The following is a 144,179-nucleotide window of genomic DNA, read 5'->3' as shown; positions in this document are numbered from 1 at the left end:
CTATTGTGGTGGGCTGTCAGGTAAATGCGAGGCTGGTCCAGGTTTAGTAGGTAAACAGAAGCCGATACCCTTCCACCGAGTCTGTGTAGCAGTATCTATGGAAGGCACCTAGGTGCCCTGCCTAACAAGAAAATGCTCCCTTTTCTGGAGATGAGGATGTATGGTCAGGCCCTGAGCCTTACATTGCTGCTTTCCCTTGATTCTATCCCACTTTGTTCCTGTCCCTAATGAGAATGATTGAGACATCTCAGAGATGGAGGCAGCTACAGACAAGTGGACCGGGAGGGACCACAGTGGAGGCTGCCCATGAGGGTGCAGAAGGTACACACAACACCAGGAGCTTGTCAGGAAAATATTCAAGATGGGAAGGGAAATTATTTAAGCTGTCTAAAAATAAATTCTACCGATTTTACCTCAAAAAGTGGAGGAGCAAGACAAGATCATCTCCTGGGAGAAGACTACCTTACAGAATGGCTGCCTTCTCTTTCCCTCTTATGGGTGAAAGATGGAAACCAAAGCAAAGGGAACCAGCAGAGCAAACAGACAGAAAAGGAAAACAAACCCAACACGGCCACTGAGTAACTCCAAGTCCAAGAAAATACAGCTCAAAGAACTTGAATCCTTTACTATCGAGCCAATGTCTGGCCTCACAAACAATGCTAGTTCTAGATTACACACTGATTTAAAACAAACCCCTGGATTCTGGGGAGGGATGTAATTAAATAAATTATATACACTTTGTCCTAGTTAGATTTAATTATTACCTCGACACAGTCTCCTGAGTCATCTGAGAGGAAATCCTCAATTGACGAATAACCTAGATCCCATTGGCTGGTGAGCGTGTCTGTGGGGGACTGTCTCAATTTTTAATTGATATAGGAGGCTCCAGCCGGCTGTGGGTGGTACCATGCCTAAGAAGGTGTTAGGTTGTATAAAATGGCTAGCTAAGCATGACCCCGAGAGGAAGCCAGCAAGCAGTGTCTCTCCATAGTTTCTGCTTCAAGATTTTGCTTGAGTTCCTGCCCTGACTTCCTTCAATGATGGATTGTAATTTGTCAGATGGAATAAACTCTTTCTTCTTCTAAGCCGAAGTTGCTTTTGCTTAGAGTATTTTGTCCCAGCAATAGAAAGGGAACTAGGGCATATTTACTTGGCTATTGTTTCAATATAGTGTGCAGTAAGTAGATAATTTGAGTATGCATATATAACATACAACTAGATAAAAATGGATTTCCATAACTTGATCCAAAATTGGAAATACAAAATTTATATAGTACAGAATTTAAGTGCAGTTCCAGCTACTCAGGTGGCTGCCACAGGAAGGTCTCTTAAGCAATGCAGTTCAAGACCGGCATTGGCTGCAGAGCAAGCCCTCATCTATCTCAAGGATAGAGAGGTGGAGAAAGAAAGAGAGGGGAGAACACTGAAGGGAGTGGAGAGAAGGGGAAGAGTGGAGACACTGATTGTATCTTAACTTTAACAATGACTGATGTGTACCAACTGACAAGTCTTCTTGGGCTTAGTCAATGTTTGGATTGTTATGCTTGGAGCTCCCACTAAGTTTGAACATGCTGATAAGATAATTTTGAGAAGGCCACCAAATATAAAAAATGGACATGCTTTACTCCAAAACCTTGCCTGATTTCTCCATAGTCACGGTACTAATTGCTGTAATATGATTCATGTAGGGCACAGATACTCTGGTAATAAAGTAAGTACTTGCAAATTGTCTTAATACAAATATTGTCAAAGGATGTGATATTCTTGAAAGAAAATGTCATTATGAATCCTATTGCTTTGTACAATGTATACACACTAACAAATTTTTAATATAAAAATCGACTTAATGAATGGGACTCCAATAACCCCTCTACTTTAGAGAGTTATGTGGTCCAATATAAGTTAAATCAGGGCTTTTAAGGATGAAAACATGTATGTATCTACATGTTTATGTATGTGTAAACACATTATTCCGACTTCTTATACACGTAAGGCTCAATTTTGCTTTTTCTTAAATCCGGAAGGAATAAAGGGTCTCTTATGACAGTACTGCAACCTTAGTGATGTGATTCCATCTGCTGAGGCCTCCCTCTATAGCCAATACCTAACAGTACTAAAATTACCATGTTCACTGAAGCAACAGCTGCTAAATGTTTTGCTCCTCTGCTAGAATGTGGAGTTCAGTTCCTATTTCAACAGCCCCTCAGTGCAGCCTCCTTCCCACTCTAAAGGAATTTCTAGGCATCCTCCAGGGTCATCACACACAGTCTTTGCCAACTAGATCCCAAAGACAACCACTTCTCCAGAAACACAGGTACAATGTTACCTTGATATCATCCCCCTCCAAGGAGACCAACCAATCCAACATATGCTCAAGGACACATGAGTCCGATAGTTTGAGTACTTCTGGTTCCTCATGGCAACTGGTGCCTTGCTTACAAGTTTTATATACAGATTAAAATCAACAGGCTCCCAGGTTATTGTCCTCAGAAAGCCCTCACTACAGAGATCTTGGCAGCTCTTCTCATGCCTCCAGAATCTCTGAGCCATTCCATGCTCCTGTTTGGTTGTCTCAGAACTTCTGATGCAAGAAGCTGCTCCTCTTAGACACTTCCCACCCACCACTAAATATCAGGCTACCTGCTGGCTGTCTTAGATCCTGAGCCTGTGACCTCCACACCCAGTTGTCCATTTTGGACAGAAATGGATGAAAAGAAACTCGAGATATTTTGTATCACACCTGAAGGAGACCTTCTCCCCAGCTGTCAGACACTTGTGCTGGACATCATCCCACCCTCATACTGCTTGGCTACCTGAAAGCTGGTTGGGATTGATTGACTGAAGAGCAATGGGTGTTTATAGACCGTGTGGCTAACCATCATATGGGATGGGGTTTAGGAGGAGGATGCTGTTTTCATTTCCTTAGTCAGTATATTCCTTAAAAAGGACAGGGTCCGCCGGGCGGTGGTGGCGCACGCCTTTAATCCCAGCACTCGGGAGGCAGAGCCAGGCGGATCTCTGTGAGTTTGAGGCCAGCCTGGGCTACCAAGTGAGTCCCAGGAAAGGCGCAAAGCTACACAGAGAAACCCTGTCTCGAAAAACCAAAAAAAAAAAAAAAAAAAAAAAAAAAAGGACAGGGTCCAATAAACAGCTCCTTGGCCAACCTTTGGGCATCCACATTAACGTTGGGTGCCCTTACCAACAAATGATCTCATCTCACATTTGTGATAGACCATTACCTGAAACTTGTCTCCTTTGAATTAAAAAGAGAAGAAAGAAAACAAAAGATGAAGCAAACAACATTCCAAATTTTACACAAAGCTCTTGGTTCCCAGGCACTCAAAGCAAAACCACATTTCTCCACAGCGTGAATCCCTACCAAAACATTTCCTCCCCAACTTGCTGGGGGTCAAACCAGGGCCTCATACATGCTAGGGAAGTTCTCCATCTCTGAGCTGCACCTCAGCTATTCCTTTCCTGGTCACAGGTACCACCTGTAGTAACCCATATCTGCACTTCACTTTTTAAAAGACATTGTAAATGTGTTGGGGGTGAGGGTGTCTTGAAAGAAACATCCAATAGCTGCTATAACACAGAAACACAGTCCTCCAACAGCTCATTTTGAAATCTCCATCTAAGTCATAAACTCCCAAAACTCTCTTTCTCCAGGCCATAATCAATCGTCCTCCCTCCCTCCCTCTCTCCTTCCCTCCCTCCCTTTCTCCCTCCTCCCTCCCTCTCTCCCTCCCTCTCTTTCTGTGTCTGGGTGTTTTGCCTATATGTATGTATACACACCATGTGTATACAGTGCTTATAGAGTCCAGAAGAGGGCATTGGATTCCCTAGAACTGAAGTTACAGACAGTGGTGAACCATGATGTGAATGCTGGGAATCGAACCCAGGTCCTCTGGAAGAGTTACCAGTGCTCATAACTGCTGAACCATCTCTCCAGCTTCTTATCGATTCTTAAAGCTAGTGTGCAACCTTGATCCTTCCCCATGAAGGCTGGGCCCAGATGAAGAAGCATACTCTTGGGCCAGGAGGTTTCTTGTTTGCTAGGTGCCCCATTTGAATCTACGCTTCCACTAGACCCTAAGCCCTTCCAGGTGCAGCCCTCACGCTGTCCTGCTGCCTGTCAGGCCTCTTAGTCTGGCTGCCCACTTGGAAAGGATCTTCCAGTCCCACATCTCAGATGGCATCTGCCTTTGATACCCCGTGGGCAAGGAGTTAGATACGAGGGAACCAAGGAAAACTGCAACTGTGTCTTGGTTGCCATGCCTCCTAAGAATCGAATGCCCCTTTGTGATTAAACATTCTTGATACTACAGTTAGGTTGCCCACGGTGTATTGAAGCTAATATCTCAGGTATGTCCCCAATTGCTCTGTATATTTATGCATTTACAAAGAGTATGCCTCTTCACAGAGCCCTGACTTCATTATAATATTTACATTATGGCTTTTAAATTTCCCTCCTGCGGCCTTTCTAGAGGATCATGGGAAGAAGTACCCTAAAAGGAGATTCAGTCCATCAAGTTTTGGGTTGCAGGGAGAGCCATATGTACTTCATAAGTAATTGTAAAAATTTATTTAAAATCCATAATGCAGAAGCCACTGACTGGGCTTCTATTTCTAGATCTACTCCAGTCCCTATGCTTTGTTAACTAAACATTTGGTTAAATGGTCTATCAACTGTCTTGTTTCCTTGAAGAGACAAGAACCGGGAGGTCCTGGTAATACCCGCCTTCCAGTCTCAATACTAGAGTGCTCTTATCTGTCTGTACTGGAGACGCTGTCATCCTAGACATGGCTGTAGGCTTCCCCGCAATGTTACCATGAATACCTCTTTCTAGGATGCAAAATGGACAGGTTACATGCTTTCCTCTCTTCTTGAACTCACTCTCCACTTGGCTCATAATCCTGGTCTAGCCTTTACTCTGCATTCAAATGTGCAACCCTACACTTTTATACTAAATGGTTACTCAGTGGTTAAAATTACCCAAATCAAAGGAGATTGTTGCTTCCAGGTAGGTATCTGTCCCATATCAGTTAACCCCTTGGTGTCCTGAGAATGTTACTGGACTTGGCTTTAGAAACTCACTACACAGACTAAGCAATGTCTAAGAGGTAAATTTTTGGGAGAAAGAAAGCTGGTTTTACTGAGGATGCTGACAACCCAGAGGAGGTAGACATTTTATCTCAACTCTCGTCTCCTCCATTTTTTTTTTTTTTTTTGGTCTTTTTGTTTTTTGTTTTTTGAGACAGGGTTTCTCTGTGTAGTTTTGGTGCCTGTCCTGGATCTCGCTCTGTAGACCAGGCTGGCCTCAAACTCACAGAGATCCACCTGGTGGATCCCAGCCTCCCGAGTGCTGGGATTAAAGGCGTGCACCACCGCTGTTTGGCACCTCTCCTCCATTTTTGAGGAAGCAGAGAATATTAATGTGAGGACCAGCTTAGACAATACACATGGATTTCAGTCTGGCACTGACTGCAATTGGCCAACTTCTTGTGTGGCTTTCTCTTACCCTGTCCATGTTTTGCATCAGTTCCTGAGGTCAGCGGCTATTATCTGGATCGTCTCAGAAACACAGGGGAGATGAGAAGGATGTGAGGGGGAAGCCATTGTCGGTGCATAAGAATGGGAACAGAAATAGGTCCAGAACTTTTGCCAGAGAACAGTTTTCACCTGTGTGGTGGCTTGAATCGGAGGTGCCATCTATGCCGAAGCTAGTGAGAGACAATAATGAATTGTTCCGCTGCATGACCTCTGACATGAGTGCCTTTTAGAGTCAACTAAAGGCAAGTGATACAACAGGGGTTACTGGGTTAAACCCAGGGCTTCATGCATGCGAGGCCAGCACTTCCAACTGACCTAAATCCTCAGCCTTAATATTCTTACAGCCCAAAATTAGACAGTCAGAACTGATAACGCAAAGACAGGGCCTCTACTTGCTTCTGTAAAACAGAAGGAAATGGCCCTGTATTCATTCCCTAGCCCCATCTCAGCAAAATACCAGGCACTGGGTGTCTCCAAGCATCAGCAATTCATTCTCTCCTGCATTTGGGGGCTTTCCTTCCTCTGGGGCTGTAGAGAGAGATCCATGTTGCCTTTTCCAGCTTCTGGAGGCTGTTGACATTCTATGAGTGGGAATCTCTGCCTCCATCCTTGTATTGTTTTTTACTTCTGGGTCAGGGTCTCTTCCCCATAGGGATACTTGGTGTTGGATTTAGGGCCCGTCTGGATGGTTTAGGATGGTTGTCTTGGTTTAAGATAATAAGTGTAATTGCATCTGCTAACACACACCCCCACCTACCAAAATAAGGCAACATTTACAGGTTCTAGGAAGTAAAGCATAAACACAGCTTTTTAGGGGCCCGTGACAGTGTTCTGTAGCCCGCTACAGACAATAAAGCTAAAATTTGAGTTCTCTGATTTACAGTTAACTTTATGAAGCCTGAGATTTTCATTTATCTCTAAAAACACTTCTTAACTTGCTTTTGGAAGGAAATGTAAAGTGGCTTTATTTAAAGCACACGCCACAAATATAGTTTGATACTTGTCCAATTGAGGATAAATTGAAGCTGACTTTTCACTACATATAGTACAAACCATCCCAACCTTCCATGTGCAGAGAACTGAAGCAAGCAAGCGTGTGCCATTGCCCCACCCTGTATTCTCTTTCTCGTTTAAACTCACCCCCTCCTCTAGTCTACACTAGTCTAGCTGCCTCAGTTTGATAATGGCCTTCCTTATGGAACAGCCAAGCTTGGTCGAGATCATCGTCTGCTACCTAGGGCTGCAAACTCTACCCCAAGGGTTGTTACCACATCTTTGCTCACATTAGACACATAAAAACGAACCCCCAACAAGCTCTTTCTCTGCACATACTGGCATTCATGACAAGGGGGCGGGGAGGGAATCCTAAACTGTTCCTTCTTTAATAGCCAGTGATGTACAGTTCTTATAAATATACAGAATCTGATTCGATGAAATATTAGAAAACTAGTCTTAATATTATTCTCCATAATTTACTTAGTTTCAACTCACTGAATTATTTTTAGAACTGGACCTTAGATCTTCAGCCTTCTGGTAACATAGCAGCGCACGCGCACACACACACACACACACACACACACACACACACACACACACACACACGCACGCACGAATGCACGCACATATATAAAGATTTTGTTTTTCAAGTAAGGGTGAACACTGTCCCGTTCCTGACCCATCTTGCTGTGAGCAAATTTAGTCTCCTTCATTATCTCCTCTTCCCTTCAGTTCACTGTGGTTGTCCAAATACACCAGGAGATTTATGTAAGGGGCTTCTGGGCATTTGGTCATTGTGGTTATTGTCAACTGTAGTGACTGCACAGGAGGGGCAGGTGTTTCTAGCTGGCCTTATCAACAAGAGGCATGGAGGACTTGCCATCTCAAAATGTCCTTCCTAGTATCTAGCCTGAAGAGGTGCGGTACACAGAGATTCCTTTCTGGAGATCCTGCCACCCCCTCACAACAATGAGGCAAGCATGTGCCCTTTAACCCCCCCACCTCCACCCCCGCCTAATACCACCTGCCAGTAAAGACGGCCACTGCTCTGCCCGCAGACCACCATCTGATTCCCTGGTCAGGCCTTACTCTGTCGGGTCAGGCCACCCTGATATCACTCTCATTCCCAAGATTGAATTGGGGCGGGGGGAGGACAAATTATCATTACCTCCGTTTTTTCATACCAACCAAGCAAATTGGAGGAAAAAGAACCAGCGATAAACAACAGATAGCTTAAAAAAAAACTTAATCAATTTTCTTTCATTGTCTGTTTATTTCTGATTTATTTTCTAAATCTTGTTAGATGGTTTATGCTAAAGCATCACATTTCACAACTGATGGAGCTTTTATTGAATTTTTGAATAATAAAAAAAAAAACAGGATTGCATTTTGTGTAACTCTTAAGGTATACAGTACTCTGATTTTTAAAATTGGGATTATTCCAGAAAAATTTTTGAGTGTGTGTGTGTGTGTGTGTGTGTGTGTGTGTGTGTGTGTGTGTGAAAGTGCACGTGTCCCTTCATAGCACTGGGATCAAGCATAGGTTCTTGTGCGTGCTAGGTGACATGTTTTTTGTGGGTGCTAGGTGACAGGCTCCTGTGTGTGCTGGGTGACAGGCTCCTGTGTGTGCTATGTGAACACACTATCACTACACCACCGGGCCCAAGATTTTCACTTCTAATTGTGAAATGAACACTTCATGCCACAACATTTTGGATCAGGGGGAAAAGTTTAGGGACGGTGGCAGTGGTTCTCACGGTTGTGTTTTCTATAGAAAGGGAGCAGGTATCTGACATTTCTTCATTGCTCCACACTGGGCCATTGCCTCTTCCCAGTGCCCCAAGCGTGACCAGAAGATTTAAAGCCGACCCAGGACTGAACCTGTTACCTTTCTTCCTACAAGGAAAACTATTTTGGGAGAAAGGTGTAAGAATTAGAAACCACATTTAAGAATTGAATGGGATTTTTGAGTTCCCTTTCCCCTTTAAAAATGACTTCGGTTTTCTCAGAAAGATGTAGAATCCCTCCAGAACGGCTGATGAAATCAGCCAACCCACATTTGCCTGTGTTGGATTTGGCAATGCAGTTTCCTCTTTTTCAGTTATTTTAGGGAGCCGAGGCTCTAGAGGGGGTTTGAGAGCTCACTTCAATCTCACCCTCTATAAAGATCTGCCCCCAAATAGTGCTGCTCCGGGTTGGTTGAATAATTCACAAAGGGACAGATGGAAGCACGCTTAGAGAAACCAGAATCGGCCCCTCCCGTCCCCACCCTTTTGTTGAGAATTCCTTAATCATTTCCACTGTGGCTAAAGCAGGACAGAGGAAGATTTAACGAAGCGCTTCACCAATAGATCTGTTACATGTGGATTTATTAAAACTCTTTTTAGTAAAGTGTTAAGACTCTGGAATTGTATGGAATAAGCAAAGGTTAAATTAGAACCCAGGCATTGTGTTACAAAATAAGCATCCTGTCAAAGGTTTATGGTCCTCCTTCTGTTTCTTTCTCACTTCTTAAAAATTATAAAAATGCAGCGATTATTTTGCTCATTCAAAACCACAAGCCGAAGGGTAGAACTAAAGCCACCAGCTCGTGTTCCCGAGCCTGTCAGCCAAGCCTCCTGTGGAACAGTGGGAGCTGTGTGACTCAGGAAATTAAGCGTCACGTTAGCTCCCTGGGCCTCCATCTCATTTTCAGTGACCTTGTGAAAATTTCTTCAAGTGTTTGAGGTTGTGCCTGATTTTTAAGGTGTGGAAAATAATATCAGCCTCCTACCAAGAAGGGACGGGAGTGAATAGCAAATGAGTGTAATTGAAAATGCATTGCTCACAATGTGTGAAGGGCTGACTCAGTTGCAGGATGACCGGGAGGTGAGAAATGAAACACACGCACCCACATGCACACATGCACACAGACACACACAGACACACACAGACACACGCAGACACACACACATACACAGGGGTGAGGTGGGGAGGACTGTTCTCTTATCAGATTTATCACATCTTCAGGACACATTGGCTACAGTCTGAGAGACAGACGCTGGCAGCTCTGCTGTGGTCTACAAGCGTCAGTAACTCCCATTAGCCTACATTTGCCCCACCAGACATTTGAACAAGAATTTGGAAGGAATATGGCTACGTTTAGTTTAGCTTAAGCTCCTCAAGGCCTCAAGCCATTCTGTCCATCCCTTCCTCCACCCTCAGCTGCCTTAATGGTGTTGGAACCACACTGGAGAGTTGGGCCATTTCCCAGTGGGGGCCACTCCCCCTCCAGGTGAGTGTATGGGGCAGTCAGTCCTTCCCGACTCTGAGTTGGAGTCTCGTGCCTTTTGAAGTCCGCACCGTGGCTGTACCTTCCTTCTGCTTCTGCAGAATCAATCTGTTCCTTTTTCTGTGAGACAGGCTTTTCGGAAACTGAAACCAGAACTCCCATTTTGCTAGACTACAGTCTTCAAGACACATTTCCACTTCTGTTCATTACACGGCCTGGTTTGGACTTAGAGCATCTCACACCCAATGTCATCTTCCAGCAATTCAATCTCTCTTGTTATTGTTTCTCTTAAAACACTGTTTTCAAAATGAGTCATGGCCTGAAGAGGTGGGTCTGATAATTCAAAGAACAATGAAGTCTCTTTTTTTTTTTAAATTTTAATAAAGCGAAGTTTTTGAGTATCTCCTAGACACTTACACTATGGATATAAGGATGAACAAAATCAATGCAATCGTTAGTCTTATGAAGTTGAATGCTTGGGAATGGTGGAACAGTAGTGGGATAAAACGCTTCCAAAAAAGCCATTCAAGTCATTTCAGGTATAGAGATGGATTGTGGTGAATTTGGCTAAGCCACACTCTGCTTATTCCTACCTCTCTATTTGTCTTCTTTTCTTTCTGAATGGCTGGAAGAGCTAAAACTACATTTCCCAGACTGCTTTGCTCTGGATAAGGTTCTGGGTAGGAATTACATTCTGCCACATAAATACAACTCAGACAAGCCCTAGCTACAGAATTTTTATCTGAGTGCAGTAAAAAGCCTTTGGAGAATTTTCGGCAGTGTTCCAGCTTTATAACATGGGGTTTAAAACAGCTGATAAGGCTAACCTCTTTCTATCTCTTTTTATTTTTCCCTTTAAAGCTATTTTTATTCAGTTTTTCAATGAGGTGAAGCTTAGCATCATTTTATCACTAAAAAAGCCTTTCTATGACAAGTGAGCCGGGTCAACTAGAAAAATAAGAAATACTACTTTGAACTTCTCATCTTGGATGTATTTTTCTTCATCCGTATGTGTTTTATATTTTTTGATAGATTGAATGATATACAAAATGCGGTGGTTGATCTTGATTGTTAACTCGATTGGGCTGAGCAATGTCCAAGAAATCAGTAAAGCACTTGTCAAGTCTATGAGGGCATTTCCAGAGAAGACTGGCATGTGGGACAGTAACTTGAGGAGAAAGAGCCACCCTGAATGTGGGCAATGCCTTCCAAAAGGGTGGGGGCCTAGATGGAGTGAAAGAGGAGGAAACAGGGAACCTCCTGGTGTGCCTGAGTTTTTCTCTCCTCTCTTAGTGTCTAAGATGCTGAACTCCGCTCTCCCGCCTAGAACCTTCCTTCCTCTCTGTCATACCTGCTCTCAGCCCCAACTTCCGTATATTTTGTTGGCTTTACAAATTCACTATACAGCCCAGGCTAGCCTAGAACTCTCAGCCGCTCTACTGACTCAACTCTCCAAATGCTGGGATTATAGGCATGAGCTACAACCCCTAGCTTGCCCAGCCTTCAAATCTAGCCCACTTATGTGGATTTCTGACTTCCATGCTCTGTTGTTTTGGGCTCAAGGTACAAAGCTCTCTGTGTCTACAGGATCCATATCTGCACATCCAAACAAGTACAGATGGGAAGTATGCCAAAACAAGATGTGTGTGTGCGTGTGTGTGTGTGTGTGTGTGTGTGTGTGTGTGTGTGTGTGTGTATGTGTGTGTAATATCACAATCAGGTTAACATAAATTTACCACCTTCCACAGTTACCTTTGGTGTGTATATGTGTTAAAATAGTCAACTTCTATTCTTTACGCAGATTTGAAGTACACCAATAAATTATTATAACCATGGTACGCATTAGTTTTTCAGAACTTATTTTTTTTAATGGAAAGTCCTCTGTGACCCACAGCTGCCATCTCAGAAGAGAGGAGACAGAAAGTCAACGTGCAATGTAAAAAGGAAGTGACCCCACTTATGAACACCCTGATGGGGTCAGCAAAGCACAAATTAGAAACACGACAATGAGTGAACCGGCGTCTGGGCTCTGTGATTTCAGGCCACTCGAGTGTGCTTCCCGTTGGCAAATGGGCACACTGTCAGGATGCATCCAAATATACCCCGAAGGGAGGTCTGCACTGCGATTTTGTGTGAAGATGCTGTGTAACTAAGCTTCCACTTTCTTGGACACTAAATCCACTAAATCTACCGTGTTCTGCACATCCTCCTCTCTCTGGGAACTGGGCTGATGCCAGAGGGTAAGCTCTCACCCAGATCATCAAAGGACATTTGCTCCACACTTTGTTCCTTATAGTTAAGTGACATTTTCCTTCCTCAGATCTCAAACTAGCAAGATCCTATTTTGGGACTCTCTTTCCTCTTTAAAACACATATTTTTTGTAGTGTTGCGGATCCAACTTGGGGCTTGCTGCGAGCTAGGAAAGTGCTGGGCCACGGAGCTGCACTCCCAGCTGCTCTTGGAGGATTTTCTCAGCCTAGGTTATCTTGTCTATATAATCCTGTAATTTCTTTGTAAAACAGCTAAAATGTCTGGTCTTATTTTTTGCTGGAGGCAAAAAGGCAGGATCAGCTTGGAAATGCTAGACTTTGCTTTCCCAATCCTAAGCCCCAAATTGAGGAGAAAATGGTGGTCCCAGATGAGGTGACCTTTATAACCAGGGTAGGCAGAGGATGCCACAGGCTACGAAATAGTGGTCCAGGGCTCTAGAGATTCATGCTCTCATGTCTCCCTTCCTGGTGGAGCCACTAGAGACAACAGAAAGACCGAAAGAGTAGGAGGGACTAAGGCCTGGCCTCCTACAGTCAGTCACACTATGGAGAATAGCACCTTGCGGACTCTCTAGCCTGGGGCGGGGCGGGGGGGAGGTGTCATTTTATGTTCCAGGGTTCTTGGCACATAAAATAATGTGAGAATCAGGTTTGGAGTGGCATAAAGGGAAATTAGAAGGGCGGTCATGCAACTTTAAAGTATGTGCTCTGCCTAAAGACAATCTAATTAAGCATTGAAAACTGAAGAGCTGATTGTGATCGTGTTGGCCTCTGTTCACTCTCTTCTTGCTCTCCATATCTAGCTTTCATTGACAGAGGAGGTCAGGAACAACTCAGAGGAGCCCTAGAGGATTCAGGTTGCCTGTGCCCTCCCCCAACTGAACCACTCATCCTTTTGTGGTGGAAGCTGACACCTATTTCAGTCAAGTCTCCGGTTAAGAACCTTGACTTCTAATCTATTTTTAGAGCAAGTCACTCCTCTCATGAAGCTAGCTAGAGACGACACCAGTGGGTGTAAGAGTGTGAGTGGTTGTGTGTAAAAATGTGACTTTGAGTATGTAAGTGTGTAGGTGGAGTTTTCCTGTCCCAGGAGCTGCTTCCAAATTACCACACAGAGACTTGTATTAATTGTAAATGCTTGGCCAATAGCTCAGGCTTATCGCTAACTAGCTCTTACATTTTAAGTTAACCCATATTCCTTATTTATACTCTGGCATGGGGGTGGTACCTTTATTAGCACGGCACATTCATCTCCTGCTCCCCCTGTGTCTGGCTGGTGACTCCTGACTCTGCCCTTATCCTTCCCAGCATTCTCAATTTGGCTTTCCCACCTAACTTTATCTTGTTCAGCTGTTGGCCAGTCAGCTTCTCTATTAAACCAATCACAGTAACAAATCTTGACAGCATACAGAAGGATTATGACACAGCATAGGTGTATGGGAGTGAGAGGGTGGAGTGTACCATTGTGTGTCATTGTGAGTATACAGGTGTAAGTGTGTGCATCTCGGGCTTGCCTTTGATCCCTTGTTGTTCCAGGGATGGGATAGTGCATTTTCCCATGGAAGAATGATAGAGCAGATGTAGTAAGTAAAGCCAAGGCATAATTTATAGATCATATATTCTCTTTGTGACCACAGGCCTTATTTCCACCTAGGTATAGTATTAGACTATGGGTGTAGGCTTAAAAATCAGGTAAGGCCTCTTATTCATATATTTGTTCATTGTAAAGTGCTCCTTTATGTAGCTTTGGTTGTCTCATGACTTGAAGAATATGATTCATTCAGGCTGTTATAATATACCTTAATGAATTTTTCTGATAAGCAGCAAACACACCAGGGATTAATCATCTGTGTTCCTAAAGGAACAGTGCCTCTCACATCAACTATACAGAAGGACCCTCTAGAGCAGATGCAAAGGCTCAGAACATGGCTATTTTTTCCTTTGCTGCCTGGAGCTAGATTTTAAAAAAATGCTTTTAATGAGAGACACTTAGAGAATGCATTAAAAACACTTTATCCAAAATTCACCTTTTGGATTACAAAATTAAATCCAATTACTGTGAGTGGCATTTCTTACAAAGCATCCTTTGTATACACGTAAACTGTCCACTGCAGCATTTCCACAGAGGAGGCTGTTCTGCAGGGGATCCTATAAATGACTGCCATTTCAGCTTAGAAATCCATCTCAGTCTCTTAATTACTCTTTTTTCCCTGTTTAAAAATTTTTATATTGTTTTTATGCAAATTAGTTAACTGCACTGGTTCTTTTAAACTCTCTATTATGACAACTATAATAAAAATGTCAAATACTATGTTAAATATTAAAGTATAAAGCACGTCCAATCTAATCATAGTTTTCTGGGCATTTTGGGTACAAGTTTTATGGTTTCTCTCCTAGTTTGCTTCAGCTTGTATTTGAGGGACCAGAGTTTTCTGAGAGCATGCCCTCTGGGGTATTGGTCTGTGGGCAGGTCTGTGCCAGGTTTTCTTGATCGCTAATTGAGGTAATGGGGTACAGTCCACTCTTGGTGTTACCATCACCATGCGAGAGGTCTTGAACGGTCTGAGAAAGCTAACTGAGCAGAAGCTAAGGAGCGAGGCAGTGGACCGCGCGTTCCACTGTGGTTTCTGCTTCAAGCTCTTGCCTTGATTTCCTGCCTCAACAAGGATGGATTGTAAGATGGAAATATAAGATGAAATAAAACCATTTTCTCCTCACACTTTTTTTGATCATGGCGTTTATCATAGCAACAGAAAAGGAAACTAGGTCAGTCCCTTTAAGTCTCTGAATAAAGACAGAGTCTTCCTTATTAAGGAGGTAAGATGAATCTATACCCATTTACCAGCAAAGCCCCAAATTATGTGTGACAAAATGTGATGGAGCTGAAGGAATAAATATATCCCAATTTATTAGCTTGCATATATTCAGACCTCATTTTCCACAATTGACCAAAAACTATACAGAAGAATAAGGAAATTGAAGATTAGAGTGCTATGAACAAATAAAACCTAAAAAGCTATTTTAAAAATCTACCCTAAACCAAAAAAAAAAAAAAAAACTCACATATTTTCCTCCAATGCACATAGGACATACTCATGGGCTATGAGACAGATGGGATCAACCATATGTTAAAGCATAAAACAAGTCCCAATAAATTTGACAAGTTTGCAATCACCAGCAGAAATCAATAATAGAGAAAAACTGGAAAATCTACAAATTGGAAGAAACTAAAGAACACATTCTAAAAACAGTTCAGCCCATGACAGGAAGAAGTGTGGTGTTTCCCAGTTCCAGCTGGTAAATGGAGAGTGACTGCTGTGGCCCAGCTGAGATCAGATGTCCCCAAGGCCAGTCAACTGCTGTAAGTCAGAGTCTCTATAAGATGGCAAATCCTGTTCTTATCACACACAGGGTCTGGGCAATCTCCCAAAGTAGGAGGTAAATCTGATCAAGAAACACAGATACACCACACTGACAGTGCTTTGAACTAAGCCATAAAATTCTGATGAAATGGAGGCTGAGCTAGAAAAAAAAAATGGGTGAGGGAGATGACCCAGTTGGCAAAATGCCTGTCATACAAGCATGTAGACCTGAGTTAGATCACAAGAAAAGCTAGGCAGGGCAATCCATGCCTGTAATTCCAGTGCTAGGGAGACACAGAGATGGGGGTACCTGGGGTTTGTTGACCAGTTTAAGTGAGAGACCTTGTCAAATATTAGGTGGATAGTGCTTGATAAAAATAGCCAGTGTCAACCTCTGGTCTCTATGTACACGTGTACAAGAACCTACACACATGAAGTCAGAGGAAATGAGTAACAGTCACATGGACAACAGCGATAGGTAAGGAGTGGCTGACACAGCAAGAGCTTTTGTCACCAGAAGCGATTGCTCTGTTGTCATCTTCTGGGAGTGAAGAAATGTGTCAAAATGCATCAAGAGAGTCACATGACCTGACCTAAATAGTGAACACCGAAGTACACATAAAAATGAGCTGGTTTGTGGGAAAAGGAAAGAGTCATTTTAAAATATAAACAGCAGACATTGGGATGGCACCCACAACAGAACACGTGCATGTTTACAGAAGCATGGGGGAAGAATGGGCTGGATCCAATAAAAGACCTGACATAGTGAGTGAACGCCAGAGGAGATGAGAAAGAGTGTCACCCTGAAAGTTGAGGGCACCAAGAATCTCCAGAGAACATGGTACCCAATGATAGGAGAAAGATCAAAATCTGTGGCAATGGAGGCCACTGTTAGCACTTTTAGATAAGAGGGAGTTAGAGTCGGGGAAAAACAGAGTGAAGAAGTAGATTGAAGCAAATTGGAGAAAAAAATGGAAAGAGCTAGCCAGCATAGAAGACTCTGCTGAGATGTTTGACAGGGACTTAAAGAGACAGAAGCAGGGCTGGAGAGATGATTCAGAGGTTAAGAGCACTGGCTGTTCTTCCGGAGGTCCTGAGTTCAATTCCCAGCAACCACATGGTGGCTCACAGCCATCTAGAATGAGATCTGGTGCCCTCTTCTGGCCTGCAGGCATACATGCAGGCAGAACACTGTATACATACTAAATAAATAAATCTTTTTTTAAAAAAGAGAGAGAGACAGAAGCAAACCTCCTGCTGTGTTTCCCCTTTTATAAAAAGAGGACATGCCAGGCTTCCTTCCTGTGGCTGTGAAAATGAAAGGAAATTATGTTTGTGAAATGCTTATCATAGGGCCTGGAACAAAATTAGAACCCATTAGAAAGAAATCTCATTACTATTGCCGTACTTCCATTTCCTAGTATCAGACCTGAGGACTCCAAAGGTTAACTGTGAAGGTGACCGAAGCGCTCATTCAGCAAAGTCCCCAGCAGGCTGAAAGTGTACTGAAGACCAAGGAGACAAGATGGTGGTCTCTGAAGAAGCCCTAGTACTTACCAAGCAAAAGGAATTCTGTAAGTGTAGCAGCTGTTGGTATTCATCAGGGTGTCTATAGTGGGAACTGGGATATGGCTTTATTTGGACATATTTACATAAAATTCCACCATCTTAAGTTCTGTCTCTCGGTCATCTCTCTGCATTCTATATTTTATCTATTCCACATATCTCATTTTCATGTAGTTCTACATTAGTTCTCATTGTATAAAATAACTTAAAATCTGATTTAGTTATGAAACATGTGCTGTGGAACAATTTTTGTACAGTGTAACTATGTATTGGTCTCAGTTAATAAAATGCTGATTGGCTGATAGCTGGGCAGGAAAAGATTGGGTGAGACAGCCTGACAGAGAGAATGCTGAGAGGAAGAAGGGCAGAGTCAGAGGAGTCACCAGCCAGCTGCAGAGGGAGCAGGAGATGATCATGCCATATTGAAAGAAGGTATCGCCATGTGTCAGAATGTAGATTAATAGAAATAGGTTAATTGAAGATGTAAGAGTTAGCTAGTAACAAGCCTGAGCTACTGGCCAATCCTTTGTAATTAATATTGTGCCTCTGAGTGATTACTTGAGAACAAATGCAGGACAGAAAAACTCCACTGCTGTGGGTTGTTCTGTATGGCAAGTGTGTTGCTCTGATTGGTCAATAAGTAAAACACTGATTGGCCATTGGCTAGGCAGGAAGTATAGGCGGGACAAGGAGGAGAATAAAGCTGGGAAGTGGAAGGCTGAGTCAGAGAGACACTGCCAGCCGCCACGATGAGAAACAGCATGTGAAGATGCCGGTAAGCCATGAGCCATGTGGCAAGGTATAGATTAATAGAAATGGATTAATTTAAGCTATAAGAACAGTTAGCAAGAATTCTGCCACGGCCATACAGTTTGTAAGCAATATAAGTCTCTGTGTTTACTTGGTCGGGTCTGAGCATCTGTGGGACTGGCAGGTGAGGGACTGGCAGGTGAGAGAGATTTGTCCTGACTGTGGGCCAGGCAGGAAAACTCTAGCTACACTCCACCTACAAATGGTGCCCACTGTCCGGTGTTGAGCCACATAAGACCTAAAAAGGTTTTTAAAAAAAGGTTCTAAACACACAAAAACAGAGCCAGATGCAGCTTTCTAGTTTCACAGTCTCATGCCAGCCACAGTACAAGGATGCCTTTCCTGACAGCTGCCTGCAAGGTGGAGCTGACCACCAACCTCCATGAGCTAAGCAGTGTGGTGGTTCCCAGCAGTACAGAGAGGCTTCTCCTAGCAGCTGCCTGAGGGTTTGAGAGCTCCACCAGCATGCTACATGGAGGGTTTAGGGTTTTAACTCATGCAGACAGAAAAGGTTACAGATATGCAGTAAAGACAGATTCAGACAAAATAAACCCCTCTAAACAGGGTACAATGTGTTTTAAAATGTACAAAGGCTTGGGAGAGAGAAGAGGAAGAGTATGCACAGTCTTAGATTTAAAAAATGTAGTTATAAAATAATAAAGTTCTTAAAAAGAGAGCAAAATAATATTTTTTAAAAAGCCACATATAGATGGAAAATATACAAGGAGTCTGAATATTATATGTTATTGTGATGTCTTTGAACTTTTTGACTGCTGAAGAAGGAGTAATGGCTGCTAAGAGACACTGGATTAAGAAAACTGCTAGATTCAATCAACCTATATATTTAAAAAATGTCTTGATTTCAAAATTTAAGTCAAAAGGTATGTTGCTTTGGGGGAGAGAGATTTTGCTTTTGTTTCTATAGGAAAGGAGAAACTGTGGATTCATTCCAGGTTAAAGAAAACCAGGTTTGATTGAGTAAGACCCCCTGAAATCCTAACTACAGACATAAAGAAATAAACCAAAAAGAACTACAAGACATGTGATGTATATTTTACCTGTTCAAGCACATAACAAAAAATCATCTTTGGCGACTTGTGTACAATGCACAGTTCATATTAATATTGCTGCAAATATGTATGTTACCTCTAAAAGTTTATGTATTTTCAGAACAAATAGATCAGACATCATTGAAAATGAATGGCTCAGAGATGATCCAGCATCCTAAAATGCCTCTGTTACAGTCTCCTCAGAATTCTGTATCCAGAACAGTTTTAAGACTGCTGGCTAAGATGATTCAGCCTCACAGAATACTACAGCCAAAACTTATCCATTATCCTAAATTTTCTCAGGGTCCCCCAAAGATTACCAGTGCCCCCAGTCAACAGGAAGTAGTCTAGAGAACTACACCCACATTCCCCAAAATGGGTTATGGATGTTTATTATCAATTAAGGGGTGGTGGTGGTTACAAGTTGTTATTGGTAATGGTCAAGAAAACAAGCTAAACAAAGGAGATTAGATCTCAGGGATCTCATTTTAAAAGGAAAAGGGGGAATAGAATATAGAAATGACTGGATAAAAGGGTAGATTATTAAATCTACTTTAATCCAAAAAACAACTATTAATCTTAAATATTTTACATTGGTATGGTTTTTGGTATATCAATACAAATTTAAAGTTAATTTTGTTATACTGTATGTATATTTCTACTCTTATTTAGGGTATTGTGTTTAATTAGCTCATTTTAAAATGTAATGTATAATCAAAAAATACAAATTAATAGCCATCTATAATAGTCAAACTTATAGTCATATTAGGTATGTTTTCAAGGTTATACACATATATTTAGATAGATAGATGGTCTTCAAACACTTCAAAGACCTACAGACTATGGCATTTATTATGTTTAATAATCTAAGGCTTTTCATGACAGTAAGACACATCTGCTCCTGGCAGAACCAATCTACCTCAGAAAAGATGATGGGCATTGAAGAGACTCTGTATGGAGTTTTCTTTATGGCAAAAGCTAGCCATGTGGGCAAAGAAACTCTCCTTGCCTCAATTGCTAACAGTTACTGTCCAAACTGGACCAGCAGGACACAAGAAAGGCAACTGCCAACTTTGCCAAGACAAGGTAGGACAGGCTTTCAGAATTCCCTGCTTTGCAGGGAATTTGTATGTCAGATATGCTAGGCCTGTACACCAGAGCTGGATGCCCCAACATTGCAGAAGAACTTTGGGTGATTGTCCAGGCAGTCTGATGTCCCTATCATTAGATAATATTTCATCCTTTTGGGGTCTTTGATGGAGTTAAAGACTAAATAAACTTATAGTTTTCCTTAGTTATGATAGAAAGCAAATCAGGTATAAAACTTTAGACTCACCAAGATAAGATAGATAATAGAGTATTTTCTCTAATTTTGCCAAATACAAATAGACTATTATAATTCTCACTTGATAAGTGTTTACATTATATATAATTTTACTATGTTAAAGTTAAAACCTTCCTTTTTAATTGGACAAAAAAGGGGAAATGCTGTGGAATAATCCTTCTGTACACTGTGTGAATATATGTCACTATGATTGGTTTAATAAGCTGACTGGCCAATAGCTGAACATGATAAAGTTAGGTGAGAAAGTAAAACAAAGAATGAGGAAGGGCGGAGTCAGGAGAGTTGAAAGGAGATGCAGAAAAACAAGATGGGCATGCCATACTGAGAAAAGTTATCAAGCCACGTGGCAAAGCAAAGATAAGAAATATGGGTTAATTTATATGTAAGAGTTAGCTAGTAACAAACCTGAGCTATCAGCTGAGCATTTACATTTAATATAAGCCTCAGTGTGGTAATTTGGAAGCGGTTGCCAAGGCGGGAAAACTCCACCTACAAATGTGTATAATAATAATTCCTCACTTCTCACACCTAGAACTTATTTCTTCATTCACATTTCAGCTCACCTTTTCAAACCCTATAACTTGCAGGTACAAATCAGGTCTGTCTAGCCACTGACCCTTTTGTGTGTCAGCCCCACTGTTATTAGCCATATCTAAATGCCTCTTTTAAGGTGTACAACATATTTTTCCAAACTGAAAGTTTCTTAGGGGGAGTGTCCTCCCCCATTTCCTTGGCAACCACTCAGAATCAATTAAATGGTTTACAAACTATAAGCCCATCACACATTATTGAATGGTTGTAAGTGGAAAGTAGCAAGAGTGAGCCAAATATGCTCTAACACGAGCCAGACAAATACAACACCAGCAGACATGCTAATGTGGAAGTGAGAAATCTCTTGGGGCCACAACCCTATTCAAAGAACTATGGGTAACTGAGGAATGCTGAGATCAGGGGAATTTGTCTTCCCCAGGGATGGGCCCCTTAATTGGTTATCAATCCCAAGTTGTCAGCCCTGAAATCATATGCATACAAGCAACATCATACTAACTCAGAAGGTTGTCTGTCTGTCTGTCTGTCTATCTGTTTCTCTGTGTGTGTGTGTGTGTGTGTGTGTGTGTGTGTGTGTGTGTGTGTGTGTGTTTAGCAATAACAAAGAAAAAGAGGCCATGAATTTGAGAGGGACCAAGGGTTATGGATGTAGGAGGAACTGCAGAGAGGAAACAGAAGGGGGAAATGATGCAATTATATTTGAATTTAAAAAAAGAAACAATTTAAAAAGAAAAAAAAAAAGTGAAAACAGCCTAGCAGGTGATAATTAGTGAATCTAGGTCCTGGCGCCAGGCTTTGCTTTCCCACTCGCTGATCATAACAACAGCGTCTCTGTTTCCTAGTCCTCCTCTTGTTTTCTGTTCCCTTCTTCGCTTCTCTTCTTTTGGGAAGCGTCCTCTCCAGGGTCGCTTGTTCACAGACCCGGGGAAGTGAAACATTCAGTGTGTGGATGCGTGGACATGTGGGCAGTGGCCTTGCTGCCCAGCACTGACAGGTGCTCTGTGGCCTCTCAGGCAGAATGCTCTCCTACCTGGAAACTGCTGAGCTTGCCTCTGCTGCTGCTGCCAATTAGTAGAGTCTTGCTCACCTTTCTTGGGGAGAATCATTCCCCACTCTGTTTTTTCATGCCCTTGGCTGTGACCAGTCATAGCTCTTAAAGATAGCTCAGTTAAATTCCCCAGGAGAGAAAGTATAAGAATAGTTCATAGGAAATTAGGGCAAGAGGAACTCTTTTGTAAGGAATTTAAATTAGGAAATATAATAGGTTTAAACGGTGTTTGGGCCCATTTTGGAAACACAGTGGAATGTCATTAAATATTTTTAATTCATTTGTAAGTTATTTATATGTGTGTAAGCAATTTCTTTTAAATATGTAAGTTTTTTTTATTTAACTAAGAAAACTTGGCGTGTTGAAAATATATGAACTTATAACATCGGAGATACAAATTTTGTTAACTATACCAGAAGTGTTAACTTAGATTTGAGTTTGAAATCACATGTTGTTTAAATTAATTTAAAATCTAAAATTAGAATTACAAGGCTTTTCTAGTCCAGCCAATTTCTTAGAAATTCAACAAGTATGTAATTTTTTAAAAAAATCCATAGTAGTAATACAAACATCAGTACTGCCATTAATATTTAGCTCCGTATGGCCATGGCTCTGTTCAGTTCTGAATCTTTAGAACGGGAGATGCTGAAGTGTCAAGGAAATAGAAACACCTTCACACTGTCGTAGAGAGATCAAGTAATAAATGTTGACGAGGATGGGGAGAAGAGGTACTTCCTCTGCAATGCTGGTAGCAATGCAAAGTAGTCCAACCACTATGAAAATCAGTATGGAGGGTCTTCAAAAAACTACATGTATATATGTAAATTTATATGTGAGTGTCTGTGTGTGTGTCTACCATACAACTCAGCTATTATACCTCTGGGACTTCCGAAGGACTCCAAATCAACGTATTACAGAGACAACTGCACAGAGGTGTTCACTGCAACGTCGTTCACAGCAGTTAAATTATGGAACCATCCCGAGTTCCTAGCAACAGAAGCTAAGGAAAATGTGGCCCCCTCCTCCCCTTCAGTCGTAAAGAGTAGGTCACGTTGTTGGAATCCAAATGGAAGCATCTGGAAATGACCAAATGGATCAGACCAGGAAGACAAATCCTGTGTTTCTTCTCACTTCTGGATCTTTGTAGATTTTCTGTAGCTACGTAAAATTATATATGTGTATGTAACTTGAAAGTTGAATGGAGCTGCCTCGGGAAACAAAGGGGGCCAGTGGGGGAGGGAGGGGTGAGAAAGGAGACTGCTGTGAGATGGTCTGTATGGCAAATGTGTTGCTGATTGGTCAATAAATAAAACACTGATTGGCCATTGGCTAGGCAGAAAGTATAGGCGGGACAAGGAGGAGAATAAAGCTGGGAAGTGGAAGGCTGAGTGAGAGAGACACTGCCAGCAGCCACGATGACAAACAGCATGTGAAGATGCCGGTAAGCCATGAGCCATGTGGCAAGGTATAGATTAATGGAAATAGATTCATTTAAGCTATAAGAACAGTTAGCAAGAATTCTGCCACGGCCATACAGTTTGTAAGCAATATAAGTCTCTGTGTTTACCTGGTTGGGTCTGAGCGGCTGTGGGACTGGCAGGTGAGAGAGATTTGTCCTGACTGTAGGCCAGGCAGGAAAACTCTAGCTACAGGAGACTGTGAGAGTGATGGAGGGGAACATACTCAACAGATTACATATACTTGGATGGAAATAGCTTTTATTGTTAAGTCCAAAGCAGGGCCCAAAATGGCAGTGCTACTGACAATGTCCTAAATGTCACCTTGGTCTTAGCTCAGGCTGGACCCTGACAGAGTAAACAGAAGGACTGCCATCAGGTAAACAAAAGCCTAAACTCAGATTCCTTATAAATCTCATGAAGCGGGTTTCTGTTTGTCAGGAAAAGTCATTTCTTCCCTTATTTGCCCCCAGTGGTCAATCGCCTCAGGTAAAGGGCTCTAGTTCCTGATTAACATAAATGGTCAGCAACAGATCAAAACCCCTATGCTAACTCCCAGGCTGTTCTGGCCTGCACTTCCCTCCCCACTGCTACCTGTCCCTGTGAAACCGACAAGGTTTTTCCCTCCACCCTTTGTTCTTTGCCTCCCCTCCCACCCTGAGACAGCCCAGCAGTTTGATTCCCAAATAAACTTTCTATCTACCCAGGGAGTGGTCTAGTTTGGTGATTTCACAGTACCTTTTCTGACTCTCTTTTAGAAGGACTAGGAGGTGTGACCTTGTTGGAGGAAGTGTGTCACTGGGGGTGGGCTTTGCGGTTTCAAATGCTCAAGCCAGGCCCAGTGCCTCTCCCTTCCTGCTCCCTCAGATCTAGACATCGAACTCTCAGTTCCTACAACACCATGTCTGCCTATGTGCTGCCACGCTTCCTGCCATGTTGATAATGGGTTAGACCTCTGAAACTGTAAGCCAGCCCCAATTAAATGCTTTCTTTATAAGAGTTGCTCTGGTCATGTTGTCTTTTCCCAGCAATAGAGCAGTGACTCAGACACTTGCCAAGGATGATCTTGAATTTCTGATCCTCCTGCTTTCATTTCCAGACCATCCAAAAATGCTAGTTTTACAGGCATATGTCACTATGCCTGCTTTTATGTGGTACTGGGGATTGAACTCTCCGCTTTGTACATACTAGACAAGCAGTCTACTGAGCTACACCTTCAGATCCCAGATTGGATTTCAAATGATAGCTCACTGAAATATACATTGTCCTCTTTGCTTATGATTTTTAAAATAAGATACTCTTGTAGGGAAAAGGGGCTGGCTAAAGAAACCCACCCTGACCCTGGAGCCCAGAACTAGAACTAGGGAAAGATGGCTCAGATCAGGGCAGAAAGAAACACAGTTTGGCTCAGTCAGATCAGAGCCATCTCTGCCCCTGGCCAACTGACTTGTGAAACCAACCAATCACAGAGCAGGATAGTAGAACCCTGGGCCCCGGGGTTGACTCCGCCCCCTAGACTTCCTATGTAAACCGCCTTACCTAGTCAGTTAGAAAGGAAGCTGTTCTCTCCACCCTGGTAGAGGCAGCTACTCTCCTGGACTCCTCCTTCCCAAATAAATGTCTTTCTCAAAAGAGTTTTGGGTGAAGACCTTCATTCACTGGTGCACAGAAGAACCTTGCTGGGATGTCCAATAGTGGACTGAGCAAGGGGGAGCTGAACAGAAGAACCTTGCTAAGACATCCCATAGTGGATTGAACAAGGGGGTGGCTGAATAGAAGAACCTTGCTAAGACATTCCCATAGTGGATTGAACAAGGGGGAACTGAACAGAAGAACCTTACTAAGACCTCCCAGAGTGGACTGAGCAAGGGGGAGCTGGTAACACTGAGCCAGAGATTGCAGCTCTCCAGGAGATGAGCAGGATTGCTGTGTCCTGCAGGAAGACCATCCCCCATCACACCAGATATATCCTGACTTTCCTGAAGAGTCAGGATACCCTGACTTTCCCAAAGAGTCAGGATACCCTTCCCTGCTGAAGCAGTTCCAGGCCTGCCTCTCCCGAGAAGTCAGAAAAATTTCCCTTCCAGAGTTGGGCTGTTTCTTTGCAGCCCCAGCTGTCAAGAGCTGTGCTACACAGCTCCAGGTGTCCGGGACACCTTCAGGGCAGAGCTGTTGTTCCGAGCAGCTCGAGGTGTCCAGGATACCTCGCCCTCCAGGGTTGAACTGTCTCCTTGCAGTTTCAGCCATCACAGCTGTGCTACACAGCTCAAGGTGTTGCCTGACTCCCCAGGTAGTCAGGACATCAAACCCACAGAGTTGCAAAACTCACCTTTTGCAACCAGTTTACTAACATGTTTTGGTGCCATTTCCTAACATCTCTGGTATTTTTTTGCTTGGTTGTTTTGTCTCTATTACTGTGTTCATGTTATATGCTACCAATTCTTCTATCTACTCAAAAGCACCTAGTTAGAAGGTTTAACTCCTTTGGCATTGTTGACCCACAAAACTGTAAAATGTAATACAATGGATGGAAAGACCTAAGGCATGTTACTGCCACTTCCTGTACCTTTTGAGCTTGTGGAGAAGGCTGGGCTTGACTGTTCGAGGGACCACACATGGCTTCTCTTACAATGGAGCCTCAGGGTCATCACACTTCTTCCTCAGCTGCTCAGGCCATTAAGAGAACACGTTCCTGCAAACACGTGTCCTGTGAGGCCGTCATTACCTAACCTCACAAGGCCTCCTAGACTTTAACATTGGCCAAAGTGTCACAGGACTCAACCAAATTCAAGGGATGAGACATAAACTCAGCCTTTCTGCACCAGCAACACAGATGACTATGCGATTATGTTTGAAGATTGTCTTAGTCAGTGTTCTTTTACTGTGAACAGGCACCATGACCAAGGCAACTCTTAAAAAGAAAAGTATCTTTTTCAGAGGTTTAGTCCTTTATCATCACGGCAGGAAGCATGATGCTGGAGGAGCTGAGAGGTCTACATCTCGATCTGCAGGCAGCAGGAACAGAAAAACACTGGATCTGGCTTGAGCATTTGAAACCCCAAAGTCTACTCTCAGTGACACACTTTCTCCAACAAGGTCACTGTCAAGTAGTACCTAATTCCTGTCAAGTAGTACCACTCCCTAATAACCAAGCATTCAAACATATGAGCCTGTGGCGGCCATTCCTATTCAAACCACCATGAAGATTATTACATACCTCTTGAGACATTGAATTTAATTAAAAAATTTTGAGTTTGATGTGCCTTCTTTTTTGTTGTAGTGAAATGGAGATGAAATATGCTGAAGAGTAAAGTCTTGTTTGGTTTCAGTGAAATGCACTGAGGACACTGCAGTGTTTGCTGTGGAAAAAAGGTGAGATAATACCACAAAATTGTAGCATCTAAAATTTGGCTGCTTTTCTGCTTACTCAGCCAGGTCCTGTAGCACGGGTCTCCGGAGAGAGTTTTCATGATTGGCCAATGATCCCACGAAGTCGCCAGCTTGTCCTATCTTTCACATTTCCTTCCAAGAACTGTGTTCTCCCGCTATGTTAGAATTCCTTGTGCAGGTCTCAAAAATAGCCTACCGTCGTTAAGGAGACCCCAGAGGCAAACTATACTCACGATTTACAGTGATGATGACTATTCTCAAATGCCCTCCAAATATAGCACCTGCTTGCTTGAAAAGAACAAGACGGGTTTCTAGCTTTCAAGAGCGTGAAGGGTTTGCTGAACAGAGAAAAGGTCAGTCAATCTGGCTGTGCCTTGTGATCACAATGCAGGGGTTTGGTGGAGCCACAGAGGAGGATGCTTGCCACGAGCATTCCTTTATTGTTTACAAGCAAGTGTTGCTGGTATGACAGCCTCTAGCTTTCCCCCCTCCTCCAGTTTCCAGACACTAAAAATTAACAGAAACGTGAAGTGGGAAGGGACAGAGGCATGGCAACCACGATTCATTCAAATGAGTAAGTGGCATCCCTTTAGCACAAAGGAAATCTAGGTGTTCCTGTCTGAGAAACATCAAATTCATCGGTATCTTCTAACTTCTGGAATTTCATTACAGTCCAGTTCAATTGTCCAGTCACCTAAGATATCTTCAAAGGACAGTGCGGGGGTGGGTGTGGGGGGGTACTGGGTAGATAGCTCAATTGGTAAAGTGTTTTGCTATACAAGTTTGAGGATTTGAGCTCAATCACTAACTAGCACTTTCCTAAAAAGTTGGGCATGGTGGTCAAGTCTGGCACTTGCTGGCTAGAGAATCTAGCCTGATTTGTTGGCCCTAGATCCCAATGAGAGAGCCTGTCTCAAAAATAAATAAGTAAATAAATAAACAAAATTTAAATTATTTAAATTAAAAAGTGTATTTGTTAGGTCCCAAACTCCAAAAGGCAGTGCATATGTCCAGAAATGAGTCTAGGCTCAGCTCAAGGTGGACAACAGGAGGATTTCTGGTGGTTAGACAAAAGAGAACAGTCAGCATTCCTCAGGACATGTGACTCTCCATTGACATCTGCCTGTGGGTACGGATGAAAGCCCACCGGCAGGTCTCTGTCATTCTTAATTGGTACAGGGACCATTTGGTTTATACTTCTTGCTCAAATTTATCCTGCTTAGGTCTCTCTGATGGCATTGGTGGCGTGTATGGTGGGGCCCACCTTGTCCCAGGCCCTAGCTTTAACAGTGTAGAGGCTGCATCTGCTTGGTCCATCCATTCAGAGCTGGAAAGTCTTCCACCTTAAAAACATTCTGGCTTTACAGTAACTTTGGACACCAAAGACGGACCTGCCCCTTGCTGAAGACACGAATTTTAAAACTTTGAAGTTTAAATTCCCTTGGTCTCTTAAATGAAGAAGGCTTCTAAAGTGAGACACTAAATTGGTTTCATATGTAAAAGCCAGGCTGTGCTTTTCCTGGAGCTACGAGGGCTCCCACCAAGGAAGGCAAACTCAGACAGGTTTCCTTGCTGGCAGGCTCCCGGATGATGAAGCAAGCTCACGAAACTGCTTACAGTAAAAAAGCAAACTCAAATTACTATGATGTTGTTATTAAAAAAAATATTTGCTCTTACAATTCCTTTATTTAAAAAATCAAGCACACTTTTTGATGACTGCTCTCAGTAACCAAGCACCAGTGTCTGATGGGAAATGATTGGATGTTTCCAGAAGAAAGGAAAAGAAAGTGTTTCAAGTGTATGTAAGTTGCAAAGGTCTAAGGAAGTGACTTAAGGTATGTGAAAAAAAACGAGACAGATAATACACGAGGTTAAGACTTCAAAGGTTCAAAGTTTTAACATATTAATCAACGGAGTTCTGATAAGTTCTTAGTCTAGCCTTGGTAAAGCACTGGCTACTAGGCCTGTTTTTAGATTATCATAGTCACAGGCTAAAAAATTTAAATTCCTTTGGTTGTTTTCTAAATAGTGACTTAAAAGTACTTCTCATTGTGCTGAAAACATCACTATCCAATCTATAGCTGTTCAGTCCTCTAGACAGAGGAAAGGTTGTTTGCAGCTTCCTCCCAGAACCATCTTTTGGGTCCTCAAGATCCTCCCCTTTCTTCTCTTTCCTGGCAGGGAATTTGTCTTACTACCGATGAACGCTCATGCTTGGACCATGTTATCAACTTTCCAGGCTTTACTTTTGCTGTGGCTCAAAGGTGTGATTCTACTCCAGTTGCTTACAGACACTGATTCACTGATTTTTCTACCCTGAGAATCTCAGTGCAGATTATAGACAGTGGTCACATCAATGTATCTAAATTTTATCTCTTTTGTCAGCTTTAAAGAGTCACATGAACTTTAGGAAGTTGTGACTTGGATCCTTCAAATGGTCTCCTCCATCAAATGGTCAAATGGACTCCTTCCTCCCTGACTGTTGGATGTGTGTTCTTTATGTCTTCCGGACCGTCCAGTCAAGAAGACATACCTGGAGTAGCGAGGAAAGATTTCCCCTAAACTCCTTAACTTTACCTTCTTTTCCTAGTCTATATCTGTCCCAGCAGATTTCCACTTAGCTGACAAACACCATCCAGTAATCAAGCTACAGCCTACAACTGCTCTATAATGAGCTCATCTCTCTAACCTCGTGTGACCCTGCCAAACCAGGGAGCCCTGGACTTGCCAAAAACTGATTGGAACCAGTCCCCGATGTGAATTAGTCTGACCAGTGTGATCGCTCCTCGGTCTCTTCAGTGTCTTTCAGGCAAAATTACTTAAATTCTCATCTCAAAAAAGAAAGAAAGAAAGAAAGAAAGAAAGAAAGAAAGAAAGAAAGAAAGAAAGGAAGGAAGGAAGGAAGGAAGGAAGGAAGGAAGGAAGGAAGGAAGGAAGAAAGGAAGAAAGAGAGAAAGAAAGAGAGAGAGAGGGAGAGAGAGAGAAAGAAAGAAAGAAAGAAAAGAAAAGAAAGAAAGAAAGAAAGAAAGAAAGAAAGAAAGAAAGAAAGAAAGAAAGAAAGAAAGAGAAATGGGAAACAAAACCCAAAGTGGGTAGCTCCAGAATAACAATGTCCAAGGTTGACCCCGACCTTCCTTTCCTACAAGTCATTTTCCACGTTTGAGTCTGAATGGAGCCAAGTCATCCCCTCACACACCTCAGGAACAGGACACGGAGATGAGGGGACCTTTTGCCTTGTAATTTACTATCACAACAGCTGTTTAGAGGCCCCAGAATCCACAGGGATGCCTTTCTGCCCGCAGCTTTACAAACTGGCCATGGGAATTTAGGCAAACAACCTTAGCTGAAAAGATTAAATTTGGAAAATGAGGATGGTTTGATGCCTAAAATTCTTTAAAAAAAAAATAGTAACTAGGATTCCAGTTTCAAAGATTCCCATGTGGATGTGGCCTGCTTCGCCCGCCCCTGAGTATGACTGAGTCTGATTTGGCTCAGTTTGTCACGTGGGTTCTACTCAGGGAACATGGCAAACTTATTTTACCATGCCTCGTTGGCTAATGTCTCTATTCGTCAGAATGATGCTGGGTTCTCTGTTACTGCTGGCCATGGTTCCCCATGGTCACATTTCTGATTTTGTTGGAAGTGGATTTAGCATCCTCCCATTTTAACGGTTTCTTTTATTTAGGGAGAGTGGATTAGATAACTGTCTGGGTTTCCTCTCCTGCACAGCATTCTTGTGATGGAGTGACACCTGCTTCTGTTGGCATAGTGGGTGGAATATACTGCTCTGGTTGGTTGACAGTTTGGGTTGATCTTGAAACATTGTGTGGTCATTGGACTGTCAACATACATGTTTTTTAAAAGTCTTTAGCTTTAAAGAGCACAAAAAGAGCACACGGCAGGTGTCTGGAACCCCTTCATAAAGGACTGGGGAAGAAAATATGTGTAAAGAAAATGAATCATAGCAGAAATAGATTTACTTAGCAAAGCAAAGCCAATTCTAAATCAGCCAAACCTCCGAAACATACAGACCTATGAAGATAGAAAAAAAAATGTTTACTGCAAGCTGTTCAAATCTTGAATTTGTAACATAACAACAGTAGACTCCTTCAGACAGTGAAGCTAGACGTTGGATACCACTTATGTGTGTGTCCAGATGCACACATGTACACAACCCACACATACTAATAAGAAAATAAAATTGAAATTTAAAAAACGACCAAGCGGTACATTCTAGAAGACAGAAAGTGCGTCAGAGGAGCTTGTGGAATCATAAAGATGTCACGGCAGAATACTGGTAACAATGAGTGTGTTGCAAGAAAGAAACAGTTTCAGAAACGGACAGGACAGTTTGCAACACAAAGGAAATGAAGAGAGCTCAGACCAGACAGTCTCGATCAGGGGAACTGTTTCTTGCTCAATCACAGCTGTGACCATGTAGAAGTAGGAAAACAGCCACCTCAAAGCTTAGATTTATAGCATCAAGACCCATAGCACCATGTTAAAAAAAAAAAAAAAAAAAAAAAAAAAAACATGAAAAACTATGGCTGTCAGGATTGCTCAGTGGGGAAACGAACCCACCATTAAGCCTGATGACGTGAGTTTGATTTCAGAGATCCACATGATGGAAAGAGATCAGCGGCTCCCATTAGTTGTCCCCTGACCTCTACATATACTCCATGGCAAGCATATGTATACAGGCACATGTGAGTGCAGACACTGTATTTTCTCATTTTTGCCTTTGTTCTTAAGACTATCACAATTGTTTGGGGTCTTTTTTTACTGTACACATGCTAAAACCTGTTTATCAATGTCTAGAAGAAGCAACAGCACTTTAGGATTATAATCAACAGTTGATCAATATTCAGCACTGATTCATCTCTCTATTTAAGGCTTCAATTTTTTCATCAGAAATTCTCTCCTTTTTCAGTACAAAAGACTATTTTCTTTTTGTAAAATTACTTCTAGGTATTTCCTGGTTTTAAGCTGCTGTAATCGAGTATTTTAAGTTCATTGTATGTATACGGAAATGTCATTTACATTTTATATTAATTTATATTTGGTGACTTTGCTAAATTCATTTACTGGTACCAGAAGTGTGGAGATTAATTTGAATGTCTTCTGTATACAACCAAATCATCCACAAATGGTGGTAGTCATATTTGTATCTTCCCAATATTTTTTAAATATATGGCCTTACTACATTTTCTGAGTTATGAATGGAGATCCTTGCCTTCCACTTGATCTTATTTTACAGTATATTAGCTGCAGATATCTTTTGGTAGATGTGTTTTATCAGCTCAGGAAAGCTTTATTCTTGACCTAACCTTTAGAGGGTTTTTGTTTTCACTGCTGAAATGTTGGGTTTTTTTTACTCCCATTTTCATGATTATCCTTGTCTCCCCTTTATTATTGTGGTAAATTACAGGCCGCGATGTTCCCCTGGAGATGTCACCAAATTGATCAATTTTCTAAAGTTAAGCCAATTTTGATTTTTTTTCTGGGGCAAATGCCATTAGGTTATGGTAGACTATTTCTTTTATGAATCACTGCATTCTAAAAATATCTGTTTATGAGAGGTAAGAGCCTAATATTGTTTTCAAATAACATCTTCCCCAGGCTTGGGGAATGGTTTTGTGCTGATCTTATAACCCAAAAGCTTCATGGCATATTCTCCTTCCCTTTGATCTCTGTAAGAGTTTATTTGGAATTGAGGATATTTTTTCCTTAAACATTGGGCAACTTCTCCAGGGGACCCTCTCAGCTTGGATTATTTTTACTATTGGGGGGAGGGGTCGGCAGCTGAACCTTCACTGTTTTAGACAATGTACAACTCCTTAGATGCTTTTATTGATTCTTTCGATTTTGGAGAGCTGCTTTTTTCAAGAATGTCTTCCTTTTATCTAGATTTTCAATAACATTGGCATGAACTTGTGCACAAAACATTACAGATCATCGCATTAACATCCGTGTACTATATCCTAGTGTTTACTGTGGGTAATTCATGTGTTCGCATTCTCACGTGGGTTAATTCATGTGTTCACATTCTCACGTGGGTAATTTATGGTTTTGCTCAATATTTTTTGATCAAACTTTTCAAAACACCAAAGCCCTTGTTGACTTTTTCTACTGTTCTTGATTTTATAGATTTCCCCTATTGATTTTATTTTTCTTCATTATTTTATTTTTTTAAATTTCTTTGAGTTTGTCTTTTTCTAGATTCTGAATATTAACATTTGCATAAACAGCTTTTCTTTTTCCAGTATATATATATAAAATATTTATAACTACAAACTTTCTTTTAAGTCTTATTTTAGTTGAAGCTCATAATTTTAAGTGGTGTGCTTCAATTTCTATTCAATCAAAGATGTTTTCTAAATTTTGTTTTTATTTTGTTTTTCACATGTGTTATTTGTTTTTTTTATTAATGTACATTAGAATGTCTTTATTGGTGCATATATAAAACAGTGGGTTTCATTCTGACATTTTCGTCTGTGCATATAAATTACTCTAATTACACTTACCTTCCCCTTTGCTCTCTCTTGTTCCCTACATCTATTCTTCTTCCCCAGCAGTCTCCCTCCGCTTTGGTGCCCTTTTTAGATTCCACATATGAGAGATAATGTGATTGTTTTCTTTCTGAGACCAGCTTATTTATCCTGATGTGATGACCTGCACGTCTGTCCATTTTCTTGCCTTGAGGCAATGTGTGACTAACCAGATTGGGGACCAGTTGATGTCTTTTAAAATATAATGTTTGAATAAGATAAAATGTACATTCTTTAACTCAACTCAGCCATTCTCCACCGCTCAAATCTATCCTAGAAAGTTCTATTGTTATAGCTGAAGGTTTATCACTTAAAAACACCTTTCCTTTCTTCTATTTAGTGTAATAGAAGAGATTAGCCCTTGAGTTACAAGGCTAGAAAACCGTGAACTCCAACTGTCTTATGTATCCTTTCCTCTACTTCCTGGTAAATCTGCTAACGTGGATCTGTTTTGAGCACACAGGACAAATTTCTAAAAAGCTGTAGTTGGCTGTTATTTCTTTGGCTGCCCATGTTGATTTCCGGCATTAAACGGTAGGGGTACTGGGAGGTCGGGAATGGCTCAAATCGCCTTATACACATGGATAGCTACTGATGATAGCCGTCATCTGGGAGCTTAGCTGGGTTTGCTGACTGGCCACCTTGGTTTCCTTCTCGGTGGACTTCTCCACATACTCTCTGAGTTTCCTTCCTGTATGATAGCTGGGCTTCAAGTAGGAGCATTACAATTTAGTCCTAGAATTTCACTCCAGCAGAATTCTAGTGACCAAAGTTAGCTCAGTTCTTACTCTGGTTTTGGAATCTGTTAAATATTATGGGAAGCAGAGCGAAAAGCACATGGTAATTTATTACATCACATTCACAACTCCTCTGTCATTTCAATTTATCAGAGAGTAAGAAGTTAAAAAGAAGCAGGCCACAGAGTCCAGTCAGCTTTAAGAAAAGAGCAAACACACTCCATCCTTAAACAGGGTGAGCTCTAAGAGAGAGTGTGGGCTGGCCTGGGGGGAGCACACCTGTAATCCCAGCGCTTCGGAGCGGGAAGAAGGAAGATCAGGAGTTCAGTGTTATTGTTGGACGCATAGAGAGTTCAAGGCCTTCTGGAGCTACATTGAGACTTCAAAACAACAACAAAAAATCATATGTGATGACAGTTTGTCACCCGCTCAGTGGACTTCAAACTCTGTTTTGCACATTGTAACTATAACATGATTTGGTGTGTGTGTGTGTGTGTGTGTGTGTGTGTGTGTGTGTGTGTGTGTGTGTGTTCAGCATGTCTGTCAGTCTGCCTGTCTACTGCTTGATCAGTCTATAGACACTTCTGATCTTGGGGAATTTTCCTCATGAACTTGAAAAATCATCCTGTTTCACATTTGAAGCAATTTTGATCAGTTTCATCAGAGCTTATGTAAATCACATTTTCGGAAAATGGTTACAAACAGGTTGCATCAGGACCAGAGAGCAGTCACTGACTTGACCACTGTGTCATGCTGGCCCAGAGACAGAACTGTCCACAGGGTGAAAACCGTAAATGACCTCCAGTGAACAGTGTTTTGTTCCAAATAGCCAGGTCTCCAGATAACACACTGTACATGAACTGCTTAATCATCTGGGTTGACTCTGTGAGGGAGCTAACATGTTACTGAGCACCGTTGTATTTAAGGCATGGCTGTGGTTATCTGTGCCTTGTTTTGTTAATGTGCCAGAACTCCTTTACAGCTGCATTTTCCCTTTGCCTTACCTTCCCATCCAGTAGTAATTTGAAATGAAGTTCCAAATTCATTTTCTGGTCTTTTGACTTTGCTTCATTCATACTCCAGCATGGTAATACGGAATTTATGAGGACAGCCCAAAGAGCCTGGGATTATCTGGCATAGTAATTCTGTTTCACAGCTTAAGGAATCACCAAACTCATTGATGAAATCTATGTTTTATTTCTTTTATGCTAGCTGTATCTGTTTTGGCGTAAGAAATTTTCAAAAATGAATTGGAGGTGTGAGAAAAAAAATGAATGGAAAATATTTCCCTCTTTTTAGGTTCAGCAATCATCTCAACAGCCCAGGAATCATCCGGCCTTTGAAGGTCAAACAGAAGCCACCTGTGTGTAAAATCACCTGGGCATGGCAAAATTGTTAGGAGTGGAACTTGAGTAGTTTTCTTAAATGTTTCTTCAGTGATGACTGTCCCATTCAACTTTTCTACTGGAGTTGATTTTTCTTAAAATTCCTATTTCCCAGAAAATCAGCAATTTTCCCTTGGTTGGTAAAGTGCTAGCCACTCTGAGTGATTCCCCTACAGTGTAATGAATAATTTAATGATGCTTAAAGTAGGTCAGATGTGAAGGACAGGGAGGCTAAAATGAACACACTTTAATGTCACTTCGGCACACACAACCTGCCCTGATTACTGGACAAATTGTTTTAAAGCGACTTGGAGCTTTCTGACTTCTAGGGAAAAAAAAATTACACAGAAGGTCGGATCTTAAAAGTCAAGTTTGTGAAGTATCTTATTACACAGTGATCCCAGCACTCTGCACTTCTGCTTTGTGAAATGCAATCTCCTTTGGCCTGAAACAGAGGCAGATTCCTGATGGTCAGAAAGACAGTTATTGTCCCTGGGGAAGCCACTAGTCTGCAATTGTGTTTACAATTTAGGGAGAATAAGTGGGGTTGAATTTAGATACCTAGAGTTCCGTCTCAGGCCTCCAATGTTTTCTTGGTTTCAGATTCCTCTGGGATCACAACATCTGTCTGAATAAAGACTCAGACAAAATAAAACTTTTCTGGTATTTCATGTAAGACAGATAATGATTCATTTGCAGGTATGGCTCTCTGTTGCCGATCCACGCTGCTTACATCATTACCAGAAGCTATAATCCCCTGGTCCCATCAACCGCGGCGGTCTTGAGTTTATTCATATTATTCTTTGCCACTCCGTCAATGAGTTTCTCAGGGGACAACCCACTTCCTGGGCAGCCCCAGTTTTGCCCTCTCTAGGCCTCGCCATCTCTGACTAAAACAGGCAAACAAACAAACAAACAAAACTAGGGTTCATAAAGAATAACCTGTCAGACACCAGCAGACTTTGCATTCTCCACATGGCTGTTCATGTTAAGATTGTTCACGCTTAGATTGCCTTAATAAAGAACCAGAGATGGGGTGGGGGTGGGGGGAGTCAGGGGATGCTTACGTAGCACATATATTTTTCTCACAGTTCCCCTCAGTACTCTGCTGAGGCTGTTTGCTTCTTCCTGCCGCGACAGACTTTGAACTCCTGACTCTTCTGGGAGCAGCGTAGCTTAGCTCCATACCCTTCCCCACTTCCCAGCAATGACCTCCATCACACACCTTTCTGTGATGCATGGCTACATCATTCTTGCTCAGGTCTTACTCAGGCGCTGTTGCATTCCTTACACTGGACTTGAGGTCAGCCTTCTGGGGTTTTCTACGATGAGGCTTGTAGACACAGGCACAGAAACCACACATCCTGCTTGATGTGTCCGGCCCTGCAGTATGTTTCTTCAGTTGGACCAGTACAACCTCTTCCTTGTCATCAGAAGTGGCTCCAAGTGGTCTCTTTCTTCCTTTCACGGGAGCACACCTCAGCATCTGCAAGGAATTCTGTGTGTTCTGTTCTAAGAGACACAAAGAGGCATGGCGCCATGAGCTTGTAGTGAGGAAAGGTTGACAAGTTTCTGTGGAGCATCGAGCTCCCCTTAGGCAGTAAGGGTCAGAGCTCTTTCTGGTCAGAGTTTCTTGTCTGCAAAGATCTCCTCCGGGCTTTTCATTGATCCTGAAGCAGACATAAAAGGGGAGCGTACCCCAGTGCAATTCTTTAAGATGGACCAAATGTTAGGCCACCAAAAGTCTCAACAGAAGTCCTCAAAATTTGAAATCATATAATAGATCTTTCCAAATGACAATAGAGAAACATTCAAGATCAATATGAAAAGGAACTTCGGACATTGTAGAATTAGGGCCAGCAAGATGGTTCCTTAGGTAAACCTGAACTCAATCCCTAAATCACAGACCGTGGAAGGGGAGAACTGACTACTATAAGTTGACCTCTGACCTCCATACATTCACAACCACAGTAAATAAATAACAAATAAATGTAACTTAAAAATTTTACAAACAAAATTGCACAATTACATGCAAATTAAACAACACACACCTAAAAAGCCAAGTGGGTCAATGAAAAAAAAAAGAAAAGAAAAAAAATTTAAAGCATCCTGAGACAAATAAAAAACTGAACCATACAAAACTTATGGCATATAGCAAATCAGTGTTTGAAGGTAGTTTATAGCAATAATAGATACACTTTAAAATTAGGAAGATTTCAAATTTCAAATAACCTAATAGTGTAATGCAAAGAGATACAACATCATCTACATATCACACTTTCAGTTGGGAGAAGAAAGTATAAATATTAAAGCAGAAATAAGTGAAATTAAAACTTAAAAGATTTACAAAAGATCAATGAAATAATAACTTGCCCTTTGGAAAATAAACAGATTTTTTCCTAGACCAAGAAAAGTAGAAGACCCAAGCGAAGAATATCAGTGGTGAAACCTGAGTCATTACAGTGGATCCCACAGAAACATTAAGGATCATTTGGGATCATTAGGAGCAACTATTTTCCAATTAATTGGAAACCCTGGAATGAATGGATAGATTTCTGAGCACATATAACCTATCAAACTTGAACTATTAAGAAAATATAAAACCTTTACTGGCCAATAATAGGTTATATCAGAATTAAGTTTCTTCCCAAAAGAAAAATCTAGGGCAAGGTGGTGTCACTGCTGGATTTTAACCAACTTTTAAAGAATACCAATCCCCCTATTCCCAAACTACCACTAAAAAATTAAAGAAAAGACTTCTTCCACACTTATCCTATGAGGCCCGCATTATCCAAATAATCAAAGCTGGTAATGACAGAACAATAAAAGGAGGAGGTGGGGGAGATTGCTTCCTCATGTTCCCTATTAAGATAGATTAAAACAAACAAATAAACTTCTCAATAAGAAACAATCCAATCCAATCCCGTATCAAATCAAAAATGCAATACACCACAATCGACTGAGATTTATCCTATGGGTGCAAGGATGGTTCAAACTATGCAAATCAATAAATGTGACGTATTACATGAACAGAGTGAAGGACAAAAGTTATGATCATCTCAACAGATGCAGAAGGTATTCAATAGAAGCCAACACATTTCCATGATGAAAACTCTCGATAAAGTAGCTACAGAAGTAATATACGTCACCATGATAAAGGAGGCACATTCCAAAGCACAACCACTATTGTAATGAATAAGGAACCCTGAAAGCATTTTCTTCAAAATTTGGAGCTGATGTCTTCTTTCACAGTTATTGAAGAGAATCCTGGACTCCTAGCCATAGTAATTCAGAAAGAGCAATAAATAAATAAATAAATAAATAAATAAATAAATAAATAAATAAATAAACCAAACAAACAAACAAATATCAGTTGACTGTAAGGTACAAGCTTCTAATTCAGGATTCGAGAGGCAAGACCATCCAAGGTTTAAGATCAAGTCTGTTTACAGTCATCCATCTCTACTTAGTGAGGACCTGTCCAAAATAAAAACAAATGAACAAACAATAAATACCACCCAGATCTGAAGGAAGGCAGTCAAATTGTTCCTGTTTACAAATGAATGATTTATACTTAGAGAAGCTTAGACTCCAATGGACAACTGTTAGATTTGATAATGAATTCACTAAACTGTTAGAACATAAGCCCATACATAAGAAAGTATTGTTGGTCCTTTCTCCTTGCTGGTAGCACAGAGACCCCAGGATGCCTACAGTTACTGTGCAAGGGATAAAGCAGCAGGCATTCATTCAAGCTCTGGCAACCTTCCTCAAAAAGTCCAGAGAGATGAAAGTTCCTGAATGGGTGAACACAGTTAGGCTGGTCAAGTATAAAGACCTTGCTCTTTAGGATGAGAACTGGGTCCCCACAGGAGCTGTTCCCACAGCTCAGCACCTGTACTTCCTGGATTGTGCTAAGGTTGGCTCTATGACCAAGACCTATGGAGGATGTCAGAGAAATGGCCTCAGACTCAGTAGCTTTAGTAGAGGTTCCAAGAATGTTGCCCACCCTGTCCCCCAAGCTTTCCAGGGGCAAAAATTGGAGAAAATGGTCTAGATTGGGGCTGCAAGCTGAGACCTCAGGGATAGAAAAATCTAGACAGAACCATTAGTTGGTAACTACCAACAAGCAGCATTAGAACAAAGAATGCTGGGTCAATAAATTGTCTCATATACAAAACAAATAAGCATTTCATTTCTTTACCAGCTATACTTGTTGAAAAAGAAATTAAAAAAAACACAGCTACAAACTTCATTCATGACAGTTAAGAACTGTTGTGTGATATTTGGATTGTGTTCTGACAAATAAAGCTTGCTTGGAGTCAGTGGGTGGAGCTACCCACTAGCTGACCAAAATTAACCATAGAGGTTTGGAGGACTGTAAACAGATAGGAGACAGGAAGTAGTAAGGCGAAGCTGAGAGAGGATCTCGGCTCATTTTGGAGGAAGGAATGGAAAAGGCAGGAAGTCACTAGTGGCTGCTCTCCTGCTTCTGTGATCTTTCAGGTTCTTACCCCAATATCTGACCCCTGATTTCTTTTATTGATAAAAAATAATTAGTTAGGGCTTCACCTGAAGAAGGGAAGAGTCAGTGGAGTCACCAGGAGACATAGAGGGAGCAAGACATGCTGGAGGACAGGTAAGACATGAGCCACATGGCAGTACATAGGTTAATAGAAATGGGCTAATTTAAGTTGTAAGAGCTAGTTAGTAACAAGCCTGAGCTATCAGCTGAGCATTTATAATTAATAAGACTCTCTTGTGGTTATTTTGGAAGTGGCTGCCAGGACAGGAATACTCACCTACAAAATACACCTACGACTAAATTGAACCAAGTAAGTTCAAGACCTCTACAAAGAAAATCATAAAGCTGTGATGAAAATAATTTTAGTGGACAAGCACATAATGGGAAGACAGCCAATGTCCATAGACTGGCGGAAGTGATATACCCAATAATACCCAAGCAATCTATAGATTGAATGCAGAAAAAGTTATAAAATTCAAATGAAAGTCTCTCGTATACCACATTCAACATACCCACTGTGCCAGATCTAGCATCTCTTTTTCCAGGGTCTAGTCTGGTGAATAGATGAAACCAGAAAAGATCATATTGAGTGAGATTATCCAGACCCATAAAGACAAACATCATATACGCTTTCTCATCAGAGGTTCCTAGCTCCAGATCTTCATATATACATATAATTCTCACCCCTCATCAAGGAAACTTCTCTTTACCACAGATAGAGATCATTACAGAAAACCACAACCGATCAAAATTGCAGAATTGTGGAGCCCAATCCCAAAGGATACATCTACAATACAATTCCTGCACCTAAGGTTCAGGAAACACGATGGAAGAGGGAGCAGAAAGATTGTAAGATCAGGGAGTTTGCAATGAGATTGTGTCTCCTAGTAATGTCAGAAGCTATACCCATAAAGTCTCATCAACATGACTGTCTAAATACAAGCTGAACAAAGACAACATGCAAAAGAGAACTGAGGAGAGGCCACAAGGCTTCAACTCTATACAAAGAACTACAGGCAGCTAAAGAATTCTGAGAGTGGGAGAAATAGTTTCCTCCAGGGAAGAGCACACCAATTGTTCATTCAATTCCAAACAATCAGCACTGAAACATACATGCAAGTAACATTTTACAGACTGAAGAGGCTATATTTAGGAAAATGTATGTATGTACACATACATACCAGCATGTTACAACAATTAATGAAGGAAGAGGAGATGGATTTGAAAGAGATCTAGGAGGGTGTATGGGTGGGCTTGAAGGGAGGAAAAGGAAGGGAGAAGTGATGTAATTACCTTTTAATCTCAAAAGCAAAAGAAGTAGTAAAAATTCAAATGAAATAAAAAAATCTTTAATTTTAAAATAATGAGAAAAGAATAAAGCAGGAGGCATAATAGTTTATTTTAAAACATACTGCAAAGCTATAACAAACATCACAGCATGATACTAAAAGCCAACAAATAGAGAAATAGAACAGAAGAGAGACCCAGAAATAAACCCACAGACTTAGAATCAATTGATTTTTGATAAAGGCATCAAAAACATGTATTGGAGAAAGGACAGTCCTCCAATAGATAGTGTTTAGGAAACTGAATATTAATAAGTAGAAGAATAAGAGTACATACTACGTCTCTGGTCATTTAGGTAGATTTAAAAACAGAATAAAATCCACATGTCAAAGAGATGTCTGCACTCTCAGATTTATTGCAGCACTAGTCACAGTGGCCAGAATCATCTGAGGTGCTCACAGGGGGCTGAATGGGTGAAAAAAGACATAGTATGTATTTTCCATGCAGTATTCAGTGATAAAAATGAAGGAAATTTTGTCACTGTCATCACTCGAAGCAACATGAATGGAATAGAGGAAATCATGTTAAGTAAAATAAGCTAGGCAAAGAAAGACAAACACTATGTATCTTTATTTATAAGTGGAAACTAAAAAAAAAAAAAAAAACAAGACAAAAACCTTGATCCCCTAAGGTAAGGAATGGAATAGTGGCCAGTAGTAGATGGGAAGGGTGAAGGGAAAGGAATAGAGATTGGTTGGATAGTGGGTACCCAAACACAGATTAGGCATAAGCTCTTGGGACCTGAGCATATAGATGCTTGAAAAATTATTCAATATTTCTAATTAATAAGATGATTAAAAGTTTCTCATTACAATGAAATGTGTGAAGAGCTGGAAGTGTTTAGTGTTTAGAATCTTGATTTGATTGTTGTATACTATGTATATGTGTCAATTAATATGCTGTAAACCGTATATACATATAGTTAATATGCTTCAATTTGAAATTTAAAAAGTATGCTGTTAGGAAAGATAGAAGCTAGAACTAAAGATTCAGTGGCCATCATAAAAGTTTCTTTTTATATTTATTTATTTTTACTGTTTTTAATTTTATATGTATGGATGTTTTGCCAGTATGCATATATGTGTACCACATGTAAGCAGTTTCCATGGAGTCTAGAAGTGAGCACTGGGGACCCTGAAATTGGAGATACATATGGTTGTAAGCTGCCACATGGGTGCTTGGAACCAAACTTCAGCCTTCTGTAAGAGCAGCAAGTGCTTTTAACCACTGAGCCATCTCTCCAGTCCCTTTATTTTTATTTACATGCATGTATGTGCATGTGTGTGTGATGTACATATGGATATCCCCAGAAGTCAGAAGAAGATGTCAGATCCCATGGAGCTTGAGTTTTAGGCAGTTGTGAGGTCTCCTATGGGTGCTGAGATCTGAACTTGGGTCCTCTGGAAGAGTAGGAAGTGCTTCTGAGCCATTTCTCAGCTCTAATATTTAAAGTTTTAAGATTGTATAAGATCACTAGAGAGTGTAGATATAATAGAGTCCCCATGGCCATGGTGTCATTCAATCACCATTTGTTTATATGTGTCTGCAGTGAAGAAATGATGCAGATACATGAAGAATGCTTTGTAATTGTTGCTTTTTCACAAATCACAAGAATCACAAGTATGGTTGGTAAAATATTTCCTTCAGTGTTGAAAAAAGTTGAGGATCTGAGCCTGTAGCTGAAGTTTTCTCCAGTCCTGCCTGGCCCATGGTCAGGACAAATCTCTCTCACCTGCCAGTCCCGCAGCTGTTCAGAACCAACCAAGTAAACACACAGAGACTTATATTGCTTACAAACTGTATGGCCATAGACAGGCTTCTTGTTATCTAGTTCTTATATTTTAACCCATTTCTATAAATCTATACCTTGTCACATGGCTCGTGGTTTACCAGTATCTTACATGTTGGTACTCATGGCAGCGGCTGGCAGCATCTCCTGACTCAGCCTTCCTGTTCCCAGAATTCTCTTCCTGCCTGGCTACTGGCTAATCAGCATTTTATTTATACAGAGCGATATCCACAGCATGAGCTTATTCATAAAATGAAACAAACACAAGGGAAGAAACTGAAGGCAAATTTCCAGATCTCACACTGCTGCAGTATCGCTGTCTGTTCACTCGCATGCATCTGATAGGGTCCATCTGACCCAACAGCTACACTCTTCCTCAGCAATAAAGGCTGAACAGAGGTCAGGCTTTGGGTATTCTGGTCAAGGAAAAAGGGCTACCAGTGCTCTTGAAATGTAGAAAGTTCACAGACTGTGGGAGGGAAGTTCATGCTACTGAAGGTCCTCATAGTCTGAAAAGGATGGTAACCAACCCTGGAATAAGACTGACATCATAGGTGGCACAGGAGTAACTTGGGTCCTGTTTGGTATCCCTGATATGTGGTATTAACTAACCATCCTCCTGCTGTGGGAGCTAAGTAAACATCCTTGTGCTATTCTTGATTCTTGCACTGCTGTGGAATATTATTTTAAGATGTGTTACATTGAACATTTGTTTAATGATGCAAAGATGTGCTGCGTTCTTTTAACTCTGTGAAGCTGTGTTACTGTGCCTGTCAAAAACACCTGGTTGGTCTAATAAAGAGCTGAACGGCCAATAGCAAGGCAGGAGAAAGGATAGACAGGGCTGGCAGGCAGAGAGAATAAATAGAAGGAGAAAAAGAAGATCAAGGAGCAAGAAAGAGGATGAGAGGAAGACTCCAGGGTCCAGTCACCCAGCTACACAGAAAGAACGGAGTAAGAAGTAAAGAAAGGTATACAGAAATAGAGAAAGATAAAAGCCCAGAGGCAAAATGTAGACAGGATAATTTAAGTTAAGAAAAGCTGACAAGAAACAAGCCAAGCTAAGGCAGGGCATTCATAAGAAAGAATAAGCATCTGTGTATTTGTGTATTTATTTGGGAGCTGGGTGGCAACCCGCCCCCCCCTCAAAGAGTAAGAGCCAAAAGAGAAAAAAGAGAAAAAAAAAAAAACTACCTTGCACTCAATGGATGCATCATAAGTATAATGTCCAGTGGACTGTCCTTGACCTTTTTTATTTATTTTATGAGTCAGGCCTCCTGGGTGGTGGGATTAAAGGCATTTGCCATCATCACTTGGCAGTCCTTGTGTTTTAAAGGCTATAGGGGGAGTGCTGCATCTAAGTTTAAACCAATTCCAATATTAGTAACAGGCTGTGACTTTAGAACACATTCATAAACCATCAAATTAGGTTAAATTCAAAGTGGAAAAAGCTGCATATAATTTTCCAGTAACTCAGATACTCACATAGAATAAATAACAAAGGACAAAAAGTAAAAGAAAGTGCTTCCAAAATAAAATAGATGATAAATGCTAGGGAGTAGCTAAGTCAAAAAAAATGGCTGTAACATTTGGCCATGACCCTATCAGACTCCTATTGTCCCTAGACTCTGATTGCTCATGCCTGCCTTTCAATTAGCTGGCTTTGTACCTTTGAGTATTCAGAATCATATTCAAGAAGCCATGTGTGCTTATGAATTCTTACCATGTGTTCTTTCTTAGCACGTGTTCTGTTGTAGGTATAATTATGTGACAGATGAGGAGAGTAAGGGTCAAAGAAGCCAGATACCATTCCAATGTCAACTCTCAGCCTACAACGACAAGGACTTCATATTTAGCAGCCTAGCCTAGCTATTTAGTCCCAAATGTATACAGCGTTAGCTTGAATGAGCATTCATCAAGTACTTATTGAGGGGGTAACTAAGTCCTCCTCAGTTCTACTGTGGAGCCGCAACATACAGACCCATATTTAAATCCTAGGCCAGTTCAACACATTGCCATCATCCCAAGATGATGGTTATTAGAACCTGTGTACAAAAGGAGAGGAACAGGATATTTCTCCAAATAATCTCTAATATGCTGTCATTGGCTTTGTGCATAATAACCCTGGATATTGTCACCATGACAACACACTGTCCTTAGTCCTATTCAGACCATTAGGCATATGTTATAAATAGAATATTCAGTCTCTTTCTATCCAATTGTGTCTTTACTTTTATTACAATAAGAGAAATAATAAACGGCATATTAGCTTTTTGCTTCAAAAGTCATAAATTTCATGAAGCTCTTATTTAATAAGTAACATAGCCACAAGAGGCATACATAATTATTCATATTTTTCTTTAACAATTTCAAACATCTATATAATGTGTTTTGATTGTATTTACTATTCATTACCTTCTTTTATCCCCCACCCCTGCCTCCTGCTAAACCCTTTCTCAACAAGTTCCCTCCTACTTTCATTAATTTCTTTTGGTGTCCCACTGAGTTTAATCGCAGTTACTTGCATGATTGTGAGTAGAATTTTATTTAGTGGAACAGAGGTAGCTTGCCAGTGGCTATCCTATAGAAGAAAATGCCTCCCAGCATCCATTAACCGACAATAGCTCTTCTGGGAGAGGTATGGCCTCATAAGCCCCTTCCTGTCCCATGGTGGAATGCTGCTGGCCTCAGTCTTCGACAGGTCTCCTGCAGGTAACCGTGGCTTCTGTGAATCCACATGCACAATTGCTACTTCATGTCCTGATATTTCACAGCACCCCTCCCCATGTTCTGGCTCTTACATTCTTTCTGTCCCCTCTTACACGATGTTCCTGAGTCTTGGAGGGAGATTATTTCACATTTAAAACTTTTCTTGGTCCCTTAATAAATAGAAAATAACCCATTATCAATTTAGAGAGAAATTATGTGTCAACACCATGAAGATATGCATAAATGCCTTTTTTTTTTTTTTTTTTTGGTTTTTCGAGACAGGGTTTCTCTGTGTAGCTTTGCGCCTTTCCTGGAACTCACTTGGTAGTCCAGGCTGGCCTCGAACTCACAGAGATCCACCTGGCTCTGCCTCCCGAGTGCTGGGATTAAAGGCGTGCGCCACCACCGCCCGGCAAAGCTATGGTAGAACAGATTCTTTTTTTTTTTTTTTTTTTTTTTTTGGTTTTTCGAGACAGGGTTTCTCTGTGTAGCTTTGCGCCTTTCCTGGAACTCGCTTTGGAGACCAGGCTGGCCTCGAACTCACAGAGATCCGCCTGGCTCTGCCTCCCAAGTGCTGGGATTATAGGCGTGTGCCACCACCGCCCGGCCCGTGTGCCACCACCGCCCGGCCTGCCTTTTAGTCCCAGGAGACTGACAACACACAAGCCTGTGTTCCTATGGATGGAGTGTGAATCTGTAAACGTAAAATTAGAGATCATGTGGTCACATAGCATCACAGTCATTCCCTGTAATGCTCACACAGGTAATTATCAACATCTCTTTACATTTGTGGTTTGTTTCAGATCTCACTCAGAGAATCTCAGCCTGTCACAACAGTGAAGAGTTTGTAATGTATCAAATAACAAGCTGGCCAAATTAGGTGGGAAGAGCACTGTCTTAGGGTTTCTATTGCTGTGAAGAGACACCATGACCACAGCAGCTCTTATCAAGAAAAAAACATTTAATTGGGGATGACTTATAGTTTCAGAGATTCAGTCCATTATCATCATGGCGGAGAGCATGGTGGCATGCAGGCAGACATGGTATTGGCTACATCTTGATACATAGGCAACAGGAAGTGAACTGTGACATTGGGAGTAGCTTGGGCACAGAAAACCTCAAAGCCCACCTCCATGGTGATGAACTTCCTTCAACAAGGCCACACCTACTCCAACAAAGCCACACCTCCTAATAATAACACTCCCTTTGGGGACCATTTTCTTTCAAAACACCACAAAGCACATTAATTCTAACCAGCAGATTGTCTTTCTGTCACATTTCAAAAATGAATTTGATAAGGAAACATCTTTATTTAATGAGATGTGCTCCAGGAGAGTGTTTGTGAGATTTATTTTTAATTTTCATTATGTGTGTCTGTGTTGGGTTTGTGCACATGAGGATACAGGGTATCAGATACCCTGGAACTGGAGTACTTGTGAATCACCCAATGTGGATGCTGGGAACTAAACTGCAGTCCTCTGCAAAATCAGTGTGTTTTCTTAACTTTGAGCCATCTCTCCAGCCCCTACGAAAGTCTTAAGAGCACAAAGAAAATCTGCATTATTTAATTATATCTTCTATTTAGTATTGATTATCATCTTTCTGATTTTTCTAGGAACATCAATGGTGAGAGCTGGGTCGAAGTGGAGAATAACAGTTATTCTTGATAAGTTGGCATGTGTTGGGCATGATTACCTGCCTGTTGACTCATTAAACTTTGTAATAGTGTACCGAGGAATACATCACCAGCCAACCCATCTTGATAGTGAGGAACCTGGAGCTGAAAAAGAGCCAGTCACTTGTCAGGTTCCTAAGTGAAGAGGCGAAACAGGAAGTTCTGCACTTTACTGATACTTGTCTTTGTTGATTTAAAAGCCCATTTTTTTTTATTCCATTTCAAGATCCAGACCATTTCTAGAAAAAGGTTTATAGGTAAATATTAAACAAAGACATTGTGAATCCTTTACTGGATGTCTTGGATTATTGGCAATGACCAGAGGTCATTGCCATGTCTCGGTTCAGGTTCCCTGGGTCCGTGCTCCGCACATCCCACAGTGCGCGCTAATGGCTCCAGGGGGCAGTGATGCAATGGACTTTGCTTAATGAGCCCGTTCGCAGTCAGTGCCGCTGTGGTGGATGCAGAAACAACTCTCAGTTGGGGATTAAATCAAGATGCTCACTGTACATGAAGGCAGTGGAAAGGATCAAGAATGTAACTCTAAAAGGCACCTTTAATACTCCCTTAGCGACTCCCCACCGTAGAAAGCTCATTAAAACACTCCATTCTCAACTTTCCATGACTATGGAACACTTCTTAATGCTAAAATCCAAATAAAACAACCCCAGATCTAACCTGACAGCTAATGGAAAGAAACAAATCTCACTCAGAGTTCTGTAGATAGGGAAAGAAGAAAAAAAATCAGTTAAAGATTTTAAAAATTAAAAAAAAAAAAGGTCTTTAGGATTTCAAAGTGAATGGTGAGCTGCCAGAGTCCTGCCCACTGGAGAGTGACTAGGATGACCATTGGGAAGTTCAGCGCTTGGCTAGAGGGAAGGCCAACTATTCTGACCTATGATGATGCTGGGAGGGGCAGAGGGCAGGCTGTGCAGCATCAACCTTATGTTCCAGGGGTGATTAAAATGGAGGCTCACTCCAACACATCGCTATACAGCCTAAACCAGGATTTCTCAACCATGGCCCAATGATACTTTGGCCAAATAACTTTTGGGGTGTGTGTGTTCCTGTTTTTGTATATGTATATATGTATGTATATGTACATATGTATATATGTTAGCACATGAATATGGAGGTCAGGGATCAGCCTTGGGTATCATTCCTAACAAACACCATCCACCTTGGGTTTTGAGACAGGATCTCTTACTGAACCTAGAATTTGCCCACTTGGCTAGCCTGGCTGCCCCTGAGCACCAGGGTGAATCTCCTCACCTCCCAAGCACTGGGACTTTTCTGCAGGGGTTCTGAAGATCTAACTTGAGTCCTCATGTTTTCGAGGCAAGCAGTTTACCAACTGAGCTCTCTCTCAGTGTCCCTCGGTTTCCTCCACTAGATGCCAGGGGCATGTTCCTTTCTGTAGCCATGACACTCCAAAATTCCCCTTGGACGCCGTCAAATATCCCCTCCATGTCAGAAATCACCTTAAGTTTTGTATAGGATTATTAGCAAACTCGATGAACTCTTGTCTACTAAGATCTCATGAGTTGCTAGTAGATTTTCTCAGGGTTACTATGTAAACAAACATAAATATCTATAGAATGAAAAAAAATCACATCTCAGTCCTTTTTGTGATAGTGTAACAAAATGCCACAGGCTGTGTAATTTATGAGGAACAGAAACTTATCACCTGTGGTTTAGAAGGCTCAGAAGTTCCAGTTCATCTGGTGTGACTCTTCCAATCACCTCCTCCTATGCTGGGAGGGGGGAAAGCAATGGATATTAATATTGTGTCTTCACAGGGCCAAAGAGTGGAACATAAGTCACTCCCCTAAAGAGGGTGGAGCTAGAATATTCATTTCCCCCGATGCCTTACATACTTTTCTCAATGCAGGGACAGAAATACCTGACAAAAACACAGCAAGGAAACATTTATTGTGGCCCACAGTTTGAGGGGATGTAGTCCATCATGGTGAGGCATCAGGGATGGGAGATGGATGGTCACATTGCATATACACAGTCAGAAGAGAAGGATGAGTGCTTAGCTCTCTTTATCCTCTTCCCTTCTTATTTAGTGTAGGGTACCATCTTATAGTACAGTGCTGCCTACACTCAGGGTGAGCCTTCCTTCCTCAGTAAAATCCCTCACAAGGACCACCTGAGACATGCCCCCAGGTGTGTGTCATAGTCGATTCTAAACACAGCAATTTGACTGTGACTATTAACCATCAAAACCCGTCATTGTCTTGCAGACCACAGCAGATGACCTTCATCCTTCTACCACAGATGTCACCTCCCATCCCACAACCCTCGCCTCACAGCTGCCTGATGAAACTGCTAAGCATTACCACGCTGCTTGTCCTGAGCAGGTGACGGCTCTCTCCTCCCACGCACGGTTACCAGCTTTTGACTGACTTCTGTTCTGTTTTGTATTGATTCTTGACTCGCAGTCCACACCTCTGTGAAATGTTCCTTTAGTTCACTGTCCTCAAACCATTAATTTGTGCTTTGACTTTGTCTGGAAACCTGACCAAGGCAGAAGTATATAAATAACCAATGCCATCCTACTGTAATCTGGGTATGGATGGGCAGAGCTTTAAATCAAGAATTTTGTGCTGAGTGGAACATCTAGTCACTGTTGTAAGTGATTGAAATGATTGGGCTAATAATTACCGTCTCTGATGGTATCAGAACTGTTCGTTCTGTTTTGATTTTGGATTGCTTCCAGGGTCCAAGTGCACGCTAAGTATGCAGCATGCATAAGAACCTCGTACAATGATCGGGGCTGCGATAAGGTTCTGTAATATTTATTTTGTTTAAAAGGAAAAAATGAAAGGGTCAGGAAAGAGTTTATGAAGTAGAGATTTTTTTTTGCTACTGCAATAATACTCAAGCCTGCTGTGCTCCGCAAACCCAATATTACTTCCAATCTGTTATATTGTGATGGAAATTACACCACAGAAGCCAGATCTGCACCGCAAAGATACGGGAAATTATTTAAGGCACCGAAAGGAGCCCCTGTCCACTGTACTGTTCCTCTTGGTTGTGTTAGCAACCTCTCTCATCAGAAACGCCTTCCCCGAGCTTTGCGAAGCTTCATGGGCTGGGCTAGGGATGCAGCTTAGCAGATGCCTGTTTGCCCGACATCCGCAAGGCCTGGGCTGGATCCCAGAGAGTATCAAACAAGAGAGGGTAAGTAGGAACTGGAGACTCGCTCATCAGCCCCATGAGGAAACAAAGGTAATCATTCATTCGATGATGCTCCAGCTTCCGGTACCTCATAGAAGAAGAAGAAGAATTCCCTGCAGATTTTCAAGTCCAAAGTACCAGACACTGGTTTATTAGCTCTGTTTCGGGAGCCAAAGCTCTCTGAGGGAAGGAGCCAGATGGAGATAATGACCACAAAATCGTCCCTTACTGTTTAAAATTCTGCTTTTAATTGACCAAAAAAAAAGTGCAATATAGAATCCAGTTCAGAGAAATAATAGCATATTATTGAATGTGGTCATTTGCAGAAGTATTCAAGGCACATAGTTTCAAAATGGACAGAAAATGGTTTCATAATAGTCAAATCCATAGTTTTAAAAACAGTCATAATAGCCAATTTCAAATAGACCTTAAATACGGGGTCACTCTAATAGACTGCTGCATGGTCCACCTTCCTGACCAGTATTGTGAGCTGTGTATATGGAACCTCTAATGAGCACATCAAAATAAATCAATCAGGAAAAAAAGGTAGAGATTCTCTGGATGGCTTATTAAAAATTACTTCAGGGGCCTGAGGACATGGCTCAGCAGTTAATAAGCACTGGCTGCTCTTCCAGAGGACCCGAGTTCAATTCCCAGCACCTTCATGGAAGCTCACAACTGTCTGTACCTTCCATTCCAAGGGATCCACTGTCCTCTTCTGACCTCTAAAGATGCACACACACACACACACACACACACACACACACACACACACACACACACACCATACACACACACACACATGCACGCATACACACACACCCTATAACACACACATATACAGACACACACCATATATACACACAGCACACACACCACATCACATCATGCACATTCAACAACAATCAACACACATACCATACACACATTCACACCCCACACTCACATCTAATTAAAAAAAGATAATTCTGTGTTGTCTTTGAGAAGTCATTCATTCATTACCCAATGAAAGACTCGACTACAGTAATGGGATTTAATGCTGCAGCCACATTTTCCTCTTAGGCTTTATCTACAGTTTATGAATCTTTTTCTTTACACAAATGCAAATCTTTATATTTTGAGTGCTTAAGCTAGGCAAATTTGAAATGATGCCATGGATGTTTCCATATATTTGTTCTTATACCTAAAATTTTTGCTGATTTCTTTTGCTTCAAAGTACATATATATATATCTCGGTAGGATGAGGTGTTAGGATGAGCCTTCCAAGAGGCAGTGTGTATTACCCACAATTCCTGTCCAGATTTAAACTGAGCCACCATGAAAATGAATAACCTTTTTAAGGACGTGCTGCACCACCGGTAAAGTTTACTTAATTTATTTTGACAACTGCCTCTAATTGCTTAATAGCACACATTACATGGGTAATAAAAAGCTTAATAACTTGAGGCCCTATTCAGATGAAGTGATAGGCATGTATTTGCCAGGCACTTCTGGATTGCCGTGTGTGTGTGTGTGTGTGTGTGTGTGTGTGTGTGTGTGTGTGTGTGTAATGACCTCTGGCATGCACAGGCATCTGTGCAAACATGGAAAATCCCATACGAAATAAATTCAATGGATTTCCATAAACGTCAATAAAAATCACATACATACATTCTACCAGTTGTTTCTCTAGAGCATTGTGACTGATACGGGGGGTCGTCTGTGAAGATAAGGACCGAATTGGGGTGATTGATGCCGCTCTAAACTAAGGTGCCCCAAAGTCACTAGCACACACCCCCAAAAGCTGAACAGAAGCACTGAAGAGTCTCCACAACCTTCGAAGAAAGCATCTCTGCCAATGCATTTCCAAGTCGTATACGTGTTGGGGGTTTATTCAAAGACACTGGGGTTTTCAAATGTGAGGAAGTTATATGAGGAATTTGTGAAAGATTCTCCAGCAAGTAAATATTCCCAGTTCTCAGCTGTGAAGCAAACAATGACTAAAATGTATTTTGGGGCTAATCTTAATTTGTGCGTTGGTCTTTCTGTAGGGCTGTCTTATTATACGTTAATCTAGCGCCCTCTTGTGCGATAGGTTTTAATAACAAAGTTAGAAAAGTTACATTACTATGTTTCCATGTCCAGTTACGAGAGGAACATAATCATTAGATAATGCTGTTTTATCTTTTTTTTTCAACATAGTCATAATGAAAATACAAAAGTGAGATAAGACCAACGCTTACCAAGTCGCCTTCCATGAGTTGAGAGCAAAAGCCACTTTTCAGAATCAAGACATTTCTCTTTTTAAAAGTTATTTATTTTTTGATATTATAATATAATTACATCAGTTTTTCCTTCCCGTTCTTCTCTCTAACTCCTCTCATATGCCCGGCCTCACCCTTCAAGGGAACTTGTTTTACCAACAGGCAGAGACCATTACAGAAAAACCATAACTAATCAAAAGGCAGAGCTGTGGGGCCAAGTCCCGAGGAATGCATCAAGACATTTCCTAAGAAAATCAAACTCTCTCTCAAGAGAAAAAGGGAGGAGTTTTTTTTTATGGTACAATATAATTAGTTCTGGTGGATTCTTGGGATTTCAGAGCAAAATGAAAACGTGTTGCTCTGGCGAGAGGCACAAAAGATTGGCACTTGTCTGTCCTGTGTTCAGTCACTGGGTGGGGCTAGCCCCGGCTACATCGAATTGTTTGTGCTTCCCGCTTCCTAGGGCATAGTGCCTAACCAGTGTGCCAGTTTCAGGAAATGTGATAAGCAATAGAAGAAGTGGCATGGCCATAATCAAAGACAGGGTGGACTCCTGTGTGCAGCACCCTCCTCTGGGTAGTGACTGAGGACTGGGAAGTTCATGAACCCTGAGATTTCTCCATATGGAACACCTTTAATTTTCTCTCCCACACCACCATGGGTTGCATATGTTGACGTCCTGACCCTAATGGAGTGTGATCCTCCATTTCATTTTGTTCTGAGACAAGGTCATACTATCTAACCCAAGTTACCTCAAACTCTTTATCATCATGCCTTAGCTTCCTAGAATTGTAGTCAATGGCCACCACAGCCAGCAGAATGTGGCCTTCTGTGGAGACGGTCTTGATGGGTGTAGTTAAGTTAAAATGAGGTCATTTAGATGGGCTTCAATCCAATAGAGTTTATAAAAAGGGGAACTCTGACCCGAGTATGGCCGAGCATGCCTATAATCCCAGCACTCGTGGGTGGAGGTAGAAAGACCAAGAGTTCAAGATCCTTCAAGGTCAGCCTACATTTCTAAGAGACCCTGTGTTGTGGGGTATTCACCAGAGAAGACTGCTCGGACATGGGTTTAAGGCAACAGAAAGTTTTTATTAGCTGGCCAGCGACTACACTGGGTGTTCAGGATCCCAGTGTAGCCCTGAGCCTTTCACAAGATGAACTTCTAAGCACAAAAAACACATGTTCTAGGTTGACATACTTCAGTTAGCAAGAGCAGTTAGCCAGAACTACAGAAGCCAAAAACAACAAGATCAGTGTGGTTAGAGACTTTCCCATACTATGGACTTTGATGGATGAGGCCTTTGTTTATGTTTTGGCAGGCGGTGCTGTTTACATGCTGAGTTTTACAGCCTGGATGGTACCTCCATCATGGAGTTAGTTGTGCTAAGGTCTGGGGGCCTACCAAAGTCTGGGTTCCTGTTACACCTGCCCCCACAAAAAGGACTGGGAAATGTGATTGCTTTTCTTGGTTGTCAGCTTGACTACCTCTGGAATTAACTAAAGCCTAAGTGACTGGGCAGCCCTGTGAGGGATTGTCCTTGACTGGATCATTGGAGGGCAGAAGATCCACCCTAAATCTGGGCCCCACCTTCTGCTGACAGCCTGTATAAAGGTCGTGGAAGAAGAGCACTTTTGCTCTTTGCCTGCTGGCCTTTGCTCTCTCTCACTGGCAAGTTCATTTCTCCACTGGTGTTAGGCCTACCTCTATGGAATTCTGACGTATACTGAAGAACAAGCTGAGCCATCCAGCCACGTGAACTAAATAACTACTGAATTCTTGAACTTTCCATTGAGACACAGCTATTGTTAGCCTGGCTGAACCATAGCCTGTAAGCCTCTCTCATAAATCACACACATACACTCTTTCTCTCTCCCTCTCTCTCTTTCAGTTATTTCTCTAGAGAACCCTGGCTAATACAGAGGCAGCTATGGAGATGAAGGCAGGATTGGTGTGATTGATGCGTCTATAAACTCAGGTGCCCCAAAGTCCCCAGCACGCGCTCCCAGAAGCTGGAGAGAGGCACTAAATGATCTCTAGCACCTTCCGAAGGAAAACATCTCTGCAGCACTTGACTCTTGAACTCAAGTCTGCAGAACTGTGAGAGAGAGCATCTCTGCTGTTCCAGGTCTTCAGTGTGTGTGGCACTGAGGGGGGAAATGGAAGTAATGGAGTGGTGTGATGAAGGGTTCACCAATAACATCCCTTAGAAAATATTAAGTTACACAAAAGTAAACTTTAGCTAAAGGAGCATTGTCTCTGTCCAGGCAATTTAGAGAAGTCAGCCCTGGCTGAAAGCCACTGATTAAACCTGCAGCCTCTTATCAGGGAGAGCACAGGAGGGTAGGGTGACCCTGGCTAATGGCTGCCCTGGGAAAAGCAGCCATGGTCTGTCTCAGAGATAACTATGGCAGTATTTTTACATCGTAAATCTCCCCATTTGTCCAAACAACCAAGCTGTGGAATTACTGTCTCTGTAAAACATCTTTGATTGCTCCAAGTGTAACTTGGGGCTGTGAAACTACCTATGTTGACAGGGATTTCTGTCCCAGGTAGGTTCCCTTCCATGCATTAGCCTGAGCCTGTGGTACGCTATTGTGAAAGAGTTTTTCCTTTATTAATCTTTGAGTGCTTGGAGTGATTCACTGGGAAGGCGCAGTAACACCCTGACAGCACTTAGTTAAACAAATACATCACTTTGCCATTTGTGGTATAGTGTTTCCTCACTGCTGGGTGGAACAGAACAGTCAACCCGGAGCTAGAGTTAGGGTGAGCAATGAAAAGTCCCCGTAGATACAGACGCGGAAATACTGTGGTATCTTCAAGAATGACAGAGACTTTCTTGGCTCTTGGTGTGCTTTGCTTGGGGGACTAGGGTCCCAGAAAACTTGAACGTGTCAAAAGCCACCCCAAGCTTGTGGGTTCCTAGCTCTTGAATTTGAAAAGTGAAATTCGAGGAGCAAGCAGAGAGTGAACAGAACAGAGAGTGAACTCCCCCCATCCCCCTACCCCCCACAAAGCGGGGTGGGGGGGGGATAGGATACCACTGAGCAGCTAGCCTGGGGGCTTCTTAAAGGACTTACGGTAGAAATTGGGCAGAGGCCTGGAAAGGAGATGAGCTGGTCTATCCAGTTGGCCCAACCATGAGGTGTCCAGGTGCCTTGCTCAGTTTCAGTCACGTCGTCACACGCAGCCTCCGGGCAGAGGTGCTTATTTCGTTTAGGACATGACAGAGAAACTGGAACCCAAACACTGCACTGACATTCCTGGCCTCCAGCAAGAATGTTCTCAGTCGGAACTGTTGCTCTAAGGATCCCTGCCCTGCCTCACCGGTTCCTATCTCAGTTTCTCATCAGCACGAAAGCTTTCCAACATGATGCAAAGACTACAATGTTCTGTTATTTAAAAACAAAACAAAACAAAAAAAATCACCGGGAAAATATTTTTTCTAATTGCCTACTAGATTTCTAAAATTGACACGTGTAATACATTGTTTTGAAGGAACCTCTAGCCACTAATACATTTTACTTTTAATGTTTTGGTTATTTCTTTTTAAAATGAAAGTGTTTTTCCTATGTATATAGGTAAAGCAATATTTTCCTCAAGTTTTAAAGGGGTTAGTATTGTGTAATAATCAGTCCATTTAAGACATTCTCTCGGTGTCTTCTGAATCCCGTATACTTGACTTGTTCAGAAGATGATCTATTTTGAGACTATACATTGCATCTGTTCATTGAGACTCTTTCACTCGGCTGGCACCAACCTGGAGATGTTGAGAGAAGCCACTGGGGTGGGACAACATGTCATTCCCTTCACTGCCACCAGAAACCACTCTCTGGCATTACTGTGGCCCCAAACGGATGCCCAGTTCCCCGGTAATCACTTATCCGCGTGTCACCATGAGGTCATTGGTGGTCTATAATTTAAGCAAGCATGAAGTGTTGGTAAGATGGTGCTGACCGGGGGCCAAGCCTTATCAGCTGGGCCCCTTGGGTTGCCCTGAGGTACAACCTTTCTCAAGATCGGATTGAAGGTTTATCTTTTCTCCTTACTCCAAGGCTGGGCGTTAGTTCAGTAAGTACTTCAAATGACGAGCAGTGAGGTCTTCCCCACTCCTACAACGTCCCTTCTCATGGCTGTCATTGTGGACTCATGAGTTCTTAGCACGCGTTCTGTGAATTTCAGAAGCTAGGGAAATAGGCCAGTTGGTAAAGTCCTTGGCACACAAGCACAGGTCACTGTATTCCACTCCCCATACCCCTGTGGGAAAAAAGAAAAGGGCTAGTTGTAGTTCCAGGGAGACGAAAATTAGAGAGTCTCTGAGGCTTGATGGTCAGCCAGCCAGCCTAGCCTAATTCTGGATACATTAGCCCCAAACCAGTGATACACAAGTCAGATGGCTCCCGAGCAATGACCTCTGACCTCCACTTGCATGCATTCATATATACACATGCATATATACAAACTTGCACAAACCCATACAAAATAAATTCAATGGGTTTCAAGAAACTACAGCCACAGGATATGAGTACTTGTTCAAATTGTCTCCAGTGGGAGACTCGTTGAACTGGCTCCTTAAACCCTTTCTATATACTTCCATTAATGTTTGGAAGTTTCCTTTTGGTGCACAAGCTCTAGATGTTTTTCACAAGGTATGCTACAAAAGACTAAAATCCAAAAGCTAAAGGAAGTAATTGTTAACGTGATAACATTATATCTTAGATGTTTTGATGCACAGAATTAGAATAATACATGTGTGCCATAAAAATAGGAGTTCCAGGTCTATATAACTTCCAATTCACATTTATTGTTACAGTGACAGAGTGTCATTATGCAGCCTTGGATGATTTGGAGCTTACTATACAGACCAGGTTGGCCTTGAATTCACAGAGATCCTCTTGCCTCTGCCTCTTGAGTGCTACGACTAAAGGTGTGCAGCACCACATCTGATGTATTTAATTTCTTAATTTTATACATCTATCATTTACTTCTTGAATATTTGCCTAAAATAGAAAGAAAACTCATTTAAAAAAAAAAAACTATCAAGGCCTAGGGAAATGGCACATTAGTGAAAGAGCTCACTGTGCATCCCTGAAAGCTACATAAAAACAAATGTAACAACACACATGTCTGCCATGCCCATGCTTCTACACAGGCATGAGAGTCAGGGACAGAACATTTTCCAGAGGCCTGTGGGTCAGGTTGCCCCAGCAGTGGACAACAAGAGACCCAGTCTCCCAAACAAAGTGGAAGGCAGGACTGACATTCCAGGTTGTCCTCTTACTATGTGGCCACATTGTTCCAGGATTCACACAGAAGTGCGTGTACACACACACACACACACACACACACACACACACACACACACACACACACGCACACGCACGCACTTCCCACATACACACATGCACACACGCAGGCATGCACACGATAAATTTTTTTCCTTAGAATTCACGTCATTGACAATACATACTAAAGATACTTGATTTTAAAGTGACTTGAAGTTCGTTCCCCTAACAATTTATTATTATAACCAGGTTCCTTTGTTTGGCTTGGCTTTCGTTTTAGTAACCGAGATTTTAATTAAATTGTACTGGTGAGTGGGCAATGACGTAAGCAACAGAACTCAGATGGAAAGACTGTCTTCTACTTCTCACTCCTCTATCTCCACGGCACCCTAACAAAGAGACCCATGTCTAACACTTCCTTTCTTCTCTACCCTGCTAATGTTCCTTTCTGTACGTATTTTCCCTTCTTTCCGCCACAAAGAACGGCATCTCATCTATGTATTTGCTGTCTATCTACTGCTGTTTTCCCTTGCTCACATCCTGGCCACCTCTCCTTGACGGTTTACCATCTCATCTGCTCTTCAGTGACGGCAAGCAGCTCTGCACTAAGCTGCCTCACACAACCGCTTCTCGGTCCTCTCGCCGTGTGTAGGGAGCACAGGATTCAGAAAGACCGAATCCAGAAAACTGGATTCTCATGCTGCCCCTTGCAACGGTGGCACGCAGCAGACCCCCAGTCCCCGTAAGAGGTGGGTTCCTAGACCTCCACATGTATGAAATCTACTGATGCTCAAGTCTTTCATATCAAACGGCATGGTATTTACATATGAGCTGGACACATTATCATGTGTGTTTTGAATCACCTCTTGATTACTTGAAGTACCCAACACAACACGATGTCAGTGGTGGGTACACTGTGTTGTTTGGGCAACAATAGCAACGACAAAGGTCTGTGGATGGATGTTTGGGACAGATGTCAATTTTTCCTAAAGATTTTTCCTCTACAGCAGGCTGCATCTGGAGATGCAGAACCTGAAGATACGCAAGGTGAGAGCAGCATTTATTTCTTTGGTTCATCCAAATGCTATCAGCCGAAAGTGAGTACTTGGGTCAGAAGGCTCTGCTTGATTCTGCTTTTTGTTGTTGGTGGCAGCGGGGTGTTTGTCTTTTGATGTGATCGGGTCTACTTCCTGGCAACAAAGTAAACAGTAGCATCTGGTCCTCTGTGGCAGTGATTGCAGAGAGAGCCTCCTACTCAAACTTCAGGAGTGACATTTGGGTCCCTGAACTTGATTTTCCAGTCCACCTACTATTTCTCTGAGCTTCCTGTGGTCTCTCTAGTAAATTCTTTTTCCTGCTTTACTATGCATAGAACTCTGACCTAAATGCTCTGTATGATAAAGTAATGGCTCAACAATACCAAAACTGGAGAGGGGGGAAGGGAGTGGAGCACCCGTCCTTACTTCCTTTGTAATAAATTAACTTTGACCCACACTTGGTCTTTCCTAGACATTTCTTTTGTCCTCATTCCTCTGCTTTAAGAACAAAACAATAACAACAACAAAACAAAACCCCCAAACACCAAGGGTTTGAATTCCATGACTCACTTCTGTGCATGAGGATGGCAGCTGTAGATATAAGAGGAGCTTTGGGTCTCTGCCCGAGGATGTGTGCATCGATCAGGTCCCATGTGTCTCCCCTGTTGAGCAGCAGAGATGGCCTTGCTCGGCACTGCTCTCAGGAGAGGATCTGTGCAGAGAAGAGTTGTGTTCTTGAGTTAGCGTTCCTAGGAAAGTCATAGATCTTCAGTAACTGATAATTCAGTCTTTAAAACAAGACTTCGGGGGCCCTAAGCTAGATAATTGAGGGTACCAAGAAATTCACTTGGCTAATTTCATACTTAAAAGTCTGAAGCAAAGCTAGAACTCCCAAACTCATCATTTACGCTCAGCTAAGATGCTGTGAAGACTGGAGGGGTGCTATAAGAAGGGGGTGGGTTTTCCTCTCACTTCCAAAGGAGACGTCGCCGGTGTGCTGGTGGACCAGCTGTCTTCAGAGTGTGGAAGGACAGAGGAGAACTTTGTACACCCGAATACCCAAGGCCAGAACAGAAACAATCACCAAGAAACTGAAGAAAAACGGCAGCTGCCCCTGATCCACCATGTCTGTCATGGTTCACTCGGCCCCTTCCTGGGTTAACAGACCTTTGTGACGTTTTCCTTCTTTGTCATTGTTACCATCATTATTGTGAAAAGTCAGGACCAAGCCTTGGCCAGCGCTGAAATTAAGTACTTGCATAATTAGGCTTCTGGAAAGACCGGTGACTAACTCTTCAGATAGCATCAATGCAAAGCAGTGTCTTGGACAAATTCAGATGTCTTGGGAGGGGCGGAGCCTGAAAGGAAGTAGAACTTGGATCCTGGGGACCAAGAACTCCATACCCTACTAGTGACTCCAATAGTCTCTGGTGCTGAGGAGTTCTGGCTAGCCTGGATACATTCAAGAAGAGAGAACAATAAAAAGGCCAATGAGGCTTGTGGTACAGAGAGATCAGACATTTCTGAACTCCAGGTTCAGCTCTGGGTAAAGCCTGTTATAACCTCAACAAGAATAAACACCAGGGTTTTCATTTTCTCTACCCACTTTGTTCCTTTCCTATATTGTATGGGTGATCTAGGACGTTTGCTAATTGTTTCACTCTCTATCCACTGACTCTTCCCCTGGGGCTAGGAATCCCCAAATATGGGGTCCTCTGGTTAGCACCTTGAGCCTCAACTCTGAGTTTTCATTTCTCGATTCTTATCATTAGTTTGTAGACATTGAACCACTTTTTGGAATCAACATACATGTTTGTAAATAAATAACAATGGCTGGGAACTTGTCCTCCTCATGAGGGATTGTAGGTCTCGTGAGATGGGGAATTCACCACCTATGACGCACCTTATATTACATATGACATCAGTGGACACTCTTTAAATGTTAGCTGCCTGACGTCTATGCCTCTCAGTTCTCATACTCTGTTCTCAGCGTCACAGGTGGAAAAGTCAAATAGCACTAGATGTTCCAAATCTGTTTGTTTTGCTTTCCCAAGAGAACCACCTTGCACTTCCCTGGGCCGTTTCACTGGGTGGTTCAGCAAATCATAAGCCAGTCCAACAATGTTTTCTGGCAAGGGACATTCTAGAGCTGAAGTTAATAACCGTTAGGACAAACCAGGGTCTCTGACTTCATCTGTTAGGTCAAAGATTCGAGAATGCCTGTTCACGTCCTCTCGTCTTTCTCCCACACTTCATTTCACGACAGACTTTGCACTGATTGAGTGGTAAGGCGTATACAACATTCATATAAAATAACATGCATTTGACGCCAGGCAGAAACTCTGTGCGAACGTGTCTTATTGTCTGATCTTAGGAGAGGGCATTCTATTAATTGTTCCTTGATGTAATCGTATCTTGCTCTACTGGAGAAAACAGAAATTGTTGAACATGCCATGAATAGGATTTTTGATAGGTTCCCTTCTGTTTTCCCTGCAGTACTTACATTCCAACACAATTGGAAATACAAATGCAATAAGACCCGCATGAGAAGTAGGTGAGCTCTCTATGCATTATGCATTATTCCCAGCCTCCATCACCCAGGAAGAGCTGGCCTAGTTTCTCTCTTCCACAGGGACAGTCTGCACAGCTCGTGTTCTATTTGACTGTTAGCAGCTATGGCAGGTAGTATTTTTCAGCCAAACCCACATAACCGTAATTTAGTGAGAAAGTAGAAGGTTCTTGGGAACTGATTCGTCAGAAATGAACCATCTGTTTGGGAAGCCTGACATCCAGAGAGGACTCTCTAAGGAGCCTGTGATGCGATTCAAATCAGGAAAATGTGCAGGGCACACTTCCTTGTCTTACACTTGCTTATCCTTTAGTCCAGTTGGAAATGGTACCTTTTCACACAAAAGAGCTTTGAATGAGGATGGGCCATGACAGTGCTGGCCCAATCCAGTGATTCTCAATTTCCATCTGTGCCAAAACCACTGGGAAGTTTTGGAAATCACATAATCAAGTCTTTTTGGGTAAAGAAGATTCATTGGGTAGGGGAGATGAAGGCCCTAGGAATCTGCCTTTTAAACCAGCACATCAGGCAATTTGTTACGGGTAGTCCACAAGCCCGATTGTGAGATACACTGGTGGGCTACAGTCACAGTGTTCCATTCAGGGAGCATCACTGAGTGCCCAGGAGAAAATGACACCACGAGCAACCAGCAGTGTAAGCAGGGCAGTAGACACGAATCCAAACACTAACAGTAATCCCGTCTTGCATTTGTTCAGCACTGGGGAGTTTTCAAAGCGCCTTCACTTGTGTTGTCTGTCTGTAGCAACTGTGTGAGAGTGGCAAGGGGGTGACGGACATTCCATTTCATGTAAAGAGAGACAGAAAGAGAAGAGACAGAGACAGCGACAGAGAGAGCACTTAACTTCCCCTATGTCTGCTAGATGAAAAATATGAATGGTACACAAGAATTTTGAAAGCTCCTGCTGAAAGGAGGGAACCTATAATAGTAAGTACACAAATGCCCTGAGAAACTGGGCCCTTGAGTTGTCCTGGGGAACATTAATTGCTGTCTTTATCATATACAAAAACTGGGGACACCGTATATATTCATCCACAGGGTCCTGATTAAAGAAGAAACAAAGTGTCTGTCGTGCAGTTGGAAGTTCTGAAAGGTCACTGAGGGTTTTTTGTTTTGTTTTGCTTTGTTTTGTTTGGTTTTGTTGGCACCAAGAGAGAAAAAAGAAGACTCGAAAGAGATACGGAGAGGGGAGATGAGGAACAAAAACAGGATGGAAGGAGAGAATGGAGGGTACTGCTCTTTGCTGTTTTCTTTGGTGTTGTTGTGAATAAGTACCTTTAAACTAAGATCCTTCAATAGAACCTTCACTGGATCCTAAATAGAACATAAAATCTAGAAGATGATGTCTCTAAACCAAATTATATATGGATTTGAGACATAACTGACATAGAAAAGGAAAGAAAATCCCTCGATGTTTGTAAACATCCCAATTCTATGTTACTATAATTGTACTGCTTATTATATCCCGTTTCATGTATATATCTAACAGTAGTATAGTAAAAGGTATTAGTTTATATGAGTTTTTATTATACAATATAAACATAAAATATAATAAAAACATATGAATTTTATATTATATATAGTTTCATGTTATAAAAATAAAGTATAATTTAAAATAATTGTTCTACATTCTTGAGGTATGATACATTTAGAGAAAAGATTTTTGTCTCCTAGAAGTTGAATCTTTGAATCTTGAAACAGGATTCAGAGTAGAAGGAAGGAAATACATAACAAGACGTGTTTCCTTGGGGAACAATCCAGAAAAAATTTCTAACTGATCACTACCATGCACCGTGATGTTGCATCTTATTAATATTTACTGTATGATTTGTCAAAATTAGGTAACTTTCAACTTTCAACCGAGCATTGTGTACCTGTCCTGGGTAAGCCACAGAGGTACAAGGATAAGAAAGTGAGGTCTCCAGCCAGGGGACACTGGCAGATATCCTCTCCTTTTCAAATGGCTATCAGTTCTGTTCAAACGAAAACAAGCCTAGAAGCCCTCCTCAAACTGTGGGACTTCATTTGAAAAGAGGTTCTGAGATGACAAGGCTGGTGTCTGTTGAGGCTCATTCATCATCAATATCATCATCATCATCATCATCATCATCATCATCATCATCATCTGTTTTGGGGACAGGGTCTCATGTATCCCAGGTTGGTCTCAAACTCACTGTGTAGCTGAGAACGACCTTGAGTCAGAGGTGTGTACCACTACCCTTGAACCATTTATTACTTTTGGCAAAAAGGAAGTCTTGGAGTGCTGGTATACGCCTGTCAATTCAGCACTTTGGAAGTAGATGCAGAAGAATCAGAAGTTCAAAGCCAAAGCTAGCCTCAACCATGTGGTGAGTTTGAGGACAGCCTACGCTACATGAGATCCTATCTCAGAAAACCAAACCAAAACACAAAATGAAATGTTCTCTGTGAGTGATTGTCATTACTGAATTTTTTTGAGAGAGGATTGACAGCAAAAAAGTGCTCTCTCCACTTCATTTATTTAGTGTAGATGAAACCAGGAGGAAAATGGCAATCTAATTCCACATAGATGACCTTTCTTAGTCATAGGTTCTGCTTAGGAAGCTGATGAAGGTGAGGAGAGTCCTTTGGGGGCACCTGCCAGTGAATTGGAGGTTTCAGGAGCTCCTGGCCCACCAACTGCATCAGTGGCCATCAGAAAATTAACCTTGTTCTAGAAGTTTGTTCTTGTCAAATGCAGATGTGGCAATATTTACTCAACAAATATTTTTAGAGCACCTACCCTGTCCAAAAGCTCTGTGTTAGAACACACTTGCGTGTTTCAGTCAACCCTCCGGGCAATTCTGATGCATGCATGGGTTGAACAACATACTGGCTTAAATACAAAAAAAAAAAAAAAAATGTGCCACACTCAGCCTCTGTCCCCAGCAGTTCTAATTTATTTCATCAGATTTGGAAGTTCAAAGATGAGTTGCACTGCAAACTTTTCTTGAAAGTTCTTATAGGTAGGCATAGTAGGGATCCTGTGGTTTGAAGACAGGAGGTATATGGTGTATGGTGTATGATTTTGGATAAACATTTCCAGTCTTACAAAGGGGAAATTCTTTTATTCGCACTTACATGTCTACAGCTCCCAACATGCATGATGCCCTAGAATAGTGGCTTTAAGTGTGTACTGTACAGATTTCAAGTTTACCTCAGTCACTAGGGTACTTTGGAAATAGGTTCCAGGCCATTTCCTCCAATTAATTTACTGAATAATAGAAGGACTTTCAAATTTGTTTTGTTATTGTTGTTAATTTCTCCTTTCTAGTTGTGGGATTTTTAGTGGAAAACATTAAAACATGATCTCTGAATGCTTCTGATGAAACTAGAGGATAGAAAATCCATTTTTGGGGTGGCGTCTTCTAACTTCCAATTGCTGCCCTGAGTGGAGATAGATCAATTTTTGTTACTAATCAGCCACTCTGCTAACAATTTCTTTGAGACACATTTATTTCACAACTAGCAGAGAAATCTTTGCTCTGAGGGGTCTCTGGGCTTTGAATTCACAGGAGAAGCAGTTTTTGCAAGTCACTGCCTTCTGGAATATCTACCTGTATGGGGCCTCTAAGCCTGACCCTGCCTTGCCTTGTACAAACACACACATACGCGTGCCCCCCCCACACACACTCACACACACACACACACACACACACACACACACACACACACACACACTCACACACACATACTTCAAGATAACAGTCATAATTTTATTGAGCATTCATCATAGATGGGTAACTGGATGATACATATTAACCAGTATATCCTTCACGAGAATCAAGTTATTGTTATTCTCCTCATTTTATAGTTAACAATCCCCAGTTGCATATCTCACATTCAAATTATGACCTTTTACTACATGATAAAGCCCTCCACCCTATGACGGTGCTCAGAGTCCTGAGATTAATATTCCACTCCTGTGGATTGCTATGGGTGAAGAGTCATGTGGCAGAATTTGGTACTCTTGCAAGTGAGCAAAATCTTCCTTTCTCTCTTTCTCTGGCTCCTGTGAGAGCCACGTCTCTTTTAAGCTGGCAGTGTACTCTCATGGAACACCAGCTGTAGAGTGGATTGATGCGTGCATGTATGATATATTACTGGATTCAAGCGACATAATGCTGGCTTAAGGGTTCTATGCTTCGCTTGGCAAGTTGAAGAAAAGTTAATCGTTAATCAGACTTATAAAGAAACTACTCGTTATGGTCTGATGAATGTGATATGTCTTCACAGTATAGCTACGAGGCAGTTTTACTTCCTAATGATTTAGGAATTGGAAATTTATCTCATGAATGGTAATTTGTAAACTTTCAACTCTATAGTGTTTAATTAGACAGGAAAAATATAGAATGTAATTAAGTGACCAATTTCTGGGATAAGAAAAGTATCAAGCAAGAATGATAACATAATTTTGATCCAGGACCTTCCTTCTTTCTTCCCATTCCTCCTCCCTTCCCTCTCCTCCCTTTCCTGCTCTCTTGAAACAAGGTCTTACTGCAGGGCCCTGGCTGGCCTAAAACTCACTATATAGATCATGCTGGCCTCAAATTCAGAGAGAACCTCCTGCTTCTGCCTCCCAAGTGCTGAGATGAAATGCGTGCACCACCACACTTGCCTGTGATCCTTTTAACTTACACCTCAAACCTGGCTGGGAAATGCCAAATGCTTGGAAAGAGGTGATGCTATCATTGTTAGGAATGTTGCTTTTCATCCACAAATAAATATCTATTTCTTACCTCAAAGGGTCTTTTCAGAAAATTAGAACTTTAATCCATTCAGTATTGCATAAGCTACTAAACATTTTTTGGTTGAAACTGCAAATACTTAGTCATCTTTTTCTCTAAGTATTCTTTCAGAAGATAGCCCCCATAAGCTTAAGACCACAATATGAATCCACTGTTATTACAAATTAATGATGGTGTTGACTTATTTTTCTCTAGTCAATAGAAATTATTACATCTTGAGTTTGCACACAATTGTTTGAAAACATAAAAAACAGAATCTCTTCTCCAAACACAAGCCTTCCCTACTAATTATTTGTCATAGTTTGCCAGCCAAAGTCATGGACATTACATAATAAACAATACTCAGAATTTTGCCTCCAACTACCTTCTTGGTAAAATGTTTGAAGTTCTTGAGGTTCCATGCTCAGAGGCTAGATCTCAGTGAAATGTTAAACAATGGATCCTCTTAAATCTAGAAAAGGAAAGGTGACTGAGTCCACCCACTTGGAAAACCATCTCTCTCTCTTTCACAGTAGTTACAGCTTTATCCGTTTGGTTCATATGGTGTTAGCTGCTTTCCCCAAATCTCCCCTGAAAAGTTTGTCCTTTTCAGCAGATGCAAGGTGATTAGTTTATGGTATCTCAAGATAAAAAGTATCCTTTAAACACCCAAAACTTATGATTTATTTTTTGAATGCTTTTAGGCTAAGAAGAATTTGAGGCTAATTTTGGGCAAATGTAAATATAATAAATAAAACCAGAACCAGTTTAAAACTCAAAGTAAAATGCACACACATGTGCACACATATAAATATATACATATAACACCCTTTACACGCACAAACACCTACATACACACACACACATACACACACACACACACACACACACACACACACACACACACACACACCAATCCAACAAGTATACAAGCAGTGTTGTCTATTGTCTAATTGGCTACAGGTGAAAATTAACACAAACTTTGAGTTTCCTGAAAAATATGGCCAAAAGAACAGTTGATTCCATAGCATTCACTGTTCAAAAAAGAAAATGTAAAGAGTCTCCAAAACCTGCACTCTTGACTGACATCACTCAGTGGACTCCAGCAGGGAGCAGGGATGATGGGTATGTGTGACCTCAGTGATAGTCTCAGAGGATGGAAATATAGTTCACACACAGCTGCTTCTTGAATCCTTCCGAACAAGTCAATTTCATGATATTGAAAAGTAACCCAGGGATATCAGTCTCCATTGAACCAAGAATCCAAGGGTGTAAGTTTTTAGATTTTGCCACAAACCATGACTGCATTAAACAATAGAAAGATAGAATGTTTCATTGTTGGTTATCCATCTAACAATAGGTGCAGAAATGAATTTTTTTATGAAAGGAGATTCCAGATGAATATACCATAAAATCAGTCAAGCAGTGGGTTTGACATTTTTTTACTTAGCCAATCTTAAACATAATACTAGGTTTTGCTCAAGGAAAGTGTGGAACTACAGTTGACTGACTTGGTTTTGGTGAATTTCTCTAAGGGTCAATATGTCCCTTTCATGGTTATACGAGGTTACCTACAACTGAATGGTACAAGATATTTTAAAAATATCCAGTAGAATAACATTTGAACTAAAAATAACTCTATTCAAACTGCACTTTATCGATTAAAATTAGGTGTGGGAGAGTTAACCAGTGTAATTGAGCTTAGAAAAATGATATGTGATTGGATATCAAATGACACCCATAACTTGAAGAGCATTTTAATACCACAAAACACTAAGCAAGCACCAGAGATCGTGATCACGTTTGTTGTTTTTCAAGATGACCATAGAACTCCGTCTACCTATAGTGATGGGTGATTCGTGTGTCAGCTTGACTGACACAACCAGTGACGTGCTAAGGAAGAGATGGGCCTTGGAGTGGGTGAAGGAAGACCTCGCCAATGTGGGTGGCCATCATTCGGTCCCTTGTGGGCAAGAGCAGAGCTGAAAAGATGGAGAGGTCAAGTTTCTTCCCAAGTCCATCCTCTCTGTCCTTGGACTTTGTGTTTCTGAGTCTCAGGCCTTCAGGCTTGGACTGGGTCTTAGACTATCACTTCCTTCATCCTCAGATTTTGAGTTTGGCTGGGAACTATGCTGATTTTCTTAGCTTGCAGGTGGAGAAGCACTGATATCCTCAGTATCTAATCTCATGATCCAAACTTTGTAATAAATATTTTTCCATATATATGTGAGTATGAGTACACATACATAGACACAGACACAGACAGACAGACAGACAGACAGACAGACACACACACACACACACACACACACACACACACACACACACACACACACACTATTGGTCTGGTTTTACTAGAAAATTCTGAGTAACGCACACATTCATTTTGATATCATTGGGTAAACTACCAAATACTTTCAGTAAGCCAAAAGAAAGGGAAAATTGATTCTTTGCTACGGAATAGGTAGGATACAACCGCTAGAAGAGTGCTTCTCAATCTGTGGGTCATGACCCCTTTGGGGGCGTCTAATGACCCTTTCACAGGGGCTGCTTAAAATGATCAGAAAACACAGATATTTACATTAAGATTCATTACAATAGCAAAATTCCAGTTATGAAGCAGCAATGAAAATAATTTTATGGTTGAGGGTCACCACAACATGAGGAACTGTATTAAAGGGCTGCAGCATGTAAGAAGGTTGAGAACCAGTGGTTTAGAGAGTTTGCCACAGAAATCAGGATAGATAACAAATGTTATCAATGCTAAATTATTCATTTATTTACTTACTTCTTTATTTGGTTTTTCAAGAGAGGGTTTCTTTGTGCAGCTGTGGCTGTCCTGGAACTAGCTCCGTAGAACAGGCTGGCCTCAAACTCACAGAGATCTGACTACCTCTGCCTCCCGAGTGCTAGCATTAAAGGCATGTGCCACCACTGCCCAGCAAATTCCTATATTTATATAGAATATTATATGATGTAAGAAATGCCAAAAGAAAGCAGAGATACTAAAAAGAAAAATAAACATAGTTGCTTGAGTAGACATTTTAAAATTCAATCAGAAAATACTATCTATTGACTTCAAAATAATAGTCATTATTAGAAGGTTTTTTTTAAAGATTTATTTATCTTACTTTATGTGTACAGGTGTTTGGCCTGTATGCATGTTTGTGCACCACATGTGTACCTGGCGTCCACAGAGGCCAGAAAAGGCAGCTGGATTCCCTGGAACTAGAGTTATGGGTGGTTGTGAACAAGCATGTGGGTGCTGGGGATGGAATCAGAGTCCTCTGGAAGAGCATCCAGTGTTCCTAACTGCTGAACCATCTCTTCAGCTCCCTTGGGAGAGTTCTTTAATGTTGCTTGGATTCAAATATAATTCAAGATATTGCTTCTAAAGATAATTTATAAGAGGAAAGATAGCATTTTCAGTAAAACCTAAGTCTATGCCCTAGGTCTAACAGAGACTCTTCATATGTGTGTGTGTGTGTGTATGTGTGTGTGTGTGTGTGTGTGTGTGTGTGTGTGTGTGTGTGTGTGTGTGTGTACATGTGCAAGTACTTGTACAGAGTCTAGAGGAGAATGCTTGGGGTCCCTATAACTTTCCCCAATATGCCCTTGAGACAGGATCTCTCCCTGAACTCCCTTTTGGCTAGGCTGGCTGGCCAGCAGGTTCCCGAGAGCAGGGATACCAGGTGTGGTCTTTGTCTAGCTTTGAGGTGGGTTTTGAATGCAGATCCTCAAGCTTGCATAGCAATAGCTGTTACCCACTGAGCTATCTCCACAGGCCCACCAAAAAAAGTCTTAAAAGCTCCTCCTAGGAGACATTTACGTATTTTTGTTTGTAAAGTTTACTCCTGTCTGGGAGGACGGTTCAGTCAGTAACGGGGCTTGCCTCACAAGCAGAAATTCCTGAGTTCCCGATTCCCGGGAAACATGCACAAAGCTGGGTGTGGTGGTGTGCGCTTGTATCCCCAGGGATGGCAAAACTGGGGGGTGAGAGAGAAGGTGAAGACAGGCGGTTCACGGGAAGCTCGTGGGCGAACTAGCCTGACTGATGTGGCAGAGTTCCCGGCCAGGGAGAGACTCTGCCTCGGAAGATGGAAGGCTCCTGATGAGCAATACCAGAGGTAGTTTTCTGATCTCCACATGCACCATACACATACATCTTCACCCACATGTGCAACCCCTCCCACAACAGCACATCCTCCATTGTATCTCCTTGTGGTCTCTGCAGATAGCATTTCCCTGTCCCCCACCCTTAATCATAGCTGTGATTTTTGAGAGACACAACATCTAAGAGCTTCAGTAGTTGCCTGGTGAATCTTCAAAACTTAGTGGAATTTCCAAAAATAGTAATGGTGACCGTATTCTTTGATAGTCTGATTGCATTTTTGTAAAAATCAAGGCATTTAAGTAAGTGGTTTTATTTTTTAAAACACAAATAAATGCCATGATCAGTATTACAGTTCATCTTTATCAAGTTTATAAAAAAAAATAGGACTTATTTTATTAAAACCCCCTACAATTCTGTGTCACAACGGTTTACCTGCCAGCCAAGAAAGATTCTGAACCATTTACAGTTTTTGTTGGCAGCCCCATTTCCTACCCAAGGCTTGCTCCAGGCCAGTTGTCTTTGAGAGTAGTCACCTCTCTGGCTGTTGGTCCACAATGGTAATCACCAAGCTGTCGGAATCAATGTTAGAATCACTGCGGGCTCAGAAGTTTCCATCTGTTGCCAACCTGTGCTGGGAAGAAATGTTTCTGCCGTCATCTGTGCCAAAACACCTGTCCCCACCTCATCTCTGGGATTTTTCCAGGAGAAGCCAGGAAGAGAAAAGAACTGGTTGTCCAAGACACACGACATCCCCACCTCCATCCCACGTTGCAGAGCCCTATTCTCCTGGTCTCCATGTCCCAGAGGAGTTTCTAGTTTTTTGTTGTCGTTTTCTTGAAAAAAAATTATTTTCATTTTCCATTTCTGGGCCCAAACTCTTTGTCTTTGACTCAAATCCTTATTTCAGCTACAAACTCCCTAAACCTACGCTTCCCTCCAGGGTTTTAGGAAATGAACACCAGAAAGGTTTTAAAACATGTCCATTTCTCTGAGCAGCTACATCCCTCTGATTCTCACTGTGTGAGGAAATAAAAAGAGAAAAATACAGTACCTCAATAGGTGGCTTTCCCTCACCTGTGCTTAATTTTTCAGAGACTTTCTGGTTTGTTCTATCAATCTTTTTGTTCTATCAAAAAAGTTGAAAATAGTGAACCTGAGTCCGGATGCTCCATGCTGTTCGAGGGTGATCTTTTCAGATGTTTGCTAAAGTGATGCTGCACAGCATAGGTTATTTTAAGCATCCCTTGGTCTTTCCCATTCTCCACAGCAGAACATTGATATCTGTCATCCTGCTAATGCACAGGGCTGCTTGAACCAGTAGTTTGTGATACTAATTGTAAAATGACTTAATGCTGATTAAGTGTGAGTTGCTTAATGTTGATTTATGTGTATCACAATCAGCCATTAAATCATGAGCATCACTTGAGATGTTAGAATTATATCAGAGTCTGACTGTAGGCAATGTTTTTACACTCCTATTTTCCAACAAATTTTTCCTAAAACTCTTAACTAACAAAGACTAGATGGTAATTATAGTAAGTTTTTATATAAAAAAGCACACTTAGGATATGAGTACCTAAAATAAAACTGATGGCCAGTAAGCGACTTCGAAAATTTTAAGCAGGACTAAATACACTGATCATCAATAAGTAATATAATCAATAAATACTTATTAAATATATTTCTCATTTAGCACATTTTTTCTGTGTTTGTTAACAACTGAACAATTGGTAGTGAAAAAATGTTGCTATTAGAAATTTAGAAGTTGTGGGAAAAGTGACTTACATTGGGCATGACCTATCATCCTTTTGGGTTAGAAGCTGTCAGGATGACCAACAAGCCATCCTGGCCCATAGCCAAGACAGGAATGTGAATAAAGTTGTACATCAAGCTGATGGATAATAGACACTGAGACTTAACACTTCCTCTGGGAACAGGGGCATGCTCACTATACACAAGGACCTTCCTGGAGAGATGTTAATCTTTAGTTAGTTTGGTTTGCTCTATGCCCCTTTCTTACCTGCTTCTAGTAGGTAGAAAAAAATATACAAGCAAGAAATGACAAGACTCAGGCAGAACATCTGTCCAGTGTCACCCACCACTCTTCTATAAACCCTGAATAAAACTCACCCATGGAGCAAGCTGGAGTTGATGGAGTCATTCTCTGGGCTGCTGGGCCATGCTCATCTACAAGAAGGGCCTTCTTTGACATCTCTCTGGGAAAATCGCACTTCTGAAATAATTGACACCTGAACAGGGACTTGATCTTAGGACCCATGTGCATTGCCTGCTTGCTCCCCCAGGTCAGAGGCCACACCTGAACCACCCCAACCTCAACATCTCAGGACATACTTGGAGCACCCTAGGTCAGAAGCCGTACCTATAGACAAACATGTAGCCCATGTATACCACTGTTTGGAATAGATTAACTTAGATGGTTAAACTTAGACATTTATATGATCGTACCCCACTGTGCCTACACAGGCAGAATGAAGCAAGCATCACTTTACACAGGTATATGTGGTGACTACCCCCCGAAACCTACAATGGAGTGTTACAGATACGGGGTAATGCATAGGCAAACAGAATATTTATTTTTCATACTGGGTTTTCTATCTCCCCGCATGGCAGATTGATCATAGGGAACTCACTGTGCCCATGCCTTTTATATGGCTGTACTAGAAGATGCACACTTGGCTGCCTTGCCAGCCAGCTGAATTTTTCCACACTACCAGCCAAATCCCCATTATCTCTTATCATCTAAGAACCATTTCCAAGGAGTCCATCCTGGGAGGAATGCACATTTATTTTATTCTGTTCCCAAGTGAGAACTCTAGATACACTAATGCAAATAGAAGTTATTGACAACTCTCTAAGCCAGATACATACAAGTATATTTCTATTAAGCCAAAAAGACCATACAAAGGTCTTTTAAAGGTAGTGCTATAAGATCAAATGGCTCTAGATCTGCCCACACTATGCCTGTGGATATTTAACACTCAGTGTTGCTTACTGTGCTTCTATAGCCACAGGACAAACACAATGAATGCTAAACCATTTAGATGTACGTGCTCCACCAGCTCCAGTCACTACCCAACCAGTGCCAAACTTTTCAAGTCTAACATTTGGGCCACTTTAGAAATAAGTGGTTGTTGCTGCAGTCTAGATTGTTGTGACACAGCAGCTCATGCTTGACTCTCAACACACAAAAATAGCTGTAAATTCTTCATATGAGACCCTATAAAGTCCTCATATAATACCTCCTAGAAGGCAAAAAAAAAAAAAATCTGCACATGCAAACTCCAATGATAAGAGCTCTGTGACAGGGTGGCATGGAGGAAACTGGCCTTTCGGGCTTGACACGTCTGTCACCATTTGGATGCCAAAGCCATCATCATAACCAACAAGGGACCGTGGCCCATAGGCAAGGCCAGAAAATAAACCAAACTGTAATGTGTATGTAAGTGATAAGCTCTGGATACAGAGCTTATTAACATCTCTTCCTCCTAAAGGGGCGTGGCTAGAAACGAGCGATTCTCCAGGAGATTAGAAACCACCTCTCCCTGCTGTCTACTGCTGTGTAGCAAACAGACACGCAGAAACAATCAAAGGATGGTGGGTCTTTGGTGGGGTGGTGTCCTGATGTCACACTGCTCTGTAAGGAACCCACTTAAAACTCACTCTGGGCAGCCTGAATCTGCTGGGGTCATTCTGGGAGCTGTTGGCACCCTCCCACTTAGAAGATATTTTTTTTATGTCTCCCCGAGAATCCGCATTTACACAGCAGACATCTAGCTAGCATGATGTTTATGAAGATTATTTAGCCCAGTTAAGGTGATGCAAGATGTATACTACTGCAGCATCATTTTGCTTGTATTTGGTATGACGGAGTCTACTGTTTTCTAAGTCTGTGCCCATCAGCTGCCACTTTATTTGAAGAACATAAAGCAGCATTTTCTTAAATGAGTTCATGGTTCAGATATCTCATTCAGACAATCCTTCCTCTAAGTTAGTGTCAATTAGTGGCCTTTCTCTTAGTAAACTTTCTCCAGTTATGAGAGGGCCCTTCCTCCTAATTAAAGAGAGACACTGGGCTCACAGGAACAGGGGAATGCAGTTGAAGTCAACGACTACCTCTGATTGAGACACAGGTTGAGACACACAATTTGTCAGGGTGCACGGACACCTCTTTCCATGGTTTATACTTATTTTAAGGAATGCAATAAGTTGAAAACTTTGGTGAGTTCAATTTTATAGGCAAAATTAAGAAAAAGTGGAAGTTTGTCAACATGTTATTATATATACAATGCACATATTTAACATATACATTTAGATGAGTTTGAGTGTATGCTTGGATCTGTGTCGTCACCACAATCAGGAGAGTAAAGAAGGTTCGGGATATAGCTCAGTGGTAGAGCACCTGCTTAGCATGCACAGGAACCTGGGCTGGATCCCCATCACCATGTATATGCAAGTTTATAAAGGTAGTAAACATGTCTATCAATCTTACAGAGAGAAGAATTTTTTTTTTTTCTTTTTCGAGACAGGGTTTCTCTGTGTAGCTTTGCGCCTTTCCTGGAATTCGCTTTGGAGACCAGGCTGGCCTCGAACTCACAGAGATCCGCCTGGCTCTGCCTCCCGAGTGCTGGGATTAAAGGCATGCGCCACCACCGCCCGGCAAAAGAAGAATATTTTTAACTGCTGTCAAGCAAACACAAAAACAAAGGAAAAAATGTTTGCAACACCATTCAAGCAACAAAGTGTGTATAGCTTTAATGTGAAAGGTTTTATTTAATTATTACTATTATTTTCCTGTGTGTATGTATGTGTTCATATGTGTGAAAGAGTGGTTATTACTATTATTTTCCTGTGTGTAGGTGTGTGCTCATATGTGTGAAAAAGTGGGCACATACCACTTCATGAGTTAGAAAGTCAAAAGGCATCCTTGGGTAGTAATCCTCACTTTCCACCTTATTTAAGACAGTGCTTCTCCTGGTCAATGCTTGATAAGCCAGACTAGCTGGCTTAAAAGGTCTGGAAGTTCTTTTGTCTTGGTTTACCATTTCCTAGAGGGAGGGGTACTCCGAGATCACAGACATGTGCAGTACTGCCTTTGGCTTTCATATGAGTCCTAGGAATGTAAACACCATGGCGGCATCACAAATGCTTTACCCACTGAGCCCCTCAAGGTGCTTGTAAATAGTTAATTAAAAATGCAGGGAAAAAAAATGCAGGGAAACAAAAGGGGAACAAAATGCTAGATAAAAATATTGAAAAAGGAATGCACATGTCAAATAAATTATTAGTAATAAACGTCAGACTTCTGATGACCAGGAAAGGAGTTAAAGGAAGGAGAAGCAAAATTCTCTGATGTTGGCTGTAAGATCAGTGTGAATTCACAGATTTAATATATTTGCAGATGAACAGATACAGAAATAGGAACAGGATGTGTGTGTGTGTGTGTGTGTGTGTGTGTGTGTGTGTGTATGCATGAGAGTGTACATACATATATTTCTTAGCCTTGTCTGCTGAAAGAGACCAGAAATAGTGATTTCCTGGATATTCTGGCACACAGATTTGGCTTCTGCACATCCTTTTCAAATGAAAGAGAGGAGTCAGTCTTCCTTGGACAAATGGATGCTTGGGCAAACATCTGGAGGAGGGACACAGTAGATAAATCTGGACTACCTCATAGTACTGGAAAGCAAGGAATTACCAAATATACGCAAATCATGTAAAAAAGGGAGTCAGCTTAAAATATTGGCGAGGGGCCTGGGGAGATTGTTCAGCCATTAAGAGCCAACACTGCTCTTGCGACCCAGGTTCAGTTCCCAGCACCCACCTCACAATGAATACCACCCCTGTAACTCCAGCTTCAGCGGGGAAGTGACATCTCCGGCCTTTGAGGGCAATTGTATTCACATGCACTTCCCCCTCTCCCAACACACTGAACACACACACAATTAAAAAATCACGAACGCTTTAAAAATTGATAAAATCAGGGACAATAGGAAAACCCAAAGAGATGGGAGTGATTATTACTCATGCGGTAAAGCAAGCATGCACAAGCCCATCGTGAGATCAATCATTGAAGAGGTAAACAAATGGAAGGAAAACCAGAGCTCTTCTCAGCGGAGAATTCCAAGCAATCTATGTAAAAACACGACTGAAGCAGACAACCAGCATTTGGCAAACGCAGTAATAATCATTAGAGTTGAGAATTGTCAACAGATGCTGAGCCCGGGAGGTCCAAGAGGGATGAGAACCTGGATAATCACACACATTAAATCATCGGTCTGACATGTATTAATCACCAAGATAAATATAGGAAATTCGAAGCAGAGAAACTTGTCACATCCTACTTTAGCCAAGCGATTGAGGCTGAAGTCGACAGCAGCTGGCCTAATCAACACCTCACACTCAACGCGCTATAATGAGGTCGCCATGTTGCTTTTCCCGTGTCCTTTAAAACACGGCAAAAGTGACATTTAATCAAAGGAAACATCAGGGGCACCTTTGCTGGGAGAGTCTTCAAAAGTCTGAAAGACATATAAGACAGAAAACACCAAACAAGGCAAAGCCAAAAAATAGTATGAGCAAACTGGGGCCGGATGAAAAGCGACTAAAGGAATATGACAGTTTTGGACAAAGTAAGTTAAGGACGTTGAAGATATGTCAAAGGTCATAGAGGCAAGCCCTAAGTATACAGTTTACTGTATAGTGCTGTTTTACATGCTGTTACGTTTAAAGAAATAAAAGAAGGCTAGGGGAATGACTTCAATGGGTAGGATGCTTGCTGTGAAAGCAAGAGGGACTGGGTTCAAATCATTGGCACCCACATAAATGCTGGGCATGGCCATGAGTGCCTGTAACACCAGCATTGTGTGTGTGTTTTGGGGGTGGGGGGGGCCGAGGCGCGGGCGTAGAGAAAGGTGGATATCCGGAGCTCACCTGCCACCTAGCCTACCTGGGACACAGAGCACCAGGTGCAGTGAGAGACCCTGTCCCTCCACCCCCTACTCAAACGTGCAAGGCACCGAGTACGCCTGTCATTTCTGAGAACACCATGAGGCAACTTCATGTACACTCATGGTCTAGTGCTTTTGGTCGCCTTTCTTCATCATCCTGTTGCAGATTTCTACTGAGGATGTGCAGCTGAAACCTCCCATGTGAGGAAAGTATTGCATCCTAACACCAAGCTTGTGTTTCAGGGTCCTCCTGGGCCCGACGACCTGTCTTGTTTGCAGATCTCTGTCACCTGGTCCCAAGTGGCTCTCCCTGGGATAGCTTGGCTCACAGAGATACCTGGGGAGTTGATCTTCCATGTCCTGTTTCTTGCAGCCTCCACCCTGCTGTGAACTTTACTCCACATCTGGGTGAGTCCGGAAAGAAGGGGAAGAGGAGTCTGCCATCACGTAGTTATGAAACCACCATGAGTCAGATGTCCAGAGTGAGCCTTCTCAAGCCACTCACTCTGCTCTGGCTGCTGCTGGGCCTCAGAGGATTAGGAGAGTTCCTACCAGAGACACGACGAGCTTTGAACATTTCCACAAGCTCACTGTTTCAGGGGCCACCTATCCTTGCTCTTTTTGAGTTTCAGGAGTCCACACACCAAGTAGAACACTTCCCTGAAATCAACCCATTGGTGTATTTTTTTTTTTTTCCAGCTCACGGGGCTTTATGTTTAAAAGGTCTCATCTGTCAGCTGGTTGATAAAACCACAATGAAGTTACGGGCCACAGTGTGGAGCATCAAAGAGAAGCATGCAGACTGTAAGGGATGTTCCCTTCTGAGTCACTAATCACAAGACTCCCAGAGCTGTTTACTTTATTATTTGAAGATGCATTCTGACCGAGGTCCTTATGAGATGATAAGGCGTAAAGACAGAAACAGGCAGAGGGCGTGCTGGGGAAGGTAGAGGGTTAGAACGGTGCACCTAGAAGTCAAAAAGCACTAAAGATTGCCAGGAAAAAACAAAACAAAACAAAACACCAGACACTGGGGAGAGGCAAGAGACCCCCTACTAGTGGACAGGAAGCATGCCTCTGCCTTCAAATATCAACAACTTTTGAATACCCATTTGTGGTACAGAGCAGGGGGGGTGGACACGAGGTCTGTGTTCGTAGGAAGCGAGCTTTTAAAGCCCAGTGTACATTCTCTACACTAACAAAAGACTTGGGCTGGGGAAAGAGGGCTCTGACGGGGACATAGGCAGATGACCCTGTCTTCTTTTTTACACTGGTTCTCCACCTTCCTGATGCTGCCACCCTTTAATTCGGTTCCTCGTGATGTGGTGACCCCCAACCATGAAATTATTTTTGTTGCTACTTCACAACTGTGATTTTTCTACTGCTATGAATCGTAATGTGAGTACTGGTGTTTTCCAATGGTCATTCTACTCCAAAGGGGTCGTGACCCACATGTTGAGAACCACCGCTTGAGATGTTCTGAGAACACAGCTTTGGGGATTGAAAAGATAGTCCGTTGTGGAGGCTAGAGGATCTTAAGTAAAGGTATGGACACTCTGTATTAGTCAACAAGCTCGTCTAGAGAGGCATGACTGATTCAGGAGCTGTACCGCTTGGCATCCCATTCTGTCCCATATGGTGGGACAGAACCTCCACAGGGGTACCTGGCGTGTGTTTACCAACACACACACACACACACACACACACACACACACACACACACACACACACACACACAAATAGTAAATGAATATAAAAAAGTTTAAAGTTAAACAAAAAAAAATCCAGTTTGTGTTTATGACAGGAAGAAAGCCATTGCATGTCCGCATGGGGTCACCAAGAGCAAGACCTGTCAGGGTCATCTCATCTTGGGAAGGGAAGTCAGAGGACAAAAGGTAGCTGACAAAGCACAGCAAGACGATATGGTTAGGAAACGAGTCATTTCCAGACTTTCGTATGCTGCTGTGTGGACACTCTGTATTAGTCAACAAGCTCGTCTAGAGAGGCATGACTGATTCAGGAGCTGTACCACTTGGTATTGAGGTTTCCTGTGGAGTGATGCAGCTCTTATTTAAGTGACTACTTCCTAGCCCGTTGAATCCTTAATAACCTAGAAAAGGCAAGCAATGCCAAGTTTATATTTGATGGGCTACATGACTCCATCTACAACTGGACCTGTGCACTGAGTTCTGAATGGCCTACTTAAGGAGAACACAGGGAGGCCAGGGAATGTTTGAAAAGGAGTGATCATGATGATAAATTGTGTAATACGTGAAACTGGTGATGTTTAGGGAGATACCCTAAATGATAAAGACCCAAGAAAAACAGGATAGCCAAGAAATCATGAGTTTTACTTTATCAGGGAGTTAGTGTTGATAATGGATCAGGTGATTCAAAAGGTACCCTCAACCTCTCAATCTGTCAAGACTTTCAAGAAAAGCCCTGGTGAGGAGGTCTGACAGCAAATCTCCATGAATTAATGTATAAAGTTAGCAAAAACATACTCACCAACTCCTTCTATAAAAACCAGATATAAATAATCATAAGATCAACCAACTCTGAAATGGATTTGTCCATTTTGTCCAACTATAATATCCACCAGGAAACCATACTGACAAGGCGTTATGGATTGGTGTAGCCACGGATGAGCAACCCAGAGGCACAGAGGAAACTGGATGGAACAGTGTCTACTTTTCAGCCAACCTGTACAGATCTTGTCTCCTGGACCTGGGATCTGAGGACCTAAAAGAATGGGGCGGTCTACAGTCTAATGCTGTAGACAGCCTTACTTCAATTTCAATGTCCTTTTACACACAAATGAATCAAAGAAAGCAATGATCTAAGGAAGGCTGTTTGAGTTTAGAAAAATATGTAAATAAACATCAGTAAGCACATAATACTAAGTATTAACAGAGCAGCCCTTTCCCAGAACATTCTCAGGACAGACCAATTGGAACACAATTGCCTGGGACATACTATAGATTATATTTGACAAAGCGTGAAAGCAAGGAAGGAGGCCACATCCAGACTCAGGGCACACTGACCAGATTGGTTTCTATAGCTATATTCTGACACTCAGCAAGAGTAAACATGTCTTATAAACTGGAAGTAAATGTTTAACGCAGGAGGCAAGAAATCATGTCCAACAACAATCCAGGGAACAAAATGCATGTGAAGTAAAGGACCTCTGCCTTTTTCCCCAGAGCCTTTCTCCCACTTCCCCAAGGCCTTGTGTACCATAAATCAGTTCTTTTAACCGTGTTCTGACAGAGCAGCACATCATTTATGATGGGGAACTTGACATATGATGGACATAGTTCAGTGGTAACATGGGGAGGCTGTCTACTGGATGCTGTTGAGAAAACTGGTAGGGGAAATGTAGTTGGAAGATTTAAACAATCTAAACAAAAATGGAGGTGGATAAAAAAAAGAAGTCAATGCGAACACGGAGGGTCAAACTTCACGTCTTTCTGATAGGCACACAATCCATCCCTGAACAGTTTTTTTTTCTCCTTTTCTTTTAACTTTGGGGAGGGTTCTAAATTGGCCATGCTGGCTTTGATCTAGCTCTATAGTTCAGGCAGGCTCTGAACCTGTGATCCCCCTGCTTCATCCTCCCAAATAGCTGAGATTACAGGCCATCACCAAGAGACCTAAAGAAAGATAAAATTTAAATAAAATAAAAGAAAATGTAGAGGGAGCACTTGTGATTCGGAGAGCAGGTCAAACTTGAACTCCCAAAGCTTGTTGGGTAAAATGACCAGGTGCCTATTTGTAAATTATTTGAATGACTTATACAGAGCTATCCCGATTCTTGACAGATTAAGAAAAGTGGCTTTTAATCTCAGCACTCTGGAGGAGTGAGTGAGTCCTGTGAGTTCCAGGACAGCCAGAACTGTCACACAGAGAAACCTTGTCTTGACAAAAAAAAAAAAAAAAAAAAAAAGTGATTTACAATGTCAGCATCATTATCGGCTATATAAAGAACATCACATCTGGGTGTGGTGCTAACACCAGGACTCAAGAGTCTGAGGCAGAAGAACCAAGAGTTCAAGGTAAGCTTGGAGTATACACAGAGATTCTGTCTCAAACAAATCGATTTTAAAAATCTGTAAGTATATATTTAGATTATAGTAGCAAAACATGGTAAACACAGAAAATATATTTGGGAAGGAGGCAGCAAAATGGCTCTGAGAGACTTTGGCATCTTGATTTATTCATTCAGTAAGTATAATACATTTATTCAATCAATAAAGTCAGTATTTATCTCAAACTGGACTATTCTAAGTATTGAAGGTAAAAGGTGAAGAATCTCTGCCTTGAGGTATTAAAATTCTCTTGGGTGTTTTTGTCTTCATAAAGATAAAAAATACTTCTGCTGTGTGGGTTTTCTTTTTAAAATCATAATCATGTAATTTTATAGCTGGTTGTATTTCTTCTGGATTCATATGTTTTAAAATATTTATTTAGCATTGGGGGTGGGTTATGTATGTACTACATCACTGATGTGGAGGTCAGAGGTCAGATGGCAGGAGTTGATTCTCTCCTTCCACCATATGGGATCTGAGGGTCAAACTCGGGTCACCAGCTGGCTCTCTCATCTGACCTAGATCTGTGTTTTTACACATTGACAAACAACGTCTCAGGGGGACCCGCTGATGCTGCTGGTGCTTACGTTAGAAGCCCAGCACCTCGGTGGATCCAGAATGCCCAACGTTGGATTTCTAGTCTTCTGCAACCTCATGAGAACGGCAACCTCCCACAGTGCAGTTTCTTCCTCAGTAAAGCAGCAATAAGAGTGATATTCAGCCTCAAGTTGGTTTAAAGATTAATTGAAATACCATTATCTAGAACAGCACTTGGCCTATGGCAAAAACTCAAGTTAGCCGCTTTGCTTCCTCTAGCTTGGTTGTATCATGATTGCAAAAATGAGATTTTTCCCTCAACACTGTATTTCAAAACTGGAACTGCTTTGGGTCATCAGTGAAATAACGGGTGTCTTCCTGTAAACAGCCCCAAAGAAAGAAAGCCACATGCTTTCCCAGACAGTGTAACCTGGTGCACGTGAAATGTGTCTCACAGATTAGCTGTTTTCCCCAGCACTTGAAGCCTTGACTCAGGATGCTCAATGGAAGGGTGGTAAGAGACCCCGTTACTGTTCTAGGCTCACCTTGCCATTCCTCAGTGGCCTTAAATCCTGGAAAAGGTGAGTGCCCTGCCCTCAGGTTGCACACACAGGCTAGGAACCTAGTACTTCACATGCAGTTATGAAACCACACATAATTGTCAATTGTCTAAGGAAAGATTAATGTCATCCAGCTGGCTTTTTCAAAAGGGTGTGAACTGGAAGGATGAATAATGCTCACTTAACTAGAGACCTGAGAGGCTCGCAGGAACGGGGTGATTCTACCGATGGGCAGTTTCTGTTGACTCTGTCATTCTTCCACTCAGTGGGCGGAGCCAGTTGCTGGATAAACAGACCCAGCCAATTATAAGGGGGAAAGAAAGATGTGCCCTCTGTTCTTTAGAGTTACAGCTGGTGGCAAGCAGCTGGACAGCACCGGTGCAGCAGAAGGAATCCCGGGAGAGCATGAGCTCCAAGCCGAAGCCCATAGGAATTATCGGAGCGCCTTTCTCCAAGGGGCAGGTGAGTGTGAGTCTGGCTTTGAGTGACTGGAACTTGTCGGGAAATGTTTTATTTTAACACTTGCCAGGCATTGCCATCTGGCTGTCAGTTTCCCAGCACCATCTGGCCTTCTTCTCACCACTGTGTGGCATGGCATACCTGGGGACTTAAACCCACTTCCTCTTTTGGCCCCTGCCGAAGTCTATTTCATTTAAATCTGAGTCATGCCAATGTTTTGAGCAAATTCACCTGGGTGGAGACCACCTGAACCTGCACTGTAGCTTCCTCCACGATTGCTGTGGCTCTTGATGTTTTCTGAATATGGAGTGAGAGATTGTAAGAGAACACAGTGGTCTGGCTGTGCCGTTCACGCCTAGAAAAATGTAATGGGTTGGTGGCAGCCTTCAGACTTGTTTTAATTTGGATAACTTAAATAGCAGAGCTCTTGCAAGTTGGTGAAGAATTCATGTTATTTTTGAGCTTGAATGATCTTATGGCTACTAGTTCATAGGCTAGGGCAACCCTTTACATCTCTCTTTGAGGAGAGAACCAGTACAAAATACTTCAAGTTGGCACCCCCGTCAGGACAAATGGCTCCATGAGTCTCCAGTTGCTTAGAGCACCTAAGTGTGAACCACACATGGCAGCAATGCCTAAATGAGCATTGCTCCCCCGTCCCCCACACCCCCTCCCCTCTCCACTGGGATACACTCATTCTGCTAATTGTAATGAGATAACAGGATGCCTTAGACTCCAACACGGTCTGTGTTTAAAAAAGAGGGGGGGAAAAGGTCCATGTCCAACAAGAGAGTCAGTGGATTGTAACTCCTTTGTTTTTAAATGGGGTCCTCCTGGCTTTTAGAATCTAGACAGCCTGTAGCCTTTTTAATTGTAAAGCCTCAAGGTACACACTGGCCTTTCTTTTCTTTTCTTTTTTTTAACCAATATAAATTGTGAGAGGCCAGAGGTTGGAGGCCCAGATTGTATTTGGTGTCAGTAAACAGCACTTCACTGTCCCTGGAAACCCCGCCGAAGAGCTCTCCCAGAACACCAGAACATGGGAGTATTTGTTGACACATGTTCCCTTTAAAGGGCACAACATGGATCCAGGAAAATGGCTCAGGGGTTAAGAGTACTTGCTACTCTTCGGGAAGACCAGAGTTCAGTTCCCAGCACCATATCAGGCGGCTCACGGTTGCCTGTAACTCAGGCTCCAGGGTATCCAATCAATACCCTCTTCTGGCCTCTGTGAGAACTACTGCTTCCCCCCCCAACTCCCCCCCCCCCCCACACCCATACACAAATAATGAAGAAACCCTTTAAAAGCACCATAGTATGCTCATGTGTTCTTTTGTTCTTAAGGATTTTACTTTTCTTTTTAATTGTGTATGTATTAGCTCATCTCTGTAAGAGCAGCATGCATTCTTAATCACTGGGCCATCTCTCCAGTCCTGCATCTCCTTTTGGAATGGTTTATAAAATAGACTTGAAAATGACAAAGAAATAAAAGGGAAGGAGGGGGACAAACAGAAGAGGAAAGAAGAAAGGGAGGAAAAAAGGAAGGAAGGGAGGGAGGGAGGAAGGAAGGAAGGAAAACACACCTTGGCCTCTGAGCTTATGCAGAGAGCTGCCCATCACAGTCAAGGCCCTTCTAGGAGACAATATGCTAAAACACCATCTGCTGCACAGTCCCATCCTCAGTAACTCTCCTCTGTCAGAGATTCTCCTTCATCATGAATGTGAGTCTGCAGCTCATTGTCTCGAGATTGTAAGGACAGAGACAGATTTTCCTGTAGTAAGCCATGTATCCGCGGGCGAAGCTGCCAGCACGTATGTGCAGCTGGCCTGCCTAGATGCGCCAGAAGTTTGACACACTGGCCAAAAGGAGGTTAGAAGGAAGATGGTTAGAAGTTTGAGCCTGAGAAAGAGCCTCATTATGTGCCTCACCTCATTCCAAGACAGTGAATAAAGAATGAGGTAGGTAGGCATTGTTCTCATCGGATGACTGAGTTAATTAAGGTTTGCAGTGGTTCTCAACCTTCCTAATGATGTGACCTTTTAATGCAGTTCCTCATGTTGTGGTGACCCCCGCAACCACAAAATTATTTCATTGCTACTTCATAATTTTAGTTTTGCCAGTGTTATGAGTTGTAATGTAAATATCTGAAATGTGACCCCAAAGAGGTCCACCGGTTGACAACTGCTGGATTAGAGCGATCTGCTAGTTTACTTGTAGTCATGGAACCTTCAGTGTGTGCTTCCAGACAGGATTGTTTGCTTCCAAAGCGTGTGTCCCAGTCTACACTGATGCTGATTTCGAAGGCTCAGCTCTATAGCAAATCTTTGCCTTGTGGCCAGTTAGGAGCTGGGTGAGACACTTTAGACAGTCAGGGTTGCTGACCAAGCAATTTTCAAAGTGGGCAAAGAAGCCAAGCAATGAGCATACAGTAATCATGACAAGTCGTTTTAATCAAATAAATAAAATGGAATGCTAGGAAATGTCATTGTGAGAGGCTAGGGATGTGGTTGGCAGAGGGTATGCAAGCTCACGAGACCAAAGCCCTGGGTTAGACCCCCAACGCCACATAAACTGAGTATAGTGATACACCCTTGTAATCCCCAAACCCAGGAGGTAGAGGCATGAGGATCTGAAGTTTCAGGTCATCCTTAGCTATGTAGTGAGTTTGAGGCTAGCCTGGGCTACATGAGAACAAGTATTAACAAGACAAAACAAACCCCAGTCATTCCTACTGATTCCTACCATTCCTACAGACAGACCCACTGACAATCATAGCAAATGCAGTGTCCACTGAGAGGTCTCTACAGGGTTTGTTCTGATGCCTGAAAAGGAGAAGGGGAAAGACGGGGAGTCGTATTAAGTTGTAGTTTGGGTACCACCTATATGTCAGATCTCCACTGCAACACACAGAACCCCCCGGATAAAAACATCTAGGTTGAAATCTGACAAGAAGAGCAAAGGACATGAAACTATAAGACAATAGAACCCAAGATGAGTATAGTCAGGAATAATCTGGCAGGGCTGGGAAGATAGCCAACCTTGTTGAATAAGCACGAGAACTTGAGTTTGTCTTCAAAACAAAACAAAACACCTGGATATAGTGGTATATATCTATAATCCCAGGGCTGGGGAGGTAGAGAGAGTTGGAACTTCGGCTCACTAGCTCGCCAGTCCACAGAACACTCATGTGTTCTAGGCTAGTGAGAGACAACAACCCCCCTACACACACACACACACACACACACACACACACACACACACACACACACACACACAGGGGCATTTATTACAAAGCTGGACAGAGTCTGCCCAATGGAAATTTTTTTTTTTCTGAGATGGGGTTTCACTATGTAGCATTAGCTAGCACGTAGTGCTAACTCTCTCTTTCTCTATGTACACACGCATACACACACATGTATGCATATAAATACACACACACACACACACACACACACACACACACACACACACACACACACACAAAACTATGGAGCTAAAACAGGGTGGCCTGTCTCATTCTCCCAAGCTGTGAGATTAAAGACATGCACCATTTATACCTGGTGGAATGGCATCTTGAGTTTGTCTTCCAGTCTGCACACACACAAACATGCATGGTGCATGTGTGCATTCATGCGTGCATATACACACACATGCACGCACATGTACACATAAAGAATACTGCACTATGCAACCCCCAAACGGAGAAGATTTTAAATACTTTTATTTATTTTTTATTTTTTATTTTTTTGGTTTTTCGAGACAGGGTTTCTCTGTGTAGTTTTGCGCCTTTCCTGGGACTCACTTGGTAGCCCAGGCTGGCCTCGAACTCACAGAGATCCGCCTGGCTCTGCCTCCCGAGTGCTGGGATTAAAGGCGTGCGCCACCACTGCCCGGCACAATTTTAAATACTTTTATTACAGAGAAATGATAAATGTTTAAGGTACTGGATGTGTTAACCTGAGTTGATATTACCAGTGTCTACATGGATACAGACCTCATGTTAAACCTTACGAATATATACACATAGTATAACTCAGTTAAGGAATGAGATATAAAGGGGCAGAGCCATGTTAGGAAGAATACTCAGGGTCCCTGGTGGCCAGCCGTAGAAATTTGACACCAGGATTTGCCTAGCACCTGGGGAAGATCATCTGTCATTTGGCCAGAGAGGAAGTATTTGCTTAGTTTAGGGTTACAGTTTCAATCCTTAGGATAAACACCTGTGACTTTTGACACCAATCTCCTGGCCAAGATCACTTTTTGTGTGTCTTTAAATTTAAAAAAAAAAATGTATCTTAAAGCATTTGAAACAAAGATCAGAAAGATACAGAAAGGATTTATTTCTTTAGACTTTTATCAGCCACAAGGCTGGGGAGGAATTTTTCCAAAGAGAAAGATGGTTAGCTTTCTGGATGTTAACTCAGCAAGGTAGGATTTCTCATGTCAGGTTTAAACAGGTCAGAATTTGAAATTCCTATGCTGGCCTTTGTGGTTTCAGGTCTTGGGTGACAATTTTTGGCCTGGTTTCTGCCCCAAGAGTCCTAAATTAACCTCCACTTATCAGTTGGGGTACTTTATTGTTTTTATTATTGTTATTATAAGTACTGCTGTTATTCATGCGGGTACAGGTCTTGTATATTGACTTGCATGTAGGTCTTTTGGGGCCATACTCTTCCCCTGCTGATGCCTTTGCCCTAGATTTTTCCCCAGGTAGCAAAGTTTCTCCATCACCCGGTCACCTTTCCTGACCATCTACCAGTGTTGCAAGACCGAGCCCAGAGATCACCTGCTGTAGGTAGCCAGCACTCATGGCACACCCTGTTCCAGACTCAATTAGAAGCATCCTGTTTTTCTATCAGTACTGAAAGAACCACCCGTGTGCTAAAGCTGCGACTGAATGTCCAGACTTAGTGGTTTTACGTGCTGGCAAGAGGAAAGCATGCTTTGGAATTCCAGGACCAACTTACGAAGCTAGTTCGGCCACTCGTCTGTCTGCTATTTGCCAGGGTGACAACGACTCTGTGGTTCTAGTCTCTTCTTTTTGGTGTAGGTGCAATTCACCCCACATTATTGTGAAGATTAGATGAGAAAATATAAGATCCACAGGAGCTCAAAACCTGCTGGTTAATGATTCAATTGATGAAATAAGGGGGAAGTTTTTCTTGTGGGCACTGGAGAGTCACAGTCTTGACGAAAGCACTGTACTTTTTTTGCATTGTTCAGCCTCGAGGAGGGGTTGAAAAAGGCCCCGCGGCATTGAGGAACGCTGGTCTGGTGGAGAAGCTTAAAGAGACAGGTAATTTTAAAGTTGAAAGATGATCAGGTAATGTCCGCATCACCCTGAAGGAAGGACAGGCTTCTAAGAAGAGAGGGTGTGTCTGCAGTGGTACTTACATTACTGAATCGAGGTATTTTTTTAAATCATTAGAACCATGTCCTACGAAAGAAGCAGGGCCTGGGAAGGATGCCCAGTAGACATTGTTGGTGGAATATTCTCATTTCCTTACTTGGTTTGATCTTTCTGGCCAAACTATTGTACAAAAGAATGTATGATACAAGAAAGATCGTTTGGGTGGATGATAGGGGACTGGGGGGAAACTGAAAATGAAAAAATAAAAGCTAGCCGGGCGGTGGTGGCGCACACCTTTAATCCCAGCACTCGGGAGGCAGAGCCAGGCGGATCTCTGTGAGTTTGAGGCCAGACTGGTCTACAGAGTGAGATCCAGGAAAGGCGAGGGAGGGAGGGAGGTCACTCATTGGAGAACAGAAAGCCCAAATAGGTTGCCTTGTCCTTAGTTAACCAGAATAAACTGACCACATATTTTATTTATCAGGTGAAATTCCTCGAATCTGTTGCTAAATTTTAGATTTAGATATATGCAGAGATGTAATAATACTTCAGCAATGGCTAGTTCAGAACACTGACCAGACTCCACACCACAGTGCACAGGATGCTCTCCGGCTCAAAAACTTACGTCAGGCCTTTTATGACTGAAAGCACAGCCAGGTCCTTAGGAATGTTGGATTCCCTGCCTTTTTTTTTTTTTTTCATTTTTCTTTTTTTTAATGTGAAAAAGTACAACAACAAAGTCTGCACTTCCTGAACCCTCTGATCTGGGACGTTTGGAGCTAAACACACACACCATTTACATTTTCAGCACACAAGGCAGGTGAGGTAAGGGAAGAAGCTGGCTGGGGGTTTCAGTGGGTGACAGCGTGGGTAAGACACCAGGATCCTGGAAGCAGGGTCAGAAACTTAGAAAATGCTACTTATAAAATATTATATCTGGGACATATTTAAAAACTAAATGTGTTCAGCACAGAAAGCTAAACATCATTTAGCACACATGTATAATACACACACATGCATGTGGGGAGTAGGGGGTGGGGGGTGGGGCACGGAACAAGATGATGTTCCCTGCTGGATCAAGACCACAAAGGGATCGTTGTCATTTTCCCAGCATCCGGTCCCCACGGATTGATTCAGGAAACAGGGAGGCCCTGGCACATGACAGCCATCGCAGTGAGACGGTGGCTGGAGGGCTGGCTTGTCATCTGTTTCTGTTCAGTAACATCAGACTTTTAATTGCAGAGTATGATGTGAAAGACTATGGGGACCTGGCCTTTGGTGATGTCCCTAACGACAGCCCCTTTCAAATTGTGAAGAACCCAAGATCTGTGGGAAAAGCCAACGAGCAGCTGGCTGGTGTGGTGGCAGAGGCCCAGAAGAATGGAAGAGTCAGTGTGGTGTTGGGTGGAGACCACAGGTCTTGTGAACTGGCTATATTCCTGGGGGTTGGGCACAGGTCTCATAAGGGGACCCAAGACAAGGGAAAATACAGACAAGAAAGCACTGGAGGAGAGTTCGTATTTTTTGCCTTTAGGGACATTGTGTAGGTTCATTTATTACGGAAATATAGACCGGGCTCTACTTGAAGTCTTAAAATCGCTTTATCCGTTACAACAGGAAATATGCCAAATGTGGATTTCAGCATAGCCTTAAATTTTATAGTGATTAGCCACTGAGGAAAGTCAGGGTTTATTCGACTTGATTATTGATGACATACACAATTCATTTAGGTGAACAATGGAGACATACATGCTTTCCACTATAAAAGTACTATAAAAGTTTTGAAAGGACACATACGAATTCGTGATCAGTTTAACCATTATTTTTGTGTCACTTCTCATGTTCTGTTCTAAATCAACAGTCTAAATTTCGTGATGTTTCTACTTAGTATGCACAAAAGTATGGTTTTTTGCTTCCTGAGTAATTTTTCATCTTGGAATGACACCACTCTGACTGTGCGTGTGTGTGTGCATGCGTGTGTGTGTGCATGTGTGTGTGTGTGCATGTGTGTGTGTGTGTGTATACCATATAGTCAGATATGTAGTTTTACATTTTCACTAAAACAAAGGTCAGTTTTGTGCCTAGAGCCAGTTTGCTGTTTTCACTCAGGGATCACGTCCTGGGGAGGCCTGATGCGTTGAAGAGTGAGAACATTCCCGCTGCTCTTGAAGCAAGAGCTGCCTCCTTGGGTGCCCCTAGTTCCTCGCTGGCCCCTGCAAGCAGGGCTCTTACGGCAAAGCTGCACTTTAGACGGGACTTGCTTCCCTTTCTTTTCTAAGTGGGAACATTGGAAGTGGAAATGTTAAGAGTGCAGATGGCCCAAAGGCATGAGACTTAAAAGTAACAGGAGGCATCAAGCCAAATGGACTTGAAGGCATGAAATTTTCCACTTTGAGACTATGGATGCTCATGAGTCTGAGTGGTATTCACATGTTTACAGGTGTGATGACACAGGCATCCTATGTCTGGCCTAGTGTTAATACCTCTGCGCAAGGTATCACTTAGCTCTCCCATTCCGGCCTCATGTGGAGCCAGGAGGATTCTGGGATGGGCTTTTATGTCTCGGGACCCGATGAGAACGGGGCCTTGCATGGAGAGTAGTCAGCTAAAGTAAAGGAGCTGAGGACTGACTGGACAGACAGACACTGGCTGTAGGGGATGGAGGAACTCCCTAGTGATTCTGCCTGATTATGAAAGTGCTGACTTATGAGAAAAAAAATTGAAAGACTGCTATAATTGGACACAGAGAATCAAGTACTTAACAAGAGAGTCCAGAAAAGGAGCCAGTTCAATCCTGAGAACTAAAGAGTGTCCATATCTTTCTTAGTGATGTTACCAAGGTAACTAGCCGGTGACAGCTACCCCTCCTCTGTTACAGTGGTTTAACCAGTACCCTTCTGGTCTATGCAGAAGCTAAATAGATTTAAAGAATATTCCAGTAGGCACAGTATAAGAGCTAACAATATGATGTATGTGATGACATTGTAAACTTGATGTTCACACAAACTTTCCCCCTCACCCAAGTATGGCAGTTGGAAGCATCTCTGGCCATGCCAGGGTCCACCCTGACCTATGTGTCATTTGGGTGGATGCTCACACCGATATCAACACTCCGCTGACAACCAACTCTGGGAATTTGCATGGACAACCTGTGTCCTTCCTCCTGAAGGAACTAAAGGGAAAGGTAAGAGGCTCCTTAGCTGATATGAAAGAACTCTGTAGTAGTTGGGGAGGCAGAAGCAAACAGGAGAGTCTTCCTGCCTTTTATTCTTGGTCTTCTCTGTAGTAAATAAGCAAAAGGTGAGTCGATAAAGGTAGGAAGGCTCTTACTGGACACTTTGCAGACTGATTGCATCTGGAGCTGTCCTCGGTATCCATGAGGGATTGGCCCCATGACCTCATAAGATAACGAAACTATGGGTGATCAAGTCTCACAAACAATATGACACAGTATTTAAATATAAAACCTATGTGTGTCCTACCACACACTTTAGATCAGTTCCAGATCACTTATAATGCCAAACACAATATAAATGCTATGAAAAGAGTTCCAATTGTACTGTCTAGGGGGAAAGCTTGTATATATTCAGACCAGTACAGGCTTAACTATATCTTCAATCCGTGGCTGGTGGAAACATGGGTGGAGAGGGTTGACTGCTTTCTCTTTGGATTCTTTCTTTTTTGGGGAGGGGGGCTGAGGCTGAGTTTCTCTGTGTAGCAATCTTGGCTGTCCCAGAACTTGCTTATAGACCAGGCTGGCCTTGAACTCAGAGATCTACCTGCCTCTGCCTCCCCAGTGCTGGGATTAAAGGTGTTCGCCACCATACCTGGCCCCTTTGGATTCTTTTTTTTGTTTGTTTTTTTTGTTTTTCGAGACAGGGTTTCTCTGTGTAGCTTTGCGCCTTTTCCTGGAACTCACTTGGTAGCCCAGGCTGGCCTCGAACTCACAGAGATCCGCCTGGCTCTGCCTCCCGAGTGCTGGGATTAAAGGCGTGCGCCACCACCGCCCGGCCCCCTTTGGATTCTTTTTTTTTTTTTTTTTTTATGGTTTTTTGAGACAGGGTTTCTCTGTGTAGCTTTGCGCCTTTCCTGGAACTCGCTTTGGAGACCAGGCTGGCCTCGAACTCACAGAGATCCGCCTGGCTCTGCCTCCCGAGTGCTGGGATTAAAGGCGTGCGCCACCACCGCCCGGCCCCCTTTGGATTCTTTTTTTTTTTTTATGGTTTTTTGAGACAGGGTTTCTCTGTGTAGCTTTGCGCCTTTCCTGGAACTCGCTTTGGAGACCAGGCTGGCCTCGAACTCACAGAGATCCGCCTGGCTCTGCCTCCCGAGTGCTGGGATTAAAGGCGTGCGCCACCACCGCCCGGCCCCCCTTTGGATTCTTAAATTACCCTTTTGAGTAGATCAACAGACCAACCCTTTCTACACAGATCTGTAGAGATTCAGAGGGTAAACAACTTGCCCAGAGTCATGCCAAGTTATTGTGAGGCAAGGACAAGCAGGTCTCCTGGCTCCTACCTCTTCTAACTACATCACAGGTTCTTCCTTTTACCAAGTAACCCCTCCATATCAGAGCCTAGACAAAAGAGCACCGTTGCCATGCAGATTACAATAATTTTTTTTTCAATAGAGTCTTGCTAGGTGGTTGAGGCTGGCCTGGAACTTTCTGCCTGCTTTCTGAGTGCTAAGACAGGAGTGTGCCACCATGGCTTCCAATGGCTTCAGCTCTTGAGAAGCACTTATCTGAACAAGAGGAAGAATCCCTCCCATTCCTGAGAAACTTCTTTAAAATTCTGGATTAAGTCCTTTTGAGAAAGGGAAGTAAAGAGGGAAGCTATTAAAGTCACGGAGGCACACATTTCTCAGTATTAAAAGTTCTGGGGAAGAATCTGAGCATTGCAGTAACAGGGCACAGAGCATGAAACTACCAACAAGAGCCCAGGATAGGGTTAGGCCACAGGGCAAAGCTGTTGAGGTCAAAGCCATCAAGAGTATACAAAGCAGATATCCTTCCTAATCTCACACTGTTTTAAAAATCACTCCTAAATTTATACTGTTAGATCTACATAATCAAGTGTGCTCAACATTAAATGCAGATCAGTTCTAAATGGAAACACTGTTGTTTTTAGTTCCCTGACGTACCAGGATTCTCCTGGGTGACTCCCTGTATATCTGCCAAGGATATCGTGTACATCGGCTTGCGAGATGTAGACCCCGGGGAACAGTAAGTTTATTCCATGTTCTTTTATATGCTAGGTATGCTTTACTGGTCAATCTGTAAGAGAAGGTTATTTTAAATTGTCACTATGTATACATGTATGTGTATACACAACTATATAAGCACATGCATTTATATTCTCTTATACACATAGATATTATTCAGGCAATTTATAATGATTTACTCTTAAAACACAACTATGTGCATTTCTAACACCATTCACAGGGCTTATTTTATGTAACTTATTATAGTAATCTTTCCACCAAAGGCAACACAAGAAAAATCAGCCTTATTAACTGTAAATTAACTTAAATCTGTTCTTTTATAGCTATATTATAAAAACTCTGGGAATTAAGTATTTCTCAATGACTGAAGTGGATAAACTGGGAATTGGCAAGGTGATGGAAGAGACATTCAGCTATCTTCTAGGAAGGTATGATGCTTTCGTGTGCATGTGTGTAACCAAGGTTTCCTACCGACATTCTTATCAACAAAGGTTGTTTAGGTAAAACCATGGGATTTCCATAGGTTATTTTTATAAAGGAGGATAAGCCCTACATTTGATTACTGATTGCTAAACCACCACTTTAATGGAAGGCCTTTCTTATCTCTTAAAAGAAAGAAAAGGCCCATTCACCTGAGTTTTGATGTTGATGGACTGGACCCAGCGTTCACACCGTCGACTGGCACACCTGTCGTGGGAGGCCTATCCTATAGAGAAGGTATCTACATCACAGAAGAAATTTACAAGACAGGTAGGTAAAAAAGGCAATTAAGAAACAGCTCTACACTTGGCTAGTGTGTAAGTGGGCCTCTCTGATTTGTTTTTTCTTTTTTGTTCTTTGAGACAAGGTTTCTCTGTGTAGTTTTGGTGCCTGTCCTAGATCTCGCACTGTAGACCAGGCTGGCCCCGAACTTAGAGATTCGCCTGGCTGCCTCGCGAGTGCTGGGATTAAAGGCGTGTGCCACCGCTACCCAGCTCTCTCTAATTTAAAAGCAAGCCCGCTGGTTCTCCCAGAGCACCTATCATGAGATGTAATACATAATGTTTTCTGTTGGTTGTCACTTCTGCTCCACTAGATAAATTTTGGAATCAGTTGATGTCGGTTACTTTGATCAACGATATCCATACCATTTTTTTTTGCTGTAGGACTCCTCTCAGGACTAGATATCATGGAAGTCAACCCAGCTCTGGGGAAGACACCAGAAGACGTGACTCGTACAGTGAACACGGCAGTAGCATTGACCTTGTCTTGCTTTGGGACTGCTCGGGAGGGTAATCATAAACCAGGGATTGACTACCTTAACCCACCTAAGTAAATGTGGGCGCATCACATGAAAATCAGCTGATCCATGATAGCAACTAGAATAGACCTAAGCAACAGTTCTCCTAAGAGTTCATTCTTTCAGGGTTTTTTCTCCCAGCAAGTATTCCACCACTTCCTTTATGGGATGAAACTCAGGGTGTGGAAGTTCGAACAACAATGAAATTAGGACATATGTATTCCTAATTTTAGCATAAGTTATCTTTAAAAAGCAGTATAAATTGATTTCCAATTAAAAATGCTCCATCATTTAAAATGCACATCCCTGTAAGTGCCAACTCACTAGGGTGGGCCTTATGACAGTTAGAGACAAAGGTGTCCAAAGGGAGGGAGCCATGTCCATGTTGTTCAAAAGATGTGATTTTTTTTGTAATAAACTCATTATAAAATTCTGTTGTCTGCATCTTTTCATATACATGCACCATATACTTATGTGTGTACCATACCACATATGTACTTAACACACACACCACACACACACCCTTCTTAAAATCACTGTAAAGATTCCTACAAGGCATAGAAACAGTCATCCCTAAAACAATGTAAAATTTTGAAGCCATTAAAAGTTGGTTTGTCTTACCTGTAAAATGGATAATCACAGGCTTAGACAATCTCTAAGTTCACTGATAGTAGATGACCATTTCTTTTTCTAAGCAAACATAACATTGATATTTTAAGCATGACTGTTGTGCAGGTATCCATAAAGAAGGGATTCACAAATATCTATGCAGGAACCAGTGGTTCCTGCATACTAATACATCTTAGGAGTCCACCTAACGTCCCCTAGGCTTTGGGAAGCCCAGCCTCCCATCACTGCCGCGGCAGCAAGTTGATTAGCTAAAACTGTTAAGCATTCTAAAAACTCACCGCGGCGCTGAAATAAGCTGAGGGAAGAGGAAAGACGAATGAAAATAGAGTGTAACTGTCAGAACAAGTGCTGCCGTGTGCGCGTGCCCTCACCTAAACTTAGGTGGCAAGCGCAGGGAAGGCTGTGATGAAGTGGGCTCCACAAGGGGATTTTCTTGTTTTAGCAGCTGCACGTAAGGCTTGACCATCTCATTTTTCATATGGACTCCTAGAGTTTAAGCCTAATTACTGCCTCTATAGCCTCTGAAGTAAATTTTATTGAATTAATTTTAGATAATTATGATGTACCTTTAAAGTACCGTGTACGATAGAGTAACCACATGTAGCCATTTACATTAAAGTTGAAGAAAAATGCACAATTCGGCTCCCGGTGTTGAATGCTTGCTAGCCACACACAGCTATAAACTGTGAACCACACAGCAGAGGCAGCGTTTTTTTTTTTTTTTTTTTTTTTTTTTTTTTTTTTTTTTTTTTGTTTTTCGAGACAGGGTTTCTCTGTGTAGCTTTGCGCCTTTCCTGGAACTCACTTGGTAGCCCAGGCTGGCCTCGAACTCACAGAGATCTGCCGGCCTCTGCCTCCCGAGTGCTGGGATTAAAGGCATGCGCCACCACCGCCCGGCTAGCGGTCATGCTGAGCAGAGTCACAGTTAGTCACTGAAAACAAGCACCCAGGCCCATATTTTAGGATACAATAATGTAGTGATTTTCTTCCCCCAGTTATAAACCCAAAGTTTCTGTCTTCTATTAATGTCTCTGATTACTCTAAAATGCCAAAGTCCAATTTCTGTTTTTTAAGCTAGAGAGGGAAAATTGAATCTTTAACAAATTGATTAGTATGTATATGCCCTTGAGAAAGTGGTAAGACTGCATTTCATTCTCCTGTTTAATATCAAATATATAAGAATTATATATAAAATATATAAATTATGTAATAGATAATATATCAAATACATATAATATAAATTCCAGGGTCAAATATTCCCACCTCAAAGCACAGAGAACTAGTCACTGAGGTACAAAGAATACACTGAGACTATGTTAAGAGTAACATTTGGTGATGAAGAAACGATTGTAGCTTCCTGTCCAAGAACTCAAATTTAACGCCATCTGTTTTGGCTCAGTACCGATTCCCACAGAGTAAGTGTGACTGACAAACCACCCTGATTCTGCACAGCTGCTTGCTGTACATGGGAACACATCAGGACAACTCTGTCCTATGTGATTATAGTATAGCCCTGCATAACCTTCATCAGCATCACTGTAGTTTGATAGTTTTCCTGAGAAAAACAGAATTTCTACTTTTGTATTATTTGGAAGGATTAGTCTAGTTCCAACAAGGCATAAGAAGTAAAGCAATATAACAAAAGTTTGTTAGAAATCTAAGACTTCTTATATCTCATAATAATTATTTGATTAGTATTATATTGAAATCCAGTTAGTTATAGATTACAATGGAGATACAAGACCTTTTTTTTCCCATTGAGACTATTAGTTAAATAAAAATGTGTAAGAAATTTAAAAAAAAAAGTAACATTTGGAATCATTCCTACTATAAAATTTCTGGAGAAGAATATTTATTAGCCTAGAAACATTAATGACACCACTATATGTTTTAAGATAGTTACACATGGCAAATAAAGATTTAGTGATTGCAAGGACATGAACTACAAAAATAAAGGTCTAAGAGGAACATACTTCATAGTAAGAATATGACATGTAGCCAACTAAGTTTATTATCCTAATTTTTTACAAAGAATAACTCAAGATTCCCAGGTGATGATGTTAACATCTGTAGTGCAGACACAAAGGCTGCCTTAGTCTCCAAGCAGCGGGTGCTCATATTAGGTCATTAAAGATATCATATAATTGATTCGACTTTACTGGCTTTCAAGGTTTTCAAAATGCCATTTCCCTTTAAATTAGCACCTCAAAAATCAACAAACCCCAAAGAACTAAAATGTGCACTACATTTAAAATTTGGGAAGTTATAAAAATTCAGAAAATTTGAAGAATCTTATCATTTGCCAGGTGAGTATGAATCTGGAAAGGCACACAATGTATTTCAAAAATAGATCAGGGAATCAAACATTTGAGCATGGCTTTATTTAAATTTATACATCTCATGTTATTTTCTTACAAGGTTTCTAACTCATTTTATACAGAAAGTTCAGTGCAAAGGCAAAACTCTTCTATACTTTGGTAGAAACTTTACATCTTTTATTTGGAAATATTTGCAAACTTAAAATTTATAGTTAAATTTTACAGCCAGTTAAAAAAGAGTATGAAACCTCGTTTGTTCTTGTAAACATAGGCCTTTTAATTAATAAAAAGGCTCTAAAGACGTAACAGAGGACATTTGTATAAAAGGGTTTGTAATGACCATTTGACATGTGTTATGTCTTTAAGACAACGTGTATGAAATGTGAAGATGTCCCTTACAATAATTTAAAAAGTGGCTGAAACAAGAAATCTGAGAGTGCCTGGTAAAAGCCACTTAATTATAGAAAGCCCCTGCTCCTAGGGACTCTGAACACACTTATGAATATGAACAACATGTAGCTTACTTAATCTCTTAGAGACGAAATACAGACAGGGAGAAGGAACTCCGAGGGTGTCGAGAGATCCAGTATTTGAATCAGAATAAACCAATCTGAACATGCGGCTGCTTCTGTCCCATCAGCACAGTGCGCCGTGTTCAGATTTAGAAGACGTGAGTCCACTTTCGCAGGCAGAAGCATTCTTCACCACAGCGTCTCGGCTTTCACTGAGTTACTGGTAGAGATGGTGGCACCTGACTGGACTGAGGTGCTGGAGACCCGCTGTTGAGGGCCTGGGGAGGCACCGCTGGCTCCATCTTGCTGATGTGTGTGATGAATCGGAGACGAAGCTTTAAAGCTGGCTTTAAATTACAGATAATCTTCTCTACCTAAGAAACGAGAATACAATTAAGAAAAAGAACACACAAAGAGCTTCCCATTTACAGAAGTGACTTCCAGTTTTCAACAGTACATTACATACAGGGGGGCTGGCAGACAGGAAGAAAAAGGAAGCGTTAGCCCCCAAGGCCAAGTTCTCAGCACAAAGGAGATTTACCTCAGAAGGACGAAGGACATAGAGTAAGAGACAAAGACAGGACACAGAGGACGAGGGAGAAAGGGAAGAGAGCAAGGGAAAGGGGGTATGGTTATTTGTCCCACAGGGACAAAGGACAGCCTCTGGATAGAGAGCAGACAGACAGGGCACCCAGGAAAATGGCGGTTTAGAAAGATACGAGAGGAAACCCCGTGTTAGGATGAGGTGTTTAATTTTAACTGGGCATGTTAATTAGGTGAACCAAAGGGGGCTTCTGATTGCTGGACCTTGGTGGTCAGTCTCAGGGGGAGGGGGGAAGTGGCCAAATAAGGGAACAGACCTTGGCGGCTAGCTTTAGGAATGTAATCTAATGGCTTTTAGCAAGGGAGCGGGAATGCGGGGAGGGCAAGGCCTGCCAGAGCCATGCTGGCCACCCTTGAGCCGGCCAGAGTCCCTTCAGGAAGTTTTACAAAACAGATACGATTTTTTCTTATACAAGCAAGCGTATATAGTCTCCCAGCCACACACAACGTATATGTACATGAGGTGTCTATATGCCTATCTGTCTATGCATGCACTTCAAGAACTTACCAGCCATCTGCCCGCCCAGTTATCCATCCTGCTATCCACAACTAGAACTGTTCCCATTAGAAGCTGTATACATTGAACAACTTGGTTATCCTTCCCAAATGTTATGCTAGCAGAAGCAGGAAGAATACTTAGATTTTAAAGTTTTTTGGATAACTAACATTTGTAACATTTACCTCCAAAGCTATTTTCTTGATTTTATACTTGGATTCATCACACACATTAGATGGAAGCACCAGAGCCTCCACGGTATCAGATGCACTCCGGAAGTATTTTAAGGAGACAAATGCACCAGTCTCCCAGCTTCTTAGCTTTACTGTTCTTTGATCTTAGGAGGAAAGATCAGGTTGCCAGTAATGTTTCTTTTTGCTTTATTCCCTTGTCAAAGTTTAAGTCCAAATATAAAGAATACATTTTGGTTTTAAAAAGCACTAATCAGTTCTCCTACTTTTCTGTGTCTTAACAGAAGCAGACACTAAAAGAAATTCCTTCCTTCCTCCCTCTCTCCCTCCCTCCTTCCGAGGGAGATTATTAACTCCAACAACGCCGAGAAGGCATACAGTAGCCCATGCCGCCCTGGTCTCAGCTCCAAGTGAGGAATGTAGACCGGCATGCACACGCTGACACAGTGATTACCTTTCTCTCTGACAGACATGCTCAAGAACATACATGCAAGCGTGGAGATGCTACAACAAAACCCACTTCTCTGTACTGTTCACAGAGCTAATTAGGAGAAAATTCCAACAGCACTAAACATGATAACTGCCCCACAGGAAAGGGGGGACAGCAGTCAAGTATTTAGAAGAAAGGGGTGTACCTCACCTATCTGCCACATTGCCACCCCAAAAGTGCTCAGATGGTTTCTTACACATGGGAAACACATGCATGACCAAGGAAGTGCCTCTTCACATGTTGAGTCTGTGTGTATCCCTTCCAATTCCATATCTATATCATTATCCACAGACCTTAGGCTGTGTCATGTGATACTGAACAAATCTAACACTCCAGACGGAAACCTTCCAAATGGTGGGGAACATTTCCCTGGGACTTGGTTATTCAGGTTAAGAATCCTCATGTTCTTCAGAAACTCTCCATACGCCAATCTCTTGACCAGCCTGGCTTGACTTCTAGCTGTGCCACTGTGTGTTCAATGTTCCAGAGACCACCCTAATCAGTGGGGCAAGGGAGCGTCCTTCACTAAGAACACACACCCTCTGGGGTCTTCCTGGCCACACCACACTGCTTTCCCCATGTGAGATGACCACTGAATGAGACTACTGCCCACTGATGCCTTAGGGTTTTTTCAGATGTTTTGTTTCAAACATCACAGTGAAAAGTCAAAGAGATCATTTTTTTTATCACTGTATCTAGAATAATGTTATCTTCTGGCCTTAAGAGGTACCTCACAAAAATAAACTCAAACTAAAATACTCACTCAAACAAAAATGTTTATCACTATGTATTCAAGTTTGATAGGTCAAACATCATTAAAAAGTAAAAAAAAATTAACTTACTTGCTCTTTTACACTGTCACCAGTAAACATATACTTCATATGATACAGGAAGTCACAGATGGGGTCCATGTAATTTAAGTGTGTGCTGCACTGGTCTACATTCAACAGCATGTCATAAAATGCTACACCAATCTATACAAAAAAATAATGTCAGGTTATTTAAATGACTAAAATGATCAAATTATTCAACAGAACACATCTGGTCTCCCACACTGGCACACAAGATGGCACATGTGCAGAGAACAGTCCGGGGTCACGCATCTCTATGCACCTAGGAGCTACAGAAAGCCTGCATTCAGGGTGGAATCCCAGTGCTACAGAATGGCCTACCAAGAAGTCTTCTTTACAACTTAGTATCTCTTAGAAGTAAGAAATAGGATCTCCTTTCTAGATAACATCTCTGGAATAAATGCACTCCAGGGATGCTTAGGCTTCTAGTGTACCTCCTAGTTCCATTTGCTAGCTAATTAAAAAAAGATTTGTCTACTTTATGTGTATATATGTGCACCATGTGCATACCTGGTACTCAAGATGCCAGAGGAGGAAGGCCGATACCCTGAAACTAGAATTACAAGTGGTTGTGAGCAGCCATGTAGGTTTTGGGGATCGAATCTAGGTCCTCAGCAGAAGCAGTAAGTGCTCTTAACCAGTGAACTATCTCTCCAGTTCCTGTGATAGCTAGAGATCTTAAAATTCTCTTCTTGCTCATTTTCTTAGAAATGCTTGACTTCATCCAGTCTCATGACTTCAAATAATGACACTGTAAATTCTCAAATGCATTTCTGTGCCCTTAACTTGAACTCTGACTTCCTCCTTGATAACAGCGAACTGCCCCTGCCATCTCCAGCTCAATGCACTGGAAACCAAACTTCTCCAGGTACATTAAACCCCCAATATGGCTCCCAGACCCTATGACACTGATGTCACTCCTCGTGCCTGACCTCCCCTGTGGAAAACACTGTCCAGAACCACATCTTTCAGACTTACACTAGGCCAGATGAGACTTTACCTCGATCATGCACCGGGTTCTCTCCTGCTGGAATCTTTGTAAAAACGGCCCTACGAGATGATACACATACAGCAACTGGAACTCAGTCTTCACTACAGGGAGAAGCACTTCAGTGAGAAACCTGAAGGCGGAAGATAAAAATAAAAACCTCTTACGAAGTGAAGTCAACTGAATTCTTTGAATTATGCCAATATACTAGTTATAAAAGAATTTAAGAAGACTGAAAAGCATATCTTTATCATTTTTCTTAAAAGTTCCATTTAATTTTGGCAACAATATCACTGCTTTTTGTGTACATGTATGTAGCATGAATCTTAGAGGGTCTTATTAATAAAATCAAACCTGAGCTAGGTATTGGGTTGAACACTGGAAGATCAGAGAGACAGAACAAGCCAAAGCTAACCTCACCTGGCCAACTTCTCAGCTGGTCTTGTTTCCTCAGACTGGAGGCTTCTGTGTCCTCATCCCAATGGCTCTCAGCTGAACTGCTGCTCGAAAGCCTGAAGCTTAACCATCTAAAAGCTTAACCAGCCAAATGCTTCTAGTTTCTGGTCCTCATGCCTTATATACCTTTCTGCTTTCTACCACCACTCCCTGGGATTAAAGGCGTGTGTCACCATGCCTGGCTGTTTCCAATGTGGCCTTGAACGCACAGAGATCCAGAGGGATTTCTGTCTCTGGAATGCTAGGATTAAAGGTGTGAGTGCCACCATTTTCTGGCCTCTATGTCTATCTAGTGGCTGTTCTGTCTCTGACCCCAGGTAAGTTTATTAGGGTGCACAATATTTTGGGGAACACAATACCACCACACATGTATGTGGGTGTGATATGTGTATGTCTGTGAGTATACATGCCTGAGTGTGCAGAGACCAGAGGACGTCAGGTCTCTGCTCAGTCACGCCCCTTATTCCCGTAGACGGGTCTGTCACTGAAGCTGGAGCTAGGCTGGCAGGCTTATGTGGAGCCATGTCTGGTTTTGTGTTTGTGCTCTGGGGATTTGAACTCAGGTCTTCATGTGTGCACAGCACACTCTCTTACAGTCTGAGCCATCTCCCTATCCTGGTAACAATAATACTTGCAATTAATCTTGCATATCTCACTGGCTCTTATTTTCAGTTGATTGATCACTGAAAGAAATCACTTCAGATCGAAAGGTAATCCTGAAAGTGCAGGCATTAAACGACAGGTGAGTTATCTAAAAGGTAAAGAGAGTTTAGGAAAATGCCATTCTCCTGAAGTTTAGATCTAATTGATAGCATTTTATAATCAACAAAAAGACTCTGAAAATAGACTGAGGCCAGTTTTTCAGTTCCAAAGGCAATTTCTGTGTTACACTCCGGGGAAGGCATAGATCTGAATAAGCCTCTTGAAACCACCGTGGAAAATGAGACAGCAGATGGTCCTACTCACACATAGAAGAAATGAAAACAAACAATTCTGAACTAAAAGAGGCTTTCTGATTAACTAGGGCTTCCACTATCTGAGACACCTTTACTCTGCAGTTCTCACGAATGAGAACGCACTCCACCTGTACGGCAGACTTAGGAAAGCAAAGCTGCCACATTTCCTGAGAAACACCAGCTCTTACTTTGGGATGAGAGAGAGCTGCCCAATGCTGGAATGGTGCCACACGGCGTGAGCAAGCGCTAACGTATAGCTGCAGCTCATCTCGGAGTAGGACTGATGACAGGCGGTGAAGTCGAAGAGGCGGAACGGATAGCCGACCCATTCCGTCTCTGTCGTCAGGCTAGGGCTGCTAATGACACTCACGATCCGGTCATGAAGGACAATCCAGTATGGTTCCTTTAAAAGCAGAGGCAAGTCAGGTTAAAAAAAAAAAAAAAAAAAAAAAAAAAAAGCACGTATCCAGTATTTGACCTCAAAGTTTATATGCTACTAAGCTTTCACATCCACTAAAGCTTTCCATTTCTCTGGCTTGTGTCTGTGAACGGATATTGTGAAGCAGAGCTGAGTGGCTTTGCACTGATCAGCCTGACCTGGGAACAAGGTTGACTTGCACCTTTCCAGTGTATTATTTAGTGTCTGATATTTACTATGCAGTAAACTGACTTTACCAATATTTACTATACAGACAAGTCTGGTACTCATGTAAAGAACAGAAATAAACACCTGTATTTATATTCTGAAAGCATGTAAACAAAATACGGATTCACAGAGCTACCCCAAAGTAGAGAGCATGGTGCTAATCAACACTATTCAAGCTCGAGAGACAACGAGGAGGTCGGAGAAGGGAGACTTCACGTGTGCTGGAGAAGCTAGCAGATGATGGAAGAGGGGGACCTTTGGCACAATGTCTTACTTACTAACATACTAGACCTAAAACATTTCTCACTGAGCACAGTGTGAGGAGGAATGGCTGGATACAGAACACGTTAATTGGCTGCAAACAGATCAGAGTATGAGATAGAAATAAAGGCTGGATAGGTGGGTTGGTACTGGCAGAGACTGCTAAGTCTAGTAGATACATTCAGAACTGAAGCAGGACGGCAAAAGAATAGTGATGAGACAGGGTCTCAGGTAGCCCAGGCTAGCCTCAAACTGAAGCTGTAGCTGAGGATGACTTGGAAACTTCAATCTCCCTGCCTCTACCTCCCCAGTGCTGGGACTATGGGTGTGTGCCACCACACCAAGTTTCTGTGCTGCTGGTTCTCAAACCCAGGGCTTCATGCATGTTGGGCAGGCACTCTGCCAGCTGAGCTACAAAGGCATGAGAGACTGAAGAACAAACCGGTTCACTGACTCGCGTGGCAGCCCAGTGTAGGCTCACCCTGTATACATGTTTGTCTGGACGACAACCGTGACAACAGTGAGCTCCACTGTATCACGAGGTATGGACCACAGCCAGGAACTTACTGGGAGGGCAGTGATGATCAAACCAATAGCGTTCATCCATGCTGTAATGTTCTCTCTCGGCACCAAGGGCTGACTGCAAGCAGACAGAAAAAAAATGTAAACTACTAAAACATTCTGTGATGATTGCCCAAGGACCTTGTTTTGAAAACAAATGTGATTAAGAAGATTCACAACTGATCAACTCCAAACAACAATGGCCATTTAACTGAAAAATGAATACATACAAAATAAGTTCTGTGTGTGTGTGTGTGTGTGTGTGTGTGTGTGTGTCCTTTAACAACAGTTGTGTTTAACGAAAGACTATTTGAACTCACTTAAACTTTCTCCCAGTCATTATTCCTTACTCTTTGCTGATTTTTAAAGACTTTCTTTTTGTGGGAGTTGGGGGTGTAGCTGGGGATTTAACCCACTGTCTAGCACTATCCCCGTTCCTGGTGATCTGTAGAGACATATTAGTGACAAGTTACCATCAGTCCTAAATGAATTCTCAAGCAGGTGATGAGAGGCATCAGTGTGAACAAACCTTGATCTTCTAAATCTGACCAGCATTCATTCTCTTACATGTACACCACGAAGATGAGACTGGGAACCAAAAGATGAGTATCATGCACAGTGCTCAATTTGGAGCACAGTGCTCAATTTGGAGCACAGGTCTGTCTGACAGTAACAGCTTCAACAGTCAATTGGCTCTCACTACATGAAAGAGGACACAGACCTTTTCAGGACGACATTTAGAAGGGCATTCCCAACATCTTTGCCTGGAACTGCCAAGGCCATGAGTTCCACACAAGTGACATGCAGAGCATGGGCAGCAGGGTTGGGGAACTCATTGAATCTCCAGTCACAGTTTGGGAAGGGCCCAGGAGACTTGCCAGCCATGGGTGCAAACGATTAAGGCAAAAACAATTTGACCATTCTGAGATTAATGACACATTTATAGAATGTTCACAAATTTCACAATGCTTCAAATGTAAGCATCTCATTTGATTAACAACTTATCTGATTATGAGCTGTCAAGAAGTGATTTAACTGCAATTAATACATAAAAGGATAAACACAAATTAAACACAAGGTAAGTACTCGGCATGACTGAAGTACATTGAGCAATAACCACAAAACACAAGCAGTCACTCTTACAAGTGACTCTTAAAACAGACACTATACCAGCAGGAGACAGGATCAGGGTGTCCCCAGGCTTCCTCAGCCTATTTCTTTTACAGCTATAGGACAATTTCACACAAAAATTATTTTAAAATGTGTAATCCTTCTATCTTAGGGAATATATTCCCTTGTTTATGAAAACAACACTGGTATGGTATGCAGACATGTTATGTGGATTTGCTGATAACTGTACACATGAAGTCAAACTGAAGAAATAAAAACATCAACACAACAGCTATGTAGTTCAAAGTTTAACTACTGTCTATTAGCAGCAGTATGCTTTGAAAGTACTCAAGGATTTAATATTTATTTAATTCATTGATTGAGGTATGGTCTTGCTATGTAGCCCAGGCTGGCCTTGATCTTTTAGAAATCTTCCCTCCTCTGCCTCTCAAGTGCCAGGATTAGGGGTATGTACCACTACACCTGGGTCTAAAGGATTCACTTAGAGCAACATGACGAATGCTCTCCAGGAGCAAACAGACATCTGTGATGTGGAACAATCTTTTTGTACAATATGAATATATATTACTCTCACTGCTTAATAAAAGGCTGATGTGCTGACAGCCAGGCAGGATTTTTGGGGAAGAGGAATGCTGGAAAGAAAAAGGGTGGAATCTCCAGAGTTGTGAGCCAGATACTGAGAAGCAACATGGGAAGTTCATAGAGGAAGTAAACGAGCCTTGGGCAGCACATAGATTAATAGAAATGGGTGAATTTAAGTTGTAAGAGCTGGCTGGAAACAAGCCTAAGCTATTGGCTGAGCATTTATAAGTAATAATAAGTCGTTATGTAGTTATTTGGGAGTGACTGCTGAGACAGAGAAAAACTCTGCCTACACACCTGCACTCTAAGACATAGTATACTATACAGAAGTAGGATTTCCTACTTTGAAACAAATGTTTATACAGTCTGTTCTTAAGTTTAAGTAGCAACAGAGAAAATTCCCTCCTATCTACTATGATGATACAATTTAAGATTTCAAAATTTTTACAGAGATAACATAATCATCAAGACCGCTTTTAACCTCAGCATTTGGGAGGCAGATCCATGAGTCTAAAGCCAGCCTGGTGTACACAGCAAGTTCCAAGCCAGCCATGACTAATTAGACTTTGTCTCAAAACAAATAAACACACACACACACACACACACACACACACACACACACACATCAGAAGAACTGAAGGTGGGTGCGGTGGTGTCCACTCAGTCTTAGTTCCTGGGGGAGCTGAGGCAGGAAGATTGCTCAAGGCATGGAGTTTGAGATCAGCCTGAGCAACACAGAGGCTCTGTTTCAAAGAAAAAAATCGAAAATGAGGTTTTGAAGTACATAAAAGCATTACCTTAAAAACAGTTCTCACGAGCTAAAACACTGCTATTTCTAGAGAGTCAGGAAGAAATATGACAGAAGAAAGGATATTGTCTACCAGCCGACCAATCAGCTTGCAATAGTAGGAGTCCTCTGGAACCCAAGGGTTGTCCTCCCGTGCATTCATAGCATGCTTCAAGTAAGTGTCACTGAGACACCAGCCCTGTGGCCGGTTATCTTTGAGGGAGCCAATGATTGCATGGACAAGTTTTCGTTTGAGATGGTCACGGTTTCTCAGGCACATTTCATAATAGTGCAAAGTATTATACAGATAAGTCACTGGTCGGTCTGCCAAGAAGAAAACAGGTCATCATGTTTATCAGGTTATTGTCAAGTGTAAAAAGTGAACCGGGTGCTTTCAACACTACATACAAACAACTAAGAAGATTATGACATTGCTTCACATGCTGGACAACTGCATACAATAAGAACTTTAATCCCAAGTCAGTCAAAAGATTCCTAATAATATACATAGTATTTAAGAATGGTCATTATTCTGAGTGAACAATTTCACCTCTGTAAATTTATTGTGTAAAAATGACAGAAAGCAAAAATGTCATCTACGGTCCTGTTCCCATTGCAAAAGGTTAGAAACTGTTAAGACAGTCATAAACAAAGGACTGGGAAATGATCACAGTAAGAGGCAGGTCGTTATGTACTGACACTAAGAGTTAACCTTGCCTGGGCTACATACAGAGTGAGTTCCAGGACAGGCTCCACAGCTACAAAGAGAAACTCTGTCTCAAAACACCAAAAAAAAAAAAAAAGAGTCAACCTTAATGCAGGAAATGGGAGAAAGAATCCAGTACAGAATACTGCACTGCATTTGTAATCAAACAACAACGAAGGCAAAGAGCACGAAACCAGAACAGCATCTCAGGAAGGGAACCTAAGCATCTGCAATACTGCTTGCTCAGACACTGCAAGAAGCTCTGCAGACACAGTGGGCCTTTTACTGCATACGCATTGTACACCACATTATACACCACATTCCCATATCCAGAGAGCGCTGTTCTTACAGACAGTCCTCCTTGAACCTGACACTGCCTCCGCAGTTATATACTTCTGCTTTCAAGGAAGATTCCGTAGATCAAGGACTGACAACTACCACTGGAAACCTTTTCTCACAGTGGCTACCCCGAGCCTTTCACACTGGTGTCATAGCCTGCATCACGCTCCAGTTTCCAGTCTTAAGGCCAGAGTTTCAATGGTCTCCCAAGCAAGCACCAGCCAAGTGAGCCGTGTTCCTGGCTCTTTTGTTTTCACAGTCTGTGGCTTTCTGAGAGGTTAATACACACCAGCTCTTTGAGGCAGCCTTGAAAGGACATCCTCCTGAGATGCACTGTGCACCACACCTCACCTTTCTAAAATACTGGTTCCCAGGCTTCTATCTCACTCAGTGACTTCCAATGAATACCATCTCTAGGTTATAAAACCCAAACTGCCATTTAATGGCATAAAATATACCTGACCATGCACTCAGGTATATTTCCTTTTCCAGCCTTATTTTGAAGCGCCTAAGTAAACATTCTTAACTCAGTCCAATGAAGCAATTTTCCTTCAAATATGCCCTTTTTTTTCTACCACCAGGGTTTTCCCAAAAAAAAAAAAAAAAACACCCCTTCTGACTCATATATTTTTCATCCCTCCTACTCAAAGAAATCATTGACAATCAGAAGTTCAAACTGGAACTCAGAAGCCTACCAAAATGCATTTTGTTTATAGTAAAATCACCCTGCTCTGAGTTTCGTTTCTACGCTGTGCATCTTATGATATCTTTACGACATCACTTCACAGCACTTACCTTTGAACACTTTACAACCTGCAGAATCACTGTTACCACATGGCAGTGCCCAGCCTGCTGGTTCATAAAGGTACCAGAAGGAATTTAAACATAAACCAACTCACCATGGAATTTATATAAGCCCCCCAGGTGATCCAGGAGGGTCTCCAGTGATTTGGATACTGGAAGTAACTCTAAAAATCTGTGGATTACTATATCAAACACCGGAAGGAACCGGAGACACACATTTCCAAAGTAGATGGGCAGATAGGGGGACTGGATTGGTACAGGAGGGTCAACCTGTTCTGCCAGGCCTTCGAAATACAGCTTCTCTGGATATTTCTGTGGGTGAGGAAACAGACATTTAGAGTATCTTGGAAAAGCTTGCTTAAATAGCTACGTAAAAACTGAAAATATTAATCTTTTTGTTTTTCAAGACAGGATTTCTCTGTGTAGCCCTGGCTGTCCTGGATCTGGCTCTGGAAACCAGGCTGGCCTCGAACTCAGAGATCTACCTGCCTCTGACTCTCGAGTGCTGGGATTAAAGGTGTGTGCCACCACCACTCGGCTATAAATATTAATTAAAAAAAAAAACAGCAATCTTTGATTTTTTTGGTGCTGGGAACTGGTATATGCTAAGCATATGCTCCCCAAATCAGTGATACCCCAGCTTCCCCAGGAGAAACACTATATTAATTTTACTCTAGCTTTCTCCATTTTATATGTAACCATGTCTGTGAAAAGTGCAGTTCCAATTTATTCCTATTCATTAGCATAACTTTACAGCTAATTTGCTTCCATACTGACCATAAAGGAAACAACAGAACCACAAGGAAATCTGCCTAATCGAGTAGCCGAACCCTGCACAGCTGCTTTGCAGAGCCCAGAACAACAGTTAGAGCCAGTACCTTATGGTAGTTCATATGCTTGGTGTGCCAGTCATTCTGGAGCCAGTGCTCTGGCGAGTTCTCCTTCACGAAATCACTCACTCGGTTTCTGAAGTCATTTGGTTTGAGCAGCAGCAACTGAATTATGAAATAACAAACCTGGGCTTCATTTCCTTCATGACTACGCATGGCCTTTGGAAATAAACAGAAAAATTATGTGAAATCGTCCTATCTGTCCAAAAGCATGGTCCTGCCACTTGGGAGGCTAAATTTTAAGACGGCAAAAATCTTCATATTATTAGAATTTTCTTAAGTGTCTAGTCTACCCCAAACCAATTTTTCAGTATTCCTAAAGGTTATTTGTCCCTTTCTGGCCTGTTTATGGTTCACTCTGCCTTTTGCTAGGAATGCTCACCTTAAAGTAAAACTTTCCTTGATAATGTGTTGTCATTGAGGTAGGGTGATGCCCACTGCTCTCTGACAATATTTTCCCTCCATCATACCTGACCTTTGATTGATAAACTTACCTCAGTCTCCCTACTACACTACAACTACCTGTGTGTTTATGTTCCACAGAAAGAGGTCAACGTTAATGAACTAAGCCACTGCAAATATTACCATGATGCTCTGGCTGGCCTTGAGCTCTCAATGTAGACTAACCTGGCCTTGAACTTGTGACAATCCCCGGCATCTGCTGGTATTATAGGCATGTGCCAATGTACCCAGTCACTACTGTATTTTTAAAGGGGTGTAATTTTCCAGGCTAATTCAGTCTTTTCTTAAAATTTTGCCCAAAGGGCTGAAGAGATGGCTCAGAGGTTAGGAACAATGGCTGCTCTTCCAGAGGATGTAGGTTCAGTATCCAGCACCTACATGGCTCCTTAAAATTTTTGGTAACTCAAGTTCCAGGGGATCTGATACCCTCTTCAGGGCTCCATGGGCATTGCACACATGTGGTGCCCAGGCACAAATGTAGGCAAAACACTCATACAAATAAAAAAATAAATAAACCTTAAAAGAAAAAAAAAAAAAAACTTTGCTTGAAACACACTAATAGGCAGAAGCAAAAGGAGCACTGGAGGACACTGGGTATAAATGGGAAACAGTCAGAATTCCGGCTACCGAAGGGAATGGTTACATTAGCTAGCATGCTACAAAGAAATGCAATGGCTTTTTACTATTTCCTGACCCCAGTCGGAGCCTCTAAGAATCAACCATTTGTATTTCAAAGTATCACAAGGCCAGAAAAATCTATTTTATTCACTTTTGTACCTTTGTGAATATAATACTAAATATTGAATATGTACTGAGCAAAGAATTCAGAAATTTCTTTACGAAGGCCAGAATGCAGCATAAAGCCATTAAATTCTTTGAAGCCAAATTGAGGAAATCAGCACGAGGTCTCAAACTCACACAGTTTGATCAAAGGATGATAAGAAGGCTTAGGAACTTATTTATTCTTACCAGGCAGAGAATTAATCTGTCCAACGTAACAATGTTATACTTCCATACCATGTCATTAAGAATTTCAATGCACTTATTGAGTTGCTGGCCTCCTGCTGATGTAGAGAACTCATACACCAAGAAATCTGCAAATGTTCTCACGTGGGCTACCAAGGCCCTGGCCCCAATTCTCTCTAATACTCTACAAGACAAAGAGTGAGAATTAAACTCTCTTCTAATATGGGTAACACTGTTTGTAAACAGACTGGAAACAGACCTAGGCTGCCAGCTTACCTATAGCCAATCTGACTTATGTGATCTGTTTCCAGGAGCATCTTCCAGAGCAGACAGAGGAAGAGAGGAGGGAAGCCTTGCACAGAGAACTGGGTAATAATCTCATTTTCATCAGTCATTGACTTCCACTTCCTATACTCTTCTTCCACATTTTTTTTCAGATTAAAGCGACTTTCCTGGGGTACATTATTTTGCTTGAAGAATGCCTAAAAGGAAGAGCAGAAGTTATACAGTAAAAGGAACAGTGGATGTATAGCAGTGAGAAACCTGTTCTGCATTTGGTTCTGGCATGACAAAACTAAATACCCTTGAGTAAGTCAGCAATGAAGGCCTGAATGTCTACACTAGGAAACGGACAGGCTGGCCTGCTAGCAACTCAGTTTCTTTTTCTGTACTTCCTCAACAAAAACTCCAAGCAAGCTTGAATTCAAAGTCTCTTCAATTATATTTTGCTAATCTTTGAGAGAAGAGAGAGAAGGAAGAAAAAGAAATGTGTCTACTTCTCGGGTTACCCATTTTAGTGTCTCTACAGGGAAAATCAATTACAACAGACCAGTGGTCTGATTACGGTCCCCAGACCAGCAGTCTCAGTCAGTCCTCAGGCCTTATCCCAGATCCACTCAACCAGACACTCTAAGGCTGGAAAAGCTTGCCAGAGTAATCCGAGAGGTGAGAAGCACCACTGGAGCTTCAGCAGGGGTCCTGGAAAAATCACTGTCCACCATGTCATACATTCTCTCTGAGAAGCATAAGATGCGTGAGGTTTGCCTTTCTCTTTATCATAAAGCCACCGCTATAATTTTGTTACATGGGTTGAATATCTATATACTTTATGAAGTTTCATTAAAGTATATTTTTCTCTATTCTAGTGATAGGAAAGAATTTTTCAGGTCATGTGTTAACTTTGTGAGATTCTAAAACTGCTCAATTTTTAAAATGAAACTATAATAATTACTTTTTCAGGAACACATTTAGTCTTCAGTAGGATGAGAAGCAACTCAAGAGATTTTGAGTAAAAGCAAGTATTTTCAAAAAGGAAATAAAAGCCAATTTCCTTTAGCTGTCACCAAGACTAAACACCCTGGAACGCACTGTGACTGGAAGAAAGAGTCATGTGTATTTACTATGTAACTCAAAACCAAATTACCTGCAGAGGGGCTGGGAAACAGCTAAGAGTGTGTGAAGCCCAATTGTGAGGAGTAAAATTCATGATGGTCTGAAGGATATCTTTACACCAAGTTCCCTGTATTGAGTCCGATCCTGTAAAAAAGTCTAAACAAACGGATGTGAGTCAGATCTCCAGGACCACAAATACAAAATGGCACAGAAAGAAAAAGCAACTGTGTGCACTGAGGGGATTCAGTGCGGCAGCCATTACTACTCACCTGTGCTTAACTCGGGACCAGGTAAACTTCCTGACTCTGAAAGTCACTAGGAGTGACTTAGACTTTTTAGTAAAAAATATGAACAATTAGTGAAGGGACAACAAAGGACTTTTGATTCTTTTCTACTTTTAATATGGTCTTTTCTGGACTAAGAGAATAGAACTGAGAAAGTAGATGTCTGGTTTTGGCAACTGGAAACAACTGTCTGCTCTGAATGTCACAAGTATAAATGTCTAAATTTGAGACGTTTACTTACACAAACAACAGTTTACAAACAGCTGAAACGGATGAATTTGGTATCCCTTTCTCTCCTTTCTAAAACAATAGCTCTCCAAGTGTGGTCTGCTGATCAGCAGTCGTCAGTGTCCACCTGCCCATCATCCTTCCTTCCTTGAAACAGAGTCTAGGCTGACCTCAACTTTGCAATGCTGCCTCAATTCTCCAAGTGCTAGGATTACAGGCTTGTGCTGCTGTACCTGGCCCTGTTGTCCTTTCAAGGATTTGATGTATTTGAAGCTATTGAAATAAGAACACCAAGACATGCCCGGCATTTTCTCAGGTTTGGTGGTGAACTGTTTGGCTCTCTGCACAAGTCGAAGGCAGCACCAGACCACACTATTCGACACCACCTGATTTCATCAAGGACAAAAGGTGCCAGTCTCGCTTAAGATTACTGTTAGTGTGCTCTAAGTCAAAAATATTAACGTTCTCAGAAAGGACTCTCAGAAAGCCTTCCCAAGTGCAGGGGTCTGAAGGGAAGGTGCTCACATAACTGAGTCCTGAGGTACAATAGCTGCTTTTTTAGTGGAATTTCAACTTGAAGTAAAAGAGCATCTGACAAAAGCCCGTAATTACAGAAAGATAAACATTTAGGAGGTACTTTCTCGAAAATTAACAGTCAGCCTGTTTCTTTAAGTGAAAAGAGTGATGGGATCTTTTAGGAATGACAAAGTTGATGTTTCAGGTGAAAATTAGATACTGGAAAAGTCCATCTCCACCATGAGTGTGATTGTTTCTGAAAATTTAAAGATTTTCTTATGAAATTTATAGTGATACCAACAAATACAATTTTATGAAACTGTAATGAGATGTGGTGACATTTGCTAGAACTACTTAAATCAGGGAATATTTTCCAAATGATCGACTCATAAAGGTATACTGCACACATACATTAAAAATGCATTTGCTGTAAAAGATAGGTCAGTGGATCATGGTGTATTGAAGCAGAAAGGTCCACTGACAGGACTGGGATTTCACACTACGCCTCATCGTTAGGCAACTCTAGACAAATGGCACGCACGATTATCTGGAAAGCCTACTGGGATATCCCTTTCCCCCAATCTCACGTTGGCCAGAGGCCGTACTTTCTTAATTCACTTTAAAGCAGCACTCACTGCAGGAGACAATCCTACCAGCAGCAGACTGGAGAAGACACCTCCGTCCCTTTACACCAGGTGTTGAAGGGCGATGAAAAACCAAAACAAGAGCACTGCTTCTTTTTTAAGTTTTGTACAAAACACTTTTTTCATAAATGTTCCTTATATTAATGTCACATGCTGCATTATTTTTAAATGAATTATAATTTTTTAAAATCTCTCCATTTTAATTACTAATAGACTTTATATAGAGAAAGAAATCCATACAAAGAAAATCTTTGGGCATTTCAAACTATTTTTAAAGCAGTTATGAAACAAAAAACCGTTCGTTAGAATGACGGTGCCATGAGCTTCCTTCCATCAGGAACTGATCTTACAGAGCCAGCAGGTCTGGCGCCTCCTGAGTGCACACTCCCCACGGGGCTTGCCCGATCTCTACCTGTGACATGGGTTGCTCTGGCTAAGGTCAGGATCAAGGCCCGATTCAGCTCTTCTGATTCTGCGGACAGCACCGTTTTGGGATCACTGAGGAAACGCGTGAACTGTGGCTGGACCTCTGAGCTCCCCAGCGCTGTGATGAGCCTCAGCGCAGTGCTCTCGACACTGGGCAGGAAAGCACAGTTCAGACTTACGCCCTTAGAGCCAACTGCAGTCATTAAAACGTAAAACACAAGGCTTACACATTTCCTTCCTTGGACAGAAAAAACCTCCCCCTTTGATGCTAAATTTTACAATGAGAAACCGCTGACCTCTTTACACATTCGACAAAAGATAGCTTATACTGAATGAAAACCCTCCTAGACGAATTAAAATGACACTTTAACCATGACTTAAAGCACATTTAAATGCAATTTCTATTAAAAACTTGCATTCCACTCCTGTGCTAGAACTATAGTATCTTAGAAACAGAATTTTAATTTTATGGCAAATAAGAAAAGAAGAAGGTGAAGGATTAAGTCTCCCACTTCAAACCACAGGCACACTAAGTCCACGGAAGGGCAGTCTGCAGCACTCACCACAGATGGAGTTGGTTCTGGTTGGTCTGTGCAACCGCAGCCAGCGTGTGGAGATGGCTGAGGAGCTGAACTCTGTAGTGAGGCTGGATGTGGTGCATGCGGTAGCTGAACATCTCCAGAAGTGTGTGCAGAATGCCCCAGGCATGGGACTTGAAGACAGTAGGCAAGAGCTGACCTAGAGGAACAAGAATTCCAGGCACCAGTTACTAAAAGAGACATACCTGGATATATCTGAAGAATGTCACACTCAGGATGTATGCAAAAATATGACTATAAAAACAAATACACACCAGTACATACATAGTTCTCCTCATAGGGGAAAAATCCAGGGCCTAAATACACACTGAATTTATCTTTCCTTTCTAGAGTTCGACAAGTCAGGCTCCAGCTAATATGGAAAAATAAAGTGAAAACAATCACATACAAAAAACAAAACAGCCAGGCGGGGGTGGCGCACACCTTTAATCCCAGCACTCGGGAGGCAGAGCCAGATGGATCTCTGTGAGTTCGAGGCCAGCCTGGTCTACAGAATGAGATCCAGGACAGGCACCAAAACTACACAGAGAAACCCTGTCTCAAAAAACCAAAGCAAAAACAAAAAAAACATACTGTCTGTGAAATGAATCACAGTGTTTCCAGTTAGAAAGTATGTCTTACTTAGAACTGCCAAATACTCACACCGTCTTCTGCAGTGTATGACACTCTCCTTCCCCATTGCCAGACTCAGCACTCACCTCAGGCCAGTACTGCGGCCTCTAGGAATTCACTGCACAGGAGAGGGAGGACCCTATCCTGCTCAGTGCACCCCAGCACCTAGCGTACTACCATCTCCTGCCATCTACTTAAGAACAAGCTGCCGTCCTGACAGACACTAAGGGGTTCTCCTGCTGGGCACCTTCTGCTCTCCTCTCTGGCCCCCGTCACCCATCACAGCACATCTTTCATTTGCCTACTTTACTCCCAGTCTGTGCCCCGCCTCAGCAGGTTGGCCTCAAGTCAATGACTTGCTTACTGCTGCATCCTCAGTGCTTGGAAGAGTACCCCTTGAATGAATGAATGTGTTCATCATTAGAAACAGCAGCCAAGTTTGTCTTACTGATAAATCCTTTGATGCCCAAAGACTCTATTTCCATATAGACCAGTAGACGACTGTAAGTCTCCACCAGAGCTGGAGCTAATGCGACACTGGATTTTGCATGAGCAAGTTTTATCACTCTGGTTGCAATGCTGTGAATAAGGCTGAGGAGGAAAAAAAGAACAAAATGAGAAACTGTGTCTTATAAACACAGGAGGTGTTCTACTCAGCGGCAATTTACTTATAAATCTGAAATGAAATGGTTCTAACGGACTCGGCTCACTTCACATGTTTAAGCTGCGTAGGGCACTTGGTAATGATGGCCTGAACTACTGAAAATGAACTGTGATTTCTATGGTGCTTTAGGGTTGGGGTGCAGTCGTTTCAATCACACAGGGAAGAGCAACTGTCCATACAAGACCTAAGAGCGTGCTTGAGTGCTTTTAGCCTGTTTCTCCTCTCAAATAGGTAACTAAGTATCGTGAGGAATAAGAAAACATTTATCACAAAACTATTTAAAAATTATTGCTAAGACCTAAGTGCTCAGTTCTAGCAGGGCTTTGCTCAAACTTGTCACATAAGTAAGTAAAGTAACATACGGTCTGTCACAATGTTTACCATTTGAGAGAAAAAAGCAAGGCTTTTGTAGAGCCGACATACAGACATGCTTTCTTTGGCCTATACAGTGTTGTCTTAGGTTTACAACAATACTTAAAAACTGAGGGAATGAAAATTTCTGGATTGTCTAGTCTTTCTAAAAAATAGTAATAATAATAAAAACCCCTGAAACCCTAGATTAGGCAGCGTTCTGCTACCCACGTCAGCCAGACTGCTAGCTCTAATGAACTCCACAGCTATCTTGCTCAACCCCACACACCCCACTTCTGTGTGCACTAACACCGGCTTCTCACCAGGCTGGGCCAGGCTGCCCTACAGTCCCAGCCTGGTGACTCTGGGTACTTGAGTTCTAGTGCCAACAGAAGCTTTTCTGCCTCTGTTCTGTCTTTGTTTCCAAGAAACAACCACAATTCTACAAGTGTCCCTGTGTATAACTTAATAAGGTAAAAACCTAACATTTTAAATTCCAGGACTCAGCAACTCTCCGTTCTGAAAACTGTTTAAGCAAAAACTGAAAGCAAATGACCTATAGACAGTACAATTGTTACAAAGGCAACACCCATCAACATCTCCTTGATACGAAGACACTACCAAAACCTCAATATTGGCCCAGCAACACAGAGTGGCTGCTTATAGCCTCATAAGAAACTTAGTTGTAGCAACTCCATGATTTAGGAAAAATCATGTGAAAAGGTGTTTATTGTAGGAAAAACAAGATAGATGGCACATTTTTTTTGAGAACAACACATATAATAAATTCACAAATTTACTTATTGAAAAAAATGGAAAATTTCTTTCCATGCTCATCTCTTACGAAAAGGATAAGGTCATTATCTGCTCCATGCTCCTCTGTATAGTCTCGAATTTCTGTAGCTAACAACACTCATATTTGTGAAGCAATTACTTCTTAAATGCACTGACAAGACACATATATGTACACATATACATCTACAATTACAAAAAAAGTTAATACCAGATTTTTATCAACTCCCAGATATGGAACCAATTAAATAAAATGAACACACCTCATCTTGGCATGAACTGTCAGCGAATCCAGGAGGTTCATTGGTAAGGGGGTTATAGATGCTGAAGCCAGACAGCTTGTTCCAGGGAGAGGTACTCTCATAATTCCATTTCCATAGATAGTTTCTACTAGCGCTCCCATAGGTAGTGTAAAACACTCTGAATTTGTGGAGTATGCATTACATAACAGGGCAATCTTATAGTCATTCATCTGTAAACTTTTATTTCTCAGACTTTGCTGCAGGAACCTAAAATACCACATTTATTAAATAGAAAAAAACACAAATAACATCCATGAAGTTAATCTGCATTTAAAATTTTCCATCGTATACAGTTACTAATCCTATCTTTATTCCTACAGACACTACAGTTTCTAGTGAGATACAGAGTGATTCTACAGATTAAAGTTTGGGTAATATTGCAGATGAAACTTCATCCTAAGCTAACAATTAATGGATATTTGTCAAGACACTATGCATAATGCACTATATTAGTCTAAGTTTCAGAGGATGAAGAAATAACTCACAAACTAAAATAGAATTATTATCTGCCTCAATGTAACATACACCTTTATCATTGATTTCACTATGAAAAGACTGATCACGGGTATTTCATAAAATAAAAGCCAAACGAAGCATGGGTCTGAGCACAGTACAGGCTCCTATGAAATACTGAAATCAGTACTGGTCTCCAAGCCATTAGTAGCGGAAAAAAGGAAATTAAGTCCAAGTAACAAACGACTTACTCATGGTGAAGCTTCAGGGAATGGGGAATTGGGATCTGGAGCTTGGAGTTGTCGTTTTGAGCTTTTCTATTAAGATGAATCCAAATGCAAGTCATTGCAAAGGCATGCGTTGACTGGGGTTTGTTAATATCAGGAACTGGAATACACTGGAAAATAGCAATTAGCTTCCATATGAATGAGAATTAAGTGGTCACATGTGTCTTAGAAATCCTTCACAGTGTAACTCTTCAAAGCTCCCATCTTAGCTTAGCCCCAACAGATCTTGACTATTCAACGTTGCAAGGAGACCTTATAGCGTAACATTTTTAAAAAGATGGTCTAGTTGGCATGTTTCCACTAGTCAACAAAAAATAAAAGATGCTTAGCCAAGCTGTCCCTATCACAGAACTACTAAACAAAAATCATTTACAGTTTAATTTTGAAATATTAAACAAATACACAAATTATAACAAATTGAGATAAATGTATCAAAAATAAAATTTTGCAAATGTTTTCATTTTTAACACACATAAAAACACACAACTGTATATATTAATGTGGTATCACATAATGTACACATTGTACAGCCAAGTTAAACACACTTACTCCTCCAACACTGATTACTTCTTTATGGAAAAGTCCTGAAACAGCTCCTTGTAGCTTCTGACAGACAGTACACAACAGTTAGGGACAGACACTCTACTATCCATACTAAGACTTATTCCTGTCCAGCTGCAACTTAGACCCCATCACTCAATCTCTTCATCTCCGCACAGAATATTTTCCAAGATATAAAATTAAAAGATGAGCATAGACACAAAATCCTGAAATCCCAGCACTCATGCAGATGAGCAGGCAGAGCAAGTGTTTGACTACATGTAGCCTGAGCTGTATGGAGACACTATCTCACAATAAGACAAACAAATACACAATGTCAATGACCATCAAGAAGATGGCTCCGTCAGTAGACACCTGCTACCAGACCTGCAGACCCGAGCCGATCCCAGGAGCCACACGGTGCAAGGAGAGAACTGATTCCAACAGACTGTCCCAAACTTGCACATGTGAGTTGTGGCATGTAGTGTGCCCCCTATCCCCTGACAAAGACAGAAATGTAATCTTCTTGAAGATTAAAAAAGGGGGTAAGGACAGAAGAGATGGCTCAGAGACTGGGTGCTCACTGCTCACGAAGAGGACCTGATAAGTTGGGTTCCCAGCACCCATACTGGCAGCTCAAAACCACCTAGATTCAGCTCCAGGGGATCTGATGTGAATAAAGAAGACTTTCTTAGGGCTTCTGCAGTTACCTGCATTCTTATGTACACGACTCCCCTGGCCTCCAGAAATGCATAATTAAAAAAATAAAATAAAATCTTGAAAACAACAAAACACTAGGAAAATATGAGAATCCTGAAGTTGAGGACTGCCTGGAGAACACAGAAAGATCCAGGTTATATAGTGAGACTCTATCTCAACAAACAAACAAACCAAAAAACAAAGAAAACAAAAATATGCTGGATATTGAAAACAATATAGATAGCTGGAATCTGCTTTAAAATTAAAATTACCCAGTATTAACAACAACAACAAAAACAATAAAGAGGCAGGATGAAACAGCAGCTTCCCTAGATAGGTACATGAATGTTACTGCTCTGTTTATTCTACTTTATGTTTAAAATGTTTCCATTAAGTACTTCTAGAAAATGACAACCATCAAAATAAATCATGCCTTTCTCAAGCACTTTAACAGAAAACTAGGTTAGGGAACCCTGAGACCTAGCCGACAAACAAAAACTAGATACTAACACACACTTATTATCCGACCACTGAGTGATGTGTACAGATTAAAAGAACATTATGGCATTTTAAAACAATACAATTACTTAGAATGTGTAGGAAGAATTTTCTACACTAGATATCAATTGTGATTTAGGACAGATGTTAGAAATAACCTTGTTAAACTTTATTTTATATACAAGTAAAGAAAGGTTAAGAGAATGCCCAGACCACCAATCAAGAGTGAGCCCCAGACTGGGAAATAAAGTCTCTGTGATTCGGTCCTCTTCCACAAAATGCACATAAATCGGATAAGCTTGACCTCTCTGTTAAGTACTCGGTCAAACTTACTTCCTTTTCTGGATACAGCAGGTCAAAGAGCTTCATGACAGGAAGAAAATCAGCAAGTGCGTTTTTCTGAATACTTCCAGAGATGAATTGGAGCAGAACCCACATCAGATGGTCTCTGCCTTTAATCAGTCCTCGCCCTGCTAACTGTAAAAAAAAAAAAAAAACCATTAAAGTACAAATGTTCACACAGCTACTAAAGACGTGGATGTAGAAAGCTGCGGCTTGTTTTTAACAGAGCACCTTGACGTCACAATCTAGATCTCATGTGACCCCCAAAGACACACATGCTCTAAGGCGGGCTCGCAGCTGCTGTGAAGTGCTGAGGGGGCAGGGCTAGGGGAAGAAGCTGTGTCACTGGGTACACCACTGAAGGTCTATTTGGATAGTGGCCCCTTCCTCTCTCTCTGCTTCCTGGCTGTTCTAAGGTAAACATGTCTTCAGTCACATGTTCCCTCACCAACACACTGTGTCACCACAGCTCAAAAGCATCTTGGCTAAACTACCATGGATAGAAACCTCAAAAACTGTGAGGCCGAACAAACCTTTCTTCCCTCTAAGTTCCTTATCTAAAGTCCAGTCACACTCACTGATGTGCAAAGGTGACCAACCCGGTTTCTGTTCTCAGAAAGTCACTATCTTAACTTTGTGCTTAGTAATCACTTATTCTCATTTCAGGACATAAATGCATAGCCTGCTAAACTACATGTGTTTCTTCCTGCTCCTTTAAACCACACATTAAAAAAATCAGTTTTAGGACATAATTAAGTTGATCATGTATACATGAGAATAAAAATCAATATTATGTAATTTTTATTTTAAAAAAACTCATCAAAACACAAATACTTAACCAAAATTACTTTTAACTTAAAATCCCTCAAGAGCTAGATAAAACAAGTGTCCTCATTTACAGTAGATTCTATAGAACCCAGAGCATGCGGGTGAAGGGTCCGCAGATACTGTGTTCTGATGCGCATGTCCCCCCGCCCCCACCAGTACCTAACACAGACAGGTAAGGACTCAGGACCCTCCTCCTGTGCCCCTGGACCTTCTACTGCTGCACACTCCCTCAGCCCCGCCAACAATGGACCCTGGCGGATAAGAGGCCGCTGGACCCCCCACCCATGTGCACACTCCTGCCATGAGGCCCAGACAGACAAGAGATCCCTACCTCCTGTCTCCAGAGAAAAACTGTGGTACTCAGGGTACTCACTGCAACCAGGAAAGGTAGAAGTCTCTGGACCTCCTATGCTGTTTGTGTGCATCTTAGGTGCTTTGCTGTATCTATGCATGCTGTGTGCTATGCTGTCTGTCTGTATGCTGTGTGCTATGCTGTCTGTCTGTCTGTCCGCTGTGTGCTATGCTGTCTTGTCTGTATGCTGTGCTGTCTGTCTGTCTTTCTGTATGCTGTGTGCTATGCTGTCTCTGTCTGTCTGTACGCTGCGTGCTATGCTGTCTGTATGCTGTGCTGTCTGTCTGTATGCTGTGTGCTATGCTGTCTGTATATCTGCACGCAGTGTGCTATGCTTTAACTTCCTTTCTCCTGAATACACCTTGGCTGACAAAGACAGAAATGAAGGACTCCCCTAACACACACACACACACACACACACACACACACACACACACACACACACCCCAGCTTGTGAAGTTAGGGGTCCTGAATGCCCAGCTTCACTGCACACTGCCCCATCTTATGAAACCCAGCTCTGAAGATGAGAGGACACGCACACAAACACACACCGCACTGACTCCGGCTTACCACAAGTAGGAGGGCAACACAAGAGGGTGGGGTGGAGAAGAAACAGAACGTACTATATGCATACATAAAATCAAAGGACAAATTGAATCAGTGTGTGTATGTGCGCGTGTATAGAAGAATCCACGCTGTAGTGATGTTATGGGTGTACCGAGTCTTCATTTGCACTCAATGCCCCTAAAATCTTACAGCGACAATCACTTGTCCTACACATACTTTCCCACGTGTCTTCCCGTTCTGAACTCACTGTCCTGTCCTTCCGCTCATGACCAGGTAGAAAGCAGTGAGCAGGCGATCAGTGCTAGCTGCCTGTTAAACCCTCGGGAACCTGCCAGGGCCCCAGCTCTCCACTACTCAGTTTATCTTATCTAGGCTCTGGCTCTTCCTCTACATTGGTGCAGACCTTCAACATCCTCCACCCAACCCACTGCACTATTTCTCTTACTGTTTTGGTCATACCTGTCTCTGTACTCTAAACTTACTCCATATCGCCATTAGCAGTCCTTTTTCCAATGTGATTCTGCCATTTCACTCTTCCCTGCTGCCAAAAGGAAACCTAAGCTCCGTGGCCACATGAAGCTGTCCATGCCTGTCTGCTTTCCTGCCCTCCTCCTAGCATCATCCTGAACACAGTTTCTTTCCAGTTTTCATACAACTTTCTATCTTTCCAAAAACTAATAGCACGGGCAGGAAAGTACTTTGTATGTTTTTCTCTTGGGAAACTTCTATTCATCTTTGAAGTATTAGCTTAAACATCCCTCTGATAAAGCTAGTTCCAAGTTCTTCATTTAGGGACTTTCACTCACACTGTAGGGAAACATGCTTCCATGGTGTACTGGCTGGTTTCTTGTCAATTTGACACAAGCCAGGGTCATCTGGAAAGAGAGACTTCCAACTGACAAAATGCCTCTATCATTTGATAAAGTGCCTGTAGCTAACTCTGGGATATTGTCTTGATTAATGACTGATATGGAGGCAGTACCCTGGGCAAATGGGCCTCAGTTGTGGAAGAAAACAGGCTGAGAAAGCCATGGGAAGCAAACCTGCAAGTTGTATACATCCACAGTCTCTGCATCAGTTTCTAGCTCCAGTTTCCTGACTTGAGATCCCCCCTTTGTGGTAGACTAAACACTGTAAGATGAAATAAACCCTTTCCTTCCCAAGTTGCTTTTGGTCATGGTGTTTTATCACAGCAACAGGCACCTAATTAGGACACATGGTAACAACTACTATAATAAAGTTGCTCATATATATGTTATATATATATTCCCCTCTATCATAGGACTCCTTGGTGGTACTGCAGTGTCTTTTCATTTTGTATTATGTGGTCCTGGCATTGTGACTATGTAGAATGAATGACAAATTCATTTAGTTTTTATAATTAGAAAGAAAATTGAAAAGTTAAGAAACCATCAAAGTTCTAAACAGAAACCAGGCATAGAAATGCATGCCTTTTATCAAAGCACTTGGGAGCCAGAGGCAGGAGGATTTCAGAGCAATCTGGTCTACACAGTGAGTTCCAGACCAGTCAGGCAACATGTGAAACCCCACCTTTAAAAGAGGGGGGGGGGGCAAGCTAAACAAAACCAAAATGAGGGCCCTGACTTCTGTGCCCTCTGAACCCAGAATCCTGTCAGTGCTCAAAGCAGTCTAAGCCATGCCCACCACCAGCAGGCAGTGTGGTTCTGAGCAAAGTGTGCTTTGGTACATACCTTCTGATGGAGAGAAAGGACCATGTGTGGGAAACTGGCAAACTGGAAAAGCACAAAGAAAATGAGCTGACTGGAGAGATGCTGCCACAGGAGCTGGCTTGTTCCCCCATCGTCAAACTTCTCCTCGGTCTCAGACCTCTCCATGGCATACACCACCAGGTCCACCAACTGGTCCTCCAGCACAGGGCAGCGCTGCTTGTGCTGTAGGGCAGAGATTGAACACAGTATTCCAAAAGCCTCCTGGTTAGTTCCGACATCACCAGTTAATGGGCATTAATTGTGACAAGAGGCTGAGAAGCATGAGATGGAGTTGAAGTTAAGGCTAGATCTAGTCTATTAAAGCTGCATCATGTCATGTTACCACAGGATGAGTTTCAGGAAAAACATTTCCATGTCTCCTGCTTCCAATTAATTTTCTAATTGATTTTGACTACAGAACTGTTTCAATTTGACAAAAGGCAATCAAAGCACAGTTACTACTTTGTTAAGATAATAGGTTAAAGTGAACATGAGAGGGAGATACCGTCATTTTTGCAATCTAACTCGAAAAATGAAAGGCCTAAATTTCCAGAGATTCAATATTTAGAAAAAGCAAATGAAGCAATATGTAAACCTGTGGGTTTTAAAGTGACAGCTCCACGTCCACAGTTCCATCACTTACGAACATAAACCAGCTATCAGAATGTCTGTTCTTCAATGTGTAGTAATAATCCTGATTTTGAAACTTCTTCCATAACCAAAAAGAAACTGATCTCTGAGTTAACCTCTGCTCTTCCCTTCTTTGAAGGCCAAACATAATGCAGCTTTAATTTTCAATTAGATCATTTTAAAATCTAAAACAAGAAAAAGAGTTGATTTAAACACTAACAATGAAAATGCAACTTCCCTTTCTAGAGGCAAAAAGATTTGTGCTTTTAAAAGTGATTTAAAATGTACTTTTACCAGAATTAAGTCATTTTAAAAGCAACTTCATTTTTATCTTTTTAAATGCTGTATTATGTAGTAGCAGGCAGTTGGAAGCCTTTCTAATGAACACAATTACTAAAATGCAGATGACTTCCCCTATACTTTAGATTTAATTATTGATGTCTTTTGCCATGAAAAAGGGATATGATTTCTTGAATTTATAGAAAAATGCAAAATGGGGACAAATTTGGGGAAACAGAACAATCCACTGCACCCCCTTTGCATGCTTTGCCAGCTCCACATTGTAAAGCTCCAACACAGCTGCACTTTCTCGATGCATGCAGATAAAGCAAACATCTACCCAGAACAGTAAGCGTCAATGGTCGGTTCGTATTACGTTTGATCACAGTTGCACCACGTTACAGGTTTACAGAGAGCAATAGAAACACCACCAATTGAGACTCCAGTACTCCTCCTCCAAATGTAGTTACCAGTATGAAGCAGAGCAAAGTGCAACAGACAACACTACAGACTAGTTCTCAAGTCAGCATGCAACTACTGTGTACAGGGCTTGAAATTCACTAGTTCTGCCAACCACCGACAACCTAGGAGGTGTGCCAGACAACACAAGTTTAGAACGAGGTCATTCCAAGTATACAAGAGTCAGAAAAATTTGGGAAAAGAAGGAAAGCCAGGATTTCCAGTAGGAATTTTTTTACTAGTGATGAGAATTTGCTTCTACTTTGGAGACTAGCCAATTTTTCAACTATCCCTCCATCCGTGGAGGTCTTCCATCAGTCTACTTCAGGAAAAAGGAACAAACGGAAAGAAACTAGCGTTCAGCGCCTGAGCCACTGCGGAGCTCCCCTTCCTTGTATTAGTGGTTTGTTTTTTTAAGAGTGGATGTTTACCTACAAGTTTTCGGCCATGTTGTGATGGTCACACAGTTAGTGGTTTAAAGAGGGATGCCAAAAATATTAGAATTGGGACAAACTAAAAGCAATTGGAAATTCTGTTAAAGCTGATGTCTTTCAGCATATGCCACATCTCATGTTCACACCCCAGCTTTTCAGTAAGAATCGAATACACCAGGGATCGCTCTGCTACCTCAGGCTTTGGCATCTGATGGAAGCAAACTATGTATTGGATTAATTATTTGGATAAAGTCAGGTACTTTCCTTAAAACTAAACATAAAGGTGGATTAAGCACATTGCTTTATTGACCAATTTGGCAGTATCAAAGAAAGAAAGGCCTGAGATATAAAATGACCTGTCCTTCTACTTTTCAGTAACCTTTGTGACAGGCTAGTACTCAGGAGGAAGAGCAGACCGGCTGACACCAGGGCAGGGCTACGTGGATGTTGTAAAGGCAGCCCGTTGTATCAGAGGGTTTCAGGTTAGCCTAAGGTACCTAAGCTATATATATAAATAGGCTTTAGTTTTCTGCTTTGATTTGTGTGTGTGTGTGTGTGTGTGTGTGTGTGTGTGTGTGTGTGTGTGTGTGTGTGTTTTAAAGCCAAGGTTTGGCTATACAGCTCCAGCTGACCTGGTATTCACTATGAAACCTATGCCGAACTCAAACTTGAGTCAATCAATCTTCCTACCTCAGCCTCCTGAGCACTGGGATTAGAAGTGTGACACCACAATTAGTTTGCTTTAGTTTTCAATTACTATAAAATAGGTACAGGTACATTCAAACGAAAAGTTTTCATCATACTTCAGATTGTCTCATAAAGTGGACTAAGTGAACACTTCAAAGCTTTAACAATTTTATTTATAAATCGCTAGACTGGCATAAATGTTGAACTTTTAGTTTATAGTGTATCTATATGCATATTTATTTTAAACCTGTTTTTAGCAATGAGAATATCCAAATTTGGTATTTTAAAATTAATTTTCTACATAATAGTTCAAACTGTACTAGACCCCACTTTACCCCTCAACCGCAGCCTGCCCTGCTTCCTTCCCACCACTAGCACAACTGGTAAACGACACTGCTTTTCCGCATTCACTGACACTCACTACTGACAGGCAGGTGACACTTTTTATATAACAGCTCCCCTTTGCACTAAAAATTTCAGAAATTTTACTTATAAGGGCTCAAGCTAATAGAAATTTATATCAATTTTAATACTGTCTATTCAGAGAAAGTTGGGAGGAATAAATCTCTCTTGTCTATTAATCCCCTACTTTAACCAAGGAGGCTGCCAATCAGAATCAGATCCCTATGTTAGTAAATAGCTTCCAGAGGCATTTCAGAGAGATGGTAGCCAGAGCCTATACACAGCATACAAAAGCTTAAGAAGTGTAAGTGATTTGTGATGCTTTTTTTTTTTTTTTTTTTTTTTTTTTTTTTTTTTTTTTTTGGTTTTTCGAGACAGGGTTTCTCTGTGTAGCTTTGCGCCTTTCCTGGAACTCGCTTTGGAGACCAGGCTGGCCTCGAACTCACAGAGATCCGCCTGGCTCTGCCTCCCGAGTGCTGGGATTAAAGGCGTGCGCCACCACCGCCCGGCTTGTGATGCTTTTAATTGTAAGAAATAAGATAGAAACTCTGCTGTAAACACAGAACACAACATTTCTTTTTTCCACTGTGTTTGAGCTCAACATTCTACCTTGCTGTGGCTGTGGAACTGGGCTATTTATGACTTGTCTGTGACCAATTTTAGGATTAACCATAGCCCAATTCCTACTGGAAAATGCAATATGGACAGGCCATAAAGTCTTCAAGCTTTAATTATTGCACTGTTAGAGAAAGGACCAGAAAGTACAGCACAGGGTATATAGTTCTGTAATGATAAAAGATGCAGTTAGATGATTTGATCCTTTTTATTCATATAGATTTAGCCTGCATGTTCTTTTATGCCCTACTTTCCATATGTAAAATAATATACCAAGGCAGCACTTCGGCATATTATCTTGCATCTGTAGACCCTCTCACTACAGAGCTGCCTATGACAACAATTACTGATGATTCGTGAATTTTTGACAATGTTTACACTTCGGTGGGACCAAAACTAATAATGTTCTGTCAGCATTTCCATTATAAACTTTATTTTTTATGGATTTAAGTCTTAGTCATAAACTTTTTATAGGTTGAAACTTTTTATTAAAATGATCAGATTGCAAATACTCTTCTTGGAATTATTTTGTCAATTTCTATTTGGAGGCGAGCTGCCTCCTTTCCCAAAGGAGGTGGGGAAGCCACAGATAGCTGAAGATATCTGGGGGATGTATTTGCAGCTCGAATGACATTTAGCCACCGTATTATAAAAAAATTGAGTCAAGTATGACTTAACTTTCACTGAAAAATTAGTTTTAAGACAAAGTGTGAAGCATTCTTGCAAAGTTAGCTAATACTTACCTCTAGCGCAGGTGAAAGTGGATTGGAGTTAATGACTTGGTATTTAAAATGTTAATGTGACAGATTATAGGAGGTGACTGTCAGGTACTTTAGTGGTCAAGGAATTTCAGTTTCACATGTATAAAGGCTCTTCCAAACAAGGAAACTTGGTAAATTTTTTAGAAGAAAAGACCAACTGAAAATAATACAGAAGGAACTACTACTGGCATGAGTTTGGCATGCAGTTTCAACACTGAGCAAGTTTTATGGCCAAGCCGTAGGTCCGTAAAAATAGGGCTTTATCAATGGAAGCACTGGTACAACCTTCACTATGGTATTGCAAACAGCAACGCTACTTTACAGAGCCTAGACAAGAGCGTCTTTTGAAAATCAAAAAGTTGCTCTATTTTAATATGCTGGGCTCAAAAATTGTTAACAAAAATAATTGGAACCACTATTTTGCTTAAAATCTCAAAGGTACAAAGTCCTGGAGCAGACTTGGGACTGCATAAAAGTTTGGCTTGTCAAATGTAGCCATCGTGGTTTTCTCCTGCCACAGGTGGGCTTCAACTGAGGAGCCCACTCTAAGAGAAGGACAAAGAAGGGTGTTTGTCAAGAGGTGTGGGGCCACCTAAGCGTGTGACATTTCTTAGTCAGTCCCCAGATTTCCAAAACGCCTTCCTTGTTTAAAGCTCACCACTCCAACTTTAAAAGCAACGTATCTCTATTAAAATGGTTTTTTTCTTTCCTTTTTAAAACTGTTTTGGTGTTAAGGCAAATCAACACAAGTATGTTTGTTGTTATTTGTTTTTCTTAAGTCTGGAAAGATACGAGGCTATCACCAATCTTTCCAACTCTGAAAATTCCATCAGGCTAGCTTTAGCCCTCAAATGAAAACAGTAAAATGGAGTGGGGGTGGGGGGAAATCCCATCAAAAAGTGACAGGTTTTACTGAGTGCCAAGTGTTGTCTCTTTCTTAAAAAACAAGAAACCAAAAAAATATATATTAAAAAAAAAAACACCAAAAACAAAAACAAGAACCATCCACCAAAAAGAACTCTCACATCCCAAGAAGGTTTTTCAGTGGCCTTGGTCTCAGCATGGTCCCGCCAATTTCAAGCCCCGACCATACACGTATTGTCTAAATGAATCAGTGGCTACAAAGCGGCCAGCGTATCGTTAGTCACAATACAACAGTAAGGTTGTGAACATACCTGAGCAATGTTCAAGGTCTAGAGCATTGGAGGATGGGCAGGACAAGACAGGACAGAACAAAAATAAAGGAAGAAAAAAAGAAAAGACAAAACAGTGACTATGAGGCCAGCCTCAAGAAACCCAGAGTCAGCACAAACCCGCCCACATGTCAAACCACCAAAACCAAACACACACACATCCAAAAAAAAAAAAAAAGAAAAAAGAAAGAAAGAAAAAGAAAAAGTCAGCAAGGCGGCCACTCTGAAGATATTAAGGGTTATAAAAAGACACCCCAACAACAAAAAGTTAAAAAAAAAATGGTTAAGTCATGTGTAGGTTTCTCTGGCAAAAGGTAACTTGAAACTGGCCTTATAGAAAAAAAGCAATGCAAAACAAACCAACTTTAAAAATACCTTCAAATTGAAACATTCTTAATGCAATATATAAATGATAGAAGAAAACATTGTTGAATAAACTATATACTGAAGAGATCATCCAAGAGTTCTTAACTGTTTTGCTCAGTTAACTACAGCAAAGAAAGTAGAAAAGAACAGTGCAGATAGGTCTACAGGTGGGGTTGGCTCCAGCACAGTACAGTACCTGCTTATTTAAACCTAGCATATTGCAGACCATATCCCTGGAATAAGGCTGCTCCAATACATATCTCAACAAAGCAGTCTGTGGTTCAAACAGATCCTTTAAAGGGAAATAAAAAAGAAATTACTGCTTCAAGATTAACAAATGTGAATTCAAATGATTTGGAATTAAAAGTAAAACCTTCTAAGGCACTTGTTACCTTTCCAGTACACGAAATCTGGTGGGGAAAAAAAATCATATTTAGTTATGTGTTCCCACCTCTCATTTGAAAACCAGGGTGAAAGCCTTGTGTGAGGTATTTTAAGGGTTAAAAGTCAAGACAACACTAGAATCAGATCTTTTCATTTCCCCCTTTTCCTGTAAACAAAACATTTACAGTTTTCTGTTTTAGAGTCTCTACTTAAAATGTCAATTTCATATTGTCATCAAATTCATATTGTCAATTTAGATAGGCTTTGTTCTGTCCTTGGTGATATTTCTCAGACATAATGAAGCATCAATAATATTTGTGCTTCCTTTCTGTGCAAAACTGACAATTTTGCAGAAGTTTCTATGTATCTAGGCATACAATTTTTTATAACTAAATCCAGGCTATACAATTACTAGTATGAAGGTACACCCAAAAATAGAACCTTTTTCTGAGTTTACAGCTATTTTTCTAAACACCTGGCAGCTCGAGTATTTCCAATATAAGCTGCTGGGTCCTGTGTCTCTAGCAAGATTGTCAAAGTAACCTTAGTGCTTAAACACACGATTTTGGGAAAGGAGTAGGGTGATGCCTGTGTCACTTTGGTGAACCTGCACTTAAATATACTAGCTCTAATACAGCAGTACTTATTAAACATATATAAGGAGATTCTGTTTTCCAGCACACACATCATCTTTACTTCTGACAAGTCACTGCAAAGTTTACTTCAAATATTATTTGCATAATGGTTGATTGGTTGTATTTTTTATAAATCTCTTAGATGGACTTCTGAAATAAATGGAAGGCAATTTATGAACTGATTTTTAAGACAGGCTTTTATAAACTGTACTGGTGGAATTGTGAGGTAAAACTGAAGAACCATTATCACCTGTTTAATAAGTATTTTTTCCTTTTAAATGGTCCCCGTCCCTCAGTTCACTCAGCTCCATGCTGGCTTGCTGCTCCCTTCTTCACTGATGCTTTACCTGCAGAAGTGACGGGAGACATCCACATCCCCTCAAGGAGTCATTGTAAAGGATTCCTTGTGAGGCTGGAGGGATGGCTTGGCTGATAAGAGCAGTGGCTGCTCTTCCAGAGGACCAGGGTTTGATGCCCAGCACCCAAAGTGCAGCTCAAAACCACCTGTAACTCCAGTTCTGATGCCCTCTTATGACCTACACAGGCACTGCATTCATGTATTCATGTGGCATATGGACAGACATGCACTCACATACATAAAATAAAAATCTCAAAAATTAAAAAAAAAAAAAAAAAAAAAAAGGACTCCCTGGGCCATTTTAAAATAGAATAACCAGTCAGTTTTACACAGAAAATTCCATAGTAAGGGTTGGTTTGTAGACACAGGTCATTTTTGTTTGCTTGGTTTTTGCTTTGTTTTTCTGAGAAAGGGTATCACTCTGGTCTGGAACTTACTATGAAGCCCAGCATGGCCAGACCTCGTAGTGTCCTTTTGCCTCATCCTTAGAAGTTCTGGGGTCACAGGCTTGAGTCACAACAACTAGCTTTGTGGATACAGTTCTAAGGACAAGTAGACTTCGGAGCCAGGGCAATCTGCAAGACTGCTCATTAATGCAGTTGGGGGACTGCTCTTTCTTAACAGGAAAAGCCAGTGATTCCAAAAACACACCTATTTTGCTTTGGTATTAAACTTGGAAACATGACTTTAGACAGTCATATTTGTCGTAAAAATCGCTGTAAAGAATCTTCTGCTCAGAAATCTAACCAAAGACAATGGATACAGTTCTTAAACAATCTCTTCAAGTCAACCACTACTGCCAAATTTTAAAAGGTAGATGCCAAAAGACCAATAGTAATGTGTGCAGGTCCTGAGTTCAAATACTGAGTCTTTTATTTCTTTAAATGTAGAGCCTTGGACAAGAACCCTACTTAAGGAGAGTTTTCTATATCTAAGTACCACTAAGGCAAATCCACAAACCACAGAGTATATCTGGGTAGTAGAATGACATAACACCCACAGCCAGATGTGGCACTACACAGCTGCCATCTCAGCACTGGCAGGCAAAGGCAAGGAGGTCATTGCAAGCTAAAGGCCAGACTACTGCACAGAGTTCCAGGCCAGCCAAGGCTACATAGCAAAACCTTAGCAAAACTGAAACCAAAGACAACACCAAAACACACACTGTAAATATAGTGAGCCATAAGCTATCTTTCTTTAAAAGACTGACTTTTCCAGACCGTTACGAGGCCTCTGGCATCGAACATTTGACAATATGGGATGGCGACTCTTAAGTGGCCAAAGGTTACACTGGATTTAATACATACCTTATCATACGGCAAAAGGCCTTTCAAAGGAAAGCGAAGAGTTGCAGGGTCCAGTTTCCAGGAGTTACAGATGGCTCCTGAGTTGTTGACTACTGGCAGAAGACTGCAACGGCCTGTATGCATCACAAGAATATTTCTATGTAAATCTTTGCATGCTGAAGCAGGCACCGGGTTAAATGCCCTTAACAGTGCTGTCAGCAGATTCAAGTGTGAGAACTTTCATCACCTGTATTCCTTTCAGACGGCTGGACAATCAATTTGTACAAGGCTTCCAAAGTCACAACTGCTGCATTTTGTTTAAGAGTCTAAGGCAGAGATCAGCAAAGTGCAGAGCCAAATAGAGCTGGCCATCTGCTCTTGCAAAGCTGTAATGGTGCACAGTCACCTCTGCAGTCCGGCAGCAAAGCTGCTACAGACTGTACAAAACACCAAGCTTCCAGTGCTTATGAGATGGAACTGTACGGATACAGCCTGAGATCTTTTCTCTAGGGTTAACGCTAAACAACAGGGTCATGTAGATACCACAGATACTCCAAGCTCAAACTATCTGAAGTAAACTCAACATCATCTTTCTTAAGATCTGCTTCAGTTCTATAATTCATTTAATGATATTAATATCCAACCAGTTACAAAAACTAGAGCTCAGAATTTTCTGTCTAGAATTTATGTAGTTTATTTTTATATTCCCAGTGACTAACACTGCACTGACTTGTAAGAAATGCTCAATATCTGATCATTAAAAAAAAAAAGTCTGTATTCCCAGTTATGTGGCTACCATAATTTCTAGAAATAATTTGGCAATATATCTGAGCATTGCAAAGATGATAGATAAAATATCCAACGAAGAGCTAAGGGATGAATCACAATGGACTGGAAGAGTCTGGTATTCCCAATATTATTTACGGCCACAGTAGAACAAGCTTACTGACATTTCCAGTTGTCTAGAGTTTAAGAAGCATTTCCAGGGGCTAGAGATACAGCTCAGGTAGTGACTAGTCAGCAGGAATGAAGCCCTGGGTTCCATCCCCACCACCACATAAACTGTGTGGCAGCATGTCTGTAATCTAGCATTGAGGTGGAAATAGGAGAATCCGATGTTCAAGGTCACCCTTGCCCACACAGTTTGAGGCCAGTGTGGGTTACATAGACCTTGTCTTAAAAATCCAAAAATAAAATACAATAAAAGTTATGTCAAGTTAATTAAAATACACGAAATAGAAAGCGTTCCTAGTTATAAGGTAACACAACTTCTGGAATGATCTTATGTGAAAGTTATACCATTCTATGATTTCTGTCTTTGTCTTATCCAAAGCACCTGAAAATAAATACTATTATCAGTTCCCTCGAGTATTACAGAGTGGCAAGCCACTCATGGAAGGCCATCTTTCAGCTTTGTCCAACAGACTCATAGTCACTAAAGATCAGGTATTATTAGTATACTAAGTGTACTTTAAATGTAATCTTACCGCAAATGGAGTTTATCCTTGCTGTGGGCCTGAAGGTGTCCACAAAGTCTGATACCAAGTTTCCTAGTATCTAAAAAAAAAAAAACAAATAAATATAAAAATAATATGATTACCCGCACAGAGTGATTATCTACTAAAATCGAGGTAATATAAAGAACAAAGAATTAGCACAAGCCTGGCACAGAATAACTACTCAAAGACTAGTTCCCTTTTCTCCTCCAGACACTTGTCACTCCGTATGTCCCCAGGTTAAGCCAAGCCAAGCCACTACCTCCCTACCCAGTCAATGAAGCTATGTATGTTTGAAGCACATAAACTGTCTCAATGGGTTAACAGATATGAAACAAATATATTATGTTCAAAAATACATTTATTGGGCCAGTGATATGGCTCAACAAGTCAAGATGCTTAACATCAAGGCTGATGGCATCAGTATGATCCCTGGGACACACAGGTAGAAGAGAAAAATGACTTGTGTAAGTTAGCCACGTGCATGGTGTAGACAGTCCATACACACACAAATAAGTATTAAGTGTATAAAAACATGTACTATCTGAGGATAGAGTAAGCATCTGAAGATGTGCATACGGCACTATGCCTCCTTTGGAACCCCCCACTCTGGGGGATTATCCTTACGTTCCCTATGTTCGCTCTGAGACATAAATCATGATCTTTGCAAAGGGCCAGTGAGGTGAGACGCTCAGCAGGTGAAACTACTTGCTGTGCACACCTGATGACCTAAGTGTGAATACCGGACCCACTGACAGAGGAGGAAACCAACTCCCAGAGCTGTCCTGACTCCACACTCATGGTGCAGCATGTGCGCAGATGTACAATTACACCAGCTAATCTTCTATCAACTTAACACGGGCTAGAGTCGTCTGAGAGGAGGGAACCCCATTTGAGACAATGTCTCCATAAGATTAGGCTGTGGTGGGGCCATCCCTAGGCTGGTGGTCCTGGGTTCTAAAAGAAAGCAGGCTGAGCAAGCCATAGGCAAGCAACAGAAAGCAGCTCCCCTCCCTGTCCTCTGTATCAGCTCCTGCTCCAGGTTCCTGCCCTGCTTGAGTTCCTGTCCTGACTTCCTTCAGTGATGAGCAGCAATGCTGAAGTGTAAGCCTAATAAACCCTTTCCTCCCAAGTTGTTTTCATCATGGTGTTTTATCACACCAACAGGAACCCTAACTAAGACACTAATATACACACACACATGCAGAGTATATAAATACACACACACAGAGTACATATATACATATAAATAATACAATTAATATAGATTTGATAAAATTTTGGTAAGGATTTAAAGTTTTAGAAAATGCAAAATTTACCCAGTGTGGAAGTTTTCCCTCAGGATATAGCTTCCTGATCTCCGTGACTGCAAAATAGGCTGGCAACAGGCAGGCATTTCGTTCCAAGATATAAGCTATAACCTGCAAGATATAAAAAGGTAGCATTATTCTTGACTAGCCTCACACGTAAGACCTTTAAATACGACACGAGCAGCAACAAAAAAGCCTTTAAAAGTTAGCACACAGGGCCGGGAAGACAGCTCAGCTGGTAAAGCGTTTCCGTCTGCGTGCACCTGCAGGATGCTGATGAAAAGACACTTCTGGTCACTGGACAGGAGGAACAAACTCCACAGGTCTGTTAGACAGCCTGACTTCAGTTAGTCAGATGTTAGTCAAGTACACCTATAATATACTTGGAATAGCTAAGGAGATCGTAAATGCTTGGTCAGGAAAAAAGAATGTAATGGAAGCACGTCTAAAATTCCAACCCTTGGGAAGTGGAGACAGGAGAATCAGGAGTTCAAGCCTATCTTCACCTCAGCTGCAAATTAGTTCAGAGCCAGTCCAGGTTACATGATACCCTACCTCACAAAATAAGACAAAAGACTGGGAGGTCAAGTCTGCTAAACTGTTTGACTTAACCATTCCATAAGTATGTGTATACACATGTACACATACTCAATTTAAAATGCAGAAGTGTCATTTCAAAATTTAATATTAACAGAGGAATTCCCTTAAAGCATGTATAAAAATGAAGAGTAATTCACAATAGAATGGATTGTTGGTAGTAATACCTTAACAATGCTTTAAATATTCATAGATTTAAGGCAGTAACAGAAGAATAATCCTTACAGTATTATGAGTAGTATGGCCACTGTCTGTCTTATAATGGTTTAAAATACTTTAGCATCTGCACTCCTACCGTATCTAGGTAGCAGAATGGAAATTTTAAAATTTCCTTTAGAAATGCAGTAGCAACGAAACAACAGCATCTTCAAACACAAAACTGACGGGGCTAAGATGTAGCTCAGTGTGGCGGAGCACCTGATCAAAAGCAGAGCTGGTTTTATTTCAGCAGAAGGAAGGAGGGCTCTACAACCACTGCATCCCTGTGTGAGTGCTGTGTGAGTTATGTGCGCGTGCGCAGTTGTCCTGTGCATGCAGAGGCCAGAGACGAGCATCAGGTGTCTGCCTGCTGTTTTCTATAGAATTGCGGACCAGCAAGCTCTGGGGATCTGCCCACCTCTGTCCCACAACAACAGGGCTGTAGGCCTGGGGGACGGGGCACGTGGCTGGCTTCTTTACATAGGTACTGGGTGTCTGCACTCTATTTCCCATGAGCTGTCTCCCCAGCTCCAGCCAGGTTTGAAAAGCACACATCTAAGCAAACAGAGACAGGGGAGGCTATGCCAACAGATTTCAGGCCGGTTGACGTTTCAATTACCTCTCGGGCCGCCAGAAGCTGCTGGACCACAGCAGAGCTTACTGTATTCGGAATTGTCAGGATTTTCTCCAAGATCACTTTTAGGAGGTCACGAACACCCTAATGCGTAGAGAGATGACATGGGTTCAAACAAACAGTAAGTACAAAGTCCTCCATGTGAGATAAACCACCAAGTTTCAGGAGTGTGTTCAAGGTCACGCTTTAAAATTTCCCAAATCGGAGGTAGCAGATTCCTAACACTGACCTGAGAATAGAATAACGCTCCATCATAGGACAGAATTCTGCAGAACATCTTGTAATGAAAAATGAAAATCACTACAATACAAATGGAACTTCCTATACTCTGCCAGTCTTTTCTGGCTCTCAACATACCCGAAGGGTTCCTACTGTTAAAAGGTTACAAAAAAGCACAGCTTTGCTATGAACAGAGATGTACGTGAATAATACTCTGGAAACCCGGGTAACAATACTCAGTTTGAGTAAAGAGAAAAGAATCTGAGAAGTCATCTGTGGCTAACTTTAGGGTAATTTAGGGTAAGCTCTAATTGAACAGTAACTACCTACTTGGCCGTTACTGGATCATTTGAGATTGAAGAACACAGAGACATGAAGCACAAGGCCGTGTCCCAGCAGGTCCTTGACAAAAGACAGTAACAAAAGCCGGTGAGGTTGAACGGCTGCTGCAGCCGTGGAGCTCCTGAGCTGGACGGTGAAATGCAACCAGAGACCATGCTGCTGCTTCTGGTCAGGGGCAGAATCCTGAAGACACGTGGTAAGGAAGGACACGATTCTAAAGGATCAGGGTGGCATTCTCGGTCCACAAACCCCTGCTCTGTGTTCTTCTTTTCACCAAGCAATAAAAGACTTCTGGCATCAAACATGGATTCTGCCTTATGACTTCCCATTACGTCATAAAAACATACTAGTACTGTGTATGCTTTAAAATGTTGGGAGGAAATAAACTCTAAACTGAGTAATCTTAAATCCCTTCAGCACAGATGCACAAAAGTCAAGTTATAAATACTCTCCACTTTGTTTCTCTCACATGAAATAAGATACACATCCTGTAAAAAATAATCATGTCTTAAAGCATCACTCTTTACAACGAGGAAATAATACCTTGTAATCCACTCCTCCAATAATTTTCCGAACCAGCTTAAACGTTAAGGCCCAAAGCTGTGTTCTTTCCCATTCAAGAGTGTCAGAGTTTATCAAAGATTCACAAACCATCCTAGGGAAAAAAGAATATTCCAGTTACAAGAGAGAACCCTAAAAATTCTCTAATGGCTATGGTCTGTGATGCTAGGTATTGTACATGCATGCCAAGCATGCTTTCTAAAACTACTCTGTTAAAGTGTTCCAGGTATATATGTAACACTTCCCGGTTGTTACTTAGAAGAAAGCTCAAACAGTAAGTAGAACTAAATGATATTCACAATGCTATATTTTCACTAGGAAAAAAAAAAAACCTGTAAAAAGCTTTTGGTTAAATATTTATCATCTACCAGGTGGTGGCAAACTGTATTTTTTTCAAGGTGACCACATTACATTTTCATTTCCATATGTTTCTATGAAATATGACACTGATACACACCTCTGGGAGAACTAGAGGGATGGTCTGTGTTGTCTGGGCATGTTTAGAGGGACAACAAGGATGCCAGGTTACTTCTTGACTGAATTCCTTTGCAAACTTTTGAACTCTGCCAACCTATGAGAAAGCCCAGCTCACAACAGATGATACTGGTAGTCCCTGAATGATAGCCTCAATACAGGTCCCAGGAGATGAATGAGTGTGGAAAGCTTTTTTTAAGGACTTCGGCCCTCGCTACACTGGGCTATAATTATGAAGCACTATGAAAATTAAACAAAAATGGTTGGAGAGATGATTCAGCAGTTCAGAGATCACACTGTTCTTGCAGAAGCCCTGAGTCCAGTTCCCAGAACCCATGCCAGGTGGCTCCTATCACCTGTTAACTCTAGCTCCAAGGGATCCAATACCCTCTTTGGCCTCCTCAGGGATACTTATGTGTATATGTGGCAACTACTAACACAAGATACAGATACATAAAAAACAAAATCAATTTAAAACCAAAAATACCTGCCTCTTACTTTTTTTTTTTTGTTTGTTTTTCGAGACAGGGTTTCTCTGTGTAGCTTTGCGCCTTTCCTGGAACTCACTTGGTAGCCCAGGCTGGCCTTGAACTCACAGAGATCCGCCTGGCTCTGCCTCCCAGTGCTGGGATTAAAGATGTGCGCCACCACCGCCACCGCCACCTGCCTCTTACTTAAGCTGACTTATTTATGAACTCCACGCCCCTTTCCATCCTTTATCTCTCTACAACAACCTCAAATCAATTCTGCCTTTCTCAATGAAAGGTCTTTGTATCGCTCATTCCCACCCAAACATACCTGGGTGGAAGGAGACCGGTCTCAACTGCCATCGCTAAGCAGTCATAGAGGAAAGAAATTCTTTTGGGGCTGTGTTGGCCATGAATAAATTTAACAATCCACTGGATGCATTGTTCATGAGAATCCTAAAAATTAGAAAATCCTTTTATTTTAGGCCTGAAGTTACATCTTCTAAATAACACAAATGGCTAATATCATACCTGGGAATGTGTCAGTACTGTAAATGAAATATTTCACTGTGAACATCAGCAAATTAAAATAACCCCTAAAGGAGCAAGATTCAAGTCAGAGTTAACCATGGGCATGGTACATGGCTGTAAACCTAGTACTTGAGGGGATGAGGCATATATGAAGTCATCCTGGGTTGCATATCAAGTTCTGTGTCAGCCTGAGCTGTATCTAGCAAGATCTTGTCCCCAAATGAATGAATGAATAAATAAATAGACAAGCAAATAAATAAATTTTAATGTTTGTTAAATTAATTTTTAAATCTTTCAATTAAATATATTAAACTCCTACCGTGAGACCTCCAAGGAGTAGTTAAGAATACATTAACAAATTCATGACCAATAGAAAACTCACTTAAGCCGGGCGGTGGTGGCTCACACCTTTAATCCCAGCACTCGGGAGGCAGAGGCAGGTGGATCTCTGTGAGTTCGAGGCCAGCCTGGACTGCCAAGTGAGTTCCAGGAAAGGCGCAAAGCTACACAGAGAAACCCTGTCTCGAAAAACCAAAAGAAAAAAAAAAAAAAGAAAACTCACTTAAGTTACTGTAAGCAGTATCTTTACAGGGTGATATGAATAGTCCATTTGCTGGAGGAAAAAAACTAATGTGGGTGGGTACCTCAGTCTCATCAAAATTTAAATGAATCCAATCCCCCTGAATGCAAATCAGAGCCCACCATGATTCCAATGACAAATTGAATGTCTAGGTTTTGGTAATTTAAACCTAACACTAAAAGTCATGCTCATACAAAGACTGCCTTCCAGGACACCCCAGAAGAATCTCTATGCCTTGCTCTTCCACAACATCACTGACCCTCCTGGGATCTAGAATTGCTAGTTTTATTTTTAGCTTTTTCTCTTAGTCTATAAACTTCTTGAAGGGTTTATAAACTTCTTGAAGGGTCACACCTAAATGCTTAGGGAATCATTTTAAAAGCTGCCTGGAGCCGGGCAGTGGTGGCACACACCTTTAATCCCAGCACTCGGGAGGCAGAGGCAGGTGGATCTTTGTGAGTTCGAGGCCAGCCTGGTCTACAGAGCGAGATCCAGGAAAGGCGCAAAGCTACACAGAGAAACCCTGTCTCAAAAACCAAAAAAAAAAAAAAAAAAAAAAAAAAAAAAAAAAAAAAAAATGCCTGGTCAGTGTTTGCTTCTTTGCTGCCAAGACTAGCCTCTTGAATTCAATCCCCAGTACCCACATGGTAGATAGAGAGAACTCACTCTTGCAAAAAAAGTTGTCTTCTGTCCTCTACACAAGTTCTGTGACACACACACAAGCAAAATAAAAAGTTAAAAATAAAGCGCAACAAAAAGTTAAAAATTAAGAATGCATGAAAGATGCTAAATATTGAAAGAAAAAGTAAAGTTTTATCAAGATAAAATTTCTCAGTGCTTGATACACAAGGGTAAGAAATTATTAGCATTCTATTGTATACCTCTAAGGAATAAATACTCTCACCTGTTGGTTTTGGGAGTGTAAACTAGATAACACTTTTAAGAAATCGTTAGGTAATTTCCATAAAATTATAAATATTGCTGGGGGTAGTTATGCATGCTTATATTTCAGTACTTAGGAGGTAGAGACAGGGGGGTCATTAGTTCAAGGCCAATCTGGACCACATATCTAGTTTCAGTTCCAAGCAAGTCTGGATTGTATAGAGACAATATCATATGTATTATACACCCCCACTCCATAACTAAGAAAAAAAAGTCTATCTTTTGACTTAGCAATATGATGTGCAGTAACTGATCCTATGTCTGATCAAAAATATTATTCACTATAACACTGTTTAAGGTAGAAAAGTCAATAGAAACATCTAATTAAGCCTGGTGGTCCATGCCTATGACCCCAGGAAGCAGAAAAAAGGGGACAATTGAAAGTTCAAGGCTAGGCTCGGCCATATAGCAAAACTCTACCTGAAAAAAAACCAGAAAAATTTGAAAGTATGTGGTTAATTAATAAAGACGGAAGAGCCACATAACAATATATTACACTGTTATAAGATGTAAGAGAGGAAAAGAAACTCTTAAAATTACCTGACATTACTTTCAGAACGGACTATTAAGGGAGAGAAAAGTGAGGAGCTAAGTGCTGAACACTACAAATGGTATATGGTGATTCAATAAAAATAAAAATATATTCAAAAAATATTCAATAAAAATAAAAAATAATTCTGAGGCTGGGGATGCAGTTCGGCAATGAGTTTGTGCCTCACGTAGGACATAGTTCTTAGGTGAGTGTGCGCCTAGCGTGTGTGAAAAAGTCCTGTGTTCAAGCCCCAGCACTGTTAAAAGAGAAAAGCACGACGTGATGGCAGACGATTTTGTAATCTCAGAACTCAGGAGACAAAGGCAGGGTGATACAGAGAGACCCAGTCTTGTAGATAAACAGTTCAGGGAATACCAACTGGGACTCTGGTTTCAGACAGGAAGGGTGGGTGGCTAGGCTAGGAAAGGAAGGCGGCTAGCCTTTGGAGTTGTTCTTCTGCCTTATGTATTTCTGATTCACACTGAAGTATTACCTTTTGAAAATTAAAAAAAAAATAGCACATATTGTCTTTAGGACCCACACTTGGGGGCCAAATATCACTGGCTCACGGGCAAAGGGAGCTCAGTAGCTCATTTCCCTACTACAGGGCATCCCGAGAAGATAATGTACTATTCTAACAGGGATTTTATTACAGTACCTTTATGAGGGCATATACTCATAAACACTGGGTAATTTTTTGAATAGTGACATTTTTCTTTTACAAGAAATGTTTAACATTATCCACTTCCATGTGGAAACAAAATATAGCAAAACAGGATAAAAATGACCTTATATAATCTAACATGGAAAAAAATTTAAAAACATCTCCCACTGCGATCTTATTACACTGAACTTTCAACGCAGGTTTTCCAGTTTACATATGAATGTAAAATGATGGCAATTTTATTTTTTCCTTTCCTAAACTACCTTAAGAAAAAAGATCAACGTAGATATAACAAGTAAAAAAGAAGGAAGCCAAAAGTTATCAACTGGATGTTACACATGAAATGTCTCACCTGAGAAAGCCCATTCCAAAACTGTCGAAAGGCTGCTAAACAGCTGATTAATTTTGTTTTTTCATCCTCGGGGGTATCCATAAACATGCTGAAAAACAAAAAAAATAATCACATTACTTACTACTAGTTTTAAAAGGATACACAGACAGCAAGGCAGATCTTGTAACTCCCCCCAAACCAACATAAGTCAAATCTTACAAAGATAAATCTCCAAAACCAGCCCCAGAAAACGCTGCCTGCCACATACTCACCCTGGGAAAGCCTCTTCTATAATTTCTGTTTTCTGCAAACAAGCAAAGAAAAAAAAAATAGTAAAGGATCTGAATAGTAAAGAGGGGGTGGGAGGTATCCCCTGGAGAAATATTCGTCGAGGGCAATATAGGACAAGTCCCTTTTATCGGGAACGCGCGGGAACCAGCAATGCTTTCTTTGAATCTGACAGCCGGACTGGAGACCGCCAACCCCAGTATAGATTCCAATGTCAAAACAAAGGGGGCGGGAAAGGGGCCTGCTCGGGCCCAGAGCCGGGGCCCGCCGTCTTCTCCTCCCCGCTCCCTCCGCCGGGGTTACGGACAGTTGCACTCACCACCACCTCCTCGAAAATGCTCTGCAGTTGCGTCTCCATCGGTACCATCGAGCCCCGGGCTCCCGGGGTGCCCGGCAAGGCGCGGGTAAGCCCCTAGCCCCGGGAAGAACGGAGCCAAGGGGTGGAACCACAGGAAGGAAGGCCCGCTCTCTCGGCCGCTTCCTGCAGAGGTCCGCCACGAAATAGAGCCCGTCCGGAAGTTCGGAAGGGCCCGGTGCGTTCTCATTACAACCCCCCCCCCCGATATCTGTAGCCCTGGCCGATGGTTCCGCGTGCTGAGGTGGCCGGCAAGCTGATAAGCGCTGCTCCTTGATACTGGAGTTGTCGCCTTCTGACTGCAGGTCACCCCCGCCTGGCTGGAGCCGGAGCTGCGTCGGGTCTGGAGTTCACTTACAGCCCAACCAAGTGGGTGTCTGTCAAGGA

The 144,179-nt window shown here is 41.7% G+C and overlaps 2 protein-coding genes and 1 pseudogene across 4 annotated transcripts; 2 read left to right on the top strand and 1 right to left on the bottom strand.

Annotated features, from left to right (window-relative positions):
- Positions 1-39,044: 39,044 nt before the first annotated feature.
- On the top strand, positions 39,045-39,457 carry LOC128118748 (40S ribosomal protein S19-like; annotated as a pseudogene).
- A 37,720-nt stretch (positions 39,458-77,177) lies between these two features.
- Arg1 (arginase 1) lies at positions 77,178-96,332 on the top strand. Its single transcript, XM_052751579.1, has 9 exons — positions 77,178-77,235; positions 83,082-83,200; positions 88,422-88,494; positions 89,791-89,965; positions 91,573-91,732; positions 93,678-93,772; positions 94,095-94,199; positions 94,385-94,521; positions 94,917-96,332. Exons 1-9 carry the CDS (start codon positions 77,178-77,180, stop codon positions 95,084-95,086), a joined length of 1,092 nt encoding a protein of 363 aa, XP_052607539.1. The 3' UTR covers positions 95,087-96,332.
- A 1,707-nt stretch (positions 96,333-98,039) lies between these two features.
- On the bottom strand, positions 98,040-143,924 carry Med23 (mediator complex subunit 23). 3 transcript variants are annotated; one of them, XM_052751193.1, is made up of 30 exons: positions 143,757-143,924; positions 143,422-143,453; positions 143,171-143,258; positions 139,901-140,025; positions 138,611-138,722; positions 137,492-137,590; positions 136,087-136,188; positions 134,759-134,828; positions 133,293-133,405; positions 130,805-130,900; positions 130,225-130,242; positions 124,765-124,965; positions 121,297-121,440; positions 119,191-119,336; positions 118,448-118,693; positions 116,826-116,968; positions 115,730-115,904; positions 115,153-115,316; positions 113,100-113,224; positions 111,953-112,158; positions 111,680-111,860; positions 110,237-110,407; positions 109,454-109,670; positions 107,597-107,833; positions 105,731-105,896; positions 105,016-105,088; positions 103,730-103,944; positions 102,142-102,262; positions 101,133-101,264; positions 98,040-98,884 (listed from the first exon to the last, which is right to left on the bottom strand). In XM_052751193.1, the coding sequence occupies exons 1-30, from the start codon at positions 143,802-143,804 to the stop codon at positions 98,720-98,722; spliced, it is 4,131 nt and encodes a 1,376-aa protein (XP_052607153.1). In that variant the 5' UTR covers positions 143,805-143,924; the 3' UTR covers positions 98,040-98,719. The 3 variants fall into 3 exon arrangements, with proteins under 3 accessions (XP_052607153.1, XP_052607154.1, XP_052607155.1); XM_052751194.1 differs by lacking the exon at positions 130,225-130,242; XM_052751195.1 differs by lacking the exons at positions 130,225-130,242; positions 130,805-130,900.
- Between the last annotated feature and the right edge of the window lie 255 nt (positions 143,925-144,179).

Source organism: Peromyscus californicus, unplaced genomic scaffold, assembly GCF_007827085.1.
Source record: "Peromyscus californicus insignis strain IS unplaced genomic scaffold, ASM782708v3 Scaffold_22__1_contigs__length_63687245, whole genome shotgun sequence".
NCBI classification, from domain to species: domain Eukaryota; kingdom Metazoa; phylum Chordata; class Mammalia; order Rodentia; family Cricetidae; genus Peromyscus; species Peromyscus californicus.
The sequence above is the reverse complement of the archived record's forward strand: the minus strand, read 5'-3'. Positions and strand labels throughout refer to the sequence as shown.

Excerpts from the sequence above, each read along its gene's own strand:
- Arg1 (XM_052751579.1), top strand. The coding sequence starts at position 77,178 with ATGAGCAAACTGGGGCCGGATGAAAAGCGACTAAAGGAATATGACAGT. Across the intron at positions 89,966-91,572 it reads GTGTTGGGTGGAGACCACAG|TATGGCAGTTGGAAGCATCT; the intron begins GTCTTGTGAACT and ends CCCTCACCCAAG. Across the intron at positions 93,773-94,094 it reads GATGTAGACCCCGGGGAACA|CTATATTATAAAAACTCTGG; the intron begins GTAAGTTTATTC and ends GTTCTTTTATAG.
- Med23 (XM_052751193.1), bottom strand. The coding sequence starts at position 143,804 with ATGGTACCGATGGAGACGCAACTGCAGAGCATTTTCGAGGAGGTGGTG. Across the intron at positions 137,591-138,610 it reads TTGGAGGAGTGGATTACAAG|GGTGTTCGTGACCTCCTAAA; the intron begins GTATTATTTCCT and ends TCTACGCATTAG. Across the intron at positions 116,969-118,447 it reads ACAGTTCATGCCAAGATGAG|CCTTATTCACAGCATTGCAA; the intron begins GTGTGTTCATTT and ends TTTCCTCCTCAG.